The following is a 121,896-nucleotide window of genomic DNA, read 5'->3' as shown; positions in this document are numbered from 1 at the left end:
AACTCGGGTCTAAACTCTGTTCCATTTTGGGCAAGTCATCTTAAATGTCTTTCATTTAGATCAGCTTCCTCATCACTAATATGAAAGGACTGGGCTAACGTTTAAGTTTCTGCCCAGCTCTGAAATTCAATTTCTAGACGGAAGTAACATATACATAAATGATTAAGAAAAATTGCAAAACATCTCCCAGCTTTGCCTTATCTTTTTAAGCTGGCACCTCATTTATTTCCCAACTTTTTCAAGGTTTATCTTTTAACATCCTCAGATTTGGTCACATTTTTTACTGCAATAATTTCCAATAAAATGATACATCATAGAGTATTTAGAATAAGCATTTACAACATGCCTGCAAGTTTAAGTGTTAGATGTGCCTAATGTTTTGGAACATGCATCTCTTCCACAAAAGATGAAAGAAGTAGAAAAGATTTCTTGAATTATCAAGGTTTAGATCATATTTGAACCTGCAACAATCTATTTAAACTAAAACTGTTCCTTCATTGTAGTTGTAAGTACAGAGAAAATGTACTTGTCATTTGTGCAGAGCAAATGTATAATAATATACATAAGTGTAGAGAAATTAGTGCAGAGAAAATGTACTTGTCAGTGTTGCTACTTCCTCATTCTCTGATCTTGAGCAAATTACCCTGTTTCCTCACCTGGAAAATAAGTATTCTAGTAATATACACCTCATCGTGCTGTTCTGAGGAGCAAGATTATCCATGTAAAATCCAGTACCTGGCACATCGTAAATGTCTAACAAATGTTTAGCTGTTGTCTGTCACCTGCGGTTTCGTTATTTTCATATGCGAGGTCAGCTCGGAGTATTATTATTTCGGGGAATACTTGAGCGCCTACTATGTGGGAGGCCATGGGGTTACAAGGAATTAAAGTCTCTGGCCTTACATCATATTGGAAGAGGATTAAGGGACAAAGAGGTCAAAAAGAAAAACTAAGACAATTTCAGAGGTGACCAGAGCTATACTTCGGGTAACGGACGTCAGGCTGCCTCGCCTCTTTCCCGCGAGACTGCCCTCGGAATCCCTTTGGCCTCTGCCATTGGACGTCACAAGGAGCGCGACCAATCGTGACCCTCTCTGGGAACTTGGTTTTCCCCTCTCTTTTTGCAAGGCGTCAAACGCCAGTCGTCTCCTCTGCGGACGTCCCTTTCGCTCCTACCGCCCCCAGGAGTGTCCCCTCCGCAAGCTCTCTCCCAGCACCCCAGCCGGCAGCGAAAGGCGGAGGGGACGTCAGGCGCACTAAGAGGGACGTCAAACGAGGCCCCGCCCGTTACATCACTTCCGGGACGCTTCCTTCGCGGAGCCTTGTGGGTAGTCGGCCGGGGTCCCCTGGCGACGACGATGGCGGGGGATGTGGGCGGTCGCAGCTGCACTGATTCGGAGCTGCTGCTGCACCCGGAGCTGCTGTCCCAGGAGTTCCTTCTCCTCACCCTGGAGCAGGTCGGGCGCGCCGAGGCGGGTGGGCCTGTTTGGGAGAGAGGTTCGGACTTGAGCCGGCCCCAAGTAATCCTGAGTGGCAGCGGACACACCCGCCGCCGTCGCTTGTCCCGCCTGGTTTGTGTCAGCGTCCACTCCACACGGACCGACCAGGTCTCCCCACGCCCCTATCCGGGAAAGAGACGTCCTTAGGCTATCAGGGATTCCTGGGAATTAGGACTTCTCTTTTTTTGGGGTCTTTGATGGCTCCGACACAGAAGTCCTAGGCGACCCCCGCGGCCGGGATGTGAGCAAGGGCCTGGGGAAGAATCGTAGTAGCAATGAAGGGTAGTAATCAGAGACTGTCAGGGCTGGAAAGCATCGGAGAAATCGCCCTTTTTTCATAGTGTCACCTCGTTTAAAGATGAAACTGAGTCTCGGAGAGGTGAAGTGACATATTTAAGGTCGCACCACCGGTAAGTGGTGCAGCCAGGAGGAGAAACCAGGACTCCTGGCTCTCAATGTAGCATATCCTCTTTTCGAGCTAATGTGGCCTCTGATAGTCAACAAAAGATAAGACAAAAGAAGTGATGAGTTTGGTTTAAAGTGGTAGAGAATTACTGAAAGTTTCCTTGTGGTTTCAAGTAGCTTGTTTTGTGGTTTTCCTTGTGTTTTCTCCTCAGTACTCTTTCTCTAACTTCCTCAAGTGCCCTACAGATGTATCGATATCAATTACCTTTCACCTGCAGTTCTCAAACTTTTTAGGCACATCAGAATCACTCTAGGGTTCATTAAAATACAGATTGCTGGGCTCCATCCCCAGAGTGTCTGATTGAGTAGGTCCGGGGTGTGGCCTGAATATTGGCATTTTTAACAAGTTCTTGCTGCTTGTCCAGGGACCACAGTTTGAGAATCACCACCCTGGAGCAGTGCGTCCCAAACTAAGGTGCCTATGAATTCCCTAGGAATGTTATCCAAGAGACTCTCCAGGGTTTTTCCGTATCTCTAAGTGTATAGAGGGTGAAAATTGATAACAAAGGTCAAGTATAAGAGAGAAAAGTACTACTTGTGCTTTTAAATTTGGAAGGAAACAGTAAGTGGGATAAGTTTATCAGAGCACAAAGATTGGGCTTGTTTTGCCAGTTAAGCTGAGCACAAATGTTTCCAAGTTTTTCTGAATTGCAGTTGAGGAGTCCATGATCTCATTACCATCTTCGTTTTCCTTCCTAAATCCAAACTCTATCCGTAGCTACTCCTTCTCTTTATGCTATATGTTTTCCGTGATGTTGAGAGCAAATTGGAAAATGAGGGAGAATGAGGTAATATTGACAAGGTTGATGGACAGTGACTGGAAGCTACTCGAAAGGACTGGTGATGGGCACCTGAGTGGCTCAGTAAGTAGGGCCACATTCTCTCTCTCTCCCTCTCTCTCTCTCTCTCTCACTCAAAAAATAAACATGAAAAAAAATTTTAAGTACTAAAAATAAAAAGAAAGGACTGATGAAAACGTAAAAGGGAGGTTGTAATGACGCACTGTTGTGATGGTCATCAGTAAGGGACTGCAGTTTCCATCTGTAGGGCCGTCTGAAATCTTGGTGGTTAACTTCAACTTAAGCATTATTAGGGAGACATGGGAAACAATAAACAGCCCACGCTTTGATCGTGATGGTAACACTCTGGGTGACCTTTGACAGCAGGTAGTAAATTGTCATCACTGTTGGAATTCTTTTGTCCGGTTTCCCCAGGCAGTCTCCCATTTTCAGTTTACGTCCTAGATTAAGATGATGCTGCTGGGGGGCGCCTGGGTGGCTTGGTCGGTTGGGCATCCGACTTTGGCTCAGGTCATGATCTCACGGCCCGTGAGTTCGAGCCCCGTGTCGGGCTCTGTGCTGACCGCTCAGAGCCTGCAGCCTGTTTCAGATTCTGTGTCTCCCTCTCTCTCTGCCCCTCCCCTGTTCATGCTCTGTCTCTCTCTGTCTCAAAAATAAATAAACGTTGAAAAAAAAAAAAAGATGATGCTGCTGGAAATGGTCTTCGTGCCTGGTATGCTGGCTGACCAGATGTGAGCTGCAGTCCTTGTTACACTGAACATGTGGCCATTGTCTTTAAGATGCGGCTGAACCTGATGTTTGCAGAGCTGAATCTCTTAGTAATAGTACTTCTTAGAGAACTGTATAGGACTGCGGTGTACTTGAAGTCCCTGTAAGTCCGTGTAAGACTTAGATAACAATCTCTGACTTAAATAACAAATTTTGTAATTATATTAAATATATAATAATTGGAAATTTAAACTGTGAGTATATTATATTGATTTTTATGGTTATAAATTATAAATAAGAGTATATATTATATGATACATTTTATGATTATAAATAAACTATAAATTATATAATTACTAAATTTTATTATTATAAAATTTGTTATTTAAACAGAAACGTTCTACCGTGTTATGTAGGTAGTAATTAAAACAAAGGATGTTATTTTGAAATTACTTTTGTTTCCTTCTCCACAGAAGAACATAGCTGTTGAAAATGATGTAAGAATAAACAAAGACAATCTTACTGATCTTTATGTTCAGCATGCAATACCGTTGCCTCAGAGAGATTTGCCAAAGAACAGATGGGGGAAAATGATGGAAAAGAAAAGAGAGCAACATGAAACGAAAAACGAGACTAAAAGGTACTTTTCAGTGGTTCTGGTTTATATGACTTAACAGTTTTGTGTTTCTTCTTTTTCTCCAGGTAAACTTAGGTAAGAAAAATTCATTTGCTCAACAACTATTTATTGAGCACCAGGCACTGTGCTTATAGCACGAATAAAACTGACAGAATTCCCTGCTGGTATTTAATTGGGAGAAACATAATTTAGAAAGTGAAATAAAATATACGGTATGTTACGTAGTGATAAATGCTAAGGAGGAAAGGACAACAGGGAGAGAGATTACCATTTTAGGTAAAGTGGCCAAGAACAACCTCACTGAGAAAAGACATTTCAGCAGAGAAACCTACAAGGTAGAGAGCAAGCTAGCATTCCAGACAGAATACAAGAGTCAGAAGTGTGCCCATCATAGACCAAGAACAATAAAGAGGCTATCAAGGCTGGTGTGGAGAGAATCTGAGGGAGAGTAGAGGAAAGAGGTTTATTGGAGGGGAGCAGCAGAAATTGTTGGCTAGATCCCATAAAGCTGTGTAAGTCGTTGTAAGAACTTTGGCTTTGCTCTGAGATGAGGAGCCATTGGAAGATTCTGAGCAGAATGATGACACCATATGATGTACATTTCAACAGCATCACCCTGGCTGTAATTTAAGGTGGGGGGAGGGAGATAGGGAAGTCAAACAGGAGACTATACTGTGATCCAGGCAGTAGATGGTGGTGACTTTGAGTGAAGTAGTGAATTTGGTAAGAGGTGGTCAGAGTCTGGATTTATTTTGGAGGTTGAGCCAACAAGATTTGCTGAACTGGGAGAAAAGGTAGAGTCAAGTTAAGACATTAAGGTCTTTGAATGATGCAGGAACGAAGGAACTGTCATGTAGCTTCGGGGGCACTATTTAAATTTTTTAAATTTCAGAAAATACTTGATAAAACCACAGCAAATAAATTTCCTTTTTAAAAGAAGGCTACCTTTCTTTAACAGTGATAGCTTAATGAGGACAAGGTGTCCTAACATCCCTGAGTGGGCTAGTTATTTCTCTTCTTGTGTCTGTTGTATCCCACGTGGGTGCTATTGATTAACTACTGAACTTATTTTTGGAGGTTTCTGTTTGTAAGGTAGTGTCTATAGGCAGTACACCAGTGATTGTGGAAAAAGATGCAGTGAAGAGTGGGAGCGAGGGAAAATGCTAGTGGTGAGTTGAATGGAGGTTTTAATTTGTAGTTATGAAGAAAAACTCATGATTGACCAGGAGATTATTCCCCCAACTGTGGAAAACGTTGAAGAATGTAACACGTATGCCCTTAGTCTTTTGGAAAATACAGTCACTCTTTTGATCAGGAACACATTCAGTTCAGATCGAGGATCCTTTTAGCTTGATGGTTATATACTGGGATAGGCTACTTATTAGAGTTAGCTTTTGTAAATCTTTGGGTTAGGCCAAATATATTTTCAATTTACTTCTGTTGATTCTTAATAAGAAAGTATTTTCTTCTTGCTCTGCACATTCAGGCACACTGTTCTAAGAAAAGCTTTCAATACTGTTATACTTCGTATAAACATCCCTTTAACCCCTCAGTATCCTTTTAGAAGACATCTTCGGTTCTTTAAAAAAAAATAACAAAACAAAAAAAACCACAATTTGACTTTAGAATCAAAACATTAAAGCTGGAAGCATCTAAGAGACAATCAGGTATTGTTGAATTGTTTATTAATTTTTTTGTGGACAGACTGAGCTCCTGTGATGTCCTCCAGACCACACAGAGCTGGGACCAGATCTACAGCACGGTGCCCAAGTTGGAGCGGGCCTCTGGGCTCTTAGGTTGAACTCTCACAAGCTGACGTGCTGTTTCCCTTCTGTGGTGACAGTGGGTGTATAGTGAGCTTATTTTTTACCTTCTACCAAATAATGTTCAGTGGTGACCTGAGAATTGGTGAGTTTGGCGAATCACCTAGGATCTGGTTAAAATGCAGATTCTGAATCAGTACAGGTTGAAGCCTCAGATTCTGCATTTCTTGAGAGCTTGTTTGGAGGCTCTAGCAGGGGAGCGCAGCTACTCGTATACCCTTGACCAAAGAACGGTCCTCCTCTATGGGGGAAGGTCGTCCCCTTCGACCGAGCGCGCAGCTTCGGGAGGGACGCACATGGAGCGGTGAGGGAGGAAGGGGACACCCGCCTAGCCAGCCAGATCAGCCGAATCAACCCTGGCGATCAATGGGGTGACATGTCACAGCCAGATCACCCTCACATCCAGATTCTGCATTTCTTAACAGGCTCCCCAGAGGATGCTTAATGCCCCTGGTCCCTGGACCACACTTGGAGATGTAAGACTAAAGTGTTCTTCCTAATAAATGGCCGCTCAAATTCTTACGTGTTTAATTAAAAGGTTTTGGTTTTTTTTCCCCCCAAGAACAAATGTGTTGTGTCCCGAAGTGTCATGAATAATGGACAAATGAACGCTCTTATTGTTTGTCTTTGTGATTCAGAGTGGAAATTTGATTTTCAGAAGCTAAATGTGAAGACTTGCTGAATTTTAACATTAAAACTTTATAAATGTTATAGTTACAGTTTAGAAAATGCCTTGGCTTTAGAGATCTTTAATGAATAGAACAGAATGTTCTGTCTCGTTGTTTGTAGACTGCTACCGTAGTAGTCTTGCTATAGTTTTCTAGGTTATTATCCTTTTTAAAGTAATAATTGATACATAGTCAAGATAATTCTGTCAATTAGAGGGTGATTTTTATTTTTTTTTTTTTTTTAATTTTTTTTTTTAACGTTTATTTATTTTTGGGACAGACAGAGACAGAGCATGAACGGGGGAGGGTCAGAGAGAGAGGGAGACACAGAATCTGAAACAAGCTCCAGGCTCTGAGCAGTCAGCACAGAGCCCGACGCGGGGCTCGAACTCACAGATCGCGAGATCGTGACCTGAGCCGAAGTCGGACGCTTAACCGACTGAGCCACCCAGGCGCCCCTAGAGGGTGATTTTTAAAACTTAAAAAAATTTTTTTTAGTTACTTAGGAATCTTGTTTTTAAGTCCTAGGGTTAATTTGTCGGCTGATGTTTTCAAAATATTTGTATCTTGTGTGTACATTAAAGCTAACTTACGTTTCTTGTCAGTAAATACTTTAAACGTCAAAGCCCTAGAATATTACCATTTCATTTAGGGTGAACATAGAAAATTTGATTCCCAGTAATCCTACTTAAAATAGATTAGTCTTAGCAATGTTTTTTTGGCCATTGTTTTAGCTTTGAGTTCCTGTGAACGAATGGGTTTGCTGTTCCAATTATGTTTTCCGTGAATACATCTCTGTGATTGCAGGAGTGGCACTGTGGATGGGTTAAGGAAAAGGCCCCTCATTGTGTTTGATGGAAGTTCAACCAGAACAAGCATCAAAGTGAAAAAGACAGAGAATGGAGATAATGATCGACTCAAGCCTCCCCCTCAGGCAAGCTTTACCAGTAATGCCTTTCGAAAATTACCAAATTCGTCTTCCAGTGTTTCACCCCTAATTTTGTCTTCCAATTTGCCTGTGAACAATAAAACGGAACACAATAATAATGACACTAAACAGAACCATGACTTAACGCATAGGAAAAGTCCTTTGGGTCCTGCAAAGTCCCCACCTTTGTCCCCTGTTGGAACTACTCCAGTGAAGTTAAAGCGAGCTGCTCCTAAGGAAGAAGCGGAGGCCGTGGTAAGTGTGCAGAAGTTTCTGGGCTCATGGGAGATGTGAATGAAATCTTCGAGCAGTCTGCCTCATAGCTGAGGTGGGAGAGCAGTGCCACAAGCAGATCTTGAACTCTTAAATGATCTTACTTTTTACGTGTCCTTTCTCGTGTTTGAGTCCTGGAAGTATAAAATCCATGATGATAAGTTAACATCTTTTAAAGTCTACTCGATTTCTTTCTTTTTTTTTTTTCTATATTTATTTAATTTATTTTTTAATCTACATCTGAGTTAGTTAGCATATAGTGCAACAATGATTTCAGGAGTAGATTCCTTAGTGCCCCTTACCCATTTAGCCCATCCCCCCTCCCACAACCCCTCCAGTAACCCTATGTTTGTTCTGCATGTTTAAGAGTCTTATGTTTTGTCCCCCTCCCTGTTTTTATATTATTTTTGCTTCCCTTCCCTTATGTTCATCTGTTTTGTATGTAAGACCCCTCATATAAGTGAAGTCATACTGTCTTTCTCTAATTTTGCTTAGCATAATACCCTCTAGTTCCATCCTCATCATTGCAAATGGCAAGATTTCAATCTTTTTGATTGCTGAGTAATATTCCATTGTGTGTGCGTGTGTGTATACACACATGTATCTATATATGTATATGTATCTATATATAGGTGTATAGATACATATATATATACACACACACGTACATACATACATATACACACTACATCTTCTTTATCCACTCATCCGTGGATGGACATTTGGACTCTTTCCATAATTTGGCTTTTGTTGATAATGCTGCTATAAACATTGGGGTGCATGTGCCCCTTCAAATCAGGATTTTTATATCCCATGGATCAATTCCTTGTAGTACAATTACTGACCCTTAGGGAGGTTCTATTTTTAATATTTTCAGGAACCTCCATACTATTTTCCAGACTGTCTGCACCAGTTCACATTCCCACCAACAGCGCAAAAGAGATCCTCTTTATCTGCATCCTCACCAACATCTGTTGTTGCCTGAGTTGTTAATGTTAGCCATTCTGACAGGTGTGAGGTGGTTATTGTGGTTTTGATTTGTATTTCCCGGATGATGAGTGACGTTGAGCCTCTTTTCATGTGTCTGTTGGCCATCTGGATGTCTTCTTTGGAGAAGTGTCTATTCATGTCTTTTGCCCATTTCTTCACTGGATTATTTGTTTTTTGGGTGTTGAGTTTGATAAGTTCTTTATAGATTTTGGATACTAACCCTTTGATATGTCGTTTCAAATGTCTTCTCCCATCCTGTCGGTTGCCTTTTAGTTTTGCTGATTGTTTCCTTCACTGTGCAGAAGCTTTTTATTTTGATGAGGTCCCAATAGTTCCTTTTTGTTTTTGTTTCCCTCGTCAAAGAGGTTTTTGCCTGCTTTCTCCTCACGGATTTTGATGGCTTCCTGTCTTACATTTAGGCCTTTCATCCATTTTGAGTTTATTTTTGTGTATGGTGTAAGAAAGTGGTCCAGGTTGATTGTTCTGCATGTCACTGTCCAGTTTTCCCAGCACCACTTGCTGAAGAGACTGTCTTTATTCCATTGGATACTCTTTCCTGCTTTGTCAAAGATTAGTTGGCCATATGGTTGCGGGTCCATTTCTGGGTTCTCTATTCTGTTCCATTGATCTGAGTGTGTTCTTATGCCAGTACCATACTGTCTTGATTACAGCTTTGTAATACAGCTTGAAGTCTGCGTACACTCGATTTCTTTCTGCTTAAAATGTGTAAAGAGAGTGTCTTAGGCACTTTTCCTAGCGTTTTCTCATTTAGATCCTTTATCTTGGAACTAAAAGAGGAAAATATTCCTTTGTTAGCAAAGCTCAGAATGTTAAGCAATTTGCCCAGGGTCACATATTTATTAAGTAGCGTTTTAGAGCTTGACCTTTAGTCTGTCTGTTTTGCACTTATCTTAAACCACACTAGAGTGTTTAGGATTTATCACTTCCCTCCCCTTCTCAAATTTACCTGTCCTTGGAGGGTAGAGGAAGTTTAGGGGAATCTACTGTGTTGGACTGTGTTACAGTTAACCATTTAGATGCTTGGATATCATATACTGGCAAATTTGGTAGAGATAGGCAATATATTTAGAGTTTACTTAGGGTTTAATTGTTGAGATTGTGTGTGTGTGTGTGTGTGTATATTTGATCCTTCCCTAGACTTGTCAGAAAATTATTTTACTTTTAAATATCCAGTTTTATAGCTTTTATTTCTTGTCTTAGTCTATTTAGGCTGGTATGACAAAAAAACAACTTTGATTTGGGTGGCTTACACAGCAAACATTTATTTTTTATAGTTCTAGAGGCTGGGAAGTCCAGAATCAAGGTGCTGACAGGTTCAGTGTCTGGTGAGGGCCCACTTCCTGGTTCATAGCTGGCTGCTTTTCGCTGTGTTCTCACCTGGTGGAAGGGGCTAGTAAGCTCTCTGAGGTCTCTTTTATGAGGGCCCATTCATCAGAGCTCCTCCTTGTTATTTAAGCACCTCCTAAAGGCCGTGCCTCCTCATACCATCACCTTGGGGGTTAGGTTTCAAAATGGGACTTCCGAGGGGACACAGGCATTCAGTCTCTGTAGTATTCCTGTAGTATACAGTGACTTCATTATCCTCTTGGAATTGTGTGTCCAAAGGATCAAGACTCAGACTAGTTCCAACATTCTAAAATAGCAGACCCTGAAAAAAGAAAACTATTGTGAGTGTGACCAGCTCATGCTTCTTATGTTAGTTCATCCTTTCAGTGACCCTGTGACATAGCACAGGTCTTTTTCTCATCTCGCAGATGAGGAAATGGAAGCTCAGATGATTTAAATAAAGTTGTCCAGGGTGTCAGAGTTACTAAGTGGCCAGGCTGCAGTTGGAATTCAGGTCCGTCTCACCTCAGTGCATGCACCTTTGACACCGGGCTGCCTCTAGACTGACAGAGTTCAGTCACTTCTGTGGGAAGTGGGAGGAGGGTGTCAGATAAGAGAGGGAAGAATAAGAGAAAAGGTAGGAGGAAGAATCCAGACCTCAAATATTACAATAAAGAGTTAGCTTCGAGGATCTTTTCTTTCGGTCTGTTAGAAAGCATTTTTCTACTCAAAAATTTTACTCCTTCAGAGGTTTGTTTTATTTATTTTTTTAATTATGAGTGCTAAGATCTTGGATTGTGAATTTGAGGAAGGCGATGGGGCAGGCAGGAAGGAAGCAGGTCTGGAGCCTTCAGTGTTTTTCAGTTCTGAATGCACCTTAGAATTACCTGGAGGAGCTTCCTGAAAACCCAGACAGATGTCAGAGCTTCATTCCTGCCACCTCCCGTGGATTCTGACTTAATCGGTTGTGGGATAAGGCCCCGGTCTGGGCATGTTTGTAAGTGCCGTGGGCGATTCTAATTTGCAGACGTTAGAACCACAGCTGGAAGAAAGGGTGGCAGGGGGCTGGCTTTTTTTCCCCAAGCTCCTAAAGTCTTTTCCCACCAGATGGCAGCAGTGATCTACTGTGCATAGATTAGTAGTACACTTTGGTGGTTTAGAGTGCTCATTTCAGGTTATTCTCTGCCATTTCTGCAAGTATATACTGATTTCTGTTCATGTCTTTTCAGAATAACCTGAAGCCCCCAGAAGCAAAGAGGAAGATACAGCATGTTACATGGCCATGAAGGAAAGTTTCCAAAAATGTAAATATAACTGTAACTGTAGTTTTTCAAGCAAGTTCACATATATTGACAGTATTTACAGAGATCCTGATTATTGTGGAATTTTCCAAAGAGGTTTCAAATTAGGTTTGAAAAAAGTCTTTCCTTTTCCCTTCCTCCTTTTTTGTTTTTTTTAATTTTTGCATCTTGTTCCCTGATTTGGAAGGAATTTCTTTTTCAACAAGCGGCTTAGTGTGAGTCATTTATAGCGATCCTAGTCAATTATTAGCTGCAAGTCTGGTATAAAGCATCTGATGACTTTTAAGAATTATTCTCATTAGCCTGTTTTAGTCTTTGGGGAAATTTGAGGTTTTGTTTAAGCTCAAATCTTCTGGAAGTTCACCATTTTTATTTCTTTTCCCTAGCAAAAGAATTTGACAGTTTATCCCAACATTTTAGTAAATACTGCCAAACTCCTCAAGGTTCAACAATAAAGCATATTTGTAGTGCTGCCGATAAACTATTCAGAATATACAGATGAAACTGCTGTTCTCCAAGTGCTTACATTGCCTTTCCCCATAAAAATCAAAAGGTAAATCAGCGCTTGCTGTTGCTCCTTCCCTTGAAGTCCCGACAGGATTGGTCTGTTAGGAGCCGACTGGTCGTTCTCACAGCTGGTCTGCCCTTTAAGATGTCCTGGCCGTGTAGTAGCCCTACCTGCTGTTTTCATGAGCAGTCTGTGATCTCACTCTGAGCGCAGGGATCGCTCCTTCCCTGGTGCTGCAGCTTTTCAAAAAGAAGCCAACTGTAAAGCCTTCACGTGTGGTCATGTTCAAGATGGCACCCGATGGCAGAAGGTTTAGAGAGTGGAAGAGGGGGATGGAATTCTAGAACTTCAGAGAGTCCAGGAAGGATAGCGGTGAGAGGGAAGCTTAGTGTCTTCTGGAGTAGGCAGAAGACGAGAAGATACTGAAGCCAGAAGTCACCCCAGAGTGGCAGCATGGGAGACGAGTACCAGCTGGACGGGGCTCCCTGCTGGGGTGACGGGGACAGCTCCCCGCAGGACTGTCTGTCACACGCACAAGTTATCCACTGAGGTTGTGTGTTCCTGTTGGAATGGTGTCACCATCCCATTTGTGTGGTGGGAATCAGTGGGAAAGTAGGGTATACCTTAGAGCCGTGAGTTCTCATGTCCACGTTTTGCCTTGTATTTCTAACCAAGTGCAGAGGATACTTTATACTTTTTTCCTTATGTGATCGATCTTCAAATTGGGGTTTGCCTTTTCTTTACTTCTGACAGCAGTCTCGTTCCTCTTTTGATTTGTTAACGCAAGTATTTTAGTTCAGCTCTCAAATAGCCTTACAAAAAATTCATTCAGCCTTGCAGGTACATATGGTACTAAAACTTTAACCCTACAGTTTTTAGCCGTTCTGCCTTTATCCAGTCGATAAGTCTATACATAGGAGACAAAATTGGTACATACGATGTGTTGCATGTTGTGCTAAATCAGTAACTACATAGTTACCTGCGGGGCTGATGCGTGTAATACTGTTGAAGGACAACTGTAACCCTCTGCATAACTGTAAAGGGAGATTTTAAAAGTGCAGATTTTAGAGTAGAATGACAGATTTTTGTATTCGGTTGTCCCTGCTGCTCCCATCTGCATTCTCTCTTAGTTAAGAGAGAGTTAGCCATTTGACAGTTTTAAGTCAGTGGAAACTTATTTTTAGTTACTCAAGAAAATTAATTTTTAATTTGTATATTTAACTTACAGAGTAGGTTGGTAATAACAGCTGAACTGTGTAACATTGTTGCTTCAAATTGAAGTTTATATTACGAACATTCAGAATCAATGCTCATATAGCAGCATATTATTGGGCTATTTTGAGTTTGAAATGTGGAGAAGTGGGAAACCATGGACTGTGTATTACCTAATGCTGACATCTCAGAGCGCTGTGCCTTCTCAAGGTGTTTACATACAGCTGGTCTTGAGATGTCTTCCTCCACATGACGAAGCCTACTGAATGATGGGACTTTGAGGCAGAAGTGTCGGCAATCTTAGGTTTCAAAGGGTTGCTTTGGTGTGCTTTAAAGCTTACAAGGAATTGAGTTGAATGGCAAACGACTTTGCAATACTCTTGACTCACGATCATTGTAATATCGTTACTATCGATTTCCTGTTTCAACAGAGCCAGCTTTTTTGGGGGGGGTGGGGTGGTAGGCAGACGAATGGCATTCGAGTCAGTGAGTGGCCTCTGAGGTGTAGTTATGAGCACTTGACCACTTCTGCCACTGGCAGGTGGCAGGTCTTGCTCTTTTCTTCCCCAACTTCTTTGTTCTCGGTTTCTTTTTTCTTATTCTCCTTTCCCATATTTTAACTTTCTTTGCTTCTATTCTCCATCCTCCTTTCTGCAGACCCTAAGCATCAGGCTTAGGTTTGTGGGTCATAATGCCTGGCCCTACGCGTTCATTGAGGAGTGAAGATAGGATAACCCCCGTTCCTCTTACATTTGAGGGATCATAGACTGCCGTGTGAATTCTGGAAGTCTCCAGCCCCTGCAGCACCAAAGGCCCTAAATTGCTTCCCAGTGGCCGTAAAGGCAGTACAGTTTACCAAAATAGCTTTATTAATCTAGACAGCTACGAGACACTTTGGAAAGTTGGTTCAACTACCACTATGAGGCCATAATATTTTTGCTAGTATTAAAATTCCTCAGAATTGTAATTATTATTTGAAATAATATTTTGGTTGACTTCGTTTTCTGAGAGATGATTCTAAAACTGGTCTAGAGACTCATTCAATAGCAATGACCTTTTAAAAACTTACATTAAGTAAAACTGCCAGTAGCTTAAATCATACACGTGTAAGAGCTTCCTCTATTTACTACTGTGGAACTTCAGTAATTTTAAGAGGTTACAAAACGATCAAAATGTTTTTAAGCGTGCTCTTTTATTAAATGCTTGTGCAGGTTTTGTAATTCAGTACAGAGAGTTTAACCTTGTAATGTACATTTTTGTATGTAAAGGTCTTTTAAGTAGCCTTATCCTTATTTAAATAAACTGAATAAAATTATTGAGTAGGTCTGTCATTCATAAAAAAATAAAGTGGAAAAACATTCTGTAATGACTTGGTTTGGTCTCCTTTTATTTGAGCAGACTATCCAGTGGAAAAGTGTCATTCTTTATAGTATGACCTTCTGTACCAGAATTGACTGGGATCAGGCATGATCCCCACAGTCCAGCCACGTCTTGGGGACCCTACCGTGAAGTGCTGGGGGCTACAGTGGCCTGGCGTTCAGGAGAGCCTGACGCCACAGGGGCTGACACACCGACTGCCACTATTCTTTGGTAGACGGAAACAAGTCCCTCAGACCTTATCCTGTGTAAGCTTTCTTAACAAACTGGAACAAACCAGAGGTTCAGGCGAAAGGATTATTTGTGTTTGGGGTGGTCTTTAAAGAGTAAATCTCTAAACTGGTCATCTTAATGTTGGAAACCGAAGCTCTAAATTAACTGACTTGTAAAAACACCTCAGGTTACTTTATCTACCTTGAATTTTAAAAAAATAGGTCATTTTTGGGGAGGAGACAGAAGAGACAAATTTATGTTCATTTACCTTGTTTTTCCTAAAGTGCTGTTTACTGAAGTGCTCTGCTTTTCCAGCTGTTAAACCTGGCTGTCTATAGTGTTGTGGCAGAAAAAACAAAGGTGTGAGTTAATTATGTTCCTGTTCAATGAAATAATGGATGAACGTAATGACAGAAAATCAAACCGAGAAATGAAATCGTGAGAGATGGGGAATGTAGGGTGAAGAGCTGCTTTAAATATAGTGGTTGCGGGGTGCCCGGGTGGCTCAGACACTTGAGCATCTGACTCTTGATTTCAACTCCGGTCATGATCACAGGGTTGTGGGATCGAGCCATGTGTGGAGCCTGCTTAAGATTCTCTGTCTCCCTCTGCCCCCTCCCCAGCTTGTGCTCTTGCTCTCTCAAAAGGAAAAAAAGAGAGAGAGAGAGAGAGAGAGAAAGAAAAAGGAAGAAAGAAATGTATGTTAGGAAAGACCTCTTTGAAGAAATTTAAAAACATTTTTTAAATTCTCTTTTAATTTTAAGTAAACTCTACCCAACATGGGGCTCCGACTCACGACTCCAAGATTGAGAGTTGCATGCTCTACGGGCAGCCAGCCAGGTGCCCGCCAAAGAGATTATTTTTAAGGGGACAGTTAAGGAAAGCTTTCAGGAAAAGCATTGTACACGTGATAGATTTTAAATGTCTACATATTCTTTGTTGCTCCTTCTGTCAGACATGGAGTCTGTTTCCTGCTGCTCGAATATAGATTGGTCTTGTGATTTGCTTTCATCAGTTGAATGCTCCTCTCACTCTGGGACCCCTACTGCAGCCCCCTGAGAGAGCCACTTTTCTAGTATGCTAGAAAAACATACTAGCCAACAGCCCTGACCACCAGGTGTGACTTAACCCCCCGTCCCCGCTCCAGCTGCCCCATGAGTGTCCAAGGTGAGACCAGCCCAGATAGACTCTGAACATCCTGAGTGAACAGAATAGGGGCTACATTAAAGCCATGCCAAGTGTCACGGATGGTTTGCTGCCCGGCATTAGATAACAGATACCGGATAAGAAGAGTGAAAGCAGAGAGACTTAATAGGATTTTAGAATGAAAAAAAAAAAGGATTTCAGAATAGAAAGACTGTGCAGCTCCAATCAGTGAAAATAGCAGGAAGCGTAGTTTAAAATGCAGCCAAAGCAGGTAGGCAGGAGCCGGATTCTGTGGGCCACGCTAAGGACTTTGGGTTCGATTCTAAGAGCAACTGGAAGCCGTCAACTGTTCAGACTTGACCAAGCATTTAGCCAAAAGACAGAAATAAGACTGGCTCAATAAAGTATGTAATAGCTCTAAGCATCTTTTTCTCTAGTAAAATTATCCAAGTTTTTTCATTTTGTTTTTCAGTCCATTTGCACTAAAATATTCTGTTTCTTTGGCTAATGATTAAACCTTAAGAGACTAAAACACCACTTGTGGCAAAAGAGATTTTTTGTAAATGTAGAAACACCGTATCTAGCCAAGCTTTCTGTTACGTCCATCCTGCCCTGCTATAGGATTTTTTTTTAAATAAATTTTTAAAAAATCAACCTTTTATTTTAGGAACGTTCGAGATTTGTAGAAAAATCGCCAGGAAAGGATAGAGACTTCCCGTATACTGCACACCCAGTTTTCCCTATTACTGATTGACATCGGTCTGGTACGTTTGTGGACTTCCCGTCAATACCGGTCCGTTATTGTTAGCTGAAGTCCGTAAGTTTATTCATATTTGCTTAATCGTTTACCTAATGTTATTTTTCTGTCCCAGAATCCCATCCAGGACACCACCTTATCTGTAGTATCTGATACCCTGCGTACATTAGGAGTACGTATAGACTCCTCCGTAGGGTCTCCTCAGACTCCTCTTGGCTGTGACAGTTGCTCAGATTCTCCTTAGATTTTGGATGACCTTGACTGTTTTGAGGCATGCTGGTTAGATAGGTGTGGAAGGTCCCTCCGTTCAAATTTGTCTCATGTTCCTCTCATGACTAGACTGGGGTTATGGATTTGGGAGGCAACATCACCGAGGTAAAGCTCCACTGTCATCCCACGTTAAGGGTACGTGCTATCAACGTGACTTAACTGCTTTTGCAGTGTTAGTCTTGGTCACCTGGCTGAGGTACTCTGTGTCGGGTTAATGCAGAGCTACTCTTTTTCCTCCTCTTCCTACTGGACTCTTTGGAAGGAAGACCTGAGGAGAGCATTATTCTCCACCTTATGGGCCAAGTGTTCCACATAAATGACTTGTGATTACTCTGTGCAGATTGATCTATTCGCCCTTATTTATTTACTTAATAACTTATGTCAGTGTCGACTTGGACTCTTACACTTTGGGTTATTATCTAATGCCTTCTTACTTTTTTTCTCCAGTCGTTCCAGATTTGGGCATGGGAAACTTTCACCTCTCTCCTGTGTCCCTTTCTTGGCTCATCCTTGTGGTTTCTTTTGAGCCCTTCCTGACTTTCTAGCGCTTCCAGCTGCTGTAGGTTCATCTTGTGAGGTTCCTGCCCCCGTCCTAAACTCAGCCATTCCTCCACAGAGTCTTGGTTCCTTTTACTGACGAATGGTGTTAGCAAGATCTGGACACTGAGAGTGGGGCGTCGTTGCTTCTAGATCTCAACTGACAGAGCAAAGAAATAGATGTGTGTACTAACCATGTAGATACACGCATCTTTTTTTTTTTTTTTTAATTTTTTTTTTTCAACATTTATTTATTTTTGGGACAGAGAGAGACAGAGCATGAATGGGGGAGGGGCAGAGAGAGAGGGAGACACAGAATCGGAAACAGGCTCCAGGCTCTGAGCCATCAGCCCAGAGCCCGACGCGGGGCTCGAACTCACGGACCGCGAGATCGTGACCTGGCTGAAGTCGGACGCTTAACCGACTGCGCCACCCAGGCGCCCCGATACACGCATCTTAAACATCTCTCTGTAAAGTAAATTTAATATAAGTTCATACTGATATCTCCAACTTGAATTCATTACCTATGGATCATTCCAGGCTTCCCTTGCTTGTCTGTAACCTCCCACCCCAACAGTGAGAAACTTGGCTCCCACCGTCCACCATCCATTTCCTTCATCGTTCAATTCCAGCACTCCAGCAGCTGCAGAATTGTTAGCCTGAATCCATGTGCAAAACGTTACCAATTAGAGTATGGCGCTTATGCCTAGTTCCGTTTGCTTTTATTTTGACAGATTCCTCTCATTTAAGTCATTATCACTTGATGGGTTTGCGGTTTTACCATTGTAACGAAAAAGAGACCGTCAAGTTAACTTTTCTCTATTAATCGCAAACAAAGTGAACTCCCTGGAAAAACATATCATTCATTCAACAGGTGTTTGCTGTGTTTTCACACTCTTACAAGGCATCGTTATAAGACATGGCCCCTGCCCTCAAAGGGTTTTATCCTTTGATCAATCCCAATTGTTTCAGTCTAAGTATTCAAATAACTTGAGAAGGAATCTGAAGAACATTTAATAGTTCAAGTCACGGTATTCTGCATTCTAGATAGTTTACTAGTTATGTTTTTAATTCTTTGAAACCTGAGGAAGCCAACCCAAAACAGAATGGATTTTTCTTTTAGAAGATCTGCCGGGGGAAAATAATGAGTTAAAAATTAATTTACATGCCCTGTGTTTGAGACAAATCAAAACATAGGTTAGTGTTGGATTGGGTAGTTGAAGGCCCCACATGTGCAGGTATCGCGTCGCATGGGCAGGGGGGCCCTGAGGAGGGGCCTGTCCTGTTCCCTGGCCTCTCCACCACCTCTCCGGTGGGGAGCAGAAAGTGTAGGGGGGCAGAAGGAAGAGAGGCTCGGGTTTTTTGGTTTCTTGTGTTTTTTTTTTTTTTGATAATTGACCTATATTAGTTTCAGATGTACAGCCTAGTGATTAGACAATAACATATATTATAAGACGCTCACAGTAAGTATAGTCACCATACAGCGTTATTACGCTATTGGTGACCATGTTCCCTGTGCTGTACTTTTCATCCCCATGACTTCTTTATTTTACAACTTATTTATTTATTTTATACCTCTTAATCCCCTTTACCTATTTCCCCCCATCTCCCCACGCCCACCCCCTCTGGCAGCCACCCATTTGTTCTCTGTATCTAGGAGCCTGTCGCTGTTTTTTGTTGTTGTTGCTGTGTGTTCGTTTGTCTTGTTCCTGGATTTTTTTTTTATTCATATGCTTTTTTTTTTTTTAAAGAAGTGTGTTCTTTTTTTTTTTTAAGTTTATTTATTTTGAGAGAGAGAGAGAGAGAGAGAGAGAGAGAGAGTGGGGGAGGGACAGAGAGAGAAGGAGAGAGAGAGAATCCCTGGCAGGCTCTGCAGTGTAAGCGCAGACCCTGATGTGGGGCTCGAACTCACAAACCATGAGATCGTGACCTGAGCCGAAGTCAGATGCTTAACTGACTGAGCCACCCAGGCGCCCTTTTATTCACATGCTTCTAACTGTAATTGCTGATAGATGTCTGGGGAGAAAGTTACACTGCTCCTATTTTTGTAACAGGGTTTTATTTGTCATTCTCTCCCAGTTGCTTTGCCACTCTTAAGATCATTTTCGGGGTGCCTGGGTGGCTCAGTGGGTTAAGCGTCCGACTTCGGCTCAGGTCATGATCTCACGGTTCGTGGGTTCGAGCCCTGCATCGGGCTCTGTGCTGACAGCTCAGAGCCCGGAGCCTGTTTCCGATTCTGTGTCTCCCTCTCTCTATGCCCCTCCCCTGCTCATGCTCTGTCTCCCTCTGTCTCAAAAGTAAATAAACATTAAAACAATTTTTTTTTAAATAAAAAAATAATAAAAAAAAGAAGATCATTTTCTTAGTTTATGCACATTTTGGCATAGGTATCACCCGGACGTTCCTTGGTGTTTCAGAAGAACTGCTATGTATTCAGAGATGGCATTTCCCCCATAATCATCTCTTCATGTAAGAAAATAGTTTGTGTTTTATTTTTAGATAGATTACCCTCCCTGAAACTGATTAAGTCCAATGATGGGTTTTTCTAGTTCTTCTCCAGTGGAGGTTATTCCGACTGTAAACACAGTCTAATCCAACTTCCTGATTTTACAAAAGAGGACGCTGATACCTGGAGGACGAGTGGCTTCTCTGAAGGTGGGCAGTTTGATTGTGGGCCGAGTGGTGACTAAAACCTACGCCCTTCTGTATTAAACCAGAGGTTGGGTCCCTTTCTGGAAGCCACCCCATCTCTGCCCTGGGAACAACGTATACAAAGGCACCAGCTTTTGGAAAAGCAGTTATTCAAAAGGACAGTCAACTTGGCTGCCACAGGGACGAGATGTAAGTATTATAAAAATGTATAGCAGCTGGCTTTTTACTGCCATCAGAAAATTCTCAGTGAGCTAGGAGTCGGGAGACCTGGGTTCTAGTATGTTGGCCTCTGTGTAGTCTCGAGTCAGCTTTTTTCCTTCCGTGCTCCCCCATTTCCTCCTCTGTCAGGAAGCAGATTTCTCTCTGACCCTCAAGTCTCTTCCAGATCTTATTTCCCCATATTTCTACATTATACGGATCCCAGAGCCCCCATTCTGTCAGTGGCCAGGCAGCAAATGAGAGGTGCCCTCAAGTTCCAACGGGCATCACTAACGACGTTTGAGAATTGATTTTATGTTTCGCCTATTTTAAGTTTCCAAAGGAATATGATTAACTGACAACACAAGTTAATCCCACTTTTATTCTACTTTAGCTAATTTTTTAAAAATCTTCTCAAAGGGAATTAGAATTTATTTATTAGGCTGCTTTATGACTTGTGGGCAGCCCTCTGTTTACAGACTGGGTTGTGTCCAACTGTGGTGAATCAGTGATATGTTTCTTGTTTTTGTTTTTTTAATGTTTGTTTATTTATTTATTTATTTATTTATTTATTTATTTTTAACATTTATTTTTGAGACAGAGACAGATCATGAGCAGGGGAGGGTCAGAGAAGGAGGGAGGGAGAGAGGGAGACACAGAATCTGAAACAGGCTCCAGGTTCCGAGCTGTCAGCACAGAGCCTGATGCGGGGCTCGAACTCATGGACTGCGAGATCATGACCTGAGCCGAAGTCGAATGCTTAACCAACTGAGCCACCCAGGCGCCCCATCAGTGATGTGTTTTAAATACACTCTGGCTTCACCTCTGTTGATGACCAGGCTTTCTCTGCTGACCTCTAGGGTTCTGCTTCACCGCCAGCACTGCGGACTTTCACAGACATGTCTTTGAAGTTTTATCAGAGATGAAGCTGTCACTAAGGACAGTATTGAGACGTGGTCATCGGCCTGGCTCCAGGGCTCATTGTATCAGAGCAGATACATTTACCGAGCTGTTTGCTACGGTCAGGGTCCATGCAAGGTCATGTGTGTTAGTAACCATCTCAGGAGATTCCCCGGGTGGAATCTGAAACTGGCCCCCTCACAGGAGGGCAGGGAGAGACTGAAGAGAAAGGCCGCTCCAGGTTGGTAGGTGGCAGTTTTAATAAGCAAAGGGAACTTCTATACGAGGCTTGTCTTGGGTAGCAACAAAGATGAATGGATCCCGGCGCCCAGCCTCCAGGTTGTAAAAGTTGATAAAGAGCCCTTAACGAGGTTCCGTCACATATACTGTGTGGGTGTTCTCAACCCCACATCACTATCTCAAGGCCATGTCCATGGGGCAGCCTCTGGGAGCGGGAAAGGCAAGCTATATTCCCACATTCCATGGACGAGGGAGGGAGCAGGTAGCCTCCGAGTGCCCAGGTCTAGCTCACGTGCCAAACGGCAGTCACTTCTCTTTGATGAGTTTCTACAACAGGTGACTGCCTCATGAGGAAACCTGTTTGCTTTCAGTTAGTCTGGTGACTGGATTTTCATGGTTTGGGTTGAAGGTAAACTAGTAAGAATTTTCGAATATCCTGGGACATCCGGGTGGCTCAGCTCGTTAAGCCTCTGACTCTTGATTTCGGCTCAGGTCATGATCTCATAGTTCGTGAGATTGAGCCCCACGTGGGGCTCTGCGCTGACCGTGCAGAACCTGCTTGGGATTCTCTCTCTCCTCTCTCTGTGCCCCTTCCCCCCCCCTCAAAATAAATACATAAACTTAAAAATTGTACAGTATCCTAAATACTACCGCCAAGTGTAAGTATGTAATTCTAATAAATATATAACTTGTTCTACAAGATAGTTATACATTTTTAAATCAAAGCTCCAACATACTAAAATAGGCAAGATTAAGGTAAGTCTCAACATTGTAGACTGAGTCACAAAGAGAGGAATTAACACACGTTTATCGTTTTCTTATGCCAAACCGTAGAGAAAGAAGCTGACTTTTTAAACGTAAGGAACAACCCTGCTGGAAAAAAATGTTTGAGGGAAAAAAAGCACTGATGAGCTGACAGTCACAAGTCTAAGAGGACACAAGAATCCAGGGAAGCAGGCCACTTTGATGTTCTCTTGAACGTGAGCCATGGCTTTGATGACCGTGATGTAAAGTACAGAGACGTCAATGCCCCGTGTCCCCCAAAATAGGAAACCTAACAGCTACGACCCCAAAGAGCAACCCCACATGGCAAAGATAAATGAGAAGAAAACCTGCCCTACCGAGGGAGGGCGGGAAGACAAGAGGGAAGGAACAGAAGGAAGAACAGGAAAACAGGAAGGAAGAACGGGAAAACAGGAAGGAAGAACAGGAAAACAGGAAGGAAGAACAGGAAAGGGAGCAGGGCGGGCGGCGGAGGCTGGAAACGAGCAAGCAGGCTGACATACAGATCTGTAGCCACAATTTAGACCGCCAGCGTGGTGAAAGAAACACAGTAAGTGACTGGGAAGTGGTTCCAGTTCGGGGGTGCTCCAGGTGCATGGCAGAGGCAGCAGAAATTGTCTGTGGGAAGACAGGCTCATCCTGAGCCCGAGGAAACCCCCACAGATGATTTTTCTAAGGTCAGTGACTAGTTAGCCCAAGTCAAAAGTGCCCAAGCCTACGAGGAAACACTGCACCAAGCATGAGGCGCAGTAGAAGCATCAGGTGATAGGGACTGACCTCCAGACGTTTCGTGTATTAGAATCACCAAGTAAAGATCAGGCAAGTTCGCTTGCTTTGTTTCAAGGGAAAGGTGAGCTTGAAAATAATTGTTCGGTAGAGGAAACTATAAAAAGTATAACTTACTTACTTACTTACTTACTTATTTATTTATTTGAGAGTGTGAGCAGGGAAGGGGCCGGGGGGAGAGAAAGAATCTTAAGCAGGCTCTGCCCCCCAGTAGGGAGTCCATGCGGGGCTCAGTCTCCCACGACTGTGAGGGCATAACCTGAGCCCAAATCAAGAGTCAGATGCTTAACTAACCAAGCCACCCAGGCACCCCCATATTTTCATTTTTATTGAGGTATCATAAACCACTGTAGAGTTTAAAAAATCTTCTACAGAGCAAATTTATATATCCCTAAATATGTAGCCACTCTCCAGATCAAGGTTTAGAGCAAGGGTTGGCAAAATTTCCGTCAAGGACCAGGTAGTAAAAATGTCTTGTGGGCCGCACGATGCGTAAGTGAGTGGACATGGGTGTATTCCAATAAAACATTGTTTAAGGAGGGGCGCCTGGGTGGCGCAGTCGGTTAAGCGTCCGACTTCAGCCAGGTCACGATCTCATGGTCCGTAGGTTCGAGCCCCGCGTTGGGCTCTGGGCTGATGGCTCAGAGCCTGGAGCCTGTTTCCGATTCTGTGTCTCCCTCTCTCTCTGCCCCTCGCCCGTTCATGCTCTGTCTCTCTCTGTCCCAAAAATAAATAAACGTTGAAAAAAAAAAAACACAAAACATTGTTTAAGGAAACAGGCAGTGGGCAGGATTTAGCCATGGACAATAGTTTGCCAACCATAATAGAGAACATTTCTGGCATTCCAAAAGCTTCTCTCGTGTCCCTTCCCTGAGAGGTAACCACCATTCTTACTTCTATCTCTATGGCTCAGTTTTACCTAACACCTGTATGATGCACTTCTGTGTATGTTTTACTTCATAATTTAATGGCAAGTGTTGTTTAATAAAAAGTAGTATCGTACAACTGTGTTATTTTAGAGCCAGTTAGAAATATCATGCAGTGTCATGACTCCCAATTGATAGAAGGCTGAGTAGAGTCAGGCTGGAGGCAGACCCAGGTTTTGATGTGGTTGGACTCAAACATCAAAGTCTCTCCCCTAAAGTTTGTCCAGCTTCTTGAATGGGTGAGTAGGTTAAAAATTTTTCATCAAACTTGGGGAAGTTTTCAGCCATTAATTTTTAAAGTATTTCTTTCTGTCCCTTTTCTCTTTCCTCTCCTGATGCTCCCATTATATCTATGTTGGTTCTCAACATTGTCTCACATTGCTCTGATGTTCTGTTAATTTTTCCTCATTTTCCCCATTTTTCAAATTTCATAATGTCTGTTGATCTATCTTCAAGTTCACTGATTTTTTTTTTTTCCTTCTCTCAACTCAAATGTACTGTTGATCCCCTCTAGTGAATTTTCCATTTTGGTTTTTATACTTTTCAACTCCAGAATTTCCATTTGATTTTTAAATAATGTTTATCTCTTTATTGGTGTTCTCTGATGAGAGTTGTTATTATATATGTTCCTTCAGTTTTTTGAACATGTTTATATGTTTGGCCAGCATTTGGTTCGAGGTTTCTGCGTAAGCACTTTGAGCTAATAAGATGCTCTTTGCTGATGATCTGTGTGTGACTTGGAGAATGCTTTCAAGTGGTCTTTGGGTCCCACTCTGTTTGCTCCAGAGTGGGTAAAACCCACGGGGTACATGCCCATGGTCTTCTGGACCCCCACACTGTTTGCTCCGGAGTGGGTACAATCCACGGGGTACATGCCTATGGTCTTCCAGAACCCTAGGGGTAAGTGGGATCCCAGGAGGGCTCTCCCTACCTGTCTCTTTCCCTGGTTCTCTCCATTAAACTCCTGGCTCATCTGCCATTTTGCTTTTTGCTGCTAGTATCCTATACCTACCATCCCCCTCTCAGTCAGTTGCCACCAAGATCCCCATTGTTTCTGATAATCCCCTTAGGCACAGATTCCTCCATTCTTGGTACCAAATAGTCCCTTCCTGCAGAGCTGTGGAGCTCCTAGTTCACAAAGCTGCCACTTACACCCACACCTCGGGGCTGGACGGTGTCTGGCTTCACCTCTGTGAGTAGGTGCTCGACAGAGAGGACCGGTATCCTTAGCGGAACATACCAACATCATCCTAATAAATGTCTTCACACAATCCTCTTCCTAGGAGTAGCCTCTGCTCTTCTCAGACTGCCCCTCTTAACATGGAGCCTCCACCCTGTGGGCAGGCTGGAGCAGGAGTGATGGGAATCCCAGGATTGTCAGACTGTCATGCCTGGGGCACAGCCCTAGAACAGTAGAAGCCTTTACCTTCTTGGCTGCACTTGCCCAGAGTAGAGCTTTTGTCACATAAAACTGGGGGCAGGGGTGCGGTGGGATCAGTCCGTGGTCAAATGCTGTAGATTCTCACTCTTCTTACTATAACCTATAGATTTCCCTGCATGTTTCTCCATTTGCTGCTCACCTTTAGGGTAATTTTCCAAGAGTTGAAGGTATTTATTTGGTACACACACACGCACATAGTTCTCCCAATTACATGGTTACACTGGGAAGAGAGTCTCTGAGCTCTGCACACCACCATCCCGAAAATCCCAACCTTTGAGCTTTGGCTGGGCTACTCGGAGTCTAGCCTCTGCATGTGATTTAGCTGTCAGCCAGAGATTGGAAGGGATTTCATGAGAACTCGGGGTTCTTTTTCATACCATTTTTCACTCTTACCTCCCAGAGACAGTTTGTGCCAAGCTCTGGCCTTTGGGTCTTCAAGCCAGTAAGACCGTAGGTTCTCTAACAGAGTTTTAGCTCCCCTTTGGGACCCGCCCTTCGGTAAAAGCCATGAAAATGGGAAACCTACCCACCGCCATTCTCTTCTTCAGGTATCTGCTCCCCTCCCCAGTGTTCCTGCTTTGGGTCATGCACCAGGGTTTTCGAAGATTTTTAAATATTTTTGTCCAGAAAGTTATTGGAGTCCAATAGGAACTCCTTACTAGAAGTAGAACCTCCCCTACCATTAATTTAAGGTTGGGCGCGTCCAGTGTCTCTGTTGGTCTAATGAGGAAGAGGTAAGCTGCTCCACAATGAGATTCGCAAAGCTTTTACCTTTTTATTTTGAATTTTGTTATTTTTGTTTCAAAAGGCACACTTGCAGGAACGTTTTCACTTTTATCCCATGAAGTAGGAGGAGGCAAAACGACTCGCGAGTCGTGGAGTCCTCAGATGGCCTGTCTCAGACATTTCTCACGTGCACTGGCACTCAGGTTAAGGGACGGACTTCACACATGCTCAGCATGGGTGGGACTTGATTTCCACCAGAGTTTTCTGTTGCATGGCCTATCGTTTTATGGTACCGCGCTCAGAAAACTAAGGACAAAAATCACTAGTGTTACCATTCTGTAAAGAGAAATACACATTGCCGTGTCTCATAAATTGGCTCAGTGCTTTCCGGTCGTATACTATGCTTTCACAGATGGTTTTACAGACTAATGCCGAACTAGGAGCTCACATCTTTATAGCCACAATTCCCTCTCTCTCCTTTCCCCCCTTTCAGAAACACTGAAGGCTTCCAAAGCATGCCCTAAATTGCTAGGGTGTTGGGAATACCCAGATGAACAAGAGGTCATCTCTGGCCTCAAGGTGCTTGTATCCTTTTGAAATCCTTCACTTTATGAACGAGAAGGCAAGTCAAGGTAGGATATGGACCCATGGCATTGGGAAAGAACTCAGCTCTGTTAAGAAAAGTGACCCCAACGGGGCACGTGGGTGGCTCAGTCGGTTAAGTGGCCGACTCTTGAATTTCAGCTCCGGTCATGATCTCACAACTCGTGAGTTCGAGCCCCGCATCAGGCTCTGTGCTCGCAGTGCAGAGCCTGCTTGGGATTCTCTCTCCTCCTCTCTCTGCCCCTCCCCTGCTCTCTCTCTGTCACAAAAATAAAAATGTTAAAAATTTTTAAAAAGAAAGAAAGGAAGGAAGAAGAAAGAAGAAAAAGAAAGAAAAGAAAAAAGAAAGAAAAACCCCAATGGGCACCTGGGTGGCTCAGTCAGTTAAGTGTCTGATTCTTGATTTTGTCCCAGGCCATGATCTCACTGTTTGTGAGTTTGGGCCCCTCCTCTGGCTCTGTGTTGACAGCGTGGAGCCTGCTTGGGATTCACATTCTCTCCCTCTCCCTCTCTGCCCCTCATGCTCACTCTCTTTCAAAAGTAAACAAACTTGAAAAGAGTCCCTCCCTTTACTGCTTGCATCCTCTCTCTCTTTCTCTAAAAAGAAAAAGTGACCCCCCCCCCCCAACTGCCTTCACTGTCATTAGTTCATTTTCTGCTGCTCATATTCTGGAGTTTATGCTGCTGCATCCAATGCAGAGCAAGAGAATTTGGGAGAGAGGCACAAAGAGAAGGTAGCAAGAGAGAGGCTGTGCTGCTGACTGAAGGCCTTCTTTGCACTGAAAGGTGTGATGTAATTTCAGTGAACGCTGACCCAGCCCGTCTGAACTTGCACTTCATACAGCGATCAGCGGAACATACGATAAAGCGTTTTATACCGCGGTGCTCAGAATTTCAGCGTTTAATCATTGTTTCACACACTGTGTGGCCATTTTGTTCTGGATAACTTTATTGTAAGCTGTATAATCTTGCTTTAGGGCTTACACGACAGGAAGTTACATACTTGTAAATACCTACTCTGCGTTATCTCGTGTGGTTTGGGAAACTCGAGTTCGTGACATGTTAATTGCACTTAAAAATTAAATACGCAGTGAAAGAAAGATACATTTACAAAGCTGTCATTCGAAAGGATTTTTGCACTTGGATTTGCCTTGCTTGATTACAAAACTCCAAAACCAGCTTCCCACCGAGGGTTTACACAGGGGTTTCCTCCTTCCCTGGGACTGAACTAGTACAAAGGATTAAAGGGTTTAAACAAACGTGGATATCACTGAGAAAAGCACAAGAGGAGAGTCTCAACGCGGCCGGTGGAGACCAGACACAATACTGCCTGGCTGAGAAGGAGAGCGTACATAACTCCGTGAGTGTCGCCAGCAGTCAGCGGTGTGGACTTCAGATGTCTTTCCCACAGTCCGGGCACAGGATGTCGTCTCTTTCTGTGAGGAAGCCTCGCCCCACCAGGGAGAGGGAGCACTTCTTGCAGTTAAAACAGTCGTTGTGCCACTGTCGCTCCTCAAAGGAGATGTACTTTGTGCCACCCAGTCCTGTGAACAGACAAGAAAGAACACCAGGGGCGGGGGGTGGGGGGAGGACATTGCTAGTCAGAACCAGGCTCCTGGCCCTGCAGGAGGAATTCTGGTTTGCTCCCGTCTCAAAGCTGGATTGTGCAGTCCGGGGAGTGGGGAGTGCGAGTTCTAACGACTGGGTGCTGGGGGTCCACGTGGGAATCAGACACCCCGCACAGCCTTGAGGGGTTCACAAACCTCAGCAGGAGCAGGTACATAACTGGCTCCAGATCTGTGTGATCAGTGCTATACTTACGAAGAGCCCACTGTGTGTGTGTGTGTTTGTCCCATCGGAAGGGAACTCCAGGAGACAGGTCGCTGATTTCTCTTGTTCCTTCGCTGGGTGCCTCCTGCCTGGAGCTCAAATAGTTTGTGATTTGATGAATGAAGTGCTGAAGGGTGGGGCATAGGCTAATTTTCTCTGGAAAGGCCAGGAAAGGCCTCACAAAAGAAACGGTATGTGGTAGGTGGGTGTGGACATTTCTTGTGGTGGGAATGTCAGGAGATCAGCTACGGCAGCATGAACTTCGGTGTGAGAGGTGGAAGGTGGGCTGCTAAGGCGGGTGGGGGCACATTATGATGTGTGGGCAGTAAACCATCTGATACTTTAAGCAAGAAAAGCGGTAAGTCAGTTCGGCGCTCGACTCTTGTTTGAGGACTGCTTCTTATCAAATGTTTAAGGTACACTGGCCACCTATTAAAATACGGTCGCTCTGTGCTGTCACTGAGCCACCTGGAATAAAATGGAATGAAATACACAGGGTCATTCACAGTTGTGATCGAGGGGCACCTGGGTGGCTCAGTCAGTTAAGCATCCGACTCCTGGTTTTTGCTCAGGTCATGATCTCACAGTTCGTGAGTTCAACCCCCACGTTGGGTTCTGTGCTGACAGTGCGGAGCCTGCTTGAGATTCTCTCTCTCTCCCTCTGCTTCTGCCTCTCTCTTTCTTTCAAAATAAATAAACTTAAAAAAAAAGTTTGTGATCGATTCTGGTGAAATCTGGATCATGAATTCCAATTACAAAGAGTTCTTTGTAGAAATAGTGGTTCAATCTACCCCAGTAAAAAAGAAAGTAACCACACTGACTGCTCCATTTATAATGGCTTGAAGTCCATTATAATAAAATAGAGAGCATGAGAAGTCTGTAATTCACTCAACAGCTAGTTCCTTTTGTAACTTAATTGGCTAGGTTGGCTTGGGGCATTAAGTCCTTTCACCTGGGGGAGACTTATGAGCTAATCCCCCTCAGCTAATTAGAGACCAGTTCTGTGCTCCTTCTAATGCATCCTAGCCCTGCGGAGGGTGGGGTATGCACTAGGAAAGCTTTTTGGCTCTTTTCCTGAATACCCCATAGCTTTAAAGCAGAGGTATACTGGGGGTGCCTGGGTGGCTCAGTCGGCTGAGCGTCCGACTTCGGCTTGGGTCATGATCTCACGGTTTGTGGGTTCAAGCCCCGCGTCGGGCTCTGTGCTGACGGCTCGGAGCCTGGAGCCTGCTTCAGATTCTGTGTCTCCCCCTCTCTCTGCCCCTCCCCTGCTCACGCTCTGTCTCTCCCTCTCAAAAATAAAATAAAAAAATTTAAAAGCAGAGGTATCCTGAATACGCAATGTTACCAAAACGCCGATTGCCTTTACTAATACTAGACCTGTGGTCTCAGAGTGCATGCCCTGGCCCTGCGGCAGAACCAAGGCAGTGATTTAGGCCCAAGGGTCTCAAACTTTGCTGCAGATCTGAATCACCCGGGAAGCTTTTCAAAATCCTACCACCCAGGTCATAGCCCCTACCAATTAAATCACAACCCAGGCAGCAGTAACTGTTTAAGGTGTTTCACATATGCACCCATGTTTAAAAACCAGAGGCTCAGGCAACCCTTTAACTTGATTCAGGGGCGGGGGCTGCAGAACAGTTAGAAGGTACTTGTGTTTCTTCTCGGCACTGAGCGAACTGAAGAGGATGAAGAAGGATGTTAGCGTAGGAGCTATGCTGGGTGCTGTTCCAGGTGGGTTAGAAACTCCACGGTTGCCTTGAAATGCCAATCAATGGGGCAGGTCACAGAAATGAGAGCCCAAAGCAGCCCAAGGAGGACGAATCCTTCTAAAGGCAAGAGGTACATACGTCAACTCTCATTATTTGAGGTTTGCGGCCAATGGCACCATGGCTCCGGCCTGAAGGAAGCTCATCTAACACGTGTTATTTTCTCCATATGAGAGCCTTCCCGCACTCAGGAACACAGACAGCACATCTGCATTGCCCCCTGGGGGCAATTTTAAGCAGCGAAATTGCCAACAAAAAGCACCAAAATGCTAACGACATGGCACCTAACGGGCCACGACATGGCACTAAATAGGTCATGATTATAGTATGTTAGTCGAAACAAGGCAGAGCGTCAACCTCGTTCCGCCTCCACTGGGGGTGCACGTGTCAGACAAGTCAAAGTTTTCACCACTCTGCGTGCCTGGGAATGGCCATGAAAGCAACGTGGTGTTGATTTTGGACTTTCAAACAAAGGTCAGTGAATTTGCAGATACGGACTCAGGGTAACGAGGACTGTGCGCATGTGTGGATTTAGCATCGCTGCACATAGGATGTGCAGTGATTTATTTGCGAAAATCATTTAGATTTTGCTGACGAGAAAAAGTGCTAAGTAAGGATCTATTAAAAACTGAATCTAAATGCACGATCTCCTGCAAATGGGGATTCGGCTAAAAGTACATTTCAGCTGCAACTTCAAAGTTCCTCCGTAGGTTCCAGAACATTACTCTCTGCACTTCAGAGAAGCAACGCTCCTCACTGTTTTCCTAGTGGTGTTTCTGTTTTTCAGTGCTACCAGGGGAATAACGACACATATCTGATACTTTCTATTTCAAAGCGCTTTTAGCTAGATTATATTGCCTCATGAAGCCTAATTTTATTGTTTTAAAATTTTTGTTAGCATTTATTTTTAAGAGACAGAGAGAGACAGAGCATGAGCGGGGTTGGGGCAGAGAGAGAGGGAGACACAGAATCTGAAGCAGGCTCCAGGCTCTGAGCTGTCAGCCCAGAGCCCGATGTGGGCCTGGAACTCACGAACCGCGAGATCATGACCTGAGCCGAAGTCGGATGCCCAACGAACTGAGCCACCCAGGGGCCCCATATGAAGCCTAATTTTATAAACATTTACTTCCACAGATGTTACTGTAAAAACAGTATTCAAGATTAATCTGTTGGATTAATCAAAAGACTGCTTTTCTTCTCTCTAAATGATTCTAAGAGGGCAATCTGGTATATATGGCTGGAATCGAATTAACAGAAAAATTTAAATGTTGGACTTCTTTTCTTTACATTTTAATTTCATATGGAAATACGAGCTCTGGATTACGCATCAAGGATTATTTTAGTGACCTGGGGCTTCCTACATCGGGTGAGCTGGCTGAGTTAGATGCACTGAGTTCTAGGGCCGCTTGGGTGGCTCAGTCGGTTAAGCGTCCCACTCGTGGCTTTGGCTCAGGTCATGATCTTGCAGTTTCGTAAGTTCGAGCCCCATGTCAGGCTCTGCGCTGGCAGTGTGGGATTCGCTCTCTAGCCCTCTCTCTCTGCCCCTTCCCCACTCAGGTTCTCTCTCTCTCTCAAATAAATAAACGTAAAAAAAAAAAAAAAAAAAAAAAAAAAGGTGCATTTAGATGCACTCAGTTCCAGGCCCCAGGAAAAAGAAAGTCACGGACAAGCACACAGGAGTTGTGAAATTTGTCTGTGTGATTACACTGCAAAGCTACACAGGGATGCCATTTGGCCACGCAGCTATATTTACATTACGCATGTCTGCCATCTGCCACTGACAGGGATCAGCCCGTCACCCGAACGTAGCAGAGCTGGGAATCCCAGGTCACGGAACTTTTCCTCCGTCAGTCTGGAATTTTCACGGTTCCCTCCGGCCCAGTCACTGATTCGTGTGGTGATGCGTGGTGAACATTTACAGGACTTGAGTCTGACCAGCCATCTGTCCTCCACGCTCCATTTCCCGGCACGTCTAACCGTTTAGTACAATGCCAGTCTACAGCCAGCCAGACTTTGGGCTCTTGCTCTGCGGGAGCCTTTGGGGGCTAAGGGAGAACTGCCTCAAACACTGCCCTCTGCCCTCGTGAAGCTATGCCCTGGTGGTAGACAAGTCCCTCGAAGATGCCAGGGAGCACCTTTAGAAACACAGAGGAGCGGCTCGCCTGCAAATGCCAGTTTCGTTGTGCCTCTCCGGGTGCCATAGACTTACAGACTGCTATGTGGAGATAACCCAACCAAAAGCAGAAATAACAAACCTCTTGAGAACAGGCCGTATGGGTTTCAGTGATCAGGTGAGCTAGAGGGGCAGCGTCCCCTGCCCAAGTGGCCCCATTGTAACGAGGACAGGAAAGCAAGAGAGGCAGAAAGTGTCGGCCTGTTCAGAACCTCAGCGAGGCCCGGAGTCTTGGTAGGTAAACACATTCGGGGGCCAGAGTCCGGTATCTTGTCCATCCCTGGGGTGGCTGAGTGAGGGAGAGCAGGTGGCCGTGTGTGGTGGGGGCCTGGGGGACACTCACCGCTGATGGGGTTGGTGCAGCCAGCGCACTTCTTGGCGTACAAGTCACAGAAGCAGCTCAGGCAGTAGGCGAACTCGTCCCGGGACGTGAAGCGCTGCCCCGACAGTGGCTTCTTGCAGGCCGTGCACACAAAGCATTCCCGGTGCCAGGGCTGCTCCCGGTACGTGACGCCTCCCGTGGTGATAGGCTGCAGGAGGAAGGAGGCAGAGGCTCAGGTTCCCGAGGCCGCACAGCCTCCGGGGGATGCGACGTCCCCATCCAGAGCACGGCCAGTGTTGGCTAAAGGTCACCCAGAAACGGCTCCCCTGACTTGACAGTCGCTCTGGACTCCCCTTCTGTATACTCTCAGTGCAGTGCTGCGGATCCCAGCCGTGACCTCAGCCCCTCGGGATGCTGGGGCATCTGAAGGTACAGGTGCCACAAGGCAGCTCCGCGTGGCCCCTGTGCAAGGGGCCGTGCTGGGGAGGGGTGCGGCCAGGGGCGGCCTCAAGAAGCCTCAGATGTGAACGCTCACCCCTCCCCTCACCAGCCCCGTGCCCACGGGCAGGTCATGTGCGAAGCTCCCCGCGCCTCCCTTTGGGTGCTAAACTTGCAAACACCACTTACAACGCGGTTCCTAGTGGTGGAAGACGGGAGAGGCCTGGACACCGTGGGCCCGGTGCCCACCGAGGCTGCAGTCAGGGGCGGCCCCCTGGACAGAGCGGGGGGACAACGCGCCCAGGGCCTGCCTTCTCACGCCGTCCTGCTGCTTAGAATGCAGTGAGAAGCCACATGTGATAGAACTGGTCATCAACACCTCAATTTTACTCAGTGTTTTTCTTTTCATGTTGTTGCTTTTCATATTTATTTCAACAGTGGACGAGGGACGGGCGGGTCTCAGCTCCACAGAACCATGGAGAATGGAGTGGAGACACCTGCCCTCGGCAGGTTCATGCATCTTGTTTCCGTAACGCAGCCCCATCATCCACTGCCGCCTCTCGTCCTTACAGTCAGGACAGTCTTGTCCTCGAGCAGCGGGTTTGAACTGCGCGGGTCCACGTCTACGTGGATCTCTTTCGATAAACACGGTACGGTACTATCAATGTATTTTCCCTTAGAATTTTCTGAATAACATGGTCTTTGCTCTAGCTTACTTTCTTGTAATAACATAGTATACAATCCATATAACATACAACATACGTGTTAATTGAGGATTTAGGTCATCAGTAAGGCTTCTGGTCAACCTCAGGCTATTAGTAGGTAAGTTTTTGGGGAGTCAAAAGTTTTATGTGGATTTTCAACTTGCACAGGGGGGTTGGTACCCCTAATCCCGTGTTGTTCAAGGCTCAACTATATAAAGACCTTGAAATAATACAGATATCATTTTCATTTTACAGATGAACAAAACTGAGACCTGGAGAAATTAAGCCACTTGCCTGAGAATTCATAGCTAGTTAAAGACAAAGCAGGTGCCAGTGTTTAGGACTCCCTTTATCATATCTTTTCATTAAACTATAAAGCATTACTGATCTTCCTATAAATTTCACCGCTGGGGGGCACCTGGGTGGCTCAGTCAGTTAAGAGTCTGACTTTGGCTCAGGTCATGATCTCACGGTTTGTGGATTTGAGCCCCACATAGGGCTCTGTGCTGACAGCTCAGAGCCTGGAGCCTACTTTGGATTCTGTGTCTCCCTCTCTCTCTGTCCCTCTCCCACTCGTGCTCCGTCTCTCTCTCTCAAAAATAAATAAACATTAAAAAAAAATTTTTTTTTTAAATTTCATCGTTGGAACAGGACCTATGCAAAGTATACTCTGTTGCAAGGTATCTATGTGAATGCAGAAGGCATGTGTGTATGTAAGAGGTTTGCTCAGGATGAAACACACATCCTTCTCCTCTCTGCGCCTGGACTCCAGGTCCCATGCCCCCACCCCACATCCCCACGCGGCTAGCTCTGACATGCTCAGCACAGGGTCACTCTCTCAGAGCGCCCCTCCCTCAACACCAGCCTGGCTCCCACCCCTCAGGCTAGCTCACGTCCTCCCAGTACACACTCTGTTAAACTCTGTTCTCCTCCAAAGCCCACTTGGCAGTAAGTACTCGAATATTTGCCGTTGGACTGCATCTCCACCCCCCCCCCCGGGCCCTGGTAGCCTGGGGTGCCTACTTCACTACAGGAGTGATGGATGTTTCTGGCATGAATGCTGTCATGTGTCCTGATGAACACACACAGGGCCGTGCTGCCCAGAGGATGTGTTACCATCACTTCCGCAACCAAACGCGGCGATGAAGGTTGGGAGGAAAAGAGGGGAAGAAAAGCAAATCACATGAACTTTCCTTCGCTCTTGGTGGGAAAGAGCAAACCAAACAAAAAAGGGAGAGAGCGGAGAAGCAGCTTCCTGAAATAAACACGGGAATGAGAGTTCCAGCTAAGGAGGAAGGAATAAACAGTAGATAAATAGTATAACCAGAAGAGCGGAAATCCGGAGACGTGGAATTTAAAGTGGTAATTAAAAAAAAAAAAAAAATCCAGGACAGAAATAAGACCTTAGGAAATGAGAAAGAAAGGCTGAAAGGGAGTTAGAAATACTGCGCCCTTTGAAAAGTGCTGCAGGCGGAGACCAGGCTGGGCCCCCAAAGGCCCAACAGCAGAGTTGGTAAAGGGGCCGGAGCCAAAGAGGGTCTGCAAGCGCTCAGGGCACAACTTTCCTCCGTTTCTCACATCCCTCCCTCCCTCCCACTAGGGTTATTAGCAGCTGGTTTCTTGTCTACTGGTGGAAAGCGAGCATATCAGGACAGCTCTGGGACAGTAAGTTTTCCTCCCCTTTAACATGAAGCCATAAACGGGGGCAAATCTTGGACAATGCTGTCGGAGGGAGGCGACCAGGATTTTTCTCTCAGGTCACAGGGGCGCTCATGTCTTTGAAAGAAGGACCGGGACGGGGGTCCGTCCAGCAGGTAAAATGCACATGCATTTCCAAGGTTGACAAAATCGTGAGGATTTTGCAAGACTCTTGTGCCATTCCAGTCTTACAGGTGTCTGTCTGTCCGGGGAGGGAGGACTCCCAGCCAGGGGCCGTGGGGGCAGACCGAATGGAGCGCGCAAGGTCCGAGGGAGCATGACAGATACCTTTTTACACTGAACACACTGCAAGGCATACTGTTTCTCGTAGCAGGGCACACAGAAGTTCTGGTTGTCCTTAGGGATGAAGCTCTTGGTGCCAATTGGCTGCTGGCAGCGATGGCAGATGAAGCAGGTCTCGTGCCAGCTGCTGTCCTTGTACTCCATCTTGCGGGTACCTGTCATGAGAGTCCAGAAGAAGCAGCAAAGAGCAGAGTTGACAACACGACCGGCTCGGGGCCCCTACGATCTGCATTGAGAACCTGCCACCATCTGGCTTTGGGGCTGTAGGAAGTCACTTCAGCTCTCAGAGGCTCGCCTCTTAAGTGGGAATGTTTTGGAGAGGGCGGGGACTTTGTCTTTTGGTTCACTGCCATACACCCCACTTCTAGAACAGTCTCTGTGCATACTTGGGATTTATTTGTCCAGCAGGGTGGTTATGAACATTAACTGGAACAAGTATTTGTCTCCGTCTCTCAGCACTGCATAACAGAAAGAGAAATCTGGCATAGCTCAGACCAATCCTGGATGGAGTGAGATTCCCAGAGCCCGGGGGCCCGTGAACGAACACCCTTCGGCTCTCCAACGGGATGGAAATTGGTGGGGTGTAAATGAACCTAGAGTCTCAAGCCTGATTCAGTGAGGAGCCTCCCCATCGCTCACTTTATGTGACCTGCTGTGTAAATAAACCAAGCTGTGATGTGTCGTAGCGGTTTTATGCACTGCACTGAGCGCTATCATTAAAAGCCAAACGTAACACTCATGCGTTCCATTTCGAGATTTTCTGATCTTATCTTGTGACATCCCATTTCCTTTCGAATGGCTGTTATCATTTGATAGGTTTACGTGATTTCTTCAAGTAGATTAAGAAGTCTAGGGGCGCCTGGGTGGCGCAGTCAGTTAAGCGTCCGACTTCAGCCAGGTCACGATCTCGCGGTCTGTGAGTTCGAGCCCCGCGTCGGGCTCTGGGCTGATGGCTCGGAGCCTGGAGCCTGTTTCCGATTCTGTGTGTCCCTCTCTCTCTGCCCCTCCCCCGTTCATGCTCTGTCTCTCTCTGTCCCAAAAATAAAATAAAACGTTGAAAAAAAAAATTTAAAAAAAAAAAAGAAGTCTAGAGAACGGAAATGCTGTTTGGTTCCCCGCCCCCCCCCCCCCCCCCCCCACCACACCACCAAGCGAGATTCATAGCCAGTGTTCGGTATTTGTTGACTGATGTTTCCCCGTACTTTTCCCAGAAAATAAAAGGGCATGTGTTTACAGAAAGAGATGATTCAAGACAGAATGTATGCAAGAGCCCTTTGCATGCAGCAGAAGGGTAAGTTTTGGGGGGACAGGAGGGTAGGGGGTGAAAAACAAGAAAAGGGCTCCAAATATCGGAGCTAGCGCCCGGAGCCAGTGCGCTACCTAGGGCCTGCGCGCACAGTCTCATCCACCCCCATTTAACAATTGAAGGTTTACTGGAGCACAGCCACACCCATTCATTTATTTCAATGGTCTACGGATGCTTCATCCTACAATGGCAGAAAGGAGCTGTGACAAAGTGTGGGCTTCAAGGCCCCAAGTATTTGATTCATTCTGGTAACCTGTTGGCCAACCCGTGGGCTCACTGAAAGTCTCCAGTTGTAGAAGGAAGGGCGCATAAGTTGCACTTCAACGTGGGATCAGAGCATGGCGGGGGCCGGGGGTGGTTACGCTGGGAGCAGGACTGCCAGCTTTGAACCAGGATGGCCGCATGCTGGCATCAGGCAGGCAGCGTAACTCGGGCATCTAGAAACTCGCCTTTAGCCTAAGTCCAAAGATAATATGGGCGAGATGACAGGCTAAGGGTTTGTGTTTCGGTTGCTTCCAAGGTTGACAAAGAGATGTCCGTATCTCCAGGAATTAGGATATATGCAGAAAACCGTTGCAAGATTATTTTATTAGGTGTCATTTTTGGGTCACTGTCTCAGCTTCCTGTACTTCCCAGACAGGACATTTGGGCACTAACTCCCACAGACTATATAAAATATTCAGGGTAAGTATAGGCGCTGGAAGGTGGGGATGTGTGTGAGGGAATTCACGGAGGGGTACATAATGATCTTCAAAGCTATGGAATCCAATCACAGGGTGATGAACTCTGAAACAAGGAAAATTACATTCAGTGACTGAATTTCAGGTAAAAATAGAAGAATTAGGATATAAATCTGGAATGATTTTCCTTGTCTCCAGGGGCTTATTTTTCCACGTATATTTTTGCCACTTGCTCTTTTTTTAAATGTTTTTTAAAAATGTTTTTAAGTTTTGAGAGAGAGAAAGAGAGAGAGCGTGTGTGTAAGCTGGAGAGGAGCAGAGTGCTGTCAGCACAGAGCCCAATAGGGGGCTCAAGCCCACGAACTGAGAGACCATGACCTGAGCCAAAGCTCAGCCGACTGACCCACTCAGGTGCCCCTGCCACTTGCTCCTTTAATCTCTGACCTTCCCTCTGGTTAAACAGCTAAAATACCAAAGGATTTTTTATCAATGAATACATGGCAGTCAGATGATCACTAAAGACCACAAGCAAGACCGTGTAAGTGCATTCTCGGCGTGTTCCAGAATAACCATCTTATATCAACACCGGCCTCAGGGAATTGTCTTGTCTCTAGGCGGGAAGCTGGTGGGCACTCGCGGCCCAATCCGGATGGTGGGTGCGCATCCGAGAGGTACCAATTATTTACTGCAGTCACACCTGCATAGCTTGTTGTACAACATGGCCAGCAGATGGCAGCAAACTTCCTTCTTTCTAACAATGCCCAGCTTCTCCGGCAGATGCCAAGTACACGGTCTTGGTCTTGACCAAGGGGTGTTTGTTCGTTGTTGTTGTTGTTTTCCTGATTCAAATAAACAAGTGAGGAACCAGAAACGTGGTGAAGGGTTGGCAACAGTTGAGAGGCTGCTCAGAGGATTCTGCAGAATCCTCTGCGAACAGAGGCTCGCTGTGGTTTGTGACGGACTCTAGTTTCCTGACTACTTTGGGAGGTTGGCTTTTGTCAGGGTTGTGGCCAGTGGGCGGGTTTGTCAGTTAGTACCCGCCTCTTGTTCTGTGTATCTAAGGTCGTTGCAAAAGCTACGCTGATGATCTGTACTCCTAGTCATCTTGATTTGGTAGCCCTTTAAAAAATGGAACCAAAGCAAGGAAGGTCGTGCTATGATCTAGCGCTTTTCTTCTGTTTCTTTTCCCTTTCCTTTTCTTTTTTCTTTCTTTTCTCTTTCCTTTCCTTTTCCTTTCTTTTCTTTATCTCCTTTTCCCTCTCCCTCCCCTCCCCTCTTCCCTTACCACTCCCCCCCTCCCCCGCCACCTTTCAACCAAGCTTTTTCCAGACACTCTGACGTTGGTGCTGCGTCCACTTCCTCTGCCAGAAGTGCCCTTTTCTGACTTCTCCAGGAGTGAAACTCAGCTCATCCTTCAAGAGTACTCACATGCGACATCCCCGGGGCCCCTTCCTGACTCCTCTGCTCTGGGTCCACCATAGCGGGTAGGAGCCAGGCTTCTCTAATGAAGTCTCCGTGAGGGGCAATGATCAGTGGAAAGTCAAAGCCAGCGAACAGCCAACCAAACCTGTTGGTTTCTAGGTTTTCCCTGAGAACCGATGGTTCAGGGAAGGAGCGCCGAAGTGAGGGGGAAGCCGGGACAGACATACGGTGGTGGCATAAAACAGCATCTGCAGGTCTGGTTTTGAATTTAAAGTGCAGGCGGGGGCGGGGAGACCAAGGCTCCCCCAGCTCCAAGTGGCTAAGACCACACCGCTACTGTGCAGCAAAGCAAAGACCCTCAGGCCTGCTAGAGCTTGGACTAAACCTAGTTGATTTGGACATGATCCCAACACGTCTGTTTTGCTCTCCTTCTGGGGAGGCTGTGAGCACCTCCGTTCTGTGAAGGTTCATCCTGTGTGTCCTCTGTGACTCTACCTTCTGAATTAACCACGATTGCCAAAGCGGAAGGAAGTCCGTGATCGTCCATACCCGTGACCTCAGGTCAGCTCTGCTGTACGTGGGCTTTGGTTTTCATTCCATGGCCCCCACGTTGGGCCCTTGCCTCACAGCTGCGGCATGGACCCATCTCTGTAAGAGGCCTGGCTCTGGGGGTTTTGTTCCTTGTGAGAGCATGGAGTCAGTTATCTTGGAGATGTATTAGCCAGAGAAATGTAGTAGCCAGGAGAAACCATCTCGTGCCCTCGCCTTTTATTTCTTATCCAATATATCTTCCTAAAATTATACTTCCTGCCCATCAGTCTCCGGCTCAAAACTCTTCAGTATCTCTTCACTGCCACAAACAAAGCAAACCAAAAATAAAAAGAAAACTCTGGGGCATGGCAAGCAGTTTTCTGCTAAAGAGTCTGGCTCTAAATGACCTCGGGAACCCTAATTCCCATTACATGTCAGCAGGAATCCAGCTGCTGTGTGAAATACTGTGACTCAGCAGGCCACCCTGGGCTTTAAAACTTACAGGCACCTGGGTGGCTCAGTCGGTTAAATGTCTGACTTCAGCTCAGGTCATGATCTCACGGTTTGTGGGTTCGAGCCCCACGTTGGGCTCTGTGCTGACAGCTTAGAGCCTGGAGCCTGTTTCAGATTCTGTCTCTGGCTCTCTCTGCCCCTCCCGTGCTTATGCTCTGTCTTTCTGTCTCTAAAATAAATAAACACTAAAAAAAATTGTATTTAAATTAACGTCAACCTCCTGATGCAACCAGCCCGAAACTCTCAAGCTCCATTCGTTTCGCACGTCTTGTCTGGTGTTCATGAATACAGCGGGTTTTAAAAATCACTTTGAAGGGGACTTGGTGCTTTCTTCTATTTATTACGGTCTGGACTCCTTCAAAACTGCACCTGAAAGTTTCACATATTTGACGTCCCTCTAAAAAACCTCAACTAACAAACCAAACCTCAAGTTCTTAAGTGATTGTTGTTGAAATGAATCGAGCTTATAAATACGAACCATAAAACACTTCAGGCATCACAACAGTTGATAAATTACGAAAATTCCCATTGTATTCAACTGTATACTTCAGGGGCGCCTCGGTGGCTCAGTCGGTTAAGTGTCCGACTTCGGCTCAGGTCACGATCTCACGGTTTGTGGGTTCAAAGGCCCACGTCAGGCTCTGTGCTGACAGCTCAGAGCCTGGAGCCTGCTTCGGATTCTGTGTCTCCTTCTCTCTTTGCCTCTCCCCTCCTTGTGCTCTCTTAGAAAAATATTTTAAAAAATTGTATACTTCAATTTAGTCTTTTGTGTTTTTTAATTAATTATTTATTTATTACTATTATTTTAATGTTTATTTATTTTCAAGAGAGACAGAAAGCAGAGTGTGAGCGGGGGCGGGGAGGGGCAGAGAGAGGCAGAGAGAGGGAGACACAGAATCCGAAGCAGGCTCCAGGCTCTGAGCTGTCAGCACAGAGCCTGACAATGGGGCTCGAACTCACAAACCGTGTGTTCACTCAGTTTTTTAAAAATGAAAGACCCACAAAACAAAACAGACCAACTTGCCCCAAGAAACTTCCCCCAAGGGACCCATTCCCACCTCCCCCATCACAGACAAGCCACCTCACTACTCCTCCGACACCCGACCCAGCTGGGGTCAAGTCTGGGTCTGTTGAAAACGAATGTCTGTGTGTGTAGGACACAAAGTCCAGGAGGACAGGGGGCTCACTGCTTTGCGAGCACCCGGCCCCCGGCCCAGCGCCTGGTGCACAGCGGGGCACCATACCCATTGCTGCAATGACCAGATTCGGACAAATTCAGCCAGTGGAAGGGCAGAAAACGGCATGCCTGCTCTGAGGCATGGCGAGGGAGGAGGGCGCGCTCCTGACCTGGCATGATGGTCTCCTTGCATTCCTGGCACTTGGACGAGTACTGGTGGGAGTAGCAGTCCATGCAGAGCAGCTGGTCCTCCTTGGCAGCGAAGGGCTTGTCCACCAGCGAGCTCTTGCACCGCGAGCAGTGGAAACAGGCCTCGTGCCAGTGTCGGTCCTTGTAGGACAAGTCCTGCAGACCCAGAGCATGAGATAGTGAGAGGGCCGGAGTGGCCACGGCTGCTCTGCCTGACCCACGGCACGGGGCAGTCGTGCAAATCCTGGGGGCAGACGGGGGCGGAAGCCTGTGGGCGTTCCTGGATCGTGACCCTGCTGGTGAAATGAGGAAGGCTGGGCTTTCAGAGCAACTATTTAGATGTGTGTGTGTGTGTGTGTGTGTGTGTGTGTGTGTGTGAAAGAGATGCTTCCCCAAAACAAATGGATTCCCCCTCAGTATTGTCTGTAAGAAAGTGAAACACAAAACATGCGACTCGTCACTGCTTCTCACTGGCAGCTGGTGAGAGAAACAGAGCGCAGCCCTCAGCTCTGAGGGAACCCAGCAAAACCAAGTGCGACAGCAGGGTCACTGGGACACCTGGCTGGACAGAGAAGCCTGGATGTAGGGAACTTCAGAAAGACAGCCACGAGGACAGGGCTCTGGTGTCACTTGGTGGGAAGCAGGTTGGGAGAGAGTTCTGGAACAGGTGGCACGGGCTGAGTGTGGACGACCCACGGACAGAAGGAAGGTGGGCAAAGGGGGTCGGAGAAGGACTTCTGGGCAGAGACAGAGCATGAGCACAGCTGAGGTGTGAGTGAGAGGGGTCCTTGGCTGGAGGGACAGCCCAGGGCACCAGGCAGGAAGGTTCAAATCCAGGTCGGGACAGGAGGGTCCTTTAATGTCTGCACAGAAGTTAAGATTACCCTGAAGGCAGTGGAGGGGGCATGAGCTGTTTAAACAGGGGCGTGAAAGGCTAAGACGATGTGGGACATGTGGTGGGGGACGTACGGGGGGACAGGAAGGAGACCTCACAGAAGGCACCGCAGAGAATCAGGCCGGCTGAGGCTGTGCACGAGAGTGGGGCACACAGTCGGGAACAGATGGCAGGAGTTACTAAGAAGGCAGAATCCACGCTTTCTAGCAAAGGCTGAAAAGGAGAAATGAATCCAAGAGAAAACATCGTGTGGTCTCTGTGCTGCTCCTGACCTCACCTGAGGAATCCTAAGTAATCTCATACTTTTTTTTTTTTAAAGCTTGTATTCATTTATTTGAGAGAGACAAAGACAGCATGCGTTGGGGTAGGGCACAGAGAGGGAGAGAGAGAATCCCAAGCAGGTTCTGAGCTGTCAGCACAGAGCCCGACGTGGGGCTCGAACGCATGAAAGCGAGATCACGACCTGAGCCAAAGTCGGATGCTCAACCGACTGAGCCCCCCAGACGCTGAAAGAGTTGGGAGGTTTTAAATCATGCTATCATTGTGATAATGCTACAGAATACATGCATTTAACTTTTTTGTTGTCGTTATGGAAAACAGTGTTGGCATAAAGAATTGAAAGCAGGAACTTGTACACATGGGTACATCCAAAGCAGCATTGTCCACAGTCACCCAAAAGGTGGGAGAAACCCAAGTGTCCATCAACAGATCAACGGCTAAGAGGAATGTGGTACATGCATACGATGGAATATTATCCAGCCTCAAAAAGGAAGGAGACTTTGACACAAGCTATCACGTGGAGGAACCCTGAGGACATTACGCTCAGCGAAATAAGCCAGGCGCGAAAGGACAAGCCCTGTACGACTCCGCTGAGACGAGGTACCTAGGAGTCAAATGCGCAGAAGAGAAATTAGAGCGGCGGCTGCCAGGAGCTGGGGGAGGAGGGACGGGGAGTTAGTGTTGCACGGGGACAGAGTTTCGGTTTTGCAAGATGAAGAGTCCCAGAGGCTGGCTGCACAACAACGTGAAGCCTCGTGGCACTTACTGAACTGCATGCTTCAACAGGGCGAAGCTGGCGTATTTTATGCTAGGTGTATTTTACCACAGTTAGAGCGATCGGTTTGGACTATTCCGTAGCAGGTGGAAAAGCCTTTTCAGATGTTAGGTAGGTGCCCCCTGTGCAGGCCAGTCACTTCAGAAAGGACTGCCGTCGTGGGAAAGCTGGAAGCGTTTTCCGTGCTCCGTGAATCACCCACCGCCTGGCTGAGAAGAGAAGCCCCGGGGAGGTCTCGAGGGCAGAAGGGAGGCCATCCCAGGCCTGCTTCCCGGAAGGTGGCCCAGTGGGGCTGGGGGCTGCCCTGCCCAGGGCATCCACGGCACACACACAGCGCCTACCCAGCTCATTAGTGCAATGAAAAGGAAAGGAAACATGGGTTCAAGGAAACTTGCCTTTGGGGACCGATCTTCAAACACACTGAGGGAGGGACCTCTATGGGCGACACCGCGAGAGCAAAGCCACCAGATGTCACCACGGTCCCCAGCCCGCTTAGCGAGTACCCAGATGGGAGGAAAGAGCAGCGGAGTGGTCAACGTGCACGGACAGTCGTGGGAAAAGCTGCTTTAAATGTGCTTGGGGCTCCGAAGCACCGCAGAAGCCCAGTTTTTCTACGGTTAACCTGAAAACACACGTGCAACATGATAGCTATGCGGTGGCAGATGTTAGGCACTAGAAAGTGTTCCTCCACATTTGGGGTACCGTCCACGTGACTTTAGCAGACCTTACGCATCAGTGCAAGACTTCCTGACCTTCCAAAGCCCAGCTCCCAACCTTTCACACCTCTGCACCCTGGCCCTTGCCGCGCCTTGCCTCACAAGGCCCTGCCCCTCCTCTCCAACTGGGAGAACCCTGTTCCCTATAAAGCCCAGCTCACACGCCACCTGCTCTGAGCTGCCCCGGCCCAAGGCAAGACAGGCGCCACCCCGGCTAACATGCCTGTGTCGACATCTTCTTCAAACTCCTGCATGGAAACCCTTATCTAAGTCATTAGGCTATCGGGTTTCCCTGTAATTCTCTTTCCTGGGCTCTTGGCTTGTGTTCTCTTTGGAAGTCTGAGTTAAGCTAATAAATTCATGTCACGGCTTCCTCTTGGACTCACTTCTTAAGAAAGCCCACAATACATAGGAAGCGAGGAAAGACTTTATGACAAGAGGAAGGTAACTGAACACTGCCAACTTTGCCTTCCGAGGGCACGGTGAGGCTTCTGGCCAAGACAAATTTCACCTCTCGGTGTGGGGTAGGAGTTTAGGCACAGGAGTCCCTCTGGAGCTGAGAGCTGGGCCAGAAAATACCACCAGAAGTACAAGAGGCTATTATAAATGGGCCACAACCCTGTGCCTGGACCTGAGCTTCATGTCGTGTTCTAAATCCTTCTCTCAAAGCTTTGGTACCTGGAGGCCCTTCTCGTTTCTTGCGTCCACAGCTCCAAACGGATGGTGAGTTTTCATTCTTAGGACTGAGCTAGTCCATCTAGCTTAATTCTGCTATGTATCAAGTACACCACGTGGTCCCCAAAGGACACCGTTTAGATGCTGGAGGCACAAGGTTAAGAAGTATAGACTCACTGATTGACGTTCAAGAAGCTCAAAATGTCCTAGAAATATGCTGGTTTTAAAGTCCTCTAGAGAGAGAGAAGGACAAGGAAAGAAAGACCGGAAGAAAGAAAGAAAGAATCTTTTACACGTCCCAGGAAAAATACCATGGCTAACCTTGTGCTCACAGAAATGTCATCAATTGCAGTAATGTGTTGATAAACAATGTGAGATTAGGACCCAACACTTCCTTTCAGATTTTATATTTTTCCATCTCAGAAACATTGCCGATATGGGAAGTGCTTCTCGTGTGACGCCGAACGTGCCTTGTTGAGATGCCAGCTGAGCCAGGGGGACGACCAGGTGGCCAAGAGGGGCCCTCGTCCCCTCGGCTGACTGGAGGTGACCCTGGGCAGCAGGGGCTGGCGCCGGGACTGGTTCAGATGAAGATCTCCCAAAGCCACCGCTCCTCAAATCCACCAGATTTCATGTGGTAAGTGGGTGCTCACAACCCTTCACACTCCGCACTTTGAAAAGGCATTCTATGCTTTGAGACTGTCGGGGCATCCTGTTTCCAACTGGATGTTCCTTCCAATACTTAAGAACAAAAGTCCTGAAGAACGGATGATGGCAGAAAGGACAGCACTCGATCTACATGGCCCTATATCAGGTGTCCCAACTACGGTAACTAAATTCCCGTGACAGTCGCCAGGCCGGCAGCCCTGTCTTCAGACGTGGAAACAGAGCCCTGTAGGCGGCATAACTTACCCACGTCTCAGCAAGTCTGGCTCGAGGCCCACCCTGGTGGGGGCCGACTCACTGCCAAATGTCCTGTGCCTTTGGTGGCGTGCCTTGCAGGTGCCCCTTTGGTTTTCCAGGGCCCCGTGTTACCCACATGGCTAGCCTCATTCCCGCGTCTAGTGATCCTGCGTAGTGAGTGGATCGGCACTCACTTCCCCTTAGAGACACAGTTTTCTCTTACAGGAGGATGTCTAAACAAATAGACATATTTTCAGTGCCCATTACAAACCCTGTGAACAAACTACACGGAAACTCTAAAAAGATGATTCACTCACTAAGCACTTAAAAGTCACCTCAACAAATAAAAAATAGTGCCGGGTGGGGGAGTTGGACTGTGAGGACGTGTCTGGAACGTGTCTGGAATAGTAGCCTTTCCCATGACGGCCCAGAAAGGTGGGCAGGAGAGGCCTGCGTCCTGCTCCAGGGCAGGACAGGTGTTTCCAATGTAATCTCATGCCTCCCACACCAGCCAGGGTCAGGAGCCTTCTAAAAGTGTACCAGAGAAATCTAGATTTCACTGGAGGGGTAAGAGCCTCTGTCTCCCCCTTCAGTCCCCTGACTGCTTTCTATCAAAGGATCCCAGCGATTTTCTGTTCCTTAAGAACTTCTAGATGTTTGCTGAGAAACTTACAGTTTGGTGGGTGGACTTGGGCCTGATTATCAGTTTGATGTTTCCCACCTAATTACTTGGAAGCTTAAAGTGTGCTCTAGAAACACACCGAGCCAGGCATACGGCCCGGAGTTTGTTCGCTGCTTTGTTAAGTGCACGGTACTAGCAGCCATCTCTGAAGTCAGGGGCCCTGCCTACGTTGTCCTTCGTTTCTTGAGTTTTTGAAGCCCAGAGCATAAGTGGACCCGTCCAAGACTATCTGTAATCAGGCTAAGACATTTTTTGTTAGTAACTACAGATGTCCAAGAAAAATTTCAGGAACAGGGTCATTCAGAGGATCACGACATTTTATTTGCATTGCCTGTTCTCAACTATTCCACTGGTCGTGAAGTGAATGGTTTTTACCCTTTGCGAGCACATCTCCTCGGAGTAACTAAGCAGAAATAACAAGTACAGCTGAGTAACCATGCCGAAGTGTTTTCACACGTATGTGAGCTGACTATGGAAACCTGACGCTGTGGTCTCATCTACGTCATATACAAGTCACTCAGTACCCACAAAATGGGCCTAAGTCCCATTGGTGTGCCAATATCTGAAATCTGTACCCCCACGCATGTCCTTCAAAGGAGGTAGGCGGGGCTCATGGTGCCCCTGCTCTTTTAAGAAAAGAGAATGGTCACCAGGTCTGTCGGCTCAATTGCTCGATCAAGCCTGCCAAGATTTTTGGCTTTACTCCCTCAAATAACAGGAATGTTTTCCCTATCATTGCTTCCTCCACAAAGTCAACTACATAATTCCTTCTCAAAGTCAAGCAAACCATTCCAAATATTCAGGAGCCCCAAACGGCCAAGGCAAACTTCGGGAAAGAATCTCTTTTTCTTCCAAAATGTAGAAAAACCACATGGCTCAACTCCACGTGTAGTAAACCATGAATCTGGGTTGAAAAGTTCAGCGTGATTAACTCCTGGCTTTGCAGCAGTCTTGTTGATTTTGGCCCCGTGTGGGGGATTCTTGTTTATTTGCTCATCAAGTATGTGCCGAAGGGTAGCCAGTTGGAAGGGTCTTTCCATTCAATCGTATTGGAAAAAAATGGGAAGCGCCCTTAGTTTCTCCTTTAGCCGCCAGTCAAGGGTGACTAGTCCCAAACATCCAAAACATTTCCTCTAAACTACGGTTGTTCTTTGTCAGAAGAATGGCTGAACCTCTCACCTACTGAAGCCTCTTCCAGGTTACATTTTTACTTTTATTTATTTAAAACAAAAACTTTTTTTAACGTTTACTTATTTTTGAGACAGAGAGAGACAGAGCATGAACGGGGGAGGGTCAGAGAGAGAGAGAGGGAGACACAGAATCTGAAACAGGCTCCAGGCTCTGAGCTGTCAGCACAGAGCCCGACGTGGGGCTCGAACTCACGGACTGCGTGATCATGACCTGAGCCGAAGTCGGCCGCTCAACCGACCGAGCCACCCAGGCACCCCCCAGGTTACATTTTTATAGGAGAATCATTTTTGTCTTCTGCCTCTCAGTTCTTCCTCAGACCAGACATTTTTAGTGATGTTTCTATAATGGAGATGGAGCAAGAGAGAGAGAGTACGAAGCTTCCAAGGGTGGCGTGGAAGAAACATGTTGCAGAAAGAATAGGGAAGTAGTCAGATGGAGTTTATAAGACCATCAGCTGCTCTTTGGCGTGCTGAGGCTTCGTATCCATAGACCGCAGTAACCCCATGAAACTGGCACCTGTTTCATCGGCGATTCATAAAGGGCAAGACGGGCACAGAGGGGGCAAGTAATCAGCCCAAGCTCACACGGCTAGCGAGCCACAGAGTGAGGACGGGGACAGGGCCGTTTGATGTCTGAGCTTTGATGCTTGGCCCAGTAAATAGAGGAACAGGGACTAAGAGCCCTCTAAGAACCCACTAGGGACCGTGAGACCTACATCAGTTGACATTAGAGACAGGACGGCGTCTAGCCTTTGGGACTAGCAAGATCAGCCACTTTTCTCTGCTCGCAGCAGCCCCGCCTCCCTGCACGTTGGGAAGTTTACACAGGACTACTGCTGAGTTTGGTTTCTTTCACTCTTGGCAGGCCTTGCCTGTTCTGTAGCCAAAAGATACATGGCTGTGGCCTGGTTTCACGTGGCCCAGGCTGCCCACTGGGCCCGCTCGGGGCGAAGGCTTCGCTCCATACACAATGGAAGTTATTCCCCAACTGTTATCACCAAATACCCAGCAACAGAAAGTGATGGTGCAGCGGTCTGCTTCCTGCCTTTCCTAGGAATGATGTAATCAAGGGAAGAAATGTAAGGAACAGGGGCACCTGGGGAGGGGGGGGTCTGTTAAGCAGCCGACTCTCGATTTCGGCTCAGGTCACGATCTCGAGGTTCGTGGTTTCGAGCCCCGCGTCAAGCCCCGCACTGGGCTCCGTGCTGATGGTGCGCAGCCTGCTTGGGATTCTCTCTCCCCCTCTCTTTCTGTCCCTCCCCCACTCGTGCTCACGTGCTCTCTCTTTCTCAAAATAAAGAAATAAAAACTTAAAACAAAAGAAACATATGAAACACGGACTGTGTTAGAACCGTCCAGCTGCAGATACTGCCTAACCTAATGAGGCAGCAGCTACGTATCGATATTCATGACTACAGAGGAGAGTGCCAAATTCCCTAAAGTGTATAAGGGAAGAGAGCAGAATAGAGACACCAAAATGCCATGAATTGCTTTGAAGTCCACGAAGCTGGGAATTCCTTTGGAGCTGCCCCAAGGGACCCCATTTTGTACCAATTCTGTGACTCTCAGGATGACAGTCACTTAAAGTCTTGTCAAGTGCGTTTTGGCCACCGTTTAGCAGGTGAAGATATCAGAGGTCTTAGAGACACGGGTGGACCTCCAGGGGCGTTTCTGGGTGGTCCAGGTTGGACTAAAGATATGCTGAGAAGCACGGGCTAGGGTTCTGGACACTCAATCCCACGCAATCAGCACAAATGACCGGTAACCTCTGTTGAACCTGCTTTCCCATCCACAGTGGGAAAGCTGGTAATTCCTTAGGCGTGAGCTTTTTCCCTGGAGAAAGAAGTGGTACAAATCCTGCTCTTCTCCCACTAGGAAGAAAAGAGCCCCTAATGGTCCAATGAATGTAGTGCTTTATGTGCCCATTTATCTGGGAATCAGCTCCAATTCACTCATGTGCACATGCATTCATCAAATATTTACTGAGCAGCACCGACTGCTTCTGAGTCAGCACGGGACAAACATGAGTAAGAGAGCGCTGCCTTCCAGACAGTGACAGTGCTGGGAGGTGGGGGGAGGGGGGTGGTTAGATCAGGACACCACCAGCCAGAATGCAAGAGGTGTGCTCAGGAGCCTCAGCATAAATGTCCCGGAAATGCACCAACCAGTGCTATGGAATTAGGAGTGGGCACAGACCAGCCAGAGGGAGGAGGCTCGGAGAGGCTTCTTGGGGCGGACAAGCCCATCAGAGGGGGCTCAAGAGACGGAATTTCAATCGGCCCCATGGGTCCGGGCTCCAGCACAAACCACACAGAGAGGCCCGTGGTTTCGGGGGAGCACAGAGGGATCCAGGAGTGCTCGGCGCTGCCCGGGGCAGGGGGAGCAGGGGTACCTTGCAGTCACAGCCGATGGGCTTCCCACACTCCTCGCAAGTGCTGGCATAGAGAGCCTCAAAGCACCCAATGCAGTAGGGGCTCTCCTCCCTCAGGATGTACTTCTTGCCAAAGAGAGATTCTTCACAGTGGTGGCAGTCGAAGCGCTCTGTCATCATGACGCCCGGCTTTTCAACGACCTATCAGAAAGAGAAAATACAGGTTCCTGTGAGCACACTCCCGATGCCTTCCTGCTGTCATCTTTAGCCAAGGGATGGGATGCCCTCTGGGCAAAGAACTAGAACTCACCCTTTCAAAGGTTGGAATTTTCAGTAATACTTAAAAAAAAAAAATTAGTTTGGGGGCCGTTTTGTTGCTTGAACGCATTTCACTGCCTTAAACGTCCCCTCTCTCGTTGACTGTGTCACAAAAAGCTTTGTCAATTTTGGACACAGAGCTCGCATCCGGGCAGGGCTGGGTCTATGCTTCAAACGTGTGACGCAGCCTCACATCTTCCCTTTCTCCCTGCCCCCAAAATAGAAAGGCCGAGATAGAAACAATATGTTCATTTCTATAAAAAGATTTTCCATGAGCTCCCCTTTATCATGCATAAATTTGAAGAGTAAGAAACCAGTGCCCAGAGGGAGGGGCCTCAGGAGTTGGTAAACCTGAGAGGCCAAAGGGGCATTACCCTTGACCTTGAAAAGACATTGGGAAGCAAAACCTGCCTTTGCACTAGAGAAACTGCCATACGTCCCTGGGGACGAGTCACTTCTTCCCTATGAAAAGATGACCCTTCCGAGGCCCAGGTAATCCAGACAGCAGGATAAAGGGGAAGGCCGGCTTCCAAGAACAGAGATTATCACACAGTGGGAAATGCAGTGACTGCGGTCAATGGCTTTCCAGGCAACACCTCGCGCCTTTCGGAGAGGAACAAGAATGCATCTCTGTGCCAGTCACTCTGCATTTTTTCCAGGGTGAGCATAGAGTGTGCACAGGCAGAAGGGGACGAGGAGGGGAGGAGGACGGCAGGACGAGCTTCTCAGCTCACCTCATGTGCTGTTCCCCTACAAACATGTTAGAGCTGCCCCCCAAAACAAGTCACTATGGGTGTACTTGGGACGAGACGTGCCTCTGGGGCGTTAACAACACAGACTCGGTCTTCTTCAGTATTTTCTCAAGCGGCAATATGTAATTTGCTCAGTGTGCACAGTTTTACAAATTGTTAAGCAGGGAGACTGACGACTGTAACTCTGAGCCATGTTTCGCGAACTCTAATTACACTGGGATCGATGTCCAGGGCTTTCAAACCATCTTAAGAGTGAAATTCGGGAATAATAGCCTGTGGTGCAAAAAAAAAAAAATATATCGCTGCCTGGTTTATGATCACGGCAAATTTGATAGCGTTTATTAATTTTGTGCTCTTGTATGTCCAAGGTCCTGACAACAATAAGCAAAGAACTAAGCCTCCTTCAAGCACCCGTACTTGGTTATTTCTGTGTTTATAGAGCAATGTTTTTCCAAGAGCGTTAAACGCGCAGCTGGACACCTGTGGCAGGATTCAGCCTTCTAAACGGCTCTTCCCGGAGTTAAAGAAAACATTGTCTGGATAGTCTTGTGATAACATTACAGTACGAAGCTCTTGTGCACTTGAATTATTCTTCTGAACCCCAATGTATAAATATCCTTTGTGCTCAGGCCATCTCGGGTTGCGGCAGCTATGTTGGCTGAAGATTCAATGCTTTCCTGTAATTCCTTAGCTACTGGCTCTTGAAAGTGGCAATTGTTTATATATATCATCATGATTGGGAGCTGTGTGTCCAACATGTATATTTTTCCAATAAACATCGCCGTGTACTTGCGGAACCAGAGGCGGCCTGCCTATTCTTCTCACAAAAATGTAAGAGTAAGGATGTGAGGGCTTGAAATAAGAATAATGAAAGGAGACAGAACGATAAACTGTACAATTTTGAAAGGTGGAAACACATCTTGAGAGGATCTACGACAACGGCCTCATTTTACGGACGGAGGAAACCAGGGCCCAGGAATGTTAATGAGAAAAGAGGGTTCACATGAGCGTTCCCCAAAAGTTAGAAAGTTAGAGAAAAGCCATCCAAGTTAGGAAACAACAAACTCCCAGTCTAAATCAAAAAGTGGTTCCACGTGGGTTCGGACAAAGCACAGATGGTGTGAGGGAAAGGATGCAGACGGCACCAGCCGCTTCTCCAGAGACCTTTCCAATGTTGTCGAGCCGGTGAAGGAAGGGGGTGAATTTCCTTCAAGGGAATGATCATGGTGCTGTTCAGGTACCTGCCACGTGTGCTCTCTACCTCCTCCAGTTCCACGGGCCTGGGACAGAAATCATCTATGGGAGGAAACTCTAAGAACTGGTAGGGCTCCCCATCTGCTCGAGGTGTGACGGAGGCTCTCCAGAGACAGGTGTCATTGGCACTGACACCTACTCCCGGCAGGACTAGAGTAGTAGTGACCACCTGCTCAGAGGGTCCAAGTGGGATTCTCACGATGGTGGATCTCTCTCCCACCTTGTTCCTTATCTTCCCTCAGAAGTCACTGCAATTTTAAGGATCGGGAGAGCACTTCTGTCAAACCAATGGGTTTAGGTGTAAAACGAGCACCCATCACTGTTGAGGAGCAGAGAAAGGTACCCTTGATCTGAGATGGTCCTCTTGAGGGTTCCCAGAGAATTATGTGAAGCACAGACCCTGAGAGTCAAAGTAAGTTGCTCATAAGCTAATGAGAAAACAGAGAGCTTCCCTGCTTTTTTTATTTTATTATTATCTTTTTAAATTTTGAATACGGAAAGAGGGAGAAAGCAAGTGGGGGAGAGGGGCAGAGAGAGAGAGAGAGAGAGAGAATCTCAAGCAAGCTTCACATTCAGTGCAGAGCCTGACATGGGGCTTGATCCCATGACCTTGGGATCATGACGAAATCAAGAGTCAGACGCTCAACCAACTGAGCCACCCAGGCGCCCCCAAAGAGCTTCTCTTCTATCAGGGTATTTAATACCGATTTTCCCTTAATTAACTGCTACCAAATAGAATATTCTTTTTCCTTTCCTTGCCTTTCCTCTCCTCTCCTTTCCATCCTTCCTTTCTATGGCGTGGACGAGTGGGAGAGGGGCAGAGAGCGAGGGAGAGAGAATCCCATGCAGACTCCGTGCTGTCAGAGCAGAGCCTGATTCGGGGCTCAAACTGACAAACGGTGAAATCATGCATGACCTGAGCCGGTATCAAGAATCAGATGCTCGGGGCGCCTGGGTGGTACAGTCGGTTAAGCGTCCGACTTCAGCCAGGTCACGATCTTGCGGTCCGGGAGTTCGAGCCCCGCGTCAGGCTCTGGGCTGATGGCTCAGAGCCTGGAGCCTGTTTCTGATTCTGTGTGTCCCTCTCTCTCTGCCCCTCCCCCGTTCATGCTCTGTCTCTCTCTGTCCCAAAAATAAATAAACGTTGAAAAAAAAAAAATTAAAAAAAAAAAAAGAATCAGATGCTCAACTGACTGAGCCACTCAGGCGCCCTGTACAACATTCTTTTTTAAAAAGTGTGTATTTAAAGTTACACTATCGGGGCGCCTGGGTGGCGCAGTCGGTTAAGCGTCCGACTTCAGCCAGGTCACGATCTCGCGGTCTGTGAGTTCGAGCCCCGAGTCGGGTTCCAGGCTGATGGCTCAGAGCCTGGAGCCTGTTTCCAATTCTGTGTCTCCCTCTCTCTCTGCCCCTCGCCCGTTCATGCTCTGTCTCTCTCTGTCCCCAAAAAAATAAATAAACGTTGAAAAAAAAATTTTTTTTTAAAAATTAAATAAATAAATAAATAAATAAATAAAGTTACACTATCAATCTTAAGCTTCTTTTTAATGAAAAAAAAAAAAAACCATATATCTCTCGTCCTGCATTAGAAGGTTCCCGTAACTTTGTATTTTTAAATCTATAGAACACCTGATTATTCATTCCAGAGGCGTCAGTGGAGCTGGAACTGTGTGTCAGAGGTTGTGGAAAGTGCTGGAGATACAAAGATGAATACGATACAGGCCCTCCCTGAAAGAACGCGTAGTCTAGTGTGGAAAACAGATACACAGGTGATCCCTGAAAAACGCGGGGGTTGGGGCACCAACCCCTGAGCAGCAAAAATCCACACGTAACTTTTGATGTCCCCCCAAACCTAACTACTAATAGCCCACTGTTCACTAGAAGCCGTGCCAATAACACAAACAGTTGCTTCACACGTATTTTGTATGTTATATGTGTTAAATACCGTGTTCCTACAATGAAATAGGCTAGAGGAAAGAAAACGTCACTTAGAAAATCGTAAGGAAAAGCAAATACATTTACTGTAATGTACTGCGTTTACTGGGACAAAAAAAATCGGTGTACAAGTGGACCCGTGCAGTTCAAACCCCTATTGTTTAACAGTCAACTGTGCATCAGACGATAAAGCTCCATGCTAGGGGCAGTGATGGAGAGACACAATGAGGGTCCTCTGGGAGGGCAGGAGAGGCTTCCCAGACATGTCTCTCTCCTTGTGCTGGAGAACGATAAGCCAGATGATGACTGCAGGCCAGAGGGCAGAGGGCAGAGGGGTGATAAGGAGCAGGGTAGGGTATTTGTAGAGGAAGCTGTAAAGGTAGTCAAAGTTCAAAGACAGGAGGGCCTCTACTCTTGACCGTGAACTTGGCTTTGCCCTGTAGGCAATGGGTAATAGGAGGCCCAGCTGAGAGTTCACCGCGTAAAGGCCCGACTTTGCCAAGGGGGTGAGGAAGACAAAACTGAGGGGCAGTGACTCCTTAGAAAGTTTCCAGGGTGTCGGGGTCTCCTTCCGAGTCATTTCTTTAAATAAAAATAGGACACCCCGGCTCTGTAAGGATTTTTTTTTCCCCCAACCTCCTCGTGTACCATGGCTTCCCCCCTCTGAACCTGCGCGTCCCCCTGACGGGTTTGACTGGGTTCCCGGCCATTACCTGGGACACAGAAGTGCTGAAAGGTGAGCGGCAGGGTGCAAGGACGTACCTGAACACAGGGCGTGGCTGCTGACTTGCTGTTACATTGAACCTGGAGTTCTCATCCCTTCCCAGGGGGAAGCCGTTCTCTGAGGTCATTCCCGCTCCAGCTCAGAAGGAGCCGGGCATTTGAAAAAGCTGGCTGGCAGGGTACAGGCGTGGCTCCAGGCCCAGCTAACTGCACTGGGTGAGGCGAGCCCCGGGCACCGGGTTCTCAGTGTCTCCCCCGAGGGCCAGCTTTCGGGCAGGTATAAAATGAAAGGCTCCGAGTGCACTGGAGCCGTGATGCACAGTCCATAGGCTTAGGGGGTCCTGGGGTTTGGTCGGTTAAGCGTCTGACTCGATTTTGGCCCAGGTCATGATCTCACAGTTCGTGAGTTCGAGCTCCACATCGGGCTCCTCAATGACGGCGTGAGGCCTGCTTGGGATTTTCTCTCTCCCTCTCTCTCTGCCCCTCCCCCGCTTGCGCTCATGATCTCTCTCTCTCTCTCTCTCTCTCTCAAAATAAGTAAATGAACTTAAAGAAAAGTCCACAGGCTTATATAGGTAGGTTATTTTTATCTTTGCAGATTTATTTAATTAAAAAAAATTTTTTTTAATGTTTATTTTTGACAGAGAGAGAGAGACAGGGCATGAGTGGGGGAGGGGCAGAGAGAGAGGGAGACACAGAATCTGAAACAGGCTCCAGGCTCTGAGTCATCAGCCCTGAGCCTGACGCGGGGCTCGAACTCACGGACCGCAAGATCGTGACCTGGCTGAAGTCGGACACTTAACCGACTGAGCCACCCAGGTGCCCCTATCTTTGCAGATTTAAAAACCATGAAGCAAAGTTTGAGAGCGGGGGGTGTCAGAGCTGGGAACACAGAAGAGAAACACAGAAAAAGGGAGAAAGAACAGACGATAAACAAGGTAGAAAGGACACAAGGACATTAAAAGCAAGAAGTTCATGCCTTTTTTTTTTTTTTTTTTTTTTTACCAGAGAAATGTCTTGGGAATAGAGGGAGGTGGCTGGCAGGCTGGCCAGGTGCCTGGCCTGGCCTTCCCAGAGGGAGGCTGGGTGGGCCACAGAAGCTTGCCTAAAAAAGCCGGGTTTGTAAAAGAGGTTGCCCTTAGGCATTGTCTTCTAAATTCCATTGATTCAGCTACCAACTCCGAACTGACTGCTGAGGTGCCATTTTCCTCTTCCCCTGGAGACCCAAGTATTTCTCTGCATTAGCCCTGGTTTGCAAGACTTCTCTAACAGTCATTCCTAAAAAATGAAATATCTGCAATATTCCCCAATCCTTCTCACAACACTGAGCAGCAGTGCCCATAAGTCAGTCCCTGCTGAAACCGTGTCCATCTTTAAATGACCCAGGCTGGAAAATTCCATTGCTTGTCAACAAACAGAACTTTTTGCAGAGAATTCAGAACAGAAAATCAGTCTGTTGCATGTGGGCTCTGCCTGCTTAACATTCTCTCTCCCTCTGTCCCCATCCCCACTTGCTCGCTCTCTCTCTAAAATTAAAAAAAAATTTTTTTTTAATACAATGCTTTCACGACACTACGTGACATTGTGATCACCTGTGTCCCTCACCAAACGGTAAGTGCTGTGAAGGCAGGCATACTGCTGTGGCCTCGCCAGCAGGTGACAAACACAGGGTCAGGTGCTTCTAAAGACTTGTGGAATGACTGAAGAAATGGATGGAGAGTACAAATACATGGGCCAAAATCGACAGTGAAAACGAGGAACGTGTTATGTGAACGATCCGCGTTGCATACCAAACCCAAAATGTAATGCGGTTTGGCATCTGATGCCGTGAAAATTTCCTAACGTCACTGACCCTGAGCTTCATTCCTCCTCCTCTGTCTCTGGCCTCTTTCCCCCTTCCAGATAAACTGCTGCTTCCACAGCAGGCAGAATTTTTCCTACTGGGTTTGGATTCTACATCCATGTGTACACACAGCTGCACAGCCCGGGAGAGGCCTGGTGGGGTCAAGAAGCAAAAACCAGCCAGCTTGGACGCTTCCAAGCATCTCTGCAAAGAACGTGCTAGACACCCTGCCACAGGTTCCAGATATCAGGGAAAGGTGCTGGATGTTCTGCACAGACACATATACACATCCAAGAGCCTCGTCCAAGGGCACAGGCTCTCATACCTGGAACTGCAGCCAGAGAACATTCTGCACCAGTTTGCTTTCCTATGGACAGCAGTATGGACACACAGGGCACCTGGGTGTCTCAGTCAGTTGAGTGTCCAACTCTTGATTTCAGCTCAGGTCAGGATCTCACAGTTCCTGGGTTCAAGCCCTGCATCAGGCTCTGTGCTGACAGCACGGAGCCTGCTTGGGATTCTCTCTCTGCTCCTCCCCCTGCTCACGTGCTCTCTCAAAATACATTAAAAAAAAAGTAGTATCGACACACAGACATGGCTCACTTCTAACACTGTTTATAAAACGCGTCTAGCTGAACTGTTTCTTTTTTTTTTAATTTTTTTTTTTTCAACGTTTTATTTATTTTTGGGACAGAGAGAGACAGAGCATGAACGGGGGAGGGGCAGAGAGAGAGGGAGACACAGAATCGGAAACAGGCTCCAGGCTCTGAGCCATCAGCCCAGAGCCCGACGCGGGGCTCGAACTCACGGACCGCGAGATCGTGACCTGGCTGAAGTCGGACGCTTAACCGACTGCGCCACCCAGGCGCCCCAGAACTGTTTCTTTTCAATCAAAATTCTGGTGGACGAGAGCAAGGTGCAAGTTCAAAGAGTTTGCTATTAGAAAGAATATAATTATGTATTTAGAATCAATGTGAAATCGATTTTTAGATGGTTGGTAAGGTGTAAGATTGACAAGGTCTACCACTATGTGATATACGTACGGATTAATTTAATGAGCCTTTATCAAGTATGTGGGCCGGGCTCAGGGATGTTTTATAATTTGGTTATAGAAACTAGCAGCTTTCAAAAACTTAAAATCTTGATTCGTCTCTGATGGTTTTACGAAAGGTTTTGTGTGAGAGACAATGCTTGACTCAGGTAAACCACGGTCTTCCAGGTTACCTCTGGAATACTGAATAATAGAACGAAACGGGAAAATGACAAATGCCCAGTGTTTGACCTTAAGTCCATGATACAAGAACGGTAATACTGCTTTGATGTCCTACGGACTTTTAAATCCACTCGATAAGAATGTATTAAGTAACCACTATTCTCCACGTACTGTTTTAGGCACTTGGGAGACTGCGATAGAACATACGATCTCTTAAAGAGTTCCAGAATAGATGTAGCTCCAAAGCATTCAAATCACCTTCAGGATACTAGCCTGTAATTTAATCTCAAAACACATCAGTTCAGTCAACGGGAGACAAGCATAATTATGGCAGGCTGCCTCAGGCTCATAAATCACCCCAGGGTGGGGCTCCGGGGGAGGCCCCACCTTATAGTTCTACCCCCACCTTCCTGGGAACATGGAAACACATTATTTATGCTTTGTTCCCACAGGAACAAAATGAGATCCGCTCACTCTCTCTCATCAGTCTGCCCCAGTCTCCAAAAGGCAGCTCATTGTGTACTTTCTGCCTGCCCGGCCTTCCCTCTGCTATGAGCCCCTACCAGCCTCTTTCTGTAGCGAACCCCACCGCCCATGACGCCCATGGCCTTTTCCTTCTCCCAGTCCTTTTCCTTCATGGTGTTTCTTCAGCACACTGCGTGGGGATCCTGTCAGGACAGGCTGGCACAGCTCCTACGACTTTGTCCACAGGCTGGCCAATTCTCATTGTTCCAAAAGCTGTATCAACGAACCCAGATGGACCCATTTTCTTTTTGACTAGAAACCTAAATATTTCCAGACGTCAGGGATGCCCTGTGATTATTCGTTTTATTTACCCACAAAAAACAGGGAAGCCACCTCTCTTACTGTCACAGGCATCACTTGCCTCACTTAGTACCATCAGCCTAAACATCCTTAAGTCACAGACTAACTCGAAGTAAACTTAGGGATTATAAAGGCCAAGGACGAGCGTGATGACACATGACGTCCAAGTTCAGACGAGGTGTGAGAATCACCCATGAGAACCATGATACGTCAGACGCTGCCCAGACGTGTCATTAGATCTCTAGGAGGGGATCACATTTTATAGCAAAAAGAAAATCAATACCACCGGTAGCAAAGTAGCCATGGAATCTTAAAAAAAAACAAGACTGATTGCTGGTGGGAGAATTTTTAAGCAAAATGACTGGAGAACTGCATTCGATTCTCTAGAGAAACAGAACTCATAGGATACAAATACATATACACATACATATATTTATATATATACAGAGATTTGTTACAAAGAATTGACTCACACTATTATGGAAGTCCCAAGATCTGTGGAAGGCCGGAGAGCCAGAAGGGCCAATGATGTCAGTTACAATTCAAAAGTCAGCAGGCCCAAGACCCAGGAAGAGTTGAGTTTCAGTTCAAGCCCAAAGGCTGGAAAGGACCAATATCCCAGGTCTGCAGTCAGGCAGGGAAAGTGCCCTCTTAGGTAGTCTCCTTTTCAGTCTGAGTCTGAAGGCTGTAAAAGATTGATATCCCAGTCCAACAGTCAGGCAAGAGGAATTCCCACTTGCTCAACCTTCATGGTCAGGTCTTCAACTGATTGGACGAGGCCCACCCATATTGGGAGGGGCAATCAGCTTCACTCAGTCTACAGACTCCAACGTGAATCTCATCCAGAAACACCCTCACAGATACACCCAGGAAGTGTCTGAACACTTGTCTGGACATCCTGTGGCCGGCCCAGTCAAGTTGACATAAAATTAACCATCACAGGGGCCAAAGTTGAAATCCACAATTCAGGATAACAGAGGTGCCTGGTAACCTGCCCCAAAGTCACAGTGCCAGCTTGATCTCCTGGAAGACCAGGCTCTCGGTCACTAGAGAAGAGCCCGGAAAATTTTGTGTCAAGGTGGTCATCTTCAGGCAGTGGGCTCTCGGTATAATCCCACATGATAAATGGGCTTTGATAAAATTCTCATAATAAAACTACACAGGAAGTATCCCGTATCTGTTTTTGTTCACTCAAGTTCAAGGAACTTTGTATCTTAGGGCCTCTGAGCCAGAGAGCAGCTTATCTACTCCAGCCCCCTTGTTGACAAATGAAACAATCCCAGCCCCAGAGGCTGGGTAACCCACCCTTGATGCAGGACAGAAATAGAACCCAGGCCTCCTACTGCCCAGCCAAACTGCTTTTCAATATTCGACAGGGCTTTTTTTGTGTGCAAACCAGATTTCCTGCAGTACCGGAAGTAATTTACAAGCACTCATGGGTCAAAGTATGCAGCATAAGGCCTCACTGAAATATACAGGTATGCTCCCTAACTCAGCCTCTCCAATTAAGCTGCCTGGGGTCAGATCAAAGGACCACCATTTACTGTCTGGGAAACCTTGAGCCAAAGTTATTCTGATCTCTCTGTGCTTTACTTTATCTGCAAAGACAAAGATGATGTCAATATATACAGTGCTTATGACATGCAGCCTTGATAACAACCCTTCAAGCAAGCCACTATCACCTCCCTGTTTCCCAGTTGAGGAAACTGAGGTACCAAGAGATAAGGTGACTTAGCTAAGGTTGTACAGCTAGACTCCGAGGAATGTGATGTCAGGGAGCCTTGTTCCAATCGTGCATGTCCACCAGCCTATCACACCTGCCTTACAGCATATTTGTGAGGACTGAATGAGACTGAATGTCAGTGCCTAGAACAGTGCCTGATCTATAATAAACCACTTTAGCCCCTTCCCCCTTTTTAAGTAGGCTTCATGCACAGCACAGAGCCCAACGCGGGGCTTGAACTCACGACCCCAAGATCAAGACCTGAGCTGAGATCAAGAGTCAATGCTTAACTGACTGAGCCACCCAGGCACCCTGATTTAGCCCTTGTCAATGTGCTGCTGTGCAGAAGCATGTTAAAACATGGCACCATAATAAACACTGTAGAAACCCAATTCTATATTCAGTTGGCCCTTGAAAAACACAAGTTTGAACTGTGCGGGTCCACTTACATGCAGCTTTTTTTCCCCATAAATAAAGCACTGTGCATGTATTTTCTCATGATTTTCTGAATAACATTTTCTTTTCTCTAGCTTACCTTATTGTAACAATACAGCAGTCAATACGTACAGTATATAAAATATGTTAACTCTTTACGTTATCAGTAAGGCTTCGAGGCAACAGTAGGCTATCCGTAATTACACTTCTGGGGAGTCAAAACTTATACGTGGATTTTCAACTGCATGGGGGGGTCAGCACCCCTAACCCCCACATTGTTTGGGGGTCAAATGAATTAACTGATAACCCTTAAAAATTCAGAGTGAGCGAATTCAGAGGAAAACACTGTGAAACAAATTTACATAAATGTACCTTGGTTTTATGGAAGTTGAATTGTCAGACTAGAAATCCCTGTACTTCTAAGACTTGCTTCAGATGTTCCGGATATCAGAACTTCCCCCCTCTAACATATTATTGCAAAACACAGGTAAGCAAAGCTAGTGCAAGAGGTAGCTGGCCTCGTTTTGAACACAGTTCTCCTGATTCTAAGCCCAAACTGTGATTTATTACCTCCCAAAGTAAGTGCAAGGGAGCACAGCCCCCTAAGTGCACATCATGGAAGGCAGCTGAATACATTTCATTTAATCTGGGTTAGACCAGTTAACAATGGAAGCCCAAACTGGGGTCTCAAGATAAGATAGGATTCATTGTTGATTACCTAAGAGACAACATTTAACCCGAAATTTCAGGTGTGCTAAAATATCATACAAGTGGAACTTAAGATCAGAGTGTTTCTCGTTTTTTGTTTTTGTTTTTTAATTTTTTTTCAACGTTTATTTTTTTTGGGACAGAGAGAGACAGAGCATGAACGGGGGAGGGGCAGAGAGAGAGGGAGACACAGAATCGGAAACAGGCTCCAGGCTCTGAGCCATCAGCCCAGAGCCTGAGGCGGGGCTCGAACTCCCGGACCGCGAGATCGTGACCTGGCTGAAGTCGGACGCTTAACCGACTGCGCCACCCAGGCGCCCCGAGTGTTTCTCGTTTAAAATAGGCCCATATTTTAAAATCTGGTAGTTCAGTCTTTTAAGTTCTGCCCAAGTCGGTGCCTGAGGTCCCATCGCAAGCTGCACATCTTTGGACCTAAGGGAAATGCCTCGGACACCCTCACTGGTGGATGGCAACCAGCTTGCTGGCCCCGACAACTCGCTCACACTCGCTCACACTCCAGAGTCCTGGCCTCCGGGAAGGGCGGGGATGGTCACCTCCCCGCGCTCGGACCCGCGGCCAGCCCTCACCCAGGGCCCGCCGGGAGTTGGCTGTACCCTCGCTCCCACCCGGCGACCCGCCTGGCCGGGACTCAGACCAATGTTTTCCCTCCCAGGATCCGGCGATGGGTCTCCCCCCACCCCCTAGGATCCAGCGTTGCCCCCTCCCCCCCACTACAGCGCCCCAGCCGTCCCTAACACAGTTCAGCTCCCCTCTCCCCTCTCCCCTCTCCCAGGTGTCCCCACAGTTCTACTCCCCTCAGGCCGGCCTTTCTCGGGGTCTACCCCGCGGCTTCACTTCCCTTTCCCCGGGAGTCCCCACGGTTCAGCTTCCCTTTACCCGGGTCTCCCCCAAGCCTTGGCTCCCTTCTCCCTGAGCGTCCCCAAGGCTCAGCTCCCTTCTCCTGGGTCTCCCTCCAGGCTCGGTTCCCCTCTCCCAGGTGTCCGCACGCTTCTGCTCCGCTCAGCCGACGTCATCCCTCAGCTGTGCTCCCCTCTCCCAGGGGTCCTCACGGTTCCGCTCCCCCTCCCCCGCCTGGGTCTCCCCCGCCTGGATCGCCCCCGCAGACGCCCCCCTCTCCCCGGATCTCTCCAAGGTTCGGCTTCCCTCTCCAAGGGTCTCCCCCGCGTCCGGTCTCCAGGTCGCCCCCAGGGCCGGGGTCCCCTCCCCAGGTGTCCGCACGCTTCCGCTCCCCTCTCCCGGGTCTCCCCCGCGTCTCGGCTCCAGTCTCCCCGGCCCTCACGCGGCCTGGCCGCCTGGTCCCCAAGCTGTGGGCTCCCCGCGGAGGGCGCGGACGGAAGGCACTCACGGCGCGGCGCGGCGCGGGCGGGCTCCGGGGACCCGGCGGGCGTGCGTCCCGGGGCGGCGGCGGCGCGGGCGTGCGGCGGGGCGGCTGGCCGGGTGGAGCGCGGCGGCTCCCGCCCGAGAGAACCCCCGCCGTGTCATTTGACCATATAAGGAGACGCACGCCTCCGAGGCGCCGGCGGCGCGGGCTCGGCGCTGGGGCAGCCGCGCGGGGGTGCGGCGGCCGGGGCGCGCCCGCGGACCCCGACTCTTTGTTTGCTTTGGGCTACGCTCCCCCCCTCCCCGGGTCTCTGGCGCACGGGGGCTACAAGAGCTTCGGCCCCGGCGTCGGCTCACAGGGCCGAGTTTGGGGCCAGAGCCGCGCGCGGGCCGCCGCTGCCGCCCCCCGGGGCCCGGCCGGGGCGCAGCGGCAGGGGTCTCCCCACGCCCGGGTCCCGGGAACGCCAGGCCCGCGGAAGCCTGAGGGGGGTGGGGGGTGGGCCGGGCTGCTGAAGCGGGGGCCGCCGATCAGCTCGTGCGGCGGCAGTAGGACAGCGCCTGGGGTGTACTTGCGCCCTGGGCCTTTTCCTCCTGACCCCGCAGACCCCCCTCGGTCACGACCTGCGCCTAGCAGATGGCCCGAGGGAATGGATAATGCCAGGTTCTTTGTTCCACGGGGCTGGGGCCCGGGGAAGGGCCAGCCTCCGCCCCCCCCGCCCCCCCCTACTCCTGGGGCCCGAGGGCTGTTTGGACTTTCTGTCCTTCCCTTGAGGGCGAGAAAACAAAGGTGAGGGGGAGAAAGTGCCTCCCACACTGAAAGCCCAGCCCTTGTGCCTGAAGCCCACACTTAGTAGGGACAGATGGCACCGCTCAACCTGCAGGACAGAGGGCACAGGCTGCGTCCCACGCCTGGGGAAGGGGGGCATCGAGACAGAAATGTTGGCTCTTGAGTGGGTGGCCAGCCTCCGCCCGCAGACACGCGGGAAGATGAGCTGATGGGGCCGCCGCAAAGGCAGAGCAGAAAGACGGTGGGCAGGCATGCTATATTTAACAAACTGTGCTCCTCAAAGGAGGAAGAACGATTTGATTGTTCTCTCTTTGTGGATGCTCAGGGTCTGCTGGTATTTTAGACTCCCAGTGGGTCTCCATCATGGAATCACAGAACTTGAGAGTCCCAGCCGCTATCACTCTACCTGAGATCTCCTTTGATTCTCACCCCCTTAAGATAAGGATTAATATTCCAGTTTTATGGTGAGGAAATCTCAGCTCAGAGAGATTTGTTCAAGGCCTTCTGAGAATAATTACGCCGGCTGAGACTTGACCTGGAGTCTTTCCATAGGCAAAGCCACGCAGGTAGCTTGCGGGAAGAGAAAGTCACTCCAGTGCCCCCACCCCCCCAACCCGGAGGGCTGAGACTTGCGACGGCTGTGAGCCCACCCAGCCTTCCTTCCCCCATTCCTCCCGGACTCTACAGGTTCTCAACAAGAACGGGAGCTTGGGCTCCAGACCTGCATTCCCACTGATGGAGGAGGACAGTATCTTCAGCAAAGTGTGTATAGACAGTTATCTAGATTTGTTGTCTGTATAGTTGCAAATTACAAAATGATCTCGGGGGGGTGGGGGTGCGTGGGGGAGGGATCAAAAGATTTAACTAGCTGCAATGAACAGCGTGGACTTGAATGGATTCTGAAACACAGAAAAAACTATTTCAAAAATCAATTTTCATGAGACACTTTGGGGTAGTGTGGCCCTAACAAGATAGTTGATGATGTTGATACATTAGTATTAATTTATTTTAGGTGTGATGATGAAGTAATACACATATTTTAAAAGCCCCTGGTTTTCAGAAATAGTGCCAAAATATCTACCAATGAAATAACATTATGTCTGAAATTGTTTCAAACTACATTGAGGTGGGGGGTGGGGCCAGTATATGAAATAGTATCAGCCATGGATTACCGGTAACTTGAAGCTGGGTGATGGGGTGTGGGGTTCATTATACTAGTCTCTTTCCTTTGGTAATACTTGAAAAATTATGTAATGGAACATTTTTTTTAAATTACAGATGCACATACCATTTGGTTTTGACCCAGGATTTTCCCTTACAGGAAATTATCTTACAGATAGACTTGCTCATGTGTAAACTGATACATATACAAGAGTAGTCCTTGTGAAATTCTTCGTATCAGCAAAATATTGGACCATGCTATATGTTCATCAACAGGGATATGGCAAATATTTTAGAGTTATTTCTATTCATAGCTCTTAAAAAGAACAAAGTAGCTATATTTATTGATTTGGCCTGATCTCTGAGTTATGTCCATGGAAACAACAGTAGATAGTAACCAGCCGTTTGTGTTGAGAAAGGAAGAGAGGAAGACCACGTATATTAGTAATAGCGGTCTCTGGGGAGATCTGGGGAGCTTGGGGTCAGGAGGGGAAGGGCGATTGAGTTTTACTCTATACCCTTTTGTTTCTTTTAAACTTTGAGCTGTGTAAATATTCAAAACATAACAATATTTTTCCAATTAAAGCAACATGTGCTCCTTTTTAAGACAAATAGGAAGCAAATTTGTTAAATAGAATTTATAGAAAATCAAGGTTTGCTGGAAATAGTGGCAAGAGAAATACAATTCTAAGCTGAATGATACGTACTTTTCTGAACAATTTTAACCAAAGGACAACTATTTTAAAAACAGTTTGCTCACATGTAAAATGGGTGAATAACATACTTGGCAAAATTGTTGGAAAGATCCTTTGAGATGACTCATAAACCACTAACCAGTATTAGGACAGTCCTTGGCCATAGGAGGCACTCAGTAAATATGAGTTTTTATTCCATGGTAATTTTTTTTTAAGTTTATTTACTTTGAGAGAAAGAGAAAGAGAGCGAGCGGGAGAGAGAAAGAGCGCACGCGCACACGCATGCGCAAGTGGGGGAGGGGCAGAGAACAAGAAGGAGAGAGAATCCCAAGCAGCCTCTGTACTATCAGCACTGAGTCCCACTTGGGGATCAAACTCTGGAGAGATCATGGGATCCTGCCTTGAGCTGAAATCAAGAGTCAGCTACTCCACTGAATGAGCCACCCAGGCAGCCCATATTCCATGGTATTTTATTTGATGGTAAAGTGGAGATGAATTCGGAATAAGAGGGAAATGTGAAGGTGGTGAGAAGGCACAATCTTCTAGTTGTAAAGTAAGTCCTGACGATGTGATGTACAGCACGGTGACTATTGCTAATAATACTGTATTGTATATTTGAAAGTTGGTAAGAGAGTAGATCATAAAAGCTCTCATCACAAGAATAAAATGTAACTGTGATGGATGTTAACTCGACTTATTGTGATCACTTAGCAGTATCTTTGAATATCACATCAGCATGCTGTCCACCTGAAACTAACATAATATTATACGTTCCATATATCTCAATAAAAAAAAGGGAAGGAAACAGACTTAGTTCTCATCCAGAAGGAAGGAATAAAGTTGAGGTTGTATTCTAAAGATAAAAGCTTTGTCTTTTTGAGAGAAAAGTCCTCTGCTGCGGATATAAGTCTAATTCACGGAGGAAAGAAATTAAGAAATTATATTCTCTGGGAAAGGCACAGTGGCAACTGTGATAGGTAGTTCACGCTTCTCATGTTAATTTCAACTCTCCTGTAATTCCCTCAGCCACCACGCCTTAACTTCTTCCTCTGCCAAGGGGGTGGTTTCAGGGATCGGGTAGCTAGGAAGCAGGGAAAGAGAGGGAAGGCTGTAGGGAGTGGGCCAGCGGTTCTCAGAGTATGGCCAGGGACCAGCAGCATCAGGGTCAACCAGAAAATGGTTAGAAGTAAACATTCTCTGTGTTTTAACAAGGCCTCCAGGTAATTCTGATGACTAATAGTGCCTTGAGGTAAAATACTCCCTAGGGGTTCCAACTCTGGACACAAGTAATTTACCAGAAACCCACATGTTAGTTTCTAGGGGTGGGGGAAGTGGAAATAGATTCACTAAACATAGACTGGGCTTTGGAACTCTAAAATCCAATTAAGTGCAAGTATTACTCTGCCAGGTACTTACAGGAGGGAAGTACAGGCAGAAAATTCACAAGGCAAACCCTTGCAGCCTGTGTGTCAGTGATACAGATCTGAAGCCTAATTCCTCTCCTCTGAAAGGCCCTGAGAGGAAGGCACTGCTTCTGGGAGGGTAGTCAGACCTGATGGTGGGGGGAGCAGGTGGGCGAGGGGCACACAGTCAGGGGCCTCCTCCTGACCTTGGCCACCTCCAGGGTACTAGGAGACCTGACCATCACCGGGAAGAAAGGGACAACACAAAAACATGGGTGGAAGGTCAGACCTCCCTATGTCCTTACCCTAACTGGCCATTTCAATGAGGATTTTTATAGCACTTCTCACAGGCAGAACTCTGCCCACTCAAAGCCTGGGCAGGAAACTGTTGGATGATTTGCCCTTGATTCAGAGGTAATCATTCTTAATTGCCTCAGATAGTTGGAGGGTGAGTGTCTAACATCATAAAAGCTGGCGGTCAGCCCTGAGTTCTTGCTATGCTCCCAGGAGGGAAAAGGGGTCGGGGGCAGGTCTGTGCGCGTCTGCCTACCCATGACACAGCGCCACCCCAGGATGCTGGCTAAGGCACATGGGCTCACTTTTTCTAAAGTATCATTTGCCTGGATAGAATAGGAACACCTCTGTCAAAGTTGACCGTGCAGGCAGGACGCTCACCTGTCTGTGCCCATGAGCTTGGTCCCAATGTCCCCTCCAGCAAACTGAGGAATTTGGTCTGGTTACACTACAGCTCTGTTCTTGTAGCTTGTTCTAAACGTTGCCCCTTTGCCTATTAAGACTTTCAGGAAAAGCCCAGCCCTTCATAAAAAAGCCAACTCTTTCGCTTCCCCTCCCCACTCTGGCTGTGCTCTGGTTAGGAGGGAAAGGCTTGGCTCATTCTTAAGATGCAGAGTTTCCATATCCAGTTGCTTTGTTCTCTCTTTTGCACAAACTGATTTACTGGATGCAAATAGTCACAAGTGTTCAAAACCTCAAAACATGTCTGGCTTCGAGCCAAATCCACAAACTACTCCATGCTTTTCTGAGCTTGCCATTATTGGTTAAAGCTTATTTGGAGCATTTCATACAAGTTTCCACTGTGGCTTTGATAACTCATTTAAGAAAGGTTCTGTTTGGCAGCCTAATGGCCAATAAAATGAAACCGTCCACACCACAGTTCACTTCTGTCAGGCTCAAAGGGCAGTTGTGGATCAGGAAATGTTACTGAACTGTTTCAGATGAAAACTTTCTAATGTGGGCCCTGAAAACATTTGCTTCTTGTCTGAGATCTTCCTGTCTCTGAGTTCAGCTTTTTTCTTCAATAACCCAGTCACTTCTCTGGCTGCCAAGTTTTACTCTTTTTTCCTCTGTCTGCTCTTCCAAAACCCATTTAAAAGAACAGTGCACAAACCTGGCAAAATCCTATTTTGAACGCACCATGTTTTCTTCCCTAAAATACCGGAAGCACTTGTCTGTGTGGCCTTTGACAGTTCTTCCTGGGGTCCCTGAAATGGGAGGGTGCTCCCTTCTTTTTCAGAATGTTGACTTTGACCCACACTGAAGTCACAGTTCTTCTTTGTGAATTAACTTTGACCCAGCACCCTAATCTTTAATCCCCGGCACTCTCTCTCCCTGCCACCAAAGTCCTCTCTGTACTATTTCCACTTTGATCAGGGTCATTAACAGAAAATCCAGTGTTCTAGCAAAGACAAACCTGGGCTGCCCTGAGGGGAGGGTGGGGCAGGGCTCTAGCCCAGGGGGAAGCTGGGTACGTGTGCCACACGTGACCTTTGTGAGTCCTCTTTACTTAACCTCTAAAACAGACGATGACCTCTCTTCTCTCCTTCAAGAGTTATTTGAAATTATCTAGTCCTTCTAGAAGTTATTTTTATGGCTAATCAACCACTGACAATTTTCTAAAAGGCCTCCTGTCTTAGAAATGACTCCACAGCGTGTTGTGTGATGTTTGTGTGTGTGATGAAGAACTTTATTTTATGTTGCCTTATGTTCTTCTGAAAAAACAAGGGGAGGGCTATCTTCCGCCTGGTTCAGAAAGTGCTTTCACATCGGTCCTGAGAGGCTCAACAGAGCTTTCTGGAAGGGCCGGGCTTCGTGCTCATCCTTGTAATGGTACTTCACCGCGGAAATACCAGGAACAGATTTCCTAAAATGTCTGACCTTCGGAGTATCCTGGCAGTACTATTTGTCCTCCTCCCCCCAAAGAATCTTTTAAAATTCTGGGCCATCCTAACCGCACACATATTTTTGGAAACTTCTGCACAGTTAGAGATGCTGAGGAATTATTCTGTAACAGTTCCAGATTAGTCATTGCCTCCTGCAGGGATCAGGGGCTCCAGTGGCAAATCACTGTCAGATACCCGAATCCTTCATTAGCTTTCCTTAAACTCTTAGTAAATGCCTCTTCGTTTCCCTGCCTTCCTGCCTTCCTCTCTCTCCCTCTCGCCTTCCTTCCCTCCCATTATTTCTCTCTCCCTTCCTTCCTCCCTTCTTCTGTCCCTCCTTCCCTCTCTCTCTCCTTCTCCCTTTCTTTCTTTCTTTTCCTCCCTCCCTCTCTTTCTCCCTTCCTTCCTGCCTTCCTCTCTCTCCCTCTCTCCTTCCCTCCCTCTCATTCTCTCTTTTTTCTCCTTTCCTTCCCCCTCCCTCCTTCCCCCCTCCCTCCTTCCCTCTCTTTCTTTCTTTCTTTCTTTCTTTCTTTCTTTCTTTTTCTCTTCTCTTCTCTTCTCCTCTCCTCCCCTCTCCTCTCTTTTCTTTTCTTGCCCTCCCCACTGTCTTCCTTTTGCTTTCCTTTCAACAATTTGAAATTACACTTTCCTCTTGTGGATGACTTTATCATAACCACCTGGCTCCCTGACCTTGTTACCATGTCATGGACCCAGTTCTGTCTCCCACCCTGTTTGTGTGACATGTCTGTTTCCCTGGATCAACACAGGTCCCTGGAGTTTCCAGGTCATGCTGAAAGCAGATGAAGGTATTGCTTCAGAGGTTTTCTGTTTCGAAGAGTATGGTTGGAAAGTCAGGTCGGGAGGACAGGGACTTCCCTCCTAAGTCAGGAGGTCCTTGAGACCCCTTCCTACCCAGACTCTTGGCTGCCACATGCTTCACCTGCCACCAGTGAGAAAAGATGGCTTTCCTCCCTCTGTTCTGCCTGGCAAACTCTTGTGCCTCCTTTGAAACACAGGTAAAGTATCTCCTCTGGGAAAGCTGCCTGGAGTACCCATCAATAGCCTTGCTTTTGACCATTCCATACTGTCTCGTCCTTCCCTTGTTTATAACAACAGAGGTAAGACTGTGAGCCCCTTATGGCCACATAATGAAGGTTGGAGACATTCATTTCTGCGTTCTCTGCAACTTGGTCATTATCCACTGAATTCAATTCAGGTTTCCTGAAAATGCCTAAACCAATGTGGGGCTGCCATGCAAGGGCTCATATGGGCCTCCTGGAACCAGCCAAATTCATCCCATGGCCCATTTGGGCAGACCAGTTATCTGGGCTTTGCACTGCGATCAGACTTGCAAACCCTTGCATTAAAGCGAAATGCAGGGCCGATACTCCCCGGCAGTGACAGATGTGATCCCGGAGCTGCTCTTCCAGCATTAGCTGGAGTGCTCCCAGGGCTGTCTTCCAAAGGGACCTTAAGCAGCTGAAATGAGGCTGCAGGAGGGTCCACAAGTGGCTGTTGAAGGATAGCACTTCTGCCTCTGAGTGTCTAGCTCTTCCTGCTGAGGGAGCTGCGTCTCCTGGCCTGCCCCTGTCACCCCCTGCCTGGGCCTGCCTCAACCTCGGAGAGAGCAGCTCATCCGTGGACAATGAACAACCTCGAAGTTGCCATGCAAAACGGAAGCCACAGTTTCGGTTGCTAATTTACTATTGCAGTTGCTAATTCACATTCGCAACCGAATTAATGAATTCATTGGCTTAAAATGATGCTTGGGACATGCTTGATTTGCTGTTAAATGCATTAAGGAAATATGTCTATACAAATGGGAGCATACAAAACAAAGGTTCTGTCTCCCACAGAAATTGATAAAGGTTCTGTCCTCTGCAGCTGCCTGGGCATGTCTGGCAGGCCATTTGTCAGAGGGTCTAATTGCGGTAGCCTATTTAGCGATATCCAGCTCTGCTGGAGAGGGGTGTCCCCACCCCAGAAATGTGCTTTAGATGAGCAGGCTGCAGAGATGAGCCCACATAGGATCACCCTTTCCCACCAAATGTGCTTTACAGCAGAATCACGCATTAAGAAAGACTGGTGTATTTCCCTCATTCACTCGTATTGCCGATGTATAAACATTACCAAAGTAGCCCAAGTTAATAAGCTTGTACTCTCCTTCACTGTGGCCATCCACACTCCCAAGTCATGGGATCCACATGTTGACTTCCACAGCGCCAGACAATAAGATTGGACATCTCCCAGCCGAGATTAGAAGCAACACCCTGCACTTGCAGAACCTTCTGGGAAGCGCCCTTTCCCACAGCTGGTTGGGCCTGCCGTGAGAGCTCATTTACTTTGGATGGGTCTCTCTTGCTCACTTGCAAAGGGCATGCACGAGCAGAGGGAGGACAGCGGCTCCTTGCTCGAGCAGAACTAATCAGGGCTAGTAGACAATGAATGTAAACTTGACATCCCTGACTCTGGAATGCAGAGTTTAGAGGAGCCATCATTCATCATCACTGTTTCAACACATGTTTTCTTTTCTTTCCTTTTTTTTTTTTTGGTTGCTGATACGGTGGCATTTGTGTGTGTGTGTAGGAAAGTGAGGTGGGTGTAGATCAGAGGCAGAGTCTTGGAAGATTCGTTTCTTCTCTTTTCTGTCTCGGACTCTAGGAGGAAGGGTGGTTTTAGGGGGCTCTGTATCCCACATGGTACGGCGGGGGGGGGGGGGCAGGTAGCAGAGCACTGGTTCAAGGGAGGCCAGGAGAGCCGGCAGCAGTCACCAGGAGTGTGGGAAGCCTCCCTGCGGGCCAAGGACGCAGCCGGAGGTGGTGGCCCGAGGTGGTGGCCAGGAGGGCTGAGAGGGGGCTGTGACTCAAAGGCCAAGAATGTCTCTGCAACCCAGCTTTGGGACACAGAGAAGGGGCCTCGGAGCCCTGCTGGGTAGACTAGTCCAAATGAGAACACAAAGACACTGTGGGTGAGACAACAGAGAAGTGAGGGAAGGAGAGAGGAAGAGAGGGTAAAAGCAAGTGAAAGCAGGCTTCCACCTGGGAAATACACAGGAAGCCCGCACATGGCTAGTTAATTCGCGTGGACAGACAAGGTGCAGGCTACTGTTCACCTGCCGATCCCTGGAATTTGGGAATGGTTTCAGAGGAAGAGGCAGCAGTTACCCCCAAACTCTCTCCACGACACAGCTTCACACTTAGTTTCGGCCATTCCAAGGGAGGCCATGACGTTATAAGCCCCGCAAGGGAGCAAATCAGGGAGGGGCAGAGGGCATTTACCAGCTCCTTAGGTCAACCCCCAAGGTCACGGTAAATGGTACATTTTGTTCGGGAGTTGTTAAAGTAGCTGTGTGTAGGACTAACAGAAGTTATCCTTTGGTCTTGCTACTCTAGCAAGTCCTATTTACGATGCAGTAGTAAATGATGATGTTCTTGTTTCAATGCCTATCGAGGTTCTTGGTCCCAGAGAGAAGAGGCAGAGGGGTAATATCAGATTCAGCCTGGAGCTGCCTCTCGTCCAGTGTGGACTCCCCGGGGCAGGGGGGTGGGGGGGGGTGGGGCTGGAGCTGCCTGGGGAGTCAGGCTGGAAAAGCATGTGACTGCACTTTTCCACGGGAGCAGGTAACAAAGCTGTAGCTCCGTAGGAGTGTCTCTGCCAGGAGGACAAGCCGACTCCTGCCTTGTTCCTACCACAAGGGCTTGAGGCCAAGTTAACTGGAATGAAGGGACATTCCAGAGGATGAGGAATACCAGGATCCCTGGCCTGGTCACCAGGCTGGGGTGGGGACACTGCAATTACCATGGGCCCCCTGGCAGAGCTGGGAGCAGGGTGCGTGCTTTGGGAAGCAGAGCACCAAAGATGACTGTTCACACCAACGTCAGGACATCGGGAAGCAGGAGGGCAGTGTAAGAGGTTCGTCTCCCAAATGGAAGCAGCTTGCCAGCTACACAGAGACCTGAGTTTTAAACCCAGGCAACTCCTCCACTTTCTAGAAGCCTAGAGTCATTCTCCTTTCATCATCCTGACAATAACGGAGCCCGTGCCCCAGTGAGGGAAATAACCCCAAACAGACCTGGGGCCACACAGCCGAAGTGGGCATCACTGTAGGGCTAGTCCTTCAATAGCTAGTGCTCCGAATGTTGGTAAGCTTCCCACCAGCAGATTTATTAGGGCAATGCCTTTTCAAGTCTCTTCTAACTGCTCATCTCTGGGAAACATGTCATCTCTCACACTGCTAGATGATGTTGGTGTCGAAAACCACACGTTGGATTGCCTTACTCAGACCAGAAGGATTTCTTGGCACAGGTAAGCAGAGGGAAGTTTATGGTATGTACATTTTCTTGTATCAGCTTGTGTTTCTGTTATGCTGGCAGCCAAGGGATCCACTCAGGGAGAAGGAAATGCTGAAGTGCTCAGGAGAGGAGCAGTGAGGTGAGTAATTCTTTGGGATAGAAGCTTACAGCGCTGTGAAGCTGAATGCAGAAGGCAGTGGTCACAGCTTCGAGCATTCGAAAACGTTACGTGATAGAAGCATGCTGAGTTCTTTTGGGGATGGGCACATTGCATATTAAGCCAACCTCAGGTAAGGTGTCATGGGATCCATACAAAGAGGATTTTTATTCTAAGGTTTCCAAGTTCCGTCTCATCGTTCACAAAATGTCTGCCATTTTGGCCCTGAACCCATGGCTCATTTATGAAATCCTCATGGAATTTAAAAGCAGGAGATGAACGTCCGTGAAGAACTACACAATGGGCCCCGTGAGCAGCACATGTGTGCACACTGCCATCATCACTTTATTTGTTTTTTTTTTTTTCAGTGAGCTCTGTGCCCTATGTGGGGCTCAAACTCGACCCTGAGATCAAGAGTCCCATGCTCTACCAACAGAACCAGCCAGGCACCCCTGCCTTCATCACTTTAGACGTTCAGATTCATTCATTCTCGTTTCAGTCATAAAACTGATCCAAAAACTAAGGCAGACCGACACCCTTTGTATCCTAAACTGTAGAACAAAATTAAAGGTCATCGGTGTAACTTCCTAGTATTACCTTTGAGTTAGTCTTAAGATGTAACTTTCAGAAATAAAAACAAATCATAACTATAGAAAGAGTATTACCAAAGATCAATGATATCTCATTCAGAGCAACTTTTAAAGAAAACAAAATGTAACACGCAACATTTTTTTCCTCGATTCTTTTCAAGCACATCATGATAGCCCTTGTCTCTTACTCTTGGTTTTAGTGAGAATCCTTTTCCCCTGCTCACCCAGATTCCTAATCTTTGAAATGGAGAATGTGTGAATGATCCTGGAATGTGGGACTGTTCTGACATTGAAAGCTCACAATACCCTCCTCGTGCAATCGCATTGAAGACGGTGGGCACAAGGAAACTACTGGACAGGAAATTGCTATTTGCCAAGTAATACACCCTCACCATGCTGCCAGCATGAATCAAACTCAGCCCCTCCCTTCCAAAGCTTAAAGTCCAGTGTGACCGGAAGGGAGGGAGCCAGCTGGGTAAAGACGAAATTCCGATAAGATCTGGTCTGATTTAAGATATGAAAACTGTTCTGGGTATGTATCCCAAAGAATTGAAAGCAGAGTCATGAAGAAATGTTTGCACGCGCATGTCCACCGCAGCATTGCTCACAACGGTCGCAACGTGGAAGCCACCCATGTGTCCACCAACGGATGAAGAGATAAGCAAAATGCACACACTGGGATATTACTCAGCCTTAAAAGGAAAGGAAATTGGGTCACATGCTACAACGTGGATGAACCTTGAGGGCATTAAGCTATATGAAAGAAGCGAGTCACAACAGAAAAATAAGTGAATAATTTCACTTACATGAGGTTCCTAGAGTCTTTGAATCCATAGAGAAAAAAAAAATAGAATGGTTGGTGCCAGGGCTGGGAGCAGGTGGAAGAAGGAATGGGCAGTTATCGTTTAATGGGTACAGGGTTTCAGTTTTACAAGATGAACATGTTCTGGAGGTCTGTGGCACAACAGTGTGAATACACTTAACACTACTGAACTGGACACTTAAAAATGGTTAATATGAGGGGCACTTGGGTGGCTCAGTCGGTTAAGCATCTGCCTCTTGATTTCGGCGTGGGTCATGATCTCCTGGTTCGGGAGATTGAGCCCCTCATCGGGCTCTGTGCTGATGGCATGGAGCTTGCTTGGCATTCTCTCTCTCTCCCTCTCTCTCTCCCTCTCTCTCTCTCTCTCTCTTTGCCACTCCCCTCCCCCCCTCTGTTTCTCTCTCAAAATAAATAAACGTTTAAAAAATGGTTGAGACGGTAAAAAAAATGATGTAGAAAAAAGTGACGGGAACGCAAGAAATACACTTACATCCCTGATGGTTAACTTTATGTGTCAGGTTGACTGGGTCACAGGGGTTACCCAGTGAGTTAGGTGATCAAACATCATTTTGGGTAGTTTTCCCAGGTGTTTTTGGATGAGATTGACACGTGAATCAGTAGACCGACTGAGTAAGGCAGATCGCCATCCCTAATGGTCCACAGAACAGAGAGACTGACTCTTGCAGAGTAAGAGAGAATATTTTCTGCCCTATTACCTTCAAGCTGGGACATCAGGGTTTTGTTTTTGTTTTTGTGTTTTGTTGTTGTTGTTGTTGTTGTTGTTGTTGTTTTCTGCTTTGGGACTCAAACTGAAACATTGGCTCCCCTAAATGTTTAGCTTGCCTACTCACCCTGCAGATCTTGGGACTTCTCAGTCTCCATAATCTGGTTCGGTTTCTCTGGAGGACCCTGACTGGTGCAGGGTCTCAGGAAGGCTTCCTAGAATGGATGTCAACAGACCTGAGCTGTGACTGCAACTCAGCTGCACAGCACGAATGGGACACAGAGGCCCCTGTGACGTGACAAGGTCTGTGTCAAGGCTTGGTGCACAGTTCAGCATTACTAGAGCCAGGGATGAGGCTGAGAGGAGGTGAGGCCAGCCCACGGAGAGCCTCATGTGCTATGCTGAAGAACTTTGTCCTACAGGTCAGCAATTCCCACCCAGGTCTGCAGACAGTGGTGTGTAGGACGTGCCTCCCACAAGACACACACAAGCAAGCACTCAGGTTAAGGTCAGATTGGGCTAATAATTCCTTGGCTGAACTAGTGAACAGGTTTCTTTACTGCAGGACTTTTCAGAGCCTTTCATGAGTTGGTGTGCAGCGTGAATCTTCAGGAGACCATGCTGTATTTTAACACAGACTCCCTCCCCCTGTCTAGTTCTGATACCTATTAAGATGGGGAAGAAAACCAGTTTTCACAGAGTGCTCCTAAGAGATTAGAAGTCTTTGAAAGAGTTTAAGTAGTAGGCTGACCTGGCCAGTTCTTTGACTTTGGTTGATAAATGTGGCTGAAGTATAGAAATCTACCAAGGGCTCATTTAGGAGGTGTAAGGAGATATTGTCAGCATTCTGCCTAGATCCCGTTGGGTTCCTGTGGGTCCCTTTTATTGCCTTTGGGCTACTGAGGCTCCGTTACTCCTCCCCGGGGTGTCCTTCGCAAAAACTGACTGGCATAGGAATGTGAAAGCCCACCTCCCTTCCTCAGGCCGGGTCAAACCCAAGGCATGGTCTACACCCAAGAGCGTCTATGCGGGATCAGGCTGAAGCTGGCACTTGACCTGAAACCATGTCCTTCTGTACCTTCTTCCCCTTCCCTATCCCATTTCTCTGCTTCTTCCCAGACCCTACTGCTGGGAAAGCCAACCCAGGACAGCAGGCTGCTGTGCTGGTACTGTGAAAAGAAGGCAGGGAGGTAGTAGTAGGAATGGGGAAAGAGTATGAGTTTCAAGAATTTTTTTAAAGATGTCAAATCAGTAGAAATTGGCATAGATGATTGGATACTGAGGATGAGTCTAAGACAATTTCAACCTTCTGACTTGGGTAACTGTAAGCTACCACCATCATGAGGAACATAGAAAGACGAGTTTGATGAATTCACTTTTGACCTACCGAGACTGAAGCACTTTGGGGATGGCCATACAAAGAGCTTGTTCAAACCTGTCTGAACCTGAGATTCAAGGGGGAAGGTTAGAACTGGAGAGATGGACGTAAGGGCCATAAACCAAACAGTAATTTAAAACAAACAAACAAACAAACAAACAAACAAACAAACAAACACAGTAAAATAAGTCTCCCAAGAAGGATGGTGGATTGTGGGGAGTGGGTCAAAGATCAAGTTCCCACAACCTCTAAGGTTTAAGGGACAGGCAGGGAGGAAGTCCTGAGACTTCTGAGAAGAAGTCTGAGAAGACTGAGAAGTCTCAGAAGACTGAGAAAGGTGGGGTGGGGGGTCCGGGGAGACAGTGGTTAGGCTGACCACTAAAGTATTTCTAGGAATAGTGCCAGTAGTGTTGAATAAACTAGGGGCTGCTGGGAGTTCCCTGGACGAGGCAATATGGAGGCTGTTGGTTGACTTTTGACATCCATTTCAGTGAAGTGACAGCAAAGCCAAGTTGAGTCAGGTTGAGTCAATGGCGATTGAGGATGTGGAGCTGTCAGTCTAAGAAGTCTGATGAGACTAAAGGAAACAACATAGAGGGGTTTCACAGATGAGAAAACTGAGGCACAAAGGCTAACTAATGTGCCACAAATCCGAGTTAATGGTGTGGGCAGCATTCAGATCAAGAGAGTGTTTGACCCGGGTCCTGCTGGATCCTTTTGCTTCCCTCATACCGCCTCCTGAGCAAGCCATTTGGCCGTTACCAGTTTCTGAACACCCACCGTGTCTCCTTAGAGTCTCTCCTTCTCAACTAGCAAAAGAAATAAACTCTCAAAAGTGCAAAGGCAAAGCCTCTCCACTGTCCCCTTTCTCTCTGTGTGCTCCCTCCTGCTTCACCCTTTGACAAAAATGCGCAGAAATTTTCCAAGATCAAGAAGCATAAAATCCGATTTTTCTTTCCCTGTCGGAAGAAGAAAACTTTCCACTCTTCTTAGAAAATTTCCACTCTCTTTTTAAAGAAGAGAAGAATACCATGTCTCCCTGGAGCTACTCTAGCAGTTAGCAACTAAGCTAAATGCTGCTTACTGTATAGCTTTTTAATTACTCAGTAACCTGTCGCTTATAATTTTCTGTGATTCAACAGTAGTTGAAGGAATGTCATATTACATACCTTGTCCCTAAGGTTATACTGGCATATATTTGTTGCACGTAAAAACAAATGCACAATGATTTTTTTATTCTATTCATTTAAATTAAATAAATCCAAACAATTCACCTATTTCTCCTATTCTCCAACCCCCACCTCTGACAACCAGCAATCTGTGTGTATATATATATATGTATATATGTATACATATGTATATATGTATGTATATACATGTATACATGCATACATATGTATACATATGTATATATACATGTGTATACATGTGTATACATATGTATATATCTGTATACATATGTATACATATATGTCTATATCTGTATAGATATGTACATATATATGTATACATAGGTATATAGTATACATATGTAATATATATGTATATATGTATACATATGTATATATATGTATATATAAGAGAGATCATATGGTATTTGTCTTTCTCCGCCTGACTTATTTCACTTAGTATAATGGGCTCAATGTCCATCCATGTTGCAAATGGCAAGATTTCCTTCTTTTACATGCCTGAGTAATATTCCACTGTATCTATATACCATATTTGTTTTATCCATTCATACGTCAGTGGACAATTAGGTTATTTTCATGTCTTGGCTACTATAAATAATCCTGCAGTAAGCATGGGTGTGCATATATGTTTTCCAATTAGTGTTTTCGTTTGCTTTGGATAAATACCCAGAAGTAGAATTGTTGGATCATATGGAAGTTTTATTTTTAATTTTTTGAGGAAACTTCCTACTGTTTCCCATAGTGGCCACACCAGTTTGCATTCCTACCAACAGTGCATGGGGGTTCCCTTTTCTCCACATCCTCACCAACACTTCTTATCTTTTTGATCATAGCCATTCTCATAGGTGTGAGGTGATATCTCGTGGTTTTGTTTTTCATTTCCCTGATACTTAGTGATGGTGAGCATCTTCTCGTGTGTAAAAGACTCAGTTTCGACCCCGGGAGGGAGAAAATACCTTGCAAGTTTGGGATGTTGACCTGTGGATAAAACATATGCATGGAACCAGCATTCAATATGCGGTGCTTTGTCACCATTGGCCAAAATACGTAGATTTAGGGGTGAGAATAAGGGTGTCACCTCTTGTGATTAGAATGTCTGAAGGGTGGCAGAATAGGCCACTCAAAATATCCCACTTGGGCATAAGGATTATTTTAAGCTAAAAGCACTTGAAAAACAGCAGGTGCAAGGAGAATGGTCTCCACTGTTTTCTTCCTGAAAGCAAGAGATGTACTCCCATGTGAAAGATGTCCTCCCTGTGCCGGGAGGGAAAAAAAACATTCTCATCACCAGATGGGGAGCTGAGGCAGAAAAAAATCTATTCGAAGAGACCTTGTTAAAATACCTCTTATCTTTCTTCAGGTTCCCCATCTATTCTGTTACTTTGCCACAATTGCCTCTCTTTGTACAACCTGGCATAGAAACATATGCCCAGCATCCCTGTTGGGTCTTCATTGTCCTGTGGAGGCTCCCACATACATGTAAGAATCTGTGTGCTTCTCTCCCGTTAATCTTTTTATGTCAGTTTAAGTCTCGGACGCAGCTGGAGACCCTACCAAGGTAGAGATAAAGTTTGGCGGGAGCCGCCATCTTGATTCCTGCTAAGGGACAAGAGTCCCTCTGCTTTTGTGCTCAAAAGTCCGCACAGTGAACAAGTGTGAAGAAAATAGTTTTGACTTTGCAAACCCTTTTTGTTGTTTGTTTGTTTTTGCAAGCCCTTTGAAAGGGATGCAGGGAGCAGGAACCACACATTGAGAACCACCGAACTAAGCCACTGTATGTTGGGCAGTTATTATGTTTTGTAATAGAGGTGGGGGTGGCATAATTTCAATCATCCAAGTGGATGGTGGAGATTTATAAGCAGCATGCGTAGCTCGTGTCTCACATCTGTTCTTAGTTCTGACTCTGCAAATGGCCGTGGAAGGCTGCTCAACGTTCATGGAGACAGTGCTGGGCTGAATGAGCTGAACTTCCTGAATCCTTGGCCTTCTAGTGTGATGCTGAGCTTCCTGGACCATAGGGATACACCCCCACCCCCTGACAGAAACCACTCATTTTCTTCCAACTGAAAATAAACCATAGAGACCCATGGGTTAAACAACACCAACAAGAACCAAGAGAGCACTGTGATCAGGTAGGTCCGAGTTGGCAAGTATCGAGAAAATTGGGTCCATAAACCTAGATACCATTATGTGTTCATTTTGGGTAGGACGGTACTGGGAGCCGTGTCAGCTCTGCACTTGCCACGTTTATAACCGTGGCTGAGGTTGTGCTGCTGAGCAGTGTGCTGTGTCTTGTTTGAGGACTCCTCTCTCAAAACAAAAATAAAATAAAACAAAATAAAACAAAACAAAATAAAATAAAATAAATAAGGGGCACCTGGGTGGCTCATTCGGTTGAGTGTCTGACTCTTGATTTTGTCTCAGCTCATGATCCCAGGGTCGTGGGATGGAGCTCCGTGCCGGGCTCTGTGCAGAGCGCGGAGCCTGCTTCAGATTCTCTCTGCCCCTCTCCCCTGTGCGTGTGCGCACGCTCTCTCTCAAAAATAAAAAATAAAATAAAATAAACGAAAACAGAAGGACTCCTCTCTCTATGAAGTGTATTTATACACATAGCCCTGGGTCAGGTTCCAGAAGAGCATGTCTTGTGTTCTGAGAGAGATGCCACCGATTCCCCTGAATTACTTTGCTAGGATTATAGGAACAAAATGTCACATGTCAGGGAATGGGGGGGATAAACCACGAAAATTTATTGTCTCACAGTTCTAGAGGCTGCGAGTCCAGGATCAAAGAGCTGTCAGGGTGGGGCTTTTCTGAGAGCTCTGAGGGAGGATCTGTCCCTTGCCTCTCACCTGACTTCTGATCTTTGCTGACAAGCTTTGGCCTTCCTTGCTTTCTGGGCACATCGCCTTAATTTCTGCCTTTGTGCTCACATGGCATTCTCTGTGTGTGTTTGTGTGTCCCAGTGTGTCCTTTTTTCTTTTTTTATAAGGACCCCAGTCATACTAGATAAGCACCCCCCCACCCCGCCAACTTATCTAATCATACTTGCAACAAACATATTCCCAAACAAGGTTGCATTCTAAGGTACAGCGAGTTAGGACTTTGACACAGGGATTCTGGAGGGACACAATTCAACTGATGACACCTCTACTAACAAGAAGAGCAAATTGCTCACCACTAATAGTGGCAAGAGGGAGAATCGGAGGGACTTGGGTAGAAAGGGGGATGGCCAAGGAAGAGCTAGGTGGCAAGGTTTGGGAGAAAAGGGAAAAAGCATGTGTCTCCCAGACATGCCAAGACACTCAGCTGCAGGAGTTGTATCCACATCCAGGAATGGGGCCCTTGAAGTTGTGCAGAGCCCGCGGTGGCCCAGTGGCCCGGTGGCCCTGTGTTATGTGTAGGTCAGACCCACGGGAGGGCTGTGGATTCTGGTTACACTGCATGAGGTCTGGGCTCTATTGACGAACAAGGCTCTCAGGTGGGAATAAAGTGAATATAGTCCCTGCCCCAGAGCTGCTAGCTTGTTACCAGCTTGGAACAATGGCCAGCTTCACGTGGAGTGCCTGGGACAGAGTCCTCATAAATTTGATTCGGTGCTTGTGATCTGGGGCTTCATGGCGGTGTTTCGCTCTCCTTGAGGTTATCGGCCAGGGCTTAAGGAGGAGGAGGCCAGCAGCCCGCAAGCCTGGTCACTGGATGCTAGGTGTCGGACGAGAGTGTTCACAACGAGTTCACGGAAAGCGAATGCTTCTGAGCAGCAAGATGAATCTGGTCCTCGTTCCACGGATATGGCACTGTTAAATCAAGGCGTATCTACCACTGGGAAGCATGGCTCTGTGCTGGCCTCATAAATCGCAGTCCCTGCCATCAGGGACTCAACGTGCTAGGATCCAATTTTCCAGATTTGTTTCTTTGATTGAATGGAAAATACATTTCTATTTCCTCACCACACTATTTTTATATTTGGACCAGAGTTCAGTACTCAATCTTCTTGTTCCCCTCGGCCCTCCGCCTCTCCCGGAGTCCTGTAGTTGAGTGAGGGTCGGCCAGAGGACCTGCCCCGGTGCAGAGAGGCAGTGAAGGGCTGTCTTTCCTAGTACGCATGCAGGTCCTCGAACCCCAGGCCGGCCCAGCAGCGATCCAGGCCGCGATGAGGATCGAAAAGGAAAGGTGATAATAAGAAATAGCTGTTTTAGGGGCGCCTGGGTGGCGCAGTCGGTTAAGCGTCCGACTTCAGCCAGGTCACGATCTCGCGGTCCGTGAGTTCGAGCCCCGCGTCGGGCTCTGGGCTGATGGCTCAGAGCCTGGAGCCTGTTTCCGATTCTGTGTCTCCCTCTCTCTCTGCCCCTCCCCTGTTCATGCTCTGTCTCTCTCTGTCCCAAAAATAAATAAACGTTGAAAAAAAAAAAAAGAAATAGCTGTTTTGGCTTCCTGTTGTGTCATTATGCTCCTACTTGTGACTTGGTTGCCTTCTTACTTTGGATTTTTCAGATGCTCGTGTCCTTGAGGAGGAGAACAGGAGTTTTGTGTACTATCCCTGATTCCTGGCTTTCCCAAGCTGGTGGCCAGATGAGTTTGGGGATGGGCGTCAGGTATGGACCTGTGCACGGGGACTGCCCGGGGCCCGGAGGAGATGGATGGCGGGTGCTTCTCAGATAAGATAAAGCTATGGAGGAAGTAAAACTGTCACGGGAACAATGAGTCACCTACGAGGACAAGCATGGTTTGTGTGCGTGTGTGTGTGTGTGTGTGTGTGTGTGTGTTTTAATTTATAGTTTCCTCATGTTTGATTTACTTTTTTTTTTTTAATTACCACATTGTAACTCTAGATGAGACATGAAGGGGCAGACTGAACCATAAGCCACTTAAAAACATCAGGACTCTTAAAATAAATTTTCTGCCAATTTTTTTTTTTTTGTCCTGCCAGATGTGACTTATCTTTGACAACCTAATGACCTAGTAGCCTTGTACAAATATAATTATCTGCATTTTAGAGGAGAAGAGATTGTGGTACAAAGAGAGGAAGTACTTACTTCAGACCTCAGATGCCTCCACCCCGTTTTTGTAGCCGGAAGGCTGTTTATCCGACACCCTGCCCCTTCTGGTGGAAAGGTGTCTGCTCCCTTGTTGGCAGTGTAATGGCCACACCTTTTAAAAAAATTTTTTTTTAATGTTTATTTATTTCTGAGACAGAGAGAGACAGAGCATGAGTGGGGGGAGGGGCAGAGACAGAGGGAGACACAGAATCCGAAGCAGGCTCCAGGCTCTGAGTTGTCCACACAGAGCCCGACGCGGGGCTCGAACTCACGAACCTCAAGATTATGACCTGAGCTGAAGTCGGTCGCTCAACGACTGAGCCACCCAGGCGCCCCATGGCCATACCTTTTTATCCTTGGGGCTGCCTTTTCCTAGTGGACGCAAGGTTTTCCCATCTGCATTTGTCAAAGTGCTCCGAGCTCTTGGCAACAGACTGTTCTTTACTCCCATAAGGAAGAGAAAAGAGAAAACATTTCCAGCTTTCTGAAAGGCAACATGCTTTCTGTTTTGGCCACTTACCATCATCCCCAGCCCCACCCGAAAAGATCACCATTCATTTGGGATGTACAAAAGCAATTGCGTCTATGTTACCTTAACCAAGAGACAAGAGTTCCATAATTCAAGTCAAAAGTAACCGAAAACAATGAAAAACACATGGTAAAGAATGGAAACAGCATGTCTGTTAAAATACCTTTGCAGTTTGCTTTATCTCTCCTTCCAGACATCCTCCCTAGGGTGGCTCCCTTCTTCTCTCCCCCAACATCCCCGTGTCCCCCTTTCCCTAGCCAGCAGTCATGAAAAGCAGCCTTTGATGTGGGGGTAACCGCTTAACCACCTACCCCCACCCCTTCTGCCAAATTGCAGGGATCGGCTGGAAGCCCAGCGCTTGCTGCAGAGACTCTGAAACAACGAAGAAGGGACCAGGGCCTCAGGCTGTGATTTGTTTTACATTTTCTGTGGTACAGAAGGGAGGTGAATTAGGGGGTGCCTGGGTGGCTCAGTCGGTTGAGCGTCCGACTTCGGCTCAGATCATGATCTCGCGGTCTGTGAGTTCGAGCCCTGCGTCGGTCTCTGTGCTGACATCTCGGAGCGTGGAGCCTGCTTCTGATTCTGTGTCTCCTGTCTCTGCCCCTCCCATGCTCATGCTCTGCCTCTCTCTCTCTCTCTCTGTCTCTCAGTAATAAATAAACATTAAAAAAAAAAAGGAGGTGAGTTAGACACAGATAGGGTTCGGGTAACAGATGCTCCAGAAGTGTAGACTTCCTGACCACTAGCCACGTTGTTGTTGTTTTTTTAAGCTTCTCAGAGATTTCTACTCACATGTCCCTTCCACTCTTTGGTGAAGACACTGGCTTCTGTTGTCTTTTTTTTTTTTTCCACAAAGACTCCCATTTGTACAAATGATCAGGGAGGAACCATTTCACTGGTTCTAGCCTCAAGGATCAAGTAGACATCTGCAGAGGGAAGGACGGCTGAGAAGCATGTATGAGGAAGCAAGGTGCCCCCGCCACTGTTAGGGTCCAGGAGAAAGGAGAAAGGAAATCTGCAAATTCGGTTACAGCAGTGAATCTCCAACACTTTGACAACAACCCGCCCTAGGAAGTGCATTTCTAAAGTCACAACCACATCACCTAACCCCACACGCCGCCCTGAAAAAACATTGTCACGAAATAATTCTTCTCCTTACGATGCAAGATGCATTCTGTTCCTTTTTATTCCTTTTTTAAAAAATCTGGTCAACTTTATGTTATTTTTAGAAATATGCAGGTCTCAATCTGGTAAATAAATGTTATGGCTCACGGTGAAATTATGAAATGGTCCCTTTGTTTGAACAACTCCATTGAGGGCAGGTGCAGGCAAGGGAGAGTTTCTTGTCAACTCATGGTTCCCACATGACCTTGTGGAATGACAGCGGAGAGGAAAAGCACCCGATTTAGGAAAATGTCCTAAAGGGAAATCAAGCTGTGAGTTGGGGTCTGCAGCTGTCAAACGTCAATCATCTCCTGGAGAAAGACACATACGTGATTCTAACTTGGTGGCCTGTATCCTAGCATCTTAAAAGAAATCCTGCTTCTGGGTTTCTTACCTTCCTGGTGAAAGTAATAAAAATGTCTGTGGTTTCAGGAAACTTATGAGCATCAAATAACCCCTCTACACCGTCGTTAAGTTTCCAGCAAAGGAACCCCACGGGGGTGGGGGGGGGAACCTTGGTGCATATGAATGAAGCCTGGGGCTCAGGGACTACATTTGCCAGTTACACCTGTTGACTTGGCATACCTATTAAAAGCGCTCTCTTTCCCTTTCGGAGTGCCCCAGTTTGCACCATAAATTCTATGGTCACGCTAACATGGGTCATTAAGGAAGTACGTCTATAGCACACGAACTATATTATTATCATTGCTTGGTCACAAAAACATATAGACCATGTGTTTATTCGCCCCTGTTTTCTAACCTGTGAATACTTTAAGGCAAGTGTTGGAATAATGCAAATAGGTACCCGCTTCTAAAATTCAAGGTCATGGTAGTCATGGAGACAGAAGCCTCCTGCAGTCTTTGCCCCAGCTCTGCCTACCTGGAGGCACTGAGCCCTTTTCACTGTGACAGCTCCTGAGCCGTCCTCAAGTGGAAGGGGGGAATATGTGTATATTTAGGGACAGCCCTGTGCCACTCAAGGTGAGGTCGGGATGTAGTTCAACTGCCACAGATTTGGGAGTCAAGGGTTTGCCGAGCCGTGGCCAGCCCATCTTCCCCGAACTGCAATCCGTTCCCAGCTTCGCTCTCCCCCCGCAATCCCACTTCTTCTGCGTCCACATAAGGCTTCTGCCTTATTTCCTACTCCCTGGTGGAGGAGGGTTCTGTCCAGACCCTGGGAGGTTGAAACCATCATGGCCACCAGCCCCACGTGGAGGCCTGCCACCACCTCGTGCGGCTGACACATGGTCTCACTGGCCCAGTCCCTTTGTTCCTGGTGCATCAGACTGCTCCACAGCTTGTTGACTTTCCCAAGGTCCTTGTGGTTGAGACCTGGGCCACCTCCCTGTCCCAGGTCACCTGAATCCCTGGGATGTGTGTGCCTCACCGGAGCACCCTGAGCTAGGTTGCCCCAGCTTGTCCCAGAACCTCTGGGGTGTCAATGGGTTCTTCCTGGTTTGCTGCCTTACCAAGGGGCATCCTGGCTCCAGCCCACCCTGGACTGCCCGGACCCCTCACTCCCGTGGGGGAGCTCGGACTGTCTCCAAGCAAGGCTTTCGTTTCCTCTTGGCAACCACTTTTATCAAATGTCTGTGGTTTCTTGAGAGTCAGTAGTTATGTTTGAGGATGAGGCAAGACTGGTTATCTTTAAGATAAAATGACTGTTGGAGTTAAACGTGTTTGGCATCCCATATTACAGGGGAGCAGGGTTGAAAGGGGCTACACTTTCTGTTTACTGTCATATACAAAACTCAAATCTGGGATCCAAGCTTTCCGTTTTCCCTTCGTTAGGCAAAGGAAAAAAGAGTTACTAAACACCAAAGGGCTTGCTGTGTAATACAGCAGTGTAGTGGTCAAGAAATTGGCTGAGACTCAAATCCCAGGTCTTTCTTTCGCAACTGGTAGGCAGAATAATGGCTTCTCAAAGCCATCCACGTCCTCACGTCCAGAATTTACGAAAGGATTTTGCAGATGCGATTGTGCAAAGGGTTTTGAGATGAAGAGATTATCCTGGATTATCCAACTGGGCCCCGTGTAATCATAAGGGTCCTTATAAGGGGAAGAGGAAGCAGGAGAGTCAGAATCAAGAGAGACTGAAGATGTTACATTTTTGGCTTTGAAGGTGGAGAAAAGGGCCATGAGGCAAAGAAGGCAGGCAGCCTCTAGAAGCTGGAAGAGGCACAGGAACAGATTCTCCCCCAGAGCTTCCAGAAGGAGCTCAGCCCTGAAGAAACCCTGATTTTAGCCCGCGGAGACCCTGTCAGACTCCTGACCTCCAGAACTGTGAGATCCTCAATTTGTGTTGCTTTCAGACAATAAACGTAGGGTAATTTGTCACGGCAGCCATAAGAAACGCATACGGCAGCTACGTCTGCTCAGCCAACGTACCTCCTCGGATTTCTGTCTGTTTCTTCACCTTCACACCCGCGCCTGCACCGCGTGGCTGTTGTGAAGACAGGACAAGATGGAGCCAGTCAAATGCACAGTCCGTTCCCTGGCACATGGTGGGCGGTCACTTAATGATTGCCATTACTACTGTTACTGCCTTGTTCAAGCCTTACAAGGACTTGCCCGCTGGGAGTTGTTGCCGTCATCCCCATTTTACGAAGTGGGGTTCTGGGAAGTTGAAACCTTGCCTGAGCACCTTGTAAGTGTCAGAGCTAAAATCCGAGCTCTCTTCAGCGCCGTTTTCCTCCCTTCACAAAACGCAGGTGTCCCGGGAGTTTTTAGTGCAAACGAAATATACGAAAATGGGTCGTTTGAGCCTCCACCTTTCAACAACACACTTAGGTAGCACCTACTGTGCCCCATTTACGGTTGCAGGTGATGGGGATACCTCAGGGAACACAACCAAGACTCTCTGCTTTAATTGGAGCTTACGTATTATTACGGGAGAGACAGATGCCAATACGCGTGTCCCTTTGTGGGTGTATATGTGTGTGAGATGATAAGAGCTTTGAAAAAAAAAGAAAGAAATCGGGGTAAGAAGTAAATCAGGGCAGGGAGCTGGAGAGTGACAGAGAGTGTAATTTCAGATGGTATGTTCAGGGGTGGCGCTTAGATGTGGTGGGAAGGAGATGTGTGGTTTTCTGGAAGGAGAGCCTGATCGATCGGTGGCACCAGCAAGTGCAAAGGTCCGGGGGCAGGGTAACTATCTGGCACAGTTGGGGAAAGGCAGTGTGACTGGAGCATCCTTGGCAGAGGGGAATAGGGAGGAGGTGAGGTCAGCTGGATCATGTCATGCTCTGTAGGTTACATAGCATTAGGATTTTATTTTGATTTGGGAAGCCACTGGAGGGTTTATGAGCAGGCAAGAGACACGGTCTGATTTAAGTTGCAATTAAGATAACAAATTTTGAGGGGCACCTGGGTGGCTCAGTTGGTTAAGCACCCGACTTCGGCTCAGGTCACGATCTGGCAGTCTGTGAGTTCGAGCCCCGAGTCGGGCTCTGTGCTGACAGCTCGGAGCCTGGAGCATGCTTTGGATTCTGTGTCTGCTTCTCTCTCTGCCCCTCCCCCTGTCTCTCTGTGCTCTGTCTCATCAAAAATAAATAAAATATAAAAAAAAAAATTAAAAAAAAAGCTAACAAATTTTGAAAAGAGACTTGTGGTTCAGGTGAGCTCATGTTGGCCTCTGGGGCTGCCTTAGCTGAGGCTGGCAGAGTTTTGAAGAGGCTTCCCAGGAACCAGTGAAGTGTTGTGTATAAAAGTAGAAACAGCCCCCGGTGGGGTTCCAGGATACTGCCGGAGCTAATTCACAGCCAGACCCCAGGACTGGCTACTGCAGCTGCTTAATAATGAAGCCGAAGGATTTATCAATTCTGTCCAAATTTCATTATTTCAGTGATTGTTGAACATGTCACTGTGAGTTTCCAAACCTTCTGACTCAGTGAGAATTCTATTTTAATTATAAGATCCTCAGTCCGCCATTCTTGCTGCCGTCTGAGTTTCTCCATCGGAGAGTATGTTAGACCTGGCATTGGGTCGTGAATATTTCTCCCCTCACTCGGATGATTGCCCATGCTGGTTAATTCCAGCGACAACACATTTGCAGCTGCTCATTGGATCTTTGGATTTTCAATTCGCAGGAGTAGACAGAGGGGTGCCTCAAAGGAGTTTGGGCACTTTCAAAACCGCTTGGCTTTCTTTGCATTGCGTACAGGTTATTCTGTTTTCTCGGCACCTAACTGATGGGAAAGTCTCGTTGACGTAGGGACCGGAAGGGCATAATCTTTGGTTCATCATTCTGTGTAGTTAGAGGCGGGGTTGTGAAATAAGGAGACTGTTCTTTCTCACCTGCTTTTTTGCTTACTAAATCATGTTTAAAGAGAGCAAAATTCTTGTTGTTTCCTGATAAATTAATTGATTCTGAACAAAGTTGGAGAGATTTTGACGAAGGAAATTCACGTCTAGAATTTATACAGCATCTCCAATCCTTGTTCCCTTCCTTCAACAGCTCCCCACCCCCGACACTTACACATACACATACATCACACCACACACTTAGATGCACACACCACACACTTAAACACTCACTTTAAATTCCATCTAAAGAGGCATTATTATGATCATTAATTATGTCTTTGTGCTGTGTATCAAGGATGGAAAAGAAATATCAAACCTCTCTCCAGGCCAGTGTTACAGAATGGAAATGTACTAGCCCACAAAGAAAACTTCTGGCTCCTTCCTACGCATCTTAACACTTCTTACCCCTGAATTAAACACAATTTAGTCCAGCAAATATTTTTTAGGCAGCTGCTGTGTACAAGGCACTGTGCTAGCTTTCAGGAGTATGGCTAAGAAGAGTAACACTCTTCCCATGCTCTTGAGAAGGTGCTGAAAATGAAGGAAGAATGTAAAGAAAAATAAAGGGTAAGTGGAAAGCCCTCACTCACTTTTAAGGCGAGTTTCTTTCTCCATCGTGGAGACTTTTCCAGCAATCTCTGGTCAGATTCCTGTCAGCCCTGGCCCCTGTACTGCCTGGGTTCAACTCCCAGCTTCCCCACCTACTGGCTCTGAGCACCTTACTTCTCAGCCCCTGGCTGTCCTCATCTACACGCTGGGAAGCCAGGAGGGCTCCTCACAGAGCTGCTGCGCGGATCACACGAGCATGTGGGTGTGTGCGTGTGTGTGTGTGTGTGTGTGTGTGTGTGTGTGTGAGTCACACATAGTGGCTCTCACAACAGTGACCGCAAGACAAACACTCACCCCCAGTCAGCTACTGTCACCTGTCTAACCCAGAACTTCATTCTGTTTTAAGTTTGGAATTCAAATTGGTCCCAGTTCAGATTCTTTACAGAGAGGTTTCTTTTTCTTTTTTTTTACTTTTTGACTTTGGGGAGCCAGGATACCTCTTCATTTTTAGAAGTCTTTAGGTTTTGGTTTTTAGAAGGGTTCAGAGAGAAGAAAGAGCAAGGATTGTCCCTAAACCATTGTCCCTAAACCATCCCTCCCTGCTCAACACACACACATTTCGCTCATCTTTTACCTGTAGGACCACCCTTCACTCTGTGGGCAAATCCCATTTATTTCCATCTCCATACTGTTCATTCTTCCCCACCTGTCTCTGCCTTTTATAATTCCTTACTTCCTCTAGGCCCCATACCTCTGTCAGTATAAACTTTACCGCATATATCCTTCCTGCAGGAATATTGCCCACCATTTCAGCTAGTGCATATGCCTTTCAAACCACACTATTCATTGCATATGACCTTAAGATTGCTCTTTTGTGATTCAAATGCCAACCAGACTACCAACCTGGAAGCCAGACCAGTTTAAACTTGGTTGCACCTTCTGCAGTGGATAGCTCTGTTCTAAGTCAGTTTCCTTGTCTAAAAACCAGGACTAATATGCTTAATTGACTGAGCCACCCAGGCGCCCCGGGCATACTCTACTCTTGAGCAGTTGCACTGTTGATCATTTTCATTATTATATACATGTTGTCACATTGCTCTTTGTGCCTTTGTATTATCCATTTTGTCTTACTATGAGGGAAATGAATTAGAGAGAAGTAGAATAATCAACATCACATATTTTGTGTGTTTTTGTGCTCATGCTAAACCATGGACTGACATTTTGCAATTAGTCTAGATTTATCAGACAAAACTGAGCCCAGACAGAAAGCACTCTGGTGGCTTTTACTTAACATGAAAATAGTCAGTTCCTCCTGCCTCTTCAGATACCCTTACCAGCTTCATGCTGACTAGACACTCCCAGGCAGGGAAAGAAGGCTCACTTCCTAAAAACCAAAATGAAATTCTTGCACTTTCCCCTTAAAATCTAATTATACATATCTTCCTTATTAAAAATTTTTTTTTATTTTTTTTAACGTTTATTTATTTTTGAGAAGAGAGAGACAGAGCATGAACAGGGGAGGGGCAGAGAGAGAGGGAGACACAGAATCTGAAACAGGCTCCAGGCTCTGAGCTGTCAGCACAGAGCCCGACGCGGGGCTCAAACTCACGGACCGCGAGATCATGACTTGAGCTGAAGTTGGCTGCTTAACCGACTGAGCCACCCAGGTGCCCCTTAAAATTTTTTTTAATGTTTATTTATTTTTGAGAGATAGAAACAGAATGTGAGGGGTGAAGAGGCAGAGAGAGAGGGAGACACAGAATCTGAAGCAGGTTCCAGGCTCTGAGCTGTCAGCACTGAGCCCAAAGCGGGGCTCAAACTCACGAACCACAAGATCAGGGCCTGAACCGAAGTCAGCACTTAACCAACTGAGCCACCTAGGTGCCTCCAGATTATACTTTAAAATTAGTTATATTCTGATAAAAATTGCTTATCTAAAGTTTATGTTTTTTTTTTACTACCCATCATTATTATTCCCAGCTATTATGGGTATGTTAATATTCTGGCTAAATGAAAGAAGTCACAACATCATGTAAAGATCACCAATTTTCAAAGAATTAAAGTTTGAATACATGGTAAAAGGACATCGATCATAAATTGAACAAAAGGTAGATTAGCAAATAATCTGAATATATATATATTTCTTAATTATAATTTATATTTCCCTGTGTAATTTGTTTTCAGATCCATTTTAAATATATCAATCTGGATAACATAGTGAGAATTTTTTTTCCCCTCTTTTGTAAAGCTAGTATTAAGTTAATGGCTGGTCTTAAAATCAAGGACCTCTTAGAATCAAGAAATTGTTAAGATAAAAATGAATGTGCTAAGACTACACATAAGTTTTCATTTTCTTCTCTCTGCTGGTCTGTATTTTCAGGGGTGAGCATGTGCACAGTAAGAAAAAACAAAAGAAAACATAAACACTGTGAATATAATCTCTTCACCTCTTTGTTTAGTGTTGTTAAAAACAAAACAACAGGCCCCAAATGGAGTCACTTATGCTAAACTCCACGTCACCAAACTGAGACTTAAAATTAGTTACAATACCGGCCCCTTCCAAAAATGGAATTGTAGACCAGTCAATGAGGAATCCCTTAAGCAGCAATAGTTAGGTCATCTGCTGGATTGACGCCTGCCATTCCCTAAAGGAAAGTAGCCTTGCAATAACCAGTCTACTTCCCGCCCCCCCCCCCTCCCACCAAGTGTAACTTCCTTGTTCCTGCTCCCTTCTGTCTATAGAAGCCTTCCATTTTGCATAACTCCTCAGAGCTCCTTTTTACCTGCAGGATGGGATACTGCCCAGTTCATGAATCGTTGAATAAAACAATATGATCTTTACAATTTACTCAGTTGAATTTTGTTTTTTTGACAGTGGGGAGAGGACGATTTAAACTCAGTTTCTTGGCCACCTATTTTAAATATGAAACCCTTTAGACACCAGTAGATAGTTTGTAGGTCCCTGTGTTAAGGGCTTATCAGATTACAGAGAGAATATGATGTGGCCTAGCCTCAGGGATCTGGAACCAATGGAGAATTCTGGAAGCATTCAATGGGATGATGAAATTTAATAGTGCAAAATGTGTTCAAAGGCAGGCAAGATTGAGTGAGCAGTCGGGGAATATGTTTAGGGGAAACTGAGCAACTCTTCATGGAAGTTATATATTGAAATATTTTCTTTTTTTTAATTAAAATTTTTTTTAAAACTTATTTATTGAGAGAGAGAGAGACAAAGAGAAAGAGAGAGAGAATGAGGAAATCCCAAGCAGGCTCTATGCTGTCAGCATGGAGCCTGACTCAGGGCTTGGTCCCACAAACTGTGAGATCATGTCCTTAGCTGAGATCAAGAGTCAAACGCCTAGGGGCGCCTGGGTGGCGCAGTCGGTTGAGCGACCGACTTCAGCCAGGTCACGATCTCACGGTCCGGGAGTTCGAGCCCCGCGTCGGGCTCTGGGCTGATGGTTCAGAGCCTGGAGCCTGTTTCCGATTCTGTGTCTCCCTCTCTCTCTGCCCCTCCCCCGTTCACGCTCTGTCTCTCTCTGTCCCAAAAATAAATAAACGTTGAAAAAAAAAATTAAAAAAAAAAAAAAAAGAGTCAGACGCCTAACCAACCCAGGCATTCTAGAAATATTTTCTCAATACTGGAAAAAAGCACCCCAAATGTAATCATCTGAGTTGGTTGATTAGTTGGCTATGTCATTAAAAACAAAAACTCTTGTCAGATTAGCTAGATCTCAAAATGTAATCGGTTTTCTTACAACACACCTTGTTATAAACCTAGCAGTAAAAAATTCAAATAACATTTCTCAAGAAACAAATAAAACAACAAGAGACCTATACAGAGCAAGTACGTGATAAGACAACATCAGCCGATAACCAAGTGTTAATACTATCTTTGGACCTCGAAGTATTTAAAAAAAAAAACTGGTCTGACAATATATTTTTTTTAGATTGGCCCTGATACGGTGCCTTGCAAAGATTATGACTCTAGGACGTTTGTATGTATGCTGCCTATCGTCATAATATGTCATTCCATCAGTATTAACATCATTGTGCAACCGGCCCAGCATTACTCAGTCCTGCACATTTGCTCATATCCTGCTCTAGAAATTAGTAAAATATTACTGCGGTTCCTTCAAGCACACAACAGCTATCTGGACTTCTGAGCCATCAGCCATAATAAGTCACCTTGCATAAACATACTTTCCAAGGGTAATCAGACTCGTCAATAATTTGCATCCTCACCCCAGGCCATCCGAAAATTCTGTCAGGGAGAAAAAGCTCCCGGGCACTGTGGTTTTCCCCCTCCAGTGTTTATCTTATAATTGTTTTCTTTTTCTTTTTCCTCTTAAGAAAAAGCTTTCTGGTATTCCAAACTCAGTGTAATTCCTGATTCGCACTCAGAGAGGGGAAGATGAACAAAGGGTTCTCTCCAAGTTCTTTATATTCCCAGAGGCACCTGCTGTAGATCTGGGGAGGGCAGGTTCTGTTCTCTCCCCACAGCAGGAGCTGACTGCTGGTGGGACCCAGCTGCCGGTGCCACCTGGGTCTGTGCTTGGGGTCCGCAAGTCCACAGTGCCGGAGAGCTCCCTCCAAGGGCACAAAGGCTGCACGGCTGGCATCTAAGCCTGTGCAGACATGGGAAAGGAAGGGTGGCAAGGGAGAGGAGGAAACTTACCTGTCCTGTCTTCTGCCCTCCAGCCCGACCAAAGGGGACCACGGCAGCACAGGGCCAACGACCCTGTTGGATTGCCCCAACCGTGTATGCAGCTGCTGGCCAGGTGCCGCCTCTTGTCAGCAGGGCTATAAATAAGGCACTGTCCAGAGCTCAGGAGATAAGAACCCAACCCCTTGCTCCCGCAAGCCTTTTAAGGTATCCAAATTAAAGGAGCCTCAGCCCCCAGATGGGAAATGGCTGCTGGCTCCCCATTTGGCCTGCCCGCCTCAAGGACATCCCAGGCTCCGCATATGTTCCAGCAATTCAAAGAGCAGTGGAAGGGGGAAGCCACTGGGCTGGGAAGGGATCTCACTTTGTCTGACAACCGGCAGAGCCTCTGGGCAGGCTGCCTGAGGCTCCATTGCTGGGAACCCCTCAGATTAGGGGGCTCGCCTGGAGGCACAGAAGGGGAAGGAAACTTCCCCCAGACCACACAGTGCCTCTGTAGGGTGGCGTGGATTTTTATCACCGCCTCTTGGAAGGAGCATACTGACCATCTCCTCTGGCTTCAGGGGCATTCGTTTGGGTGAAAGAGATTCTAGCAAGACCAAGGGATTGGCTTAACACTGGGCATGTGGGAAGCTAGAAGAGGAGTGCATTTACAGAAGCCCTCTCTCCCCAGCCTCCCCGCTCATGCATGGTTGGGAGGGATGCTTGGGCTGCCAATCCCTCTCTTTATAGAGTTATTATAGAGATTTTTAGAACCATAGGCTAGAAGAGGAGAAAGAAGACAGATTGGGGATACAACAGTTCCTGAGTCACCCCTGAATTTCTTCTTTCCGGAAGGCATTTCATCCATGGCGAGGGGTGGGGAGAAGGACAGCCGGGGTCGGCTATTTGGCAACCGCCGGCCGCGTTACCACCGCAGCGGCTCCACGTCTGGGAATTTATCCAGAGGAAAGAATCGTGGATGTGGACGGGGATACAGCTGCAGGGACATTTCTTGCAGCTCTTTGAATAACTGGGGAAAGTTGGAAACAGCCAAAATGACTAACAACAGAGACTTAAGGCTAAACGAGGAATAGTATAGCTATAAGGGGAACACTGCAACCTTTAGAAATGTCATAGAAGAGTACTTAATAGCATAGCAACAATATTATGATATACTCGTAGTAAAAATGCAGGTCACTTTAAGGGAAGGTTGCTGGGTGTATGTGCAAAAAGTTGCTCCACACGCATACTCTGGAAGGAACGTGTGCCTAATGTGACAATGTGGCTATGGCTGGATGATGGGATTACGGCTGATGTCGTTTTCTTCTTTGGCTTACACGTCATCTCTAAATTGCTCGCGGTGATCTTGTGTTACTTTTATCACAGGAACATTAATTTCATTTGAAACCCAAGTGTCTGAAAATCAGAAAAGAGCTTTTTGTGTTTCTGCATTAATGGACCCGACTTGATTTTAGGATTACAGAATTCCTTGGGGTCTCCCCAGTATTTGGAAAAACCTGTGTTGGGGTCAGTGGCTTTTTTTTTTTAAATACCGATACGAACAATATGATGTAGAATGCCAATAGAGTCCCTGAGTGCCCCTGTCAGGGCGAAGGTGAGTCAAGAAGAGAGAGAGGAGAAAACAACCACAGCCACACAAAAGAAAGTAAAGTATGCACAAAGAGAAAGAGGAATCTGAAAATAAGAAAGCTTATGTAATAAGGGGTGATAGAAAACACCCATCTGCCCTTTATCTGACCTAACCTGTCCCCATCTATGCTCTGAATGGGACATAATAAAGGCTCTCTGTGCCTTTTATTCGAAGAATGTGTCCTCCTCAAGGCATTTGAGGGGGGATTGTTGGGATGGAGGCTCATTGTTGGGATGAGGGCTGGCTGTTGTATATGAGCCAATTGACAATAAATTATATTAAAAAAAAACAAACATGCATGTCCTTTTTGATTGTATTGGACTTAAGCAATGACCTCCACCCTGACTGTGTATGTCAGTGACATGTGCCACTGATACGTGTAATTGGAAGAGGGGCTCCCCTCCCCCTGGGCTCCCAGGGCTGGAGATAGAGCAGGGCCCTAACACTCTAAAGTCCATTCTTCTGGCTGCAGGCACTAGACTGGGGTCCCTCTATGGATAGGAACTGGTCTACAGCCCACAGTGGGTGGTGTCAAAGCTTTCGCATCGCGTTGCTATTACAGGAATAGGCTCTCTCTCAGACACCACCAAGTGACAGAGCCTGGAATCTGAAGCTGAGCAATGCTCAGGACTGTTCTTTGGAACTTGGGGTGTCAAAGATCTTCTTGGATGGCCCCGTCTGTGTTAGCTCTAGCCACCTTCCTCAGGTTTCAGCCAGCTTACTCACGGGCATGTGCACTGCAGATATCTGATGAGAAGGGAGACTCTGGCCTCAGGTCAGGCCCTGCGGGTCGGGGCACAGTGTCCCTCCACAAGGGAAGAGATTAGTGCAGGGGAGGGTGAAGGGGGCTCCTCTTGGAGGAAGTTGGGCCTGAAGCCAGGCACTGGAGCCTTCGTGACAGGCAGCCTATCAGGGCTGCTGTACGGGCTCACCAGCCTGTGGGGCTCTGACCTGAACTCCAGGAACAGCTGTTGGAAGCATCCCAGTGTGCCGTTCTCCCTCCTCCATGCTGACTCATTCCCGCCCCTTCACAGGGGCATACTGCATGCACACAGTCTTGGGGTGGGTGGCACCTGACACATTGTGCCTGCTGACAGTCACCCCGGAGCAGACATATGTGGGAGGGAACAGCATCTGCCTTCGGGGGCTGCATCCCAGGATTTGAGCGGCCGTCAGGGACAATCGGATGTGGATGTGGCTCTTGCTTCTCTTCCACAATAACGACAGAAAAGGCTGACAGGTGTTTCTCGGTCCCATTTCCCAAATCCCAGAGACCAAAGCCAAAGGACATATAGGTCTGGAACAAACACTGAAAAAATTTACTTTTTAATATTTATTTATTTTTGAGAGAGAGGCGGAGTGCAAGCAGGGGAGGGACAGAGACAGAGGGAGACACAGAATCCGAAGCCAGCTCGGATGACGCCGCGGGGCTCGAACCCATGAGCCATGAGGTCATGACCGGAGCTGAAGTCGGATGCTTAACCGACAGAGCCACCCAGGCAACCCTGGAACAAACATTTTGATTTGATTCAGCAAATATGCCTTGAGTCGCCGCCCAGGAACCAGAAACTGGTAGGCTCAGGATGGCAGGAAGATAGAGACCCCTCCAGAAGACGTGTGAGCCCTAGAAGTGTTTTCCAATGAATACTTTTCGTGATCTAGCGACTCCATTTGCTATCGCTGAAATCTCTACATAAACATTCCTTCTGCACTTCCCAGAATAATAAACAGGCCAGAAAGGCTGCATAAACGTCCCATAGTGTAAATACGTCTGCGAACGGCCCTGGAACGTTTCAACCTGAAAAACAGCATCACCATTTGTTGGTGTGATAGAGTCCAGGCATCTCTTCTCTTTTGGACTTGGCTTCTGCTGAGCTAATAAACCACGTTACCCAGCCAGAGAGTTAACTCAATAAGGACGGGGGTCTCAGTGTCCTTCCTGTTAGCGGGCACATATGTGAGAAGAAAAAAGCCTCAGCTTTTCTCAGCTAAGATTCCCTTGATCCAACAGGTCACCTGGCTTCAAGACAGGTGACAAAAATACACAAAAGTGCCTATCAGATCTGCTCTGGGAATCTTTAGCATGTGGTTCACGTGTTGAAAGCAGCTTGGTGATTCTTTGCCTAAAGTTACTTGTAGTTCAGTAGGGATCAACAATTTTGATCAAAGGGACGGACCTTTAACTGATGACCAGTTGAGACTTAATTAGGAGCTGAAGGAGAATTTGGGTCCCTTCCTAGCCTCTGCATCCAGACATGAAGCCTCTCCCAGATGTGACCCATCTGTTGCTGTAGATAATCGGCTATAATTAGGTCAGCAAGCCTATAATTCTAGAACCATTTACAATAATGGAGACATTTGCATGGTGGAGACATTGGAAAAACTCTCCCTGTCCCCCAGAGGGGTGATGTTAGGATTCCTGGAGTGGCACCATGGAGGGATGTCTTCTGTTTACCAACTCCCCCCCGCGACCCCCACCTTGACCTTTGCTCTTTGCCCAGGTGGCTGATGTGAACAAGCTTCAAAGGGTTCATTTGTTCTCTGGGTTTTGCTTGGGTTTAGCCAATAGAAGGAACCAGCAAGAAATCAGAAGACAGGACAGTGATGTCAGATCCTTGGTGCGTGGATCCTCCCTGCAGGGATGCCGCAGGTGAGCTGTCTCCCTCTGGGAAGGCCCCTCTCTGGGCTCTGGGAACAGTTCCTTCTCCTTGACCTAAGGATCAAGGGCATCATGACTCTCAAGGTTCTGCACTGGCCCTCATTGGTTTCCCCAAATGCTCCCCACACCTCTGTTAATAGTTCCTTTGTTAAAGCTCTCCTCCTGGGATGCCTGGGTCGCTCCGTCGGTTAAGCATCCAACTTTGGCTCAGGTCATGATCTCCCGGCTCGTGAGTTCGAGCCTTGCGTTGGGCTCTGTGCTGACAGCTCAGAGCCTGGAGCCTGCTTCATATTCTGTGTTTCCCTCTGTCTGTCCCTCCTCCACTTGTGCTCAGTTTCTCTCTCACTCGCAAAAATAAATAAACATCAAAAAAATTAAAACAACAACAACTCTCCTCCAATGACCTCGGTTGGGGGTGGCATCTCTTTCCTGCCTGAACACTGACTGATGCAGAGGAGAAAGACTGAATGTCTTTGGAAGCAGTGAGAGAGACAAAGAACTGGTTCCATGTGTCACCCCTAGCCCTCATCCCACAGAGCCGTGAATGAAAAGGAGGGGTGTGGATTCTCTGACAGGTGGGAACCTCTGTGTTGTTGCCACTGATGTGGCCAAGGGATTGCCTTGGATGATGGGATTATCTGACACTCACTGTATGGGTCACATAAGCCTCCAGATTCTGGTGCAGTGACGGTCAGGTAACCACCCAATGGTGCCAAGGGAAGAATTTCCTACTGTGTTGGTGGTGGTAGGTACCCAGAATCCTAATGAAGTTATTTTAAGGGAGATAAAGCAATATTTCCCGTAACCTGCATTTCTAGACTAAGATACACACATGCTTTATTTAATTTAATTTTAATTTTAATTTTAATTTTATTCTAAAGATTTAAGTAATCTCTACACTCAACATGGGGCTTGAACTCACAACCCCAAGATCAAGAGTCGCACACTGCCCTGACTGAGCCAGCCAGGTGCCCCCACACGTGTTTTGGCAACAACATACCTGCCATTGATCGACCTCTTAAGATGTGTGAGATGCAGTCTAAGGGGCTGTCAGTCCCTTTCTCTCAGTGAACCTGCGAAACACAAAACAATTTTTATGGTAAACTAATCTTTGGGGAGCACGGGGTTAATGTTCAATGTTATTATTATACAGTTATTCTACTCTGTTTATTCTTCCTCCTACAGAGGTGGAGGTGGGACCTCGAAGCTGCAGGAGTCTGAGAGTCTGAAGGCAGATCCAGCTTGTCCCCAAAGACAGGGGCTTCCAAGAGCGGGAGGTTCACCAGTTCACAGGCACTGCCCCGCTTGCTGGAAACTTTCTGTTTGCTTGAGTGCCAGTTGCTTTCGTCAAGTGGCTGACTCGTGGCCAGAAAAGGCAGAGGGGAGAAACAGCAGGCCTTCAGCCAACCTGGCCTTCAGCAGATAGACATTCTTTTCCCATCACTGAGCAAGCCTACCCTTCAGTGCTGCTCACTCATCAAAATGGAAACGAAGAGCACAGAGGAAGTGAGGAGAAGAGTCATTTGTCTTCTGTTTCCCTCATGATCAGGTGAGATGCATTCCTCACTCCTTTCCCAGATGACTAATGGGTTATCAGTGTTATTAATGCAATAACCCCTGTCAAACTATGTGTGTCCGGCTCTCTAGATCTAGACCTGACTTCCTTAGGGTCCAGGATAGCGTCACCTTGCTTCAAAAGGTCAAAGGATCCAACCAATTACGAAGCAAGATGGTTTTATGAGTCACTCAGAGCATGACCCTTATGACTCACTTTGGACTTCCAAAGGTTATTTTGAAATGTTCTAAATGCCCAGATTTATGGGTACAAGTTCCAGGGGAAAACGACAAGGTAAATGTATATATACCTACCTACATACGTATATACACACACATATATATATACATATTTAAGTTTATTTATTTATTTATTTATTTATTTATTTATTTTGAGAGAGGGAAAGAGCATGAGTTGGGGAAGTTCAGAGAGAGAGAATCCTGAGCAGGCTCTGTGCTGTCAGCGCAGAGCTGGGTGTGGGGCTTGATCTCGTAAACCGAGAGATCATGATTACTTTTTTAATCTTATTTTTTTTATTGTAGTAAAATACACATAACATGACATTTACCGTCTTAACCATTCAAGCAAACAGTTCTCACACTGATGTGCGACCATCCATTTACCTCCGGAACTTCCCACCTTTCCAAAGTGAACCTGTGTGCCCGCTGAACTGTGACTCCCGTGTCCCTCTCCCCGAACCTGGAAGCCACTGTTCTTTCTGTCCCTGAATTCGAAAACCCTTGGGACCTCATGCAAACAAAATCCTACAGGATTTTTCCTCTTGTGGGAACAACAGATTGTTTTCGTTTATATGCTCACACTTAAACTTTGAACACCAAATGTGTGGGGTTTTCTCTCCACCAATCAATTCTCCAGTTCTCTGGGACACCAACAGTGTCCTTCAATCCAGTTCAGTTCCAACACCATCCACTTAGAGCAAGTGTCAGATCCCACAGGTTAAGGGCTCAGCCCCACCAGACTGACTTGACTTCAGATGCCAGTCACGAGTCTGGGACTTCCTTCTGACTTCTGTCCAACAGGCTATACATCAGAGGTTCCTACACACCCCCCCCCCTCCTTGGGTTCTACAATTTGCTACAACAGCTCACAGAACTCAAGGAAACACTTCATTTATGTTTATCCCTCGAGTATAAAGGATTCAACTCAGGAACAGCCAGACGGGAGAGATGTATAGGGCAAGGTCTATGGGAAGGGGCACAGAGCTTCTATGCCCTCTCCAGGGGCACCACCCTCTGACATTTCCATGTATTCACCAACCCAGAAGTCTGCTCAACACTGTTCTTTTGGGATTTTTCTGGAGGCTTCATTATGTGGGCACAACTGATTAAATCATTGGCCATAGGGAATTAAGTCAAAGTCCAGCCCCCTTTTCTTCTCCTCAGAGGTTGGGGGGTGGGGCTCAAAGTTCCAACATGGTGGCTTCTCCTGGCAACCAGCACCCCCCACCCTTAGGGGCTTTCCAAAAGTCACCTCATTCACTTAAACTCGGGTGTGGTTGGAAGGGGCTGGTTACGAATAACAAAAAGTGCTGCACAGTTGCTGTTTCAGAGCTCAGGACAAAAGCCAAATATTATAACAAAAGGCGTTCCTTTTGCTCTGATCCCTTAGAAATTACAAGGGATTTAGGGGACGAAGAGCCAGGGACAGACACACCCAATGTCCTCAAGTTTCACCCATGTTGCAGGTGTCAGAACTTCCTTTTTTTTTCTTTAATTTTAATTTTTTTTTTGTTTTTGAGAAAGAGAGAGAGAGAGAGAGAGAGAGAGAGTGGGGATGAGGGGCAGAGAGAGAGGGACAGAGAGACTCTTAAGCCCAGTGCGGAGCCCCACAGAGCCGACGTAGGGCTCAATCTCACGGCCGTGAGGTCATGACCTGAGCCAAAATCAAGAGTTGGTTGCCTAACCCACTGAGCCACCCAGGTGCCCCAGCATTTCCTTCCTTTTTCAGGCTCAAGAATACTCCATCGTGGGGCGCCTGGGTGGCGCAGTCGGTTAAGCGTCCGACTTCAGCCAGGTCACGATCTCGCGGTCTGTGAGTTCGAGCCCCGCGTCGGGCTCTGGGCTGATGGCTCAGAGCCTGGAGACTGTTTCCAATTCTGTGTCTCCCTCTCTCTCTGCCCCTCCCCCGTTCATGCTCTGTCTCTCTCTGTCCCAAAATAAATAAACATTGAAAAAAAAATTAAAAAAAAAAAAAAGAATACTCCATCGTATGGACAGAGCACATTTTATTTATCCACTTGCTGGTGGATGGACCCTTGGGCGGCACAAGGTAAATGTTTGCTTTTTCCATTAAGTCCCTTCATACTCTTCAAAATAAACATGGGTGAATATAATTTAAAAATCCGAAGAGTTCAGCCCTTGTGCCTCAGTTAGGATGAATATCAGAAGAGCGGGTGCTTCATGACTGTTTCCCTACCTTAAAGTCTCCAGCACCAGTTAGGAAGCATCAACCAGTTTGTTGAAAGCTACGCCACCGTGAGGGGCAGTATGTCTAAGACCTTGCCAATGGAAGCACTCTGTAAGGGGAGGTGAGACTGTCATTTTCTCAATCCAAAGGACATGGAGCGCTGTCCCGCCACCCGCCAGGCCCAGGGGCAGAACGGGAGGGGCGCCGGCCCCGCTCTCAGGGAGCTTACAGTGGCCTCCGCTCCCCACGGCATGGGGACTGCACTGTTCCATGCAAAGACGGGAGCCTGGGTGGCCCAGGTCCACTCCTCAGCCCTTCCCCTGCCCGCTCTGCTCTGCAGCTCCAGGGCCATGTCACCGGGGACATGTCCCAGCTCCTGTCTCTGGTTGCTGCTTCCAGGGGCTCAGCTGAGGGTGGGGGAGGGGAGCTGGCTGCAGGAAGGGAGAGTGGAAGTTTCTCCCCTCTGCCTATGGCAGTGTCTCAGGCAGCAGCTACCGCTCTTGGTCCCTGTCCCCAGCTCCTGGGTGCCCTCGTGCCGCCTCTCACTGAGGCCCACGGTGGCCTCGTCCTGCTCATCCCAGTTCTGTCTCGGCTCCTCGATGGCCCTCCGCATTATATCCCCTCCGTTGAAATTACTTAACGTGGATTCTGTCTTCCTATTTAGACCTTTTCAACTCTTTTTAGAAGGACACACAGATTTTGTGCCAACTAAAGTCTCATTATATATAAATGTCTGGACAAATGAACTAAAAATGTATCAGTCTTGTGAGTCGACCTAATTTATCTTCTCATGTTTAAGTTAGCTTCTCATCCTCCAAGAGCAGGAGAGAGATGCTTCGAGAAGGCCTGTTCCTTGCTTGTCCCTACTCAGTGACTAGCAGGTTGTAGGCGGAATTAGCTAAATGTAGGTGGGACTGTGTATGTAGGCGGAATTAGCTAAATGTAGGTGGGACTATGTATCTGGAAGGAGCAAGAGTATGTTTAGTTAAAAAAAAAAAGCTGCTCAGGTCGTTCTAATGAATCTTTGCTTCCACATCCAATTTCTCTGAGAACTGTCCTCAAAGGCGTTTAAAACAATCCTCCCTTAAGAAAAACCTAGAGGGGCGCCTGGGTGGCTCAGTCGGTTGCGTGTCGGACTCTTGATTTCAGCTCAGGTTATGATCTCACCGTTCGTGAGTTTGAGCCCCGCATTGGGCTCCATGCCGACAGTGCGGAACTTGCTTGGGATTCCCTCCTTCCCTCTCTCTCTGCCCCTCTCCACTAGTTTTCCCTCTCTCTCTCTCTCAAAATAAATAAATAAACTTAAAAAAAGAAAAGACTAGAGAGCAGAATCTCTTGTGTTCCTTTATCTTGACCTGTCCTAGACGTATTATTGAAGACTTACACTATCCAATAGCAATGTACTTTGAGAGTTTTGTTCTTTCAGTCATTTGTTCATTCATGCATGCATGCATGCATTCATTCATTCAATAAAATCCATTCAGATTGCCTTGTAAGGGCAAGGTGCTATGTCATTACACACGACCCTCAGTATTCATTTCTCCCAGTGGCTTCTCCTTAGCTTATAAAACCTCTGTTTTTGCCATGGTAAGGGGAAATTTCCAGATGAAATCCATGGTTAGCGATTCATTCCTGACTCCCTTAACTGACTTTTAACACCTTGTTTTATCTTTATTCACTCGTTAGCTTTGTGGAGAATTAAAAGTTTGGTCTAGGGGTGTCTGGGTGGCTCAGTCGATTAAGATCCGACACTTGTTTTTGGCTCATGTCATGATCTCATAGTTGTGAGATCAAGCCCCGCATTGATCTCTGTGCTGACAGTGCTTGGGATTCTCTCTCTCTCTCTCTCTCTCTGCCCCTCCCTGTTCTCTCTGTCTCTGTCTCTGTCTCTCTCTCGAAAAAAAGTCTGGTCTAGTACCATTTGGAAACTATTGTCTCATGTACATCAAATCGTTAGCAGAGAAACAAACAGCTTTAAAACTAGCAGCTTTAAAATCCCAGGAGAGGCTAACCTTTCAGACTGCCGTCACTGATACTAACTTGTGCTCAGCACATGTGCACAGTTTAGACATCAGACCCAAGTGAGAAAGAAGTCTTGGAAACACAGTGCAACAGCTGTTGCTGTGATAACTGATGTTTATTTTCTGTGACCATCTCAGAGTCACTTTTGGCACCTGGGATCCCAGCCTCTGGCACTGGTCTGGCCAAGTGCTGATGGCGAGCTTCTAGAACTACGGTGAGGGGAGCAGGTTTATTTTGATCTGCTTAGCACTATGAAGAGAATTTACGAATGGGAGTAGAGACTGGTTCAAGAGGCAAAGAGTAGAATGAGTGGTGAGTTACCAAGTAAAACATACAGAGTTTCCGAATTTGGAAGCTGGATGTCCAACTAATCGTCAGGTGCTGAAACTCATCCAATGGGCTATTTCATACGAGTGAGATAAGGGAAGACATAACATTGAAACTGACGAGAAAACATTGAATCGGGCCACATTAAGTGGCAGAAAATACCATATACAAAGGTTGATAGGTAAACACAAGCTAGAGGAAATATTTACAATAGATACGACAAAGTATTAATATCCCTAAAGTAGATTTTGTATAGATTACTATGACTAAGGTAAAGCATCCACTAGAAGAGCAGGTCAGCTCCATAAAGCTGGTCGTTCACAATGCAACGCCCAAGGAAGAACCAATGACATTATTAAAATGTGCCCGACCTCATTCATCATAAAAGAAATGCAAATAAAACCAAAATGGAGACGTCATGTTTTTCTGTCAGATCGGGAAAAATAAGAAGTTGCTGTTACTCAATGTTGACGGGGCCAGAATGAAATGGCACCTCCCGTGCACTGTGGGTGGGACTACAAAATTAGGTCAGATTTCTGGAAGCTGTCTAACAATGTTAACGTTTAAAATGAGCATGCCAATTTGATGTAGCTATCCCTTTTCGGGAACTCTGTTGTAAGAAGGTATTTGATATGTTCGATAAGGTATAGATGCGAGGATTTTCATCGCAGATTCACCCACAGCAGAAAAAATGGGAACAGCCTGAACGCTCATCTAGGGTTTTACGTAAATCAATTACTATACATTAAAAGCCATGTAATCCCTTGCACACAATTCAGTTCTTAAGATGAAATAGCGCTATATATATTGACTGAGTAAAATATCTACAACATATGTAAGTTAAAAAATGCCTATTATAAAATAGCATGAAAAGCCGGATTGCACTGCTGTGAGATAGCATATTATCTGCTGTGTGTTTATACATGTACTGTGGCGACAGCTGTCCAGAGATGTGTTCAGTAGAATGTGAACATTAAATCTGGCGGGTCTTCTGTGTGGGGTGGAAAATTGGGTAGTTTTTATTTAATGCTTTATACTTTTCTATATAATTTTCTATATACTTTCTATATGCTTTTTTTTCTATATATTTTCTCTATACTTTTCTATATAATTATATATACTTTTCTATATAATTTTCCATGATCCATTCTGTTAGCAATTGATTTTTTTTTTATAACGAGCACGTATAATTTTGGTCAGGAAAAAAAAGGAGGGTCATTTTATTAAAATGACGAATCTTCATAGAGATTCACTGAACTTCCCGGATTCTCTGTCCAAACTTTCCCCCACATTCTTATACTACCGTTTTACCCTCCATCAGCACCCCCAAAACCTTGGGTTCTGCCTATGAGCGGTTAGTACGGTGGGAGGCAAGGAATGACACACTAGAAACTTCTGGGGCTCCCGTGTTGAAAAATGGGATGGTTGCCAGGGTCCCCCTCCGTCAGTTTGCAGAAAATTTCCCCATCCTGTTCTGAACACTCCCGTGCCAACAATGGCAACAATGTCAAAAGTGTCTGCCATCCGAGTGGACGCTTCATTCCCAGCTCAAAATTCTGTTTTCACAGAAGCACCAAGCTAATAATTGCAGGGTGCAGTCATCTTCCTGGACATCAGCCAAAAAATGGTTACAATCCTCTTGCCGAACCTCCAGTCTTTCCTTAATGATCCATGTTCCAGCTTCCAAATGCTCACATTTAAAAAACTAAATGAATCTTTTGGGGCGCCTGGGTGGCTCAGTCAGTTGAGCGTCAGACTTTGGCTCAGGTGCCTGGATGGCTCAGTTGGCTGAGCGTCCGACTTTGGCTCAGGTCATGATCTCGCAGTCTGGGAGTTCAAGCCCCGCGTCGGCCTCTGTGCTGACAGCTCGGAGCCTGGAGCCTGCTTGGGATTCTGTGTCTCCCTCTCTCTGTTCCTCCCCTGCTCGCACTCTGTCTCTCTCTCTCTCTCAAAAATTATTTACATAAAGATTTTTTAAAAATTAAAAAAAACCCAACTGAATCTTTTTCTCTACAGCTTTTATCTTGATGAAAATTCTCAGGTGCTGTATTTTGCTTCATGTGGCAACCTTCCAGTTGCTTGATTCTGATTGCACTGAGTCTTTTTTGACTTAGAGCAACCAGAATTCCCAAAGACACAATTCACCGTGATTTATGCGGGAATGATGTTCAAAGATGTGCACCACTGTAATGGTGCACATTCTAGAATAGAAGTGTGTCCAGAGGCCTCCTCTTGTGCCAGGTATCAGGTATTACCTGTGATCCATAGCCCTGGAACTGCGTGACATCTGATGGCCGACAACCCCAGAGATTGTGGATTGAAGAGGAGAAGTTTCTATTAAGAAATGTTGGTCTTAATTTCCTTAGCCTATGATTCCAGCTTTTCCTGTTTTGCTCATTTTATTTTTAGAGGTAAATCCACTTCACCCTGCCCCCAGCTTTATTGAGATATAATTGATGTATACACGTCGTTTAAGTTTAAGGTACACAGCGTGATGATTTGATATAGTACAAAATGATGACCACAGTAGGATCATTTACCTATCCATCACCTTATATAATTTCCCTTTGTGTATGTGGTAAGAACACTTATAATTCATTATTTGTTATTATTATTTTTAAAAGATTTATTTATTTTTGAGACAGAGAGAGACAGAGAATGAACGGGGGAGGGTCAGAGATAGGGAGACACTGAATCCGAAGCAGGCTCCAGGCTCTGAGCTGTCAGCACAGAGCCCAACATGGGGCTCGAACTCATGGATCATGAGATCATGACCTGAGCTGAAGTCGGACACTTAACCAACTGAGCGACCCAGGTGCCCCTATAATCGTTATTAAAAAAAAATGTTTATTTATTTATTTTTAGAGAGAGAGAGAGAAAGCAGGGGATGGGGCAGAGAGAGAGAGAGAGAGAGAGAGAGAATCCCAAGCAGGTTCTGTGATGTCAGTGCAGAGCCCGATGCAGGGCTTAAACCCACCAACTGTGAGATCATGACCTGAGCTGAAATCGAGAGTCAGAACTTAACTGACTGAGCCGCCCAGGTGCCCCATGATCCATTCTATTAGCAATTTTCAAGTATAAAACGTAGTATTGTTAATTATTGTTAATTGCCATATTGGACATTAGTTCCCCAGAGCTCATTCATCTTATAACTGACAGTTTGCATCTTTGACCAACATCTCTCCATTCCCCCACTCCCAGCAACTATGAATCTACCCTCTGTTTCTCTGAGTTTAGCTTTTTAAGATTCCACACGATCATACAGCATTTGTCACTCTCTGTCTGGCTGATTTCATTTAGTACAGTACCCTCAAGGGTCACTTGTGTTCGTTGTCTTCATTCATTCGTTCATCAATGGACACTTAGGTTGTGTCCGTATGTTGGCCATTGTGAATAACGCTGCAGTGAACATGGGGGTTCAGATATCAGTTTGAGATAGCGATTTCATTTCCTTTGGGTATGTACACACAAGTGAGCTCAGTGAATTGTAAGGGAGTTCTAGTTCTAGTCTTTCGAGGAACCTTCATACTGTTTTCTACAGTGGCTGTGCCAGTTTATATTCCCACCGGCAGTGCACCGGGGTCCCTTTTCTCCACATCCTCATCAACACTTGTTATCGCTTTTCTTTTTGATAATGTTCTTCTAGCAGGTGGGAGGTGATAGCTCATCGTGGTTTTGGTTTGCATTTCCCTCAAGATGTTGAGCACCTTGTCATGTAGCTGTTGGTCATTTGTACGCTGTCTTTGCATGTATGCACAGTTGAATGTATGTTTTCTTTGGGAAACTGTCTATTGAGTTCGTTTGCCATTTTAAAAGCAGATTGTTTGTTTTCTTGCTGTTGAGTTGTATGAGTTCCTTATATATTTGGGACATTAACTCTTTATCAGATACATGACTTACAAATACTTTCCCCCATTCTGTAGGTTGCCTTTGCAATTTGTTGGTAATTTCCTTCGTTTTATAGGAGTTTTAAAGTTTGATAGAGTCCTACTTGTCTATCTCTCTCTTTTTGCTTGTGCTTTTGGTGTTATATCCAAAAAAATCAATCCCAAGACTAACGTCAAAGAGTTTCTCCCCCTATGTTTTTATTCTAAAAGTTTTATAGTTTCAGGTCTTACTTTTAAGTCTTGAAGCCATTGTAAGTTCATTTTTGTGAATGGTGTGAAGTAGAGGTCCATATGAATACCCAGTTTTCCCACCACTATTTAGTGAAGAGACTACCCTTTCCCCGTTGAGTGTTCTTGACTCCCTTGTCATATATTAGCCGACCACATGGGCATGCGTTTATTTCTGGGCTCTCCATTCTATTTCATTGGTCTGTGACTCTGATTTTATGTCCGTACCATACTGTTTTGATTACTTGCATTTTGTAATATAATTTGAAACCCAGAAGCGTGATGCCTCTGGCTTTTTCCTCATGATTCTTTTGGCTATTTGAGGTCTTTTGCGGTTTCATACTAACTTTACAATTGTTTTTTCTACTTCTGTGAAGCATGTCGTTAGGATTTATCAAAAAACTGTTAGACCCCATAAAGGCATTCAGTCAAGCTGCAAGATACAAAATCAACATACAAAAATGAGTTGAAGTTTTTTACTTAATTTTTATTCTCCTATCCTCAGGCAGCCATCGTAAGGGCCATTTACCCTCTTCCTATATTTTCATTCTTGCCATTTCCCACTAGGGTGTATATATTCAGGGCGGTATCATGGGCAAGACACACAGGAGGTGGGAAGTTGCTTTAAGCACCAGGGAAAGGCTCTGAGGACTCCCAGGAAACAAGTGTCAATAATAAGGCATTAGTGTGAATGATTTTCCTTGGCATCAGTGAACAAATACCACTCCTCTCCAGCCTTTGCCTCTCTTGTCCATTTGGATGGACAGAAATTGGGCTGTTGGCCATACCATAAAGGGGAGATTAGAGGACAAGAATTGGGTTCTTAACGGATGGGAGAACAAAATCCTACCTGGGATTACTAGATTCAAACTACCTGGGGATAGTCCTGGGCCCCACGTCACACAGTGACATTCCTCTTTATTAGGATTGGAATAGTGGTGCGAAAATTTTCACATCAGCTTTGGCCCTTTCTTGGGATGGAGTGAAAGGCATGTTGGGCTCATGAACATGTGGGAATGGATAGAAAAAGTTCTATGTGCTGTATTTGTGTGCACATGCCTTTGTGCTTGTATGTGCGTCGTGCATGTGTGCGTGCGTGTATCTAAGCACACACACCTCCAAAGGAAGGCTCAGGAATTAAGTGTGAACGCTTTCCTAAGTGAGTTGTTGACACACATAAAAAGGAAGCATTTTGACCAGAATCACTTTCCACGAACGTGCCAGCCAAGGGATTCTGGCAGGAAAATACACTTGCTGGAGTGGCCACAGAATCTTCCAGCTGAGCTGAATTGAGGACACCGTATCCTGTCCTAGCTCAGAGATGAGCTGTGGAGAAAGGCACTAGCCAGTCAGCTGGATTGTTAGAGAAGGGTAAAGAGTAAATTCAGGGGGCGCCTGGGTGGCTCAGTTGGTTAAGCATCTGGCTTCGGCTTAGGTCGTGAGCTCACGGTTTGTGAGTTTGAGCCCTGTGTCGGGCTCTGTGCTGACAGCTCAGAGCCTGGAGCCTGCTTCAGATTCTGTGTCTCCCTCTCTCTCTGTCCCTCCCCCACTTGTGCTCTGTCACTCCCTGTCTATCAAAAATAAAGAAATGTATAAAAAAATTTTAAAAAAAGTAAATTCAGGTGTTTAAGTACATGGTAATACCTACCTCCACTTGATTAGATGCACAAAGATTTCCAGTTAAATCACGTCATTAAGGGAGCAAAGGGACATTAAGAGACAGGCTTATGGGATGCTGCAGGGACTTTGCTAAGGGCTGTGTGTTTGATGATACAACTGCCTTTTCTTCGTCATGACACCATGATTAAGACGCCATGAAAGGTGAAAAGAGGGTTGACGGTTTTTGACAAAGATCTGTAAAGTACGCATGAAAATTATTGAGGTTTGAGGTGCATAGATCTTGAGTAATATTAACATGTTAACAGAAATTTGAATCGTTAGGCAAAGAGAGTATTGAGCCCCCCAGCATGCAAGATCTAAAGGAGTTGTCCCCATGAAGCAATATATATTATGTATAATATATTGATCATTTACTATATGTAATATATTTATGTATATATAGATGGTTATAACTACATAATTATGTATATGATTATTTATATGTTATAGATGTGTACATATTATGTATATATTAGATATAATTATGTATGTGTATGTATACAGCCTAGATAATTATAAACTTCTTTGGGAATTTCACATATGCACACTTTTGAACCAGAGGGAACAGAAGACATTTTGTCAGATTCAGAAGCCTCTTTAATCATGTTGGGCGCTTGGCGTGAAGCCACATTTGAACTTTGGAAATGATAAAATGTGTTTACCTTTAGTAAAATACAGTTTCCTGTTTGGAGGTCTGAGAGGAGGAAAGACTTTAAAAAAAGAAACTTATTAAAATCCCTGGGAGTGTTCTTGGACGTTAAAAACCCCCACAGTTGGCTATATTAAGTGCAAATGTACCAGAAACATACGGGTTATATTTCACCTAAAGTACACACGAATTTAAAATTCCAGGAAGGGAGGGATTTGGTTTTGCTGAACGAAAATAGTTGAAAAATAATCGGTGACACTTGACAAAATCAAGATGTTACCATATTTGTCACCTCCCCTTGAACTGAACGTCCTACCGACGTAAAATAAGAGGCTTTAATTTCTAACTCAGGTTATGATGCCAGATTGGTGTTATTTATGAAAACACGGAAGGGTTTTTTTTTTTTTAATTTTTTTTTCAACATTTATTTATTTTTTGGGACAGAGAGAGACAGAGCATGAACGGGGGAGGGGCAGAGAGAGAGGCAGACACAGAATCGGAAGCAGGTTCCAGGCTCTGAGCCATCAGCCCAGAGCCCTACGCGGGGCTCGAACTCACAGACCGCGAGATCGTGACCTGGCTGAAGTCGGACGCTTAACCGACTGCGCCACCCAGGCGCCCCAAAACACGGAAGGTTTTAAGGCAACACAATTTCACCAGTGAAACTCTCCAGACACACAGGACGTGACCTTGGCATTGATTGACTCTCCGAGGACTCACTGGTACCGTAGTGAAGACATTTTAGCAGTGGCACAGAGAACTGACACTTTACCGATTTGTTATCAAGAGGTTATCAGTCACTTCCTGGGCTGGACCCCTGCCATCAGGAGGGAAACTGTGGGCTTATGGTCTAAGGCGGAGTGCAAAGAAAGGATGTGGGGGAGAAAGTGGGAGTACAAGAGGAGAGGATAGGGAGAGAAGAAAGGGAGGGAGCTAAGGGGATAAGAAAAAGAAATGAAAGACACACAACCAAGGGGGAAGTGGGACGGGAGTCATCTTCCTGATTTAGGAGATAGCCACAAAATGAAACATCTCAAGAAAACTCCACCAAACTCCCCACCCATTCACTTGACCAGAAGACAGATCTGTTCCTCAAAGAAAAAGTCAAAAAGATAAACGAGATAACGAACCTTTCTAACTAAGGAGGTGGTAAAGAACTAGCTCAAGAGGTCCCCTTTTCTTCGTACACCTTTATTTTTGCATGTACAGGTGTCGTGTTGTCTCAAAAAAAGAAAGGCAGCAATTTAACAGGTGATAGCTCTCTATTATGACACAGAGACTCATAAAGTCCACAGTGTTCACCCTGCATGTTCATCATCCTCTATTTTTGCCCTAAAAAGTCATGAGAAAAAAAAAAAAGGCATCCCAAATTACTATTCTATTTTGCACAGGACTCAGAGAGGAAAGAGTCAAAACTCTGTCTTCTATTGTGAAGAAATGCATTGGTTTTAAACCCGTTAGGTTAGCAGGAAGTAGAGGAAGTCGATCAGATAAAAGCAAAACAACAACACAATGAAAACATCCTATTTCTTTCTTTCAAAAACCAGTCCCTCCAGAAAGGGTTGGGCAGCCAGTGGTTGGCCAGTGTGAGCAGTGGGGACAAAGGCCACTTCTGTGTGCTCTAAAATCCAGGATGGGAAAGCCAGCTAATCCATAGAAAAGGAAGGCTTTTTTATTTTTTTTTTTATTAAAAAAAATTTTTTTTTAAATGTTTATTTATTTTTAAATTTTTTTTTTCAACGTTTATTTATTTTTGGGACAGAGAGAGACAGAGCATGAACGGGGGAGGGGCAGAGAGAGAGGGAGACACAGAATCGGAGGCAGGTTCCAGGCTCTGAGCCATCAGCCCAGAGCCCTACGCGGGGCTCGAACTCACGGACTGTGAGATCGTGACCTGAGCTGAAGTCAGACGCTCAACCGACTGAGCCACCCAGGCGCCCCGAAGGCTTTTTTATTTATTATCAAACTACACTCCTTAAAATGATAACCTGGGTGTTCAGTTAAATTTTTTTTAATTTAAAAAAAATTTGAAATTTTTAAATTAAAAGAAAAAATTTTTTTAATGTTTATTTTTGAGACAATGCGAGAGACAGAGTGCAAGCAGCGGAGGGGCAGACAGAGACACGGAATCCGAAGCGGTCTCCAGGCTCTGAGCTGTCAGCCCAGAGCCCGACGCGGGGCTCGACCTCATGAACCGTGAGATCATGACCTGAGCTGAAGTCGGATGCTTAACCGACTGAGCCACTCAGGTGCCCCATTTTTTTTTTTAATTTTTAATTTTACTGTGGCCAGAATATATAACACGAGACCCACCCTCTTAACAAATTTTTCGGTGTACAATGTAGGATTGTTGCCTACAGGTACAATGTTGTACAGCAGATTCTAGAGCTGAAACATTATGCCTGCTGATGAGTAAGCCCTCCTCCCAGCCCCTGACAACCAGCATTCCGTGCACTGCGTCTACGAATTTGACTATTTTAGGTACTTCATATAAGCAGAATCGTGCAGTATTTGTGTTTCTGTGACTCGCACAGACTCCCCAAGGTTCGCCTATATTGTCACATATGGCAGGTTTTCCTTCCTTTTCAAGGCTGAATAGTATTCCATTGTATGGCTAGGCCACATTTGGTTTATCTATCCGTTGATGAACATTTAGGTTGTTTCCGCACATTGGCTATTGTGCATGGTATTGCAATGGATATAGGAGTGCTGATATTTCTTCGAGATCCTGATTTCAATTGTTTTCAATAAACACTGAGAAGTGGAACGTGCAATCATATGGTAGTTCTATTTTTAATTGTTTGAAGATCCTCTATGCTGCTTTCCTTGGTAGCTGTATCTACCAACAGTGTTTAAGGACTCCAATTTCTCCACATTCTTGTCAACGCTTCTCTCTCTCTCTCTCTCTCTCTCTCTCCTCTTTTTAAAAAACAGCCATCCTGGGGCGCCTGGGTGGTGCAGTCGGTTGAGCGTCCAACTTCAGCCAGGTCACGATCTCGCGGTCCGGGAGTTCGAGCCCTGAGTCGGGCTCTGGGCTGATGGCTCAGAGCCTGGAGCCTGTTTCCGATTCTGTGTCTCCCTCTCTCTCTGCCCCTCCCCCGTTCATGCTCTGTCTCTCTCTGTCCCAAAAATAAATAAACGTTGAAAAAAAAATTAAAAAAAAAAACAAACACAGCCATCCTGATAGATATGAGGTGGTCTCTTTGTGGCTTTGATTTGTGTTTCCCTAATGATTAGTGACATTTTTTTTTCCCCATATAGCTATTGGCTATTTGTATATCTTCTTTGGAAAAAACCAAATATCTATTCAAGTCTGTGGCCTGCTTTTTAATTGGGTTATTTGTTTGTTTGTTTACTATTAAATTGCAGGAGTTCTTTTATATTTTGGGAATTAACCCCTTGTCAGATATGCTGTGTTAAAAAGAAAACCACAGTCCCCAAATGGTGTCACTATTTAAGGGCCCAGGGCGGTAAACCAAGACTTACTATCTAAGGTAACTACAGTTTCAGTCCCCCACCCCCCTCCGGAACGTAATCTCTAACCAGCCAAACTGGAATTTCCTGGTCAACACTAGAGCAATCCCCTGAGAGACCCCTTCCATTCTCCTGAGGAAGGCAACCTTGCCTAAAACAATGCATTCCTTGCTAATAAATTCCTTTTCTCTGCCCTCTCTTTCTTTAAGAACCGTACATTGTGTATGCCTACAGCTCCTTGAAGTTCCCCTCTACTTTCTGCAAGGGATGCTGCCTAACTCAGGAATCACTTAATAAAACCAGTTAGATGTTCACATTTACTTGGTCGAATTTTAACAATGATTTGTAAATATTTTCTGCCTTTCCATAGGTGGCCTTTTCATTTTGTTGATGGCTTCCTTTGCTGGACAGAAGCCTTTCTAGTTTGATATAGTCCCAAGGAACTTTTTCATTATATCTTCTTCCAGGAGTTTTACAATTTCACATCTTGCATTTAAGTCTTTAAGGGACGCCTGGGTGGCTCAGTTGGTTAAGCGTCCGACTTCTGATCTGGTCATGATTTCATGGTTCGTGGGTTCGAGCCCTGCATCGGGCTCTGTGCTGACAGCTCAGAGCCTGGAGCCTGCTTCTGATTCTGTGTCTCCCTCTCTCTCTCTGCCCTCCCCTGCTCCTACTCTGTCTTTCTCTGTCTCTCAAAAATAAATAAATGTAAAAAAAAAATTTAAGTCTTTAAGCCATTACATTTTTTGTGAGTGGTTTAAGATGGGGGGGGGCAATTTCCTTCTTCTGCATGTGAATATCCAGTTTTCCCAATATTATTTATTGAGGAGACTACCTTTCCCCATAGAGTGCTCTTGGCTCCCTTATTAAATATTTGTTCACCATATATGCATGGGTTTACTTCTGGGCTCTAACTTAAGCTCCAGTGGTCTATGTGTCTGTTTTTATGCCGATATCACACTGTTTTTGTTACTTTAGCTTTGTGATATAGTTTGAAATCAGGAATTGTGATACCTCTACTTTTGTTTTCTTTCTCCAGGGTGATTTGGCCATTCATCATCCTTTATTGTTCCATACAAATTTTTGAATTGCTTTTTCTATTTAAAAAATGCTGCTGTGATTTTGATAAGGGTTGCATTAAATCTGTAGAATGCTTTGAATAGTGTGGACATTTTAACAATATTAAGTCTTCCAGTCCATGAACATGCAATGTCTTTCCATTTCCTTGTGTCTTGTTTAATTTCTTTCTTCAATGTTTTGTAGTTTTCAGTATACAACTCTTTTGTTTTCTTGGTTAAGTTTATTCCAGGATATTTTTTTTTTCTTTTTTTTGTACTATTTTAAATGGAATCGTTTTCCTAATTTCCATTCAGATAGTTCATTGTTAGATCTTTCTTGACTTCCACTGGGGTTATATCCCAATAAGCCAAAATGTAGTCCAGTTGTAAGTCAAAAATGCATGAAATATACCTAAACTACTGAACATCCTAGTTTAACCTAGCCTTCCCCAAATGTGCTCAGAATACTTCCATTAGCCTATATTGGGCAAAATCTCTCACACAAAGTTTATTTTATAATAAAGTGTTGAATACGTCATGTAATTTATTTAATACTGGACTGGAAGTGAAAAACAGAATGGTCGCATGGATACAGAATGGTTGTAAGGGTATCGATCATTTACCCTTGTGATGGTGTGGCTGACTGGGAGCGGGGTTGGCTGCTGCTCCCCAGAACCACGGGGGAGGGTTGCAACACATATCACTAGCTCGGGAAAAGATCCAAAATCAAACTTCAAAGTACGGTTTCTACTTGACTGCATATCACTTTCACATCCTCACAAGGTTGAAAATAATAAGTTGAGGAGCCGTTTGTATAGAAAGACAATGGATTTTTGAATGATGATTTTGTATACTGCAACTTTACTGAATTTTTAGATTACTTCTAACAGTTTTTTTTAATGGAGTCTTTAGGATTTTTTATTTATAAAATCATGGTGTCTGCAAACAGGGACAATTTTAAGTCTTTGTTTCTGATTTGAATGCCTCTTGATTCTTTTTCTTGTCTAATTGCTCTGGCTAGAACTTCCAGTACTATGTCGAACCGACATGATGAGGGGGGTATCTTTGCCCTATCCCTGATTTTAGAGGACAGGCTTTCAGTTTTTCACAAATGAGTATGATGTTAGTAGGCTTTTTATATATGTCCTTTATTTTATTGAAATCATTTCCCTCTATTTCTAGTTTGTTGAGAGTTTTTATCATAAAAATGTATTGAATTTTGTCAAGTGGCTTTTTTGCATGTATTAAGATGATCATTATTAAGATGATCATGTATTAAGATGGGTTTTTTTTAAATCTTTATTCTCTCTTTTTTAAAAAATTTATTTATTCTGAGAGAGAAAGAGAGAGCACGAGCAAAGGAAGGGCAGAGAGAGAGAGATAGAGGGAGAGAGAGAATCCCAAGCAACCCCACACTCAGTGCAGAACCCATGCGGGGCTCCCTCTCACGACCACAGCATCATGACTTGAGCTGAAATCAAGAGTCGGTCGCTTACCTGACTGAGCCACCCAGGCAGTCCTATCCTTATTCTCTTAATGTGGTGTGTCACATTAATTGATTTTCATACATTGAACTATTCTTGCATTCCAGGGATAAATCCTACCTTATCATGGTGTATGATAGCTTTAATGTGCTCATGAATTAGATTTGCTGGTATCTTGTTAAGGATTTTTTGCATCTATATTCATCAGAGATACTGGCCCATAGTTTTCTTGTGGCATCTATGTCTCTGGCCTTGGTATCAGGGTAACACTGGCCTCATAAAATGAGTTTGGAAATGTTTCCTTCTTTTCCATGTTTTGGAAGAGCTCGTGAAGGATTGGTGATAAAAAGGATCACAAAGGAATACTATGAATAATTATATGCCAAGAAATTGGAAAGCTAGAAGAAATGGATAAATTCCTAGAAACATACAACCTACCAAGACTTAATCATGAAGAAGTACAAAGTCTGAACAGACCTACAACTAGCGTGGGGAGAAATTATTGAGTTGAATCAATTATTGGTTGAGTCAATAATCAAAAACTTCCCAATCAAGAAAAGCCGAGGACCATATGCCTTCACTGGTGAATTCTATAAATTAGTTCCTAATTCTAGAAGCTTTCTAGCCTCCAACTGTGCTAGCACATTGTAGACGGGTAGGGGAAGTATCAAGATAGGTCATTTTTCCTGATTTAATGTTTTGTTTTGATGTATTTAAGCATAACGAAAAGGAGGAGTTGAATCCTGAGTGTCATTAACTTCATGTTGTTTATATGGATGACAATTTTTCTCTTTGTCAGTGGGCTCCGGAAGAATTGTTGATTGCAAACCCCTTTGGCTTAAGGAATTTTAGTCAATTCTCCAAAGCTAGCACGCAGATCTGAAAAGAATGTGTGTATTAGATGATCGTGTCCCTGAGAAAGTCAAGCAAACAAAGAAAAACAAATTAGGAATGTCTGCAGCTTCCCAGTTATCATCTTCTCTCGTTTGGAAATCAGTGTATTTATGGAAAGTAAGCTTTTCTGAGTAAGCTGTTTTTTTGTAACATTCCAGAAACAAGAAACTCAAGGTCTGTTTTGCTTAAACCAAAAAGAAAAATGTAGCAGGGAGGGGAAAAGGGGAAAAAGTGGAGCAAACAATCGAGCAAAAGGCTAATGAATGTAACCTGATTTGGTGGAACCAGTATTAGGCTTAAGGTTTTGTCTGGAAACCTTGACCGGCACTGCTGGAGCCAATGCCTCCAGTCCTGGCCTGATTCTCCAGTGACTTCATGATCTGAATTGATCAGACTGGCCTTGGATTCTCCTCCAGGGGGCTGCCTCTCTGCACCTCGAGGGCTGAGTTCTGCTGCATCTGGTTTCTGTGGTTCTATCAGTCCAGCTCAGGGTCTCACCACTCTCCCTTCACCTGTTTGCTTTGCAGATTCATGCATCTGCCTGGCTGCTGGAGCCATGAGTTTACAACTCCTGGACACTCTCTTAAAGACTATAAATTCAGGGGCGCCTGGGTGGCGCAGTCGGTTAAGCGTCCGACTTCAGCCAGGTCACGATCTCGCGGTCCGGGAGTTCGAGCCCCGCGTCAGGCTCTGGGCTGATGGCTCAGAGCCTGGAGCCTGTTTCCGATTCTGCGTCTCCCTCTCTCTCTGCCCCTCCCCCATTCATGCTCTGTCTCTCTCTGTCCCAAAAATAAATAAACATTGAAAAAAAAAATTTAAAAAAAAAAGACTATAAATTCAGTAATGAATTCAGTCTGAGAAGTTTCCAAAGGGACCCAAAACCAGGGACAGAAAGTTAGCTGCCTCTAGTACATCCCATAACTACCTTGGCACCTACCTGATAGGGTTTCTTGTGCACACAGCTTTGATTTTGTCCAGTTGACCAAATCATGCAAGCCCACCCACTGGCGACTCCTAGCTTACTCTACTCTCATGGCATGAACGTATAGGGTCCTCTAGAAACTTCTTGGACAAAAGAGGACAGTCCAGTCTTGAACTAGAGCTTTTCTTCTGAGCTAGAGCCAACACCTCCTGTCCCACCTGCCACAGCTATATGTACCCTCTGAATATCAATCTACACGTTGTTGATTTCCCTCCTATCACTCCCATGACACCCATCCTTCTAGTCAAAGGCTGTTTGGTATTCTTACAGAGACATGGAGACCACAGTGGGGACCCTATTGTCTTGGAATTTGATAGAAAAGCAGCTTATGGAAAAGTAGTGATTGAGAACTTGGACTTGTCTCTGTGACCAGCGCATGGCTTTCAAGCAACAGTTGGCTCTGCAGCTTGAAAGGGGAATACACAGGGGTTCTTTAGTGCTGCCTGGGTGGTGGCAGATATCTATGCCTTTTGTCCCAGTTTTCACCCATACCACAAGGGCTAAGACGGTGTTTCCAAAATCTCAAATACTCCCAATCCGAGAACTAGAGAACGATGGTTACCATAGGGGAGGTGGGGAGGTGGTAAAGTAAACAGGTGAAGGGGCTTAAAAGTACACTTATGACAAACACTGAGTAATGTATGGAAGTGTTGAGTCATTATACTGTACACCTGAAACTCATATAACACTGTATGTTAACTATGCTAGAACTACAAAGCTCAATTAAAAAACCTCATATACTGAAAATGTCTCTCCCTGAGAAAAATTCTGGTACCAGCTCTTAAGACAAAATGTTTCTGATCATAAAAGTGATATTTTTCTGTTTTTAATTTCAGAGGTTAAAAACACCAATGTTCTCCCCATCCAGAATTAGCCATTACTAGCCATTACTAGTGGTTTACTTCTTCCAAATAATTTTTGTAACATATGTTACAACTAGATATGTAAAGTATACTGGAATCTTATTATACAGTACAGTTGACTGTTGAACAACACAGGGTGTTAGGGGTGCTGATCCCCCAACGCAGTAAAAAACCCACATGCAACTATGACTCCCCCCAAACTTACCTACTAATAGCCTACTAGTGAGCAGAAGCTTTACTGATAACATAGTCAATTAACATGTATTTTATATGTTCATATGTATGGTATATTGTATTCTTACAATAAAGTAAGCTAGAGAAAATAAAAACATTTTAAAGCATCATAAAGAAGAGAAATGCATTTAAAGTACTATACTGTATTTATCAGAACAAATCTGTTTATAAGTGGAGACACAAGATTCAACACCAAGTTCTTCAAAGGCAACGGCATTATTTTAGACACCGTCCTTTCCACTTAACATTTGGTGAGCATTCTCTTTCTTTAAAAAAATTTTTTTTAATTATTTAAAAAATAATAATTATTTATTTAATAATTATTTAAAAAATAATAATTATTTATTTAATAATTATTTTAAAAATAATAATTTTATTTATTTAATTATTTTATTTTTGAGACAGAGACAGAGCATGAGCAGGGGAGGGACAGAGAGAGACACAATCTGAAGCAGGCTCCAGGCTCTGAGCTGTCAGCACGGAGCCCGATGCAGGGCTCGAACTCGTCAACCGCGAGATCATGACCTGAGTTGAACTTGAAGTTGGATGCTCAGCCTACTGAGTCACCCAGTGCCCACATTTTCTTTAGAAAACAAAACTTCAGTTATGAAAGCAATAAGGGCAAATAATTTTAACGTTTATTTTTGAGAGAGAGACAGAGTGCAAGCAGGGGCGGGGCAGACAGAAAGGGAGACACAGAATCCGAAGCAAGGTCTAGGCTCTGAGCTATCAGCAGAGTCCCAACGTGGGACTCAAACTCAGGAACTGTGACATCATGACCTGAGCCAAAGTCGAATGCTGACCAATGGAGCCACCCAAGTGCCCAAGGGCAAATAATTTTAAAGATCAAGATAAAATAGAATGCTAGCAAAGAGGAAGTAAAGGAATCTTGCTTTCTCCTGAAACT

The 121,896-nt window shown here is 45.9% G+C and overlaps 2 protein-coding genes across 11 annotated transcripts; one reads left to right on the top strand and one right to left on the bottom strand.

Moving 5' to 3' along the window:
• Nucleotides 1-1,182: 1,182 nt before the first annotated feature.
• On the top strand, nucleotides 1,183-26,879 carry CA3H2orf49 (chromosome A3 C2orf49 homolog). 8 transcript variants are annotated; one of them, XR_007151133.1, is made up of 7 exons: nucleotides 1,202-1,457; nucleotides 3,946-4,112; nucleotides 6,358-6,408; nucleotides 7,408-7,783; nucleotides 11,368-11,442; nucleotides 16,563-16,712; nucleotides 26,605-26,879. XR_007151133.1 is itself a non-coding variant. In XM_047853990.1 (6 exons), exons 1-6 carry the CDS (start codon nucleotides 1,359-1,361, stop codon nucleotides 11,422-11,424), a joined length of 624 nt encoding a protein of 207 aa, XP_047709946.1. In that variant the 5' UTR covers nucleotides 1,188-1,358; the 3' UTR covers nucleotides 11,425-14,525. The 8 variants fall into 8 exon arrangements, 6 of the variants coding, with proteins under 6 accessions (XP_047709948.1, XP_047709946.1, XP_047709943.1 ...); XR_007151132.1 differs by lacking the exons at nucleotides 16,563-16,712; nucleotides 26,605-26,879 and adding exons at nucleotides 14,006-14,009; nucleotides 15,268-15,278 and having other exon boundaries at nucleotides 1,252-1,457; nucleotides 11,368-13,076; XM_047853990.1 differs by lacking the exons at nucleotides 16,563-16,712; nucleotides 26,605-26,879 and having other exon boundaries at nucleotides 1,188-1,457; nucleotides 7,408-7,534; nucleotides 7,661-7,783; nucleotides 11,368-14,525.
• A 766-nt stretch (nucleotides 26,880-27,645) lies between these two features.
• Nucleotides 27,646-63,400, bottom strand: FHL2 (four and a half LIM domains 2). 3 transcript variants are annotated; one of them, XM_047853984.1, is made up of 6 exons: nucleotides 63,351-63,400; nucleotides 50,277-50,456; nucleotides 41,751-41,925; nucleotides 35,937-36,106; nucleotides 32,830-33,016; nucleotides 27,646-28,258 (listed from the first exon to the last, which is right to left on the bottom strand). In XM_047853984.1, the coding sequence occupies exons 2-6, from the start codon at nucleotides 50,433-50,435 to the stop codon at nucleotides 28,107-28,109; spliced, it is 843 nt and encodes a 280-aa protein (XP_047709940.1). In that variant the 5' UTR covers nucleotides 50,436-50,456; nucleotides 63,351-63,400; the 3' UTR covers nucleotides 27,646-28,106. The 3 variants fall into 3 exon arrangements, with proteins under 3 accessions (XP_047709940.1, XP_047709939.1, XP_047709941.1); XM_047853983.1 differs by lacking the exon at nucleotides 63,351-63,400 and adding an exon at nucleotides 59,592-60,996; XM_047853985.1 differs by lacking the exon at nucleotides 63,351-63,400 and adding an exon at nucleotides 55,277-55,689.
• Between the last annotated feature and the right edge of the window lie 58,496 nt (nucleotides 63,401-121,896).

This window comes from Prionailurus viverrinus, chromosome A3, assembly GCF_022837055.1.
Source record: "Prionailurus viverrinus isolate Anna chromosome A3, UM_Priviv_1.0, whole genome shotgun sequence".
Classification (NCBI taxonomy): Eukaryota; Metazoa; Chordata; class Mammalia; order Carnivora; family Felidae; genus Prionailurus; species Prionailurus viverrinus.
This window is presented reverse-complemented; position numbering and strand designations above follow the sequence as displayed.

Bases quoted from the DNA above. Each gene is read 5' to 3' on its own strand.
- CA3H2orf49 (XM_047853987.1), top strand. From the start codon at position 1,359: ATGGCGGGGGATGTGGGCGGTCGCAGCTGCACTGATTCGGAGCTGCTG. The intron at 1,458-3,945 runs GTCGGGCGCGCC...CCTTCTCCACAG, and splicing joins TTCTCCTCACCCTGGAGCAG to AAGAACATAGCTGTTGAAAA. The intron at 7,784-11,367 runs GTAAGTGTGCAG...ATGTCTTTTCAG, and splicing joins AGGAAGAAGCGGAGGCCGTG to AATAACCTGAAGCCCCCAGA.
- FHL2 (XM_047853984.1), bottom strand. From the start codon at position 50,435: ATGATGACAGAGCGCTTCGACTGCCACCACTGTGAAGAATCTCTCTTT. The intron at 41,926-50,276 runs GTACCCCTGCTC...CTGGGTCTGCAG, and splicing joins CCATCGGCTGTGACTGCAAG to GACTTGTCCTACAAGGACCG. The intron at 28,259-32,829 runs GTGAGTGTCCCC...GTCTGTTCACAG, and splicing joins CTGCACCAACCCCATCAGCG to GACTGGGTGGCACAAAGTAC.